The 131,683-nt window shown below is 48.9% G+C and overlaps 2 protein-coding genes across 2 annotated transcripts; both read right to left on the reverse strand.

Annotated features, from left to right (window-relative positions):
- Positions 1 to 1,315: 1,315 nt before the first annotated feature.
- Positions 1,316 to 5,810, reverse strand: LOC132592708 (interferon-induced protein with tetratricopeptide repeats 5-like). Its single transcript, XM_060279270.1, has 2 exons — positions 5,468 to 5,810; positions 1,316 to 3,904 (listed from the first exon to the last, which is right to left on the reverse strand). The coding sequence occupies exons 1-2, from the start codon at positions 5,470 to 5,472 to the stop codon at positions 2,542 to 2,544; spliced, it is 1,368 nt and encodes a 455-aa protein (XP_060135253.1). The 5' UTR covers positions 5,473 to 5,810; the 3' UTR covers positions 1,316 to 2,541.
- Positions 5,811 to 8,206: 2,396 nt separating this feature from the next.
- On the reverse strand, positions 8,207 to 106,926 carry KCP (kielin cysteine rich BMP regulator). The gene is made up of 51 exons (XM_060279271.1): positions 106,452 to 106,926; positions 101,370 to 101,926; positions 98,289 to 98,361; positions 86,487 to 86,755; positions 84,608 to 84,791; positions 83,983 to 84,050; positions 82,422 to 82,592; positions 79,530 to 79,626; positions 78,587 to 78,669; positions 77,613 to 77,706; positions 76,256 to 76,335; positions 74,661 to 74,837; positions 74,080 to 74,173; positions 72,193 to 72,275; positions 70,809 to 70,902; positions 70,496 to 70,575; positions 63,742 to 63,841; positions 61,824 to 61,909; positions 60,662 to 60,755; positions 58,946 to 59,098; positions 57,121 to 57,227; positions 55,154 to 55,247; positions 52,501 to 52,674; positions 51,756 to 51,838; positions 51,497 to 51,590; positions 50,266 to 50,448; positions 47,168 to 47,338; positions 44,484 to 44,660; positions 43,263 to 43,348; positions 42,964 to 43,054; positions 41,333 to 41,415; positions 40,307 to 40,480; positions 37,489 to 37,668; positions 37,139 to 37,409; positions 36,827 to 36,909; positions 35,821 to 35,991; positions 34,502 to 34,595; positions 33,903 to 34,076; positions 33,236 to 33,318; positions 29,607 to 29,727; positions 27,881 to 27,960; positions 27,121 to 27,220; positions 24,808 to 24,896; positions 24,607 to 24,709; positions 21,239 to 21,381; positions 19,412 to 19,584; positions 17,897 to 18,008; positions 15,499 to 15,600; positions 14,263 to 14,427; positions 12,513 to 12,819; positions 8,207 to 8,788 (listed from the first exon to the last, which is right to left on the reverse strand). Exons 1-51 carry the CDS (start codon positions 106,567 to 106,569, stop codon positions 8,571 to 8,573), a joined length of 7,041 nt encoding a protein of 2,346 aa, XP_060135254.1. The 5' UTR covers positions 106,570 to 106,926; the 3' UTR covers positions 8,207 to 8,570.
- Between the last annotated feature and the right edge of the window lie 24,757 nt (positions 106,927 to 131,683).

Raw genomic sequence — 131,683 nt, forward strand, 5'->3', positions numbered from 1 at the left:
GTTGATTACTAAGAACAGTTGAAATACGCGAGAAGGGAGAACCAATATACCTGTGGGTGGGGTGGGGGGGAAGTCTGAGCTGGAGACAGCTATGTATTGTCTGGATTAATATGTACTGTACAAGTTGTTGAAAATGGAAAATTAATAAAAATTTATTGGTCAAAAAAAAAAGGAATTTAAAATTTGTCTAGCAGGTCGGGAGCCTCGGGTCTAGGAGCCGAGCGTGGCCCCTCGAGATCCTTTGGCTCCCTTCCCTCCCTCCAAAATCTTACACTCCTATGTTCTTTGCCCTTCCAATAGGGTCTTCATGGTTCTGGGTGGCGCAAGGGGAGAGACGGCAGCTGCTTACAGCCTTCACACAGGGGCATCTGGGGGGGGCACAGCAAGAAGGGGTGCTGGATGAGATGGGTCTCATCTGTGGGACGTGATCCATGAGAGGCAGTCAAGTACAACATTCCTGGTAATGCTAAAGAAGACATGCAAGGGAATGTTTGGTCCAGCCAGCCGAAACTTCCTGTTCCTCCTTGCTGGAGCATCCTTCCTTCTGCATGTGATAGAAGGTGGGTGTGACCTTACCTGTCCAGGTAACAAAAGGATGAGTCACGCAGCACACCTCTCTCTTTTTCACTTCCTTCTTCGTTTGACCAGCTTTTAGCTAGGACTGCTTTGCTAGCTCTCAGCTAGCAGGAGCACTGGGATTATTCCCCCATATGGAGTAGATCAACATGTAAATATTTGTAACCAAGTCTGGCTTCAGGAATCCAACTGTGAACTGATGTGAGTAAACTTCTCTTATTGACTTTGAATAAGATTGTGGTGTCTTTATTCTTTTAAGAGGGATTCAAGGGAATTTACCAGGAACGTACAATTCAATCTGAAACAGATTAAATTGTATAATAGTGAGAGGCTCACACAAGCCTGCAACCAGCTATCTGATGTGCATGCGAAAGGGGAATGTAAACTCTGCTAAGTAAAGGAACTTGCTAACACAAATTAGAAAGGATATTAATGAACAATATGTCCTCTGCTGCCACTCTGAACATTCCCAAAATCATCTGGCACCGCAGGGCTCTGTTGATGGTTTCCTGGTTCTCTTGAACAAGGCTTGCTGAAATCTGTGGGTGCCGAGCAAGACTACGGCAGGCTTGAGACTGGCGCAGGGAAACTTCCCTGTTATGTACTGAGCTGAATCATAGAACAATAGGACCCAGAATCAGCAGTCTGATTGGTCCGCAGGAGCCACCAATCCAACTCCAGGTGGAAGTGAATCGGCAACCTGATTGGCCTGCAGGAGCAGCCAATCAGGCTGCTGGCAGAAGTCAATCCACAAACTGATTGGCCCACAGGTGTAGCCCTGAAGTAGCCAATCACGCAAAGCCCATTGTGTAAATAATGTATATAAGCAGATGGTTTTGGGAAAAGGGCATTCTTCTTCTCTTCTTCTCCTTGATGACTACGAGCTGAATAAAGAGCATGAAATTCACTCTCGACTCAGAGTATATTTCATTCCCGAAGCATGGCTCTCTTCCCATGTTCCCCATGGTGTTTGTTGTGCAGCTGAGACACAGCAGAGTTGCAGCGCAAGCACCCCCTGTGGCATTTCGACCCCTGAAGTGTCTCTTATGAATGCCCACCTCAATTGTGCAATTAGTTGGAAGGGACCCAAAGGCTAATCTGTTTCAACCCCCGGCCATTCCTACTTGGCTTTAAACTGTTTGCAATATTGTGCAATGCCATCTTTTGATATATTAATAACTTCCATGGCTGCAACCCGCCCTGGGACCTTAGGGTGACGGGCAAGCAATATGTGGTTACCATGATCTTAATACTGTTACGTGCCTTGGAATGAGCGACAGTGGAGACCGTGGTGTCTTTAGGATATATGGTTTATTTGCACAACATATATACAACCTCAGCCCAGGATGGAAGGACTCACAGACTTAACACCCCAAAAGGTCTTGCTTCTTCCATACTGACAGCCTTGGAATCAAGCACAAAACAAACTGATCCTTGCATTGAACTCCTCTGCCAACAGCCTTTGTCTAACTCAGCGTTTCCCAAACTTGAGTCTCCAGATGCTTTTGGACTACAGCTCCCATCATCCTTGACCACTGGTCCTGCTAGCTAGGGATGATGGGAATTGGTAGTGCGGGGGGAAAGTGCTTAGCGTGGCAACTACTGCCATTATTCCACAAAGAAACTCGCTCCTTGGTTCAGCAATGGAATCCTCCGTTAGATTTAAACCCTTGCTGGATCCAGGACTTTCCGCCTGCAACTAAAAATAGTAAGAATAGTAATAGTAATAAAAGCAATGCATCTTCTACAAACAACTACACTTTATTGCAGATAAACACAACTGGAAGCTTCCCCCTGTTTAGTGCGGGGAGGGGAATGCAAGGAAACTTTAAGGAAACCAGCTTTCCCCCAGCAAAAACTCCTGGAGGAGGATCCAGGAGCTCAGAGGCTGCAGGAAGAGCCAAAACTGGAAGGAAAGAGCCACACACCCCTGCCTCTTTGCAAATGTGTGTGTATGGAGGTCTTTCACTGCTGGGCCCTGCCGTTCTCTCTCCAGGAACCTCTTCTCCATGATCCATCCTGTTGACTCGTAACCCGAAGCCCCGTTTCTTCAAGGAAGCTGTAGATAGCTCTTGCTTGGTCCATTTCTCCGTCCTCCCTGAACACTCTTGCCAGCCTCTCCAGGCGAATTTCCAGCTGCTTCCTCTCAAATGCAAGGTTTCCAGGGATCCTGGCAGCCGCCTGGTACATCTCTAGGGCCTGACTCTTCATCCCCTTCTTGTAGAAGAAGAAATCCCCCCAGTTTATGTAGATCGACTGCTGGCATCTCTTGCTGGCTCCTGGGAGCTCCTCCATCAGGTTCAAGTAGATCTCTTCCTCGTAAGCCGGCGACCTCTCGCCGTAAACCTTCGCCAGCTTCAGCTGGGTGAAGATGGAGAAAGGATCCTTCTCCAGCGCGCGCTTGAAGCTCTCGATGGCAGCCTCGACGGCTTCTTCTCTGACATCGCCTGGAGGGCTCCCCAACTGCTTCAGGTAGCACAGGCCAAGGTCGTAGTGTGGGAGATGGTAGCCGGGATCTAGGGCGATGGCCTTCTTCAGAATGGAAATGGTTCGGGGAAGGGATTGCGGCTTGTACAGCTTGGAGATGTTTCGGAGGACTTCGGGGTTCACGCTCTCCCGGGCAACATCGTCCGCAAGGCAGAGCGCTCTTTCCGTATCCACATCCTTAAGTACCTGAGCCAAATAAGCTTTGGCTTCATAGTTCTGTGGCTGGCGAGCAATGACTTCTTCCAGCAACTTCTGGGCTTCTTCCCGTTGTTCAGCATTAGAGGAATGAGTCCAGGAGGCAAAAACGGAGACGGCCAGTCCAGCCTGGTACTCCTCATTGGACTCTACCACCGCCAGCGCCTTCCGGAAACATTCTGCGGCCTCATCCCCGTTCCGGAAGCCCACAGCCAAGAGGGACCAGCCTTTCTGAGCCTGGATTTCAGGGATCATCGCAGAGTAAGCCTCTGGGCTGGCCAAGGACCGGCAGATGTCATGGATGCGTCCCAGGTAGAGGTCCACCATGTCATAATTGACCAAGCGGTAGTAGACCCAGGCGTAGTTGCCGTAGGTCACCAGGGCCTGGCGGGAGAAGTTGGCAGGGTGGTCCCGCTTCAGAGCCCCCTCTGCTTCTCGGAGGCTGTCCAGGGCCTCCTGGTAGTTCCCCTGCAGGTGCTGGAGGTAGGCCCTCATGGCAAGGTAGGCGCCTCGATTGCGGTGTGGGGTGTGCTGGGCCTGTGGGGCCAGTATCTGCAGGATGTGCACTGCTTCCACCTTGTCCTTGATCTCGAAATCCCAGGTGAAATGGCACTGCAAGCTCTCCAGCTTTGACCTCAGGGGTCGGCTGCAGAGGGAAGAGTCAGGCAGGGAGGGAGACAGAGAGATCGAGAAAGCGTGAGGGACACTCTTGAAATTATATACATTCGCAACCAGAGGTACCACTATACAGTCGTACCTCACCTCCCAAATGCCTTGGGAATTGAACGTTTCGGCTCGTGAACGTTTGGAAATCGGTAGAGAGTGTTCCGGTTTTCGAACGTTCTTTCAGAAGCTGAACATCCAACGGGGCTTCCTGCAGCCAATCGGAAGCCGCGCTTTGGAAGACAAATGTTTTGGAAGTTGAACGGACTCCTGGAATGGATTCTGTCCGACCTCCGAGCTACAACTGTATAATGAATGGGGGAAAAAATGTTTAAAAGTACCTTTCAGAAACAAAACAAAACCCAGAGTCTTTTTGTTGGGGATAATTCAGAGGGAAATTCCTGGGTATCAAAAAGGGGTATTTTTTTTAAAAAAAATTTAAGCAAAGTCCCAACCAAAGGAGAATGGCAATAAACTGAAGGAATACAGCAGCTTGCAGATTTGAAATACAGAATAAGAGAATAAGAAGTATGCATGTTTAAAGAAGACTGGGAAAATGTATATGGGTGAAAATTGTGCACATTTAAAAACGCTGGCAGCATTAAGATAAATTCAACTGTGCAAAAAAGTTTTGATGGTGTAACAATGGAATACTGACTGGTTTAGGTCATTTAAAATATGCAGGGATGCACGGTAGGCAAAATGAACCACGGAAAGAGAGGAAGGGAAGTCCTTGATTTGAGGTTGTTCAAGTTGAATGTCTTGAAATGTAAATCAGAAAAATCTAATAAAAACTATAAATAAAAAAAGAGACAGAAAGGGTGAAGGGGTCCTGCAGGCAGGAATTATTTGCTCAAAAGGGTTCAGAGGATTTAGGATTTAGACTTGGGCGTGACCGGAATGTGGCCTCTTGCCAAAAAGGTAGGATCACATCTCTTGCCCCGCCCACTTTTACTTCTAGGCCCCGCCCACCCAGAGCAGGTGCTCCCCACTCCCCAGGTTTGGCCAAAGAGTGCCAGAATAACAGCTCCATCGGTAGAGCATGAGACTCTTGATCTCAGGGTTGTGGGTTCAAGCCCCATGTTGGGTAAAAGATCCCCCTGTATTGCAGGGGGTTGGACTAGATGACCCATGGGGTCCCTTCCAACTCTACAGTTCCACGATCTTATCCCCAGCCCTACCTGCAGATGCCTCCAGGGGACCACATAATTTTAGAGTTGCAAGGGTCCCCGAGGGTCCTCTAGTCTAGTCCAACCCTGAGATGTTCTGCATGTGAAGCAGGTGCTCTAACCACTGAGCCACAGCTGCTGCTCTCCTGATGTCGTGGGGCTCCAGCTCCCATTGCCCCTGGCCCTTGGCCATGCTGGCTGCTGAAGCTGGGGTCCAGCAACATTCAACTTGCATTGCAGGGGGCTAGGCTATGCTTGGGGGGGGTTCCCCTCCTCCCATCTCTCCCATTCTAGGATTCTAACTCCAGCTGCACAAAATGCACAACGGGAGGTCTTTAAGCAGGAGGAGCCTGATCTACGCAGGAGTCACTGCTTACCTCATTTTTCCTTTCCCGGAGAGGTTAAATATCGCAGGAAGCAAACTTTCCCTCGCCTGCGGTCCAGCAGTCTGCAGGACGCTACCTCGGTCTGCAAACCTTTGCCTCGCTCTCTCAGTTTATATAGCAACGCAGTGAGCTCACTCCGACAGAATAGAAACCGAAACTCAAAAGGGAGATTCGCTTCTTGCTTCTGGAGAGGAATGTTGCTTGGCGCTGCTTGCAAAGACGGCTCTGCATGGCTGCTTGGAAAGCCACCCAAGCACAACAGTTTAGCCGGCCACTCGCGGAAATTAATAAATCACGGTTAAAACAGGGGCCATAAGGCAAAATAGTACCTCGGCTCTCTCCTGCAAACGATGCGAGGCTCCTCCCGGCTCATTTTGCTTTCCATTGTTGCCTGCTCGCGCCCCCGGTTCTCTCCCCACCCCCACGCACCCCCAGGCTCTCCTTCCCATCCCGATCCCATGTCCTGAAGGTCGGGTTGTTGTTTAGTCGTGTCCGACTCTTCGTGACCCCATGGACCCAGAGCACGCCAGGCACTCCTGTCTTCCACTGCCTCCCACAGTCAAACTCATGTTGGTGGGTTCGAGAACACTGTCCAACCATCTCATCTTCTCTCGTCCCCTTCTCCTAGTGCCCTCCATCTTTCCCAACATCAGGGTCTTTTCCAGGGAGTCCTCTCTTCTCATGAGGTGGCCAAAGTATTGGAGCCTCAGCTTCAGGATCTGTCCTTCCAGTGAACACTCAGGGCTGATTTCCTTCAGAATGGATAGGTTTGATCTTCTTGCAGTCCATGGGACTCTCAAGAGTCTCCTCCAGAACCGTAATTCAAAAGCATCAATTCTTTGGCGATCAGCCTTCTTTATGGTCCAGCTCTCACTTCCATACTGGGAAAACGATAGCTTTAACTATACGGACCTTTGTAGGCAAGGTGATGTCTCTGCTTTTTAAGATGCTGTCTAGGTTTGTCAAGGTGAAATCTCTCACTGCCTCCATTTCTTCCCCTTCTATTTGCCAGGAGGTGATGGGACCGGTGGCCATGATCTTGGTTTTTTTGATGTTGAGCTTCAGACCATATTTTGCGCTCTCCTCTTTCACCCTCATTAAAAGGTTCTTTAATTCCTCCTCACTTTCTGCCATCAAGGTTGTGTCATCAGCATATCTGAGGTTGTTGATATTTCTTCCGGCAATCTTAATTCCGGCTTGGGATTCATCCCGTCCAGGCTTTCGCGTGATGAATTTTGCATATACTGTAAGTTAAATAAGCAGGGAGACAATATACAGCCTTGTCGTACTCCTTTACCAATTTTGAACAGATCAGCCCACCAGCTATTTTGGGACTACATTCATGGGCGTACCCAGCGCGGGGCGGGGGGGGGCAGCTGCCCCCCTAGAAGCGGGGCCGCGCAGCCAAAGAGGTTCCTTCTCCTCTGGCTGGAGGCTCCTCGACACGCAGGGACTCCCCACAGCAAAGGGGAACTCCTTCGCCACCCAGCCCAGCACCTCCCTCCCTCCCTCGGATTCATTTTCCTCGCTTCACAAAAAATGTGCGCGAGGAAAAGGGGACGTGACGTTCCCCCATTTCCCCCATTGGTTTGGGCGTCCTTACCATTCCGCCCCCATCCTGCAGCCAGTTCCTTCCACTTTCCACAGGCTCGCCTTCAACCTCTCCACGTCTATTTCTCCTTGGGATCCCTCCAACTTCTCCACCCCCCTGTTGCGGTGTCGTTGTCCCCCGGCGTTCTCCGCCCCCGTCCTTTCCATCCTTTTCTCTCTCCCCTCCTGCACTAGCTGCAGGTGGTGACAATCAGCGTCTATTTTCTGTCATCACTGCAAAATTTGGATACATGTGGCCCCTCCCCTCCTTTGGCCCGCCCCTTGCCCCCGTAGTTTTGATCCTGGGTACGCCCCTGACTACATTCCCATCATCCCTGACCACTGGTCCTGTTAGCTAGGGATGATGGGAGGCTTAGTTTCCAGACCCTTGACCATCTTGGTCGCCCTCCTCTGCCCACCTCCCAGCTTGTCAATATTCTCCTTAAATTGTGGTGTCCGGAACTGGATACAGTATTCCAGGTGGGATCTGACCAAGGCAGAATGGAGCAGGACTATGACTCTCCTTAATCCGGACACTAGACTTCTGTTGATGCAGACTAGAATAGCAATGTCCTTTTTTGCCGCTGCATCACACTGTGGTCTCAAGTTCAGCTTGTGGTCCACCAAGACCCCCAGATCCTTTTCACATGCACTGCTAGTAAGCCAGGGGTCATGTACTGCTAGTGAGGCAGGTGTCTCCCATCCTATATTTGTGCATCTGGTTCTTCCTGCCTAAGGGCAGAACCCTGACATTTGTCCCTACGGAAATTCATTCTGTTAGCCTGGGCCCACTTCTCCAGTCTGTGACGGTCACCTTGATCCCCCTTCTCTCTGCCATCTCTAGGCCCAAGCAGAAAACACCTCTGTGCCAGAGAGATCCTTTTTTATTCATCCAGCGGAGCGATGGCAGACACCCTCTGCCACAAGACATCCAGACTGCGCCTCCCCACGGGGAGAGTCGGTTACAACCAGAGGGAGACTTGGGAGTGGTTGGCCCCCGTGGAAGATCTTCCCATTCTGGTCTCCACCAAAACCCATTGGCCAAGGGCAATGTCCATCATCAATGGCACGTAGAAAGGCATTGGCTTGCACAATCAGTGCGCACAGACACCACCAGGCGAGTTCTAGGAGGATGCTGACCAGGTAGAATAAATCCTGAAACTGAGACATTTTTCTTGGTTGTACATAATTTATTCTGGCTTCACGATTCAAGTTTTCGGCTTGACTTGGAAACATTTTTTTCGAGGGAGTGGAGAAGGCACAGAAGGAAGTCAGTGAGGGCTAGAACCATGATTCGAAATGAATGCTGAAATTCTCACCGCAGGCAGCAGGTCCTGCCCAGGCAGGCCACACCTGCCTTTCAAGGGGAGAGGAGCTCGCTTTGCCAAATGCTCCCCCCCCCCGGAACAGGCAGGGGAGCTGCCCTCCCCCACCCCAGTCCCAGGCTCCCCCAGACGAGGCAAAGGCGGCGGGTTCTCTGGAAATAATCCGGTTCCGCCCTGTCTCAGAGAGTTCCGTAGATGATGCGAGGGCAGGACTCGGGCAGGATGCAGTGAGCCTCGTGTTCCACCAGCCCAGCGGGGCATTGGCAGCCTGGCACGCAAGGCTTGAAGCAGTGGGACTCCAGGACCCCCAGTGGGACGGCGTGGTTGAAACAGGTCTTGGGGCAGGGGGGCCCGCACTCGTCGAAGACGTAGCCCCGGTCTTGGGGGCAGCCCACGGCTGCAGGGAGGGGAGAGAAAAAGAGAGAGACGGGCTTAGATAAGGCAGGATCTGGCCCACGGGGACTGAGGTCTGACTCATCTTGAGATGATGCCTGAAATACATGGCTTCAGGTTGCAGAGTCTCAGCCAAATGAAAATAATAATAATAATAATAATAATAATAATAATAATAATAATAATAAAAAATGATAATTGATTAATAAGTAACAAATTAATAAACTAATACTGCCGTATACCTGGGGGGTCTCTGTGGAGATAGGTCAGCCCAAGGGGGCACCTAGGTCCAAAGCATGAATCACGACTTAAAACATCCCTGACAGATAGCCACCTCACCTCTGTTTAAAAGCCTCCAGTGAATAATAGAATCACGGAACTGCCGGGTTGGAGGGGACCCTGAGGGCCATCTAGTCCAACCCCCTGCAACTAAACCATACATGTTGCCCTTGCGGTGTGACAAAATCCCTCCTTTACTGAAAGAAAAACAACTTCATTGAGCTGAGAGCCCTTTCTCTTTTGAGTTTCCTCTTTAAAGTTTCAGTTTCCATTTCCCCAGAACGAATTTGCATTTCTCAAGCATCCTCTGCCGGCTTTGCGCAGAAGCTGCTACATCCCAGCTATGGGCCAGGCTGACTCTAGGGGGAAAGACCACCCTTCCTTGGCGGAAGCCTTAGCAATGATCCTGGGGAAAGGCAGAGCTAAGCAAGCAAGCGCCCACTTCTCCGAATCCTGCTTCTGTTAGGTTGGGAGGGAGGGAGTGTGTCTGTTCTCTGAGCCACCACGGCCCAATTCCAGATTATTTTCTACTTTTCAGCCTGCAGAGAGAGCCGAGGAGGGCTTCGGGGTTCCTCCGCCTGACCCAACTGTGCAGGAATCATGACTTAATCATCTCTGAGACAGCCATCTCACCTCCATCGAAAAGCCCCCAGTGAATAATAGGATCATAGAATTGTAGAGTTGGAAGGGACCTCGAGGGTCATTTAGTCCAACCCCATGTAATGCACGAATCTCAGCGGCTCGACAGCGGAAGGTGGGAGGTCTTTGACTCTCCTTCCTTGGAGGGTTTAAAGCAGAGGTCCACGTGTGCCCCGTGAGCCGGGGGCAGCAGAATTCGAGCTCTTGTGCCAACGAAATTGCAAATCTTGTCGCTGGAATTGGGCAAACTGAGCCAGCCGATCCTTGTGCACTTAGGGCAACTGCTTTGCCTTTATAAGAACTTAAGGAGAGCTTGCAGGATCAGGCCAGCAGCATCCTGCTCTCCCAAGGGCCAACCAGATACCCCAATTTAGCTGAGATTCCTGCATTGCAGTGGGGGTTGGACTAGATGACCCACAGGGACCCTTCTGAATCTTGTTTTAAAGATACCCAGGTTGGTAGCCACCGTGGCCTCTTGTGGCAGGGAGTTCCACAGTTCAACTATCATAGAATTGTAGAGTTGGGGGGAGTGTAAGGAAAATGAAGGCACCTTTTATCAGATGTGGTGGAAATGTAAGGTAGCAAAAGTATTTTAGGAAATGATATATAATGAGTTGAAAAAAATGTTTAAACATAACCTATTCTAAGCCCCCCCCCCCAAAAAAACCCTGAAGCCTTCCTTTTAGGAATTCTAGGTGGTGAAATCTCAAGGGAGCAGAATAGACTATTTATGTATGCAACCACGGCTGCGCGGATGTTATTGGCCCAGAGATGGAAAGAAGATAAAATTCCAACAGAGATGAATGGCAGACTAAGTTGATGGACTATGCTGAAATGGCTAAAATGACCAGAAGAATCAGAAGACCAAAATTTTAATAAGGAACGGGAAAAATTTATAATATATCTTTAAAAAAAAATCCCTGTAAACAGTTAAAATCGTTAGTAGGATTGGAATAACACTTGTAGTTTAATGGTGAATTTTGGCCATAGGATGATTAAAATATGCATGAGGAAATGATTAACAGTAGGACCCACAACGGGGAGGCAAGAAGTCCAGGAGATTCTTTGGAATCCTGTTTCTATGTTGTATGTTCGATATGCAACTGTAAAATTTTAATCTGATAAACCAAATAAATACATTTATATATATACAGTGGTACCTTGGTTCTCAAGCGCCTTAGTACTCAAACAACTTGGAACACAAACACTGCAAACCCAGAAGTAAGTGTTTCTTTTCGGAAGCTGAACGTGCTCAGATTGATTGTGTGACTGCAGTACATTGTTTATTGCTCTCATTTTATGGATCGATGGTCTCGTTAGATAGGAAAATTCACGTTAAATTGCTGTTTCAGGACTTGTTTTTAAAAGTCTGGAACGGATGAATCCGTTTTGCATTACTTTCTGTGGGGAATTGCGCCTCGGTTTCGGAATGTGGCCTGAGAGGGTTAATGCTGAGTGCTGTGTGCTGTTGTATTTTCTGTGTAATATGAAACACTGTATATTTCCTGTTCTGTTCCGTTGCTGATCTCAGCCGAGATGGATCTAACTGTCTCCTGGCTGAAGGCTCTTAATAAATCTTCTGTGTTTTATCGAGCTGGGAGTCATAGAATCATAGAGTTGGAAGAGACCACAAGGGCCATCCAGTCCAACCCCCCTGTTGCTCTGATTTATTTATTATTATTTATTTATTGATGTTCGCCGCTATACACTCTGCTGTTTGAACTGAGAGGGAGAAAGCTTTTAAGAGACTTTAAAAGCAGAAGGCACAGCGGAAATGCGCTGGAATTTTTTGTGACGCAGCTAGGATGCCAGTGGGCATAAAGGTTTTTCACCTTATGCCCCAGCTGCTGCGTTGATAACTACCAAGATATCCCAACACGGAACGCTTTGGTTTTGGAACGGACTTCCAGAACGGATTAAGTTTCAGAACCAAGGTACCACTGTAAATGGTAAAGGTGCAAGTAGCTTTTAAGCAACATTGCACAGGGACTGCCAAGTTCAGCCTTGGTTCCCCAGCCAGGAGGCATATGCCTGGTTTTGGAATGGAGTTCTAGAACGAATTAAGTTTGAGAACCAAGGTACCACTGTAAATGGTAAAGGTGCAGGTAGCTTTTAAGCAACATTGCGCAGGGACTGCCAAGTTCAGCCTTGGTTCCCCAGCCAGGAGGCATATGCCTGGTTTTGGAATGGACTTCCGGAACGGATTACGTTTGAGAACCAAGGTACCACTGTAAATGGTAAAGGTGCACTGTAAATGGTAAATGTGCAGGTAGCTTTTAAGCAACATTGCGCAGGGACTGCCAAGCTCAGCCTCGGTTCCCCAGCCAGGAGGCATATGCCTGGTTTTGGAATGGACTTCCGGAACGGATTAAGTTTGAGAACCAAGGTACCGCTGTAAATGGTAAAGGTGCAGGTAGCTTTTAAGCAACATTGCGCAGGGACTGCCAAGCTCAGCCTTGGTTCCCCAGCCAGGAGGCATATGCCTGGTTTTGGAATGGACTTCTGGAACAGATTACGTTTGAGAACCAAGGTACCACTGTAAATGGTAAAGGTGCACTGTAAATGGTAAATGTGCAGGTAGCTTTTAAGCAACATTGCGCAGGGACTGCCAAGCTCAGCCTCGGTTCCCCAGCCAGGAGGCATATGCCTGGTTTTGGAATGGACTTCCGGAACGGATTACGTTTGAGAACAAAGGTACCACTGCATTAAAGAAAATGATTAAAGAAAGAAAAGAATGGTAGAGTTAGAAGGGACCCCAAGGGTCATCTATGCCCCCTCCACCCTCCTGCCCCCCCTGCTCGCCTCCTCACCACAGAGCGTGGGCGAGCGCCACTGCAGCACCAGCCCTGCCCTTCGGCACTGGGCGGCATAGGCCTCCAGGGCCTCGCAAAGGCAGTCTTCCGTCGCGGCGGCTCCGCAGGCACAGAGATCGTAGACGCAGGAGGCGAAGAAGGGCTCTGGAGGGACGGCAGGGTGGCAGCGCTCGAAGGGGGCCGCCTTGAGCACCTTGCAGCGGGCGTTGGCCTCTTTGCGGGAGCGGTAGCCAGACTCCTTGCAGGGGTCCACGTCTAGCGCGTCGGGGCAGCGGGCGGGTCCGGTGGTGTTGGCGCCGGTCACCTGGGCCGGAAGAAACAGGAGGATGTCAGAAGAGCCACGGGAGTGTCCACTTGCTCCAGCATCCAAGCACCCCGAAGAACATGGGGATAGAGCCCCCAAATGGAAAACGAGCAAGGTCCCAACGGAAGAAGAATGGCGACTTAAGTTGACAGAATATGCGCAGCTTACAGATTTAACCTACCGTGTTTCTCACAAAATAAGACGTGCCTATCAAATAAGCCGTGGCACGATTTTCTCAAGGCAATAAAATATAAGGCATCCCCCCAAAATAAGACATGCTGGGGTACCGGTACTATACCGTGCTGGGAGCAGGTCCGGATGGCGCTTCCGTAAGGAACAGGAAAAGGAAGATGCCTGTCCTTGCCGGAACCGGATGTGCAACGTGCACCACGTGGAGCTCAGACGGAGCGGGAGCCGGCAGAAGCTGCAGCACGCCCCGCGCCGAGCCCCGACCCAGCAGGACCCTGTGCGATCCGCAGCGCGCGCCGCGCCAAGTTCCGACCCAGCAGGAGCTGGCAAAGGCAGCAGCGCGCGCTTTGCCGAGCTCCAACCCGGCGGCGGGACGCGGCAAGAGCTGCAGCGCGCACCGCTTGGAGCCCCGACCCGGCAGGACCCAGCAGCGTGCCCTGCTGAAGCGCCAACAAAGCGCCCAGCAGCAGCAGCAGCCAGTTCCGGGCGCCAAGCCGCAGCAGGAAGAGGAGGTAATTTAATTTTTTAAAAAAAATACACCCCCGAAAATAAGCCATAGGCTTATTTTCTTGAGTAAAATAAATATAAGACGGTGTCTTATTTTATGAGAAACACGGTATAGAATGAGAGAACAAGAAGAACATATGTTTAGAGAAGATTGGAAAACGTTGATTGAATATATGGGGGGAAATTGTGTACACCTGAAAACGCTGGCAGCATTAAGATAAATTCAACAGTGTAAATAAGTTTAGATGGGTGTAATCATGGAAGACTGAATGGCATAGTTATTGTAAAATATGCAGGGATCTGCAATATGTAAAACGAACCACGGAAAGAGAAGAAGTCATTGATATTATAAGGGTGTTAAAATGAGTATTTTAAATAGCTAAACAGAAAATTTTATACAAAAATTAAGATGATAATAAAAAGAACCTGGGGATAGACTGCCTCTGGCTCTGGAGGTTCCATGTAGAATCAAGCCAATGGCCCATTTTGTCCCGCAGCAGAACGTCCTGAGAACCTAGGGATCCAGATAGACTGCCTCTGGCCCTGGAGGCTCTATAAGAAGACAATAGGAGCCTGCCGGATCAGGCCAATGACCCATCAAGTCCAGCATCCAGGAGCTGCTGCCAGTCAGAGTGGACATTACTAGATGGACCAATGGGTTCTGTCTCGATGCAAGGCGGTGTCTGGTGCGGCCCCGACGGCTGAGTGGTCTAGCACCCCTGCTACCCAACCCCTCACTGCTGTTACCTTCCAGCTGTTGCCGAAAGCCGCCTCTGACAAGGTGAGGTGGCCGGAACGGAGGCGCAAGTCGTCCTGGGGGTAGTTGTTGAAGTTGCCACATAGGCCGCAGGTGTGACCTTTGTATGTGCCGGGGACGCTGACCTCCAGGTGGGAGCGGCCATTCCAGAGAACCTGGCAGGGCGGATGGGCGGGGACAGAAGAACATCAGGAGAGCAGTTGGCTACAGTTGGGTTTGACCAAAGGGGGACCGATCAATAGGGACAAATGTCAGGTTCTGCCCTTAGGCAGGAAGAACCAGGTGCACAAATATAGGATGGGGGAACACCTGCCTCACTAGCAGTACATGGGGAAAAGATCTAGGGGTCTTGGTGGACCACAAGCTGAACATGAGTCCACAGCGTGATGCAGCAGCAAAAAAGGCCATTGCTATTCTAGGCTGCATCAACAGAAGTCTAGTGTGTCCAGATCAAGGGAAGTCATAGTCCCGGTCTATTCTGCCTTGGTCAGACCACATCTGGAATACGGTGTCCAATTCTGGGTACCACAATTAAAGAAGGATGCTGACAAGCTGGAAGGTGCACAGAGGAGGGCGACCAAGATAGTCAAGGGTCTGGAAACTAAGCCTGATGAGTATTGCAGTCCTGAGTTGTATCAGGTGCCATTTGGCGATGACCTTATATATCTGAGTTCCTTCATGGCCGAGTGGGGATTTGAACCCTGGCCGCAGACCACACCTGGAGTCCTGTGTTGAGTTCTGGGCACCACAATTTAAGAAGGACGTTGACAAGCTGGAAGGCGTGTGGAGAAGGGCGGCCAAGATGATCAAGGGTCTGGAAACCAAGCCTGATGAGGAACGGTTGAAGGAGCTGGGTATGTTTAGCCTGGAAGAGGGAAGACTGAGAGGAGATATGAGAGCCATCTTCAGATATCTCAGCATAGCGGCCCATGGACAAGATCCCTCTTTTGGGACTAGATCTGGAGCAGGAGAAAACCAGCTTGCTCCATATGGGACAGCCCTTGAGATATTTGAAGATGGCAAGCCTATCTCCTCTCGGTCTTTTCTTCTCTGTTTCTCATAAGCCTTGGTTTCCAGACCTTTTATCATTTGGGTTGAGCATGTTCCAGCTTGTCCGTCTCCCTTGGAGAGGCAGCTCATTGAGAAGACTACAGAATTAGCATCTCCCCCTCCCCAGTATCCTGGAGTCTGTTCTCCAGAAATCAGGCCCCCATCCCACTCTGCACCTTGACTCCAATGTTGGTGTTCAAGAGGAGGGTGCTGGCCTTCAGCTCCACATAGAGGTGTGGCTCCTTCAGGAAGGGAAGGGTCACCGTCTGGGAGTCCACCTGGTAAAGAGGACATAAGAACATAAGCAGAGTCTGCTGGATCAGGCCAAGGGGCCACACAGAAGAAGCAGATGCTGTCAGGGCTGGTTGGGCACAGAGCGACAGAGGGCGGAACCAGCTGGGGAGCCCCCAAGGAAAGGAGGCTCAGATTCCAGGAAGTGGTGGTGGGACGATGTTGAGTGGTCCATGGGGGAAGAGGGAGCAGACTGGGAGGAGGAGGAGGAGGTGTCAGAAGCAGAAGAGGCAACAGGGTTTAGTGAGCTGGGAGAGGCTATGACAGAGAGCAGTCCAGAATCAGACACAGAAGTTGATGCAGGAGAGGAAGGAGGCCAAGAGGCAGACAGGAATCAGTCTGGTGAAGAGTCATAGGTATCTCCCCCTGTTGCTCAGACAAGCTCTCCTCTCCCTTGTCTCCCAGAACCAGGAGAGGCAAGAAGAGGGCGGAGGAGAGGTGGGCTCTCAGGAAGGCGCAGCCTCCGATTGCTTGAGGGAAAGCCCTGGAGAGGAAGATGTGGGATGTAATCAATTGGTGCAGTCAAATGCAACATTCCTTATTTCCCTAGAATGGGCACAAGCAGGGGGACATCCAGTCAGGGCAACTTTCTGTTCCACTGGTCTGGAGCTTCCTCCCCCTCCATGTGACCTGGGAGGTGGGCATTGCTCTGCCTGACTCTATAAAATAGCTGAGTCGCGCAGCCATTTTCTCAGTCTAGTCTTGTCTTTCTTTTTGCTGCCATGCTGATCTCCTGCAGCCATTTTGTTGTCTTAATGTGATTTTGCTGTCTGCTGGCTCTCAGCCAGCAGCACGTGAGTCCAGTCTCCACATGAGATGAACTCCCAGTTTCTTTGTTTAACTACCAAGTGAAGCCTGCCTTTCAGGGATCAAATCGTGAACTGAAATGTGAGCAAACTTTTTGTTACTTTACTCAGAAAGACTCTCATGTCTTTATTCTTTTAAGAGGGATCAAAGGGGACACCAGGAAATCATCTTAACTAAGAGATTCAAACGAATCTGCAAACTAGCTTCCAGCTATATTGAGGGGAACCTAGTGAGTGAGGGAAGGATAAAATTTATTCAGTATATCCTTTCCTACTATCCTTAACATTCCCAAAGAAGAGACTTAGGCAGCTTCATGGGGGCAAGATGTAGATGAGTTGCTCATTAGGCCCGACTCTCCTGTGCATATCCTTTGAAGGTTACTCGAAAACTGCAATTAATCCAGAATGTGGCAGCTAAACTGGTGACTGGGAGCGGCCGCCGGGACCATGTAACACCGGTCCTGAGAGACCTGCATTGGCTCCCAGTACGTTTCCGAGCACAATTCAAAGTGTTGGTGCTGACCTTTAAAGCCCTGATCGGCCTCAGCCCAGTATACCTGAAGGAGCGTCTCCACGCCCATCGTTCTGCCCGGACACTGAGGTCCAGCTCCGAGGGCCTTCTGGCAGTTCCCTCATTGCAAGAAGCAAGGTTACAGGGAACCAGTCAGAGGGCCTTCTCGGTGGTGGTGCCCGCCCTGTGGAACGCCCTCCCATCAGATGTCAAGGAAATAAGCAGCTATCCTATTTTTAAAAGACACCTGGAGGCAGCCCTGTTTAGGGAAGTTTTTTAATGTTTAATGGTGTATTGTGTTTTTAATATTCGATGGGGAGCCGCCCAGAGTGGCTGGGGAAACTCAGCCAGATGGGTGGGGTATAAATAGATAAAACAAACAAATAAATAATATCCTGCTTTTTCTAATACTGTACAGTCATACCTCAACATCCGAACGACTCGACTTCCGAAGGTTTAAACTTCCGAAGTCGACACCCCGGAAGTCTTTTCGCCGTGTGCGCAATCTGTGCCTGTGCAGAAAGGGTGAGCACGGTCGGTGCATGCGCAGAAGCGCAAAATCGTGCTTAGCACATGCACAGAACGGGCGCTTCGACAACCGAAGACTTTGACTTACGAAGACGGCCATAGAACAGATTGTCTTCGTAAGTCGAGGTACCACTGTATAAAGGAGCAGCCAATCAGGCGCCTGGATGAAGCGAGTCAGCAACCTGATTGGCCCGCAGGAGCAGCCAATCAGGCTTCTGGTGGAAGTGAATCCACAACCTGATTGGCCTACAGGAGCAGCCCTGAAGTAGCCAATCACGCAAGGCCCATTGTGTAAATAATGTATATATAGCGGACGTTTTGGGGGAAAGAGCCATTCTTCTTTTCTTCTCCTGTTGCTCCTACAAGCCGAATAAAGAGCATGAAATTCACTCCCGACTACGAGTATATTTCACAGCCCCTCCCCTCCCCCCTCCTCACCATGACCACCCGATCCTGGAGCAGCTGAACGGTGGTGTCGCCAATCGTCACAGCCACTTCCTTGGTCCAGGAGACGCCTGTCCGCCCACGGTCATCATTGGTCACGTGGATGCTAGGGAGGGGGAGGGGAGGGGAGAAGCAGGGAGTTCTTTATCACAACCTATGGTTACATTTCTTAATTCTTAATTTTTGAAGCGGGAAAAACAGTCAAACAAACAAGGCTAACAAAGTATTCCAATGTTAGTGGGAAAGAAGCTGTAAGGAAGGAAGCAAAAGATCTATTAAAATACGGCAATATTCCAAGATAAGACACAGAATAATAAACATTGGGTTGCAGGGAGCAGGCGAGTCACTTGCTAAAAGAACTCCAATGGCTTCTGGTCTGTTTCTTGGAACAATTCAAAGTGCTGATTAGGAGCTATAAAGCCAAATTAATAAACAAGCAAGCCACCCGCCAGCCTGGGTTTCCCCAGACACTCTGGGCGGCTTCCAAAAAATTAACTTTTTTAAGGACCAGGACTGTAACGAAGACTTTTCTATCTTCGTCAGGAGACAGAACGTGTGGGTGTTCTCCAGGGAACCCGAGTTTTCTCTCGAAACGATTCCACCTTTAGTCTGTGTGTCTGGTCTATTCTCTATAAAACATCTAATAAGTAAATAACTCATCTAATAACAAACAAACAAACATCGAATGATGAATGAATAAAGCACTGAAAACAGCGGTTCCCAATTAGGGGTCCGGTGTACCTAAAATCCTTTGCTTATTAGGGGCTACCCTCACATTTTGTTTTGCAGAGGTAACTGCCATAGAGTTATCAAATTTTTTGAAAAGCAGGGGGCCCGTGGCTTGGCTTTTGAAAATTAGGGGGTCCTCGGTAATTAGCCAATTGGGAGCCACTGATCTGTTGTTGTTGTTTAGTGGTTTAGTCGTGTCCGACTCTTCGTGACCCCATGGACCAGAGCACGCCAGGCACTCCTGTCTTGCACTGCCTCCCGCAGTTTGGTCAATCTCATGTTCGTAGCTTCGAGAACACTGTCCAACCATCTCGTCCTCTGTCGTCCCCTTCATGGATCAATGCCTTGTCGTGGCGAAGGGGCTTGAATAACTCAGAGAAGCTATGAGCTATGCCATGCACGGCCGCCCAAGATGGACAGGTCATAGTGGAGTTTTGACTAAACGTGATCCACCTGGAGAAGGAACTGGCAAGCCACTCCTGCCAAGAAAATCCATGGACAAAGACAACAGCCACTGATCTAAAACATCTAAAAGGCCCGGTCTAGTTGGAAGACCCCTCTCTCGGTTCCTCCACCCTAACAGGTCTCCTTGGGGGGGGGGGACGACGACGACGCAGGAGAGGGCCTTCTCGGTGGCTGCTCCCAGAGAACTGTGGAACTCCCTCTACTCTAGCATGTCCCCTCTTCCTTTGTTCTCTTTGCCACGCTTCTCCGCCCGCCCCCAAATCCTGCCGCCTCCGATCCCTCCTTGGGCACCCCCGTAGGGCGGACCAGTCTCACCTGAAGTCTCCCCCTTCACAGTCCTGGGCCAGGACGTAGGTGCACCTGCCCTGGAAGTGGACCATCTTGCCGTCGAAAGTGCGGTAGTGCGGGTCGCCGAAAGCCACGCAGGTGGCGGGGCGAGGGACGCAGTGTGGGCAGCACATGCCAGGGATCAGGGTGGGCGTCTCATCCTGCCGGGCACAGGAAGGGGGCAAGAGCGTCAGGGTGGCATTCTCTCCCCCCCCCACTCCCCTCTTTCTGGACTGTATCTTAGGAGCATCCGAAACAGCCTCGTGCCACCTCAGGAGGTCGGTCCTTCCAGACTGGCACCGTCTCTGCCAACTGGGCAGTCTTTTCCGAACCCTGCCATGTGGGGAGATTGTCACCATCGCCACTGGCACGGGAGAGGGAAATGAAGAGCAGAAAATCTCCCACAGAAATCAGGGGCAGGGACTGTTAGAAAACGCCCCGGCGACACAAATCGTAATGATTTATGCACACTAATCTTCTGACTTCACACAGCAAGAAGCGTAAGACATTGATGGTCAGGGGCCCCTTTACCTTTTTACTATTTATTTACCTACTTACTTACTTACTTACTTACTTACTTACTTACTTACTTACTTACTTATTTAACTATTTATTTGTGTGGGATGCGGGTGGCGCTGTGGGTTAAACAACAGAGCCTAGGGCTTGCCAATCAGAAGGTCGGCAGTTCGAATCCCTGCAACAGGGTGAGCTCCCGTTGCTTTGTCCCAGCTCCTGCCAACCTAGCAGTTTGAAAGCAAGTCAAAGTGCAAGTAGATAAATAGGTACTGCTCTGGTGGGAAGGTAAACGGCATTTCCATGCGCTGCTCTGGTTCGCCAGAAGCGGCTTAGTCATGCTGGCCACATGACCTGGAAGCTGTCTGCGGACAAACGCCGGCTCCCTCGGCCTATAGAGCGAGATGAGCGCACAACCCCAGAGGCGTTTATTTACGGACGATACACAGAGAAAGCATAATGGCGTCTGTTCTCTTTCAGCTCCGAGAACAAACGGGTACTGTAAAAACGAAACTATAGTTACAAAGAACATACGCAGCAGGAAGAGATAAGATTGTTTCTTCCTGTTTTCACAGTCCTGTGAATTATACCCATCACAAAATGCAGCCTCGGTGGACTGATTTACTAACAGTGACATGTAGGGGGTGGGGGGGGGGAGAGCAGGAAGGCTTGGAAGCCCACCCTGATCTGCCAGCCTGCCCACCCACCGACTTCCAGTTACCTTCTCCTCACCCCTGAGGCAGCTGACCTCCTGGGACGTCTGCCCAGCAAGCAGCTACCCTATTCAATTTATTTATTCATTGCATTTCTACCTCACCTTTCCCCCAAGGAGCTCAAGGTGGCCTGCAACAACCTTTCAAGGTAGGCTGGGCAGAGAACGAGGGACTGGCCCGAGGTTGCACCCAGTGAGTTTCATGGCTAAGTGGGGATGCCAGCCCTGGTCCCCAAGGTCCTAGTCCTCATTCAATCTTCACAACGACCCTGTGAGGTAGGTTAGGCTGAGAGTGAGCGACTCTGCAAAGGTCCCGCCCAGCGAGCTTCAGGGCTAAGTGCGGATCTCACCACTTCCTTGCGCTGCCTGCTGTTCTGTTGCCATGCTGCCACTGGCGTCGCCACCTAGCGGCAGCCACGCAAACTGCAGCGTGACAACTTACCTGCAAAAATATTCTATGGCAAGAAAGGAACATTGGTTCTCCCCGCCCACCAGCGGTGATCCTCAGACAGCGGCTCAGGGAGCGAAGACCCTGACAAGGCCTTCCAGGGGCTGGATGAATCTCTCCCCCCCACACCCCTTCGACTCACAGCGGCACAGGCAGCGGGTGGGCAGCGCTCGTTCCGGCAGTGCACCTCTCCAGACACGCAGGTACAGGCTGTGCACTCGTCCACCTGCCAGTGCTCATTGGACTGGAAGGTCTGGCCTTGGTGGGCGCAGGTGGTGCTTGGGTCTGGGAAGAACAGATAGGAAGGGGGTCAGCTCACGCCTGTTGAGAAGGCACCCGTTTCTCAAAACACAGCTGGGCTCTTTCGCCACAACACTCAACTATCGCCTGGTGTTTTCTGGTGTGTTCCCGACTTTGCTCATCCTTTCCACAGCCCTGCTGCCTGCCCCCCAATAGCATAGGGAGCACAACAGAGAGGGGAATCGCAGAATCGTGGAGTTGGAAGGGATCCAGGGGGTCATCTAGTCCAACCCCCTACAATGCAGGAATCTCAACCAATAGAATAGAATCATAGAATCATAGAATCATAGAGTTGGAAGAGACCACAAGGGCCATCCAGTTCAACCCCCTGCCAAGCGGGAAACACCATCAAAGCATTCTTGACATATGCCTGTCAAGCCACTGCTTAAAGACTTCCAAAGAAGGAGACTCCACCACACTCCTTGGTAGCAAATTCCACTGCCGGACAGCTCTTACTGTCAGGAAGTTCTTCCTAATGTTTAGGTGGAATCTTCTTTCTTGAAGTTTGAATCCATTGCTCCGTGTCCGCTTCTCTGGAGCAGCAGAAAACAACCTTTCACCCTCTTCTATATGACATCCTTTTATATATTTGAACATGGCTATTATATCACCCCTTAACCTTCTCTTCTCCAGGCTAAACATACCCAGCTCCCTAAGCCGTTCCTCATAAGGCATCGTTTCCAGGCCTTTGACCATTTTGGTTGCCCTCTTCTGGACACGTTCCAGCTTGTCAATATCCTTCTTGAACTGTGGTGCCCAGAACTGGACACAGTACTCCAGGTGAGGTCTGACCAGAGCAGAATACAGTGGTACTATTACTTCCCTAGATCTAGATGCTATACTCCTATTGATGCAGCCCAGAATTGCATTGGCTTTTTCAGCTGCTGCAATAGAATCATAGGATGCGGGGTGTGACAGGGAGGGAGATAAAAGGGACTGGCCTCGCTAACTTTGGACCATGGCCCTACCGACCGCTGATTTTAGCCCTGCCCACAGTCGGTACATAGCCCCCAACAGATTCCTCCTGGTGACATGTGACCCTCGATGGAGAATCTGCCCCCCCCCTGGCTTACAGGAAGCTCTGTTTTATAGGCAGTGGACCTTTGAGGATCCATTGCCGGGGGTTGGACTAGATGACCCTTGGGTTCCCTTCCAACTCTACAATTCTATGATTCTGTGAAATCCCTAAACAACTTGGGACCAGTTTATCTGGCGGATTGTCCTGTCTCGCATGCGCCCATTCAACCACTTTGATTGACAGAATTGGCACTTTTAGAAGTGCCACATAATACCCGTTCTGCACTTGTAAGAACTCCATCGTTTAATGTGGCAGCAGCTGAACTTTGAAACTCCCTGCCTATTGATATCAAGCCAGTGCCGTCACTGTATTATTTCGGTGCCTGCTAAAAACATTCCTTTTCTTATATTTTTTTGATTTTCCATATTGAAGTTTACATTCATAACACATCTTATTATCTACATACAGGATTCCCTCAAATCCCCTTAATTTTCCACCTCCCCATTGTGGGTCTTGTTATTACAGTTGTCTTACTGCATCTTTTGAAACCACCTACAATTTTATGCTTCCATTTCAATCATAATATCTGTTACATTGCAAGTGTTATTACAATCTGCTTAAAACATTCCTGCTTAGACAAGCCTACCCAGCGGCTTAGAAAGTTGATGTGAATTTTAATCCGTTTTAGCGTTCCAACTTTTTGAATGTTTCAAAGCATTGTTGCGAAGCTTTCATGATTTCCATGCTTTATGTTTCTGTAAACTGCTTTGAGGTTGCTGGGGTTTTGTTGTTTTACAATTGAGTGCTGTATAAAGTTTACAAAATAGGTAAACCAGTAATATAAATCCTTATTTATGCCAAACCCAGACTTCGCTTAACCTGGTGCCTTCCAGTCCATGTTGAACTCCAGGGCCGGGTTTCGGTTTGATGAGGCCCTCAGCTCCTGAAGGTAATGGGGCCCTTTCTATGTCCAGCTGTCCTTTGTCAACAACAAATTGTTGCTGTTTTTTGTGTTGAATATACGCTATATGGTAACTGATGGACCTAATAGGGATCTCAAGCCATTTGTACATAACAAATAGGAGCCTACATGTCAGATGGTCATCGTGGCTACTCTCGAGTAACTCTGATTCAGTCCCCCCCTCCTTCAGTCCCCCCCTTCAGTTCATTCCCCCCCTCCTCCTATTACACTTTATAGCTTTTTAGACACATACCATCAAAGCACAATTTTGTCTTTCTTCTTATTTTTGTCATCTCCCCACCCCTTCCCTCATAGAGTTGTTCTTCCTCCTGTTCTGGTGCACCCTGTCTTCTATCTAGTACATCATAACCGCAATACAGGGGTACCTTGGTTCTCAAACGCCTTGGTACTCAAACAACTTGGAACCCAAACACTGCAAACCCGGAAGTAAGTGTTCTGGTTTGCGAACTTTATTTGGAAGCCGAACGTGCTCCGTTTTGAGTGTTGCGCTTCCAATTTGAGTGTTATGATGAGGTCTATCTGTTTTTGCTATTTATTTTGCATTTTTATGACTCTTTTTGTTTTGTTTTTGTGACTGTGTGGAACTGCAGTACATTGTTTATTGCTTTCATTTTATGGATCGATGGTCTCGTTAGATAGGAAAATTCATGTTAAATTGCGCCTTGGTTTTGGAACACTTTGGTTTTGGAACGGACTTCCAGAACGGATTAAGTTTGAGAACCAAGGTACCACTGTTGTTGTTGTTGTTGTTGTTTAGTCGTGTCCGACTTTTCATGAGCCTATGGACCAGAGCACGCCAGGCACTCCTGTCTTCCACTGCCTCCAGCAGTTTGGGCAAACTCATGTTGGTGGCTTCGAGAACACTGTCCAACCATCTCAATTACTTCTGTTGCTCACAGCTCAAACCCTGGCCACGAATTCATCATACTATAACATTTATTGAAAAAGGCATTCTTCCACAAAAATGCTCTTCAAGAGATTCTCTTAATTTTGCTGCTTATTTTGTCAGTTCTGCATAGTCTTCTTGGCTTGAAAATTCTCCTTCCCTTTCTGCACATATAGAATCCTAGCTGTTGTTGTTACAACTCTACCAATTTTGGGGTTTTTGGGGATTTCTGCGCCTATAATCCCTAAGAGAAGTCCTCGCTTCTCACTTCGCAGATTTTATCACACTGACATGCTTTGAACAGCTGAGCCACCGAGCTCCTACCTTGGCACTTGGCGCAGCACTCCCCAGGCACTTGCAACTTTGCCAGTCCATCTTGGCACACCAGGGGCATACATTCCTGGATGTGGCACTCCACGTGGCCCAGCTGCACATCAAGGAAAGACGGAGGCATTAAAGGATGTTCATGGTTGCCAGGGGGCCTTGGCAGATATCTCCCCTGCCCGCCCGCCCGCCAGGACTTACGTTGCACGAACAGGAGACACAATTGTCCGCACTGTCTTTCCAGGTCTCCCCGTCAGACACGCGTCGCCCCTCGACCTCAATCACACACTCTGCAAAAAGGAGGGTTGGAAAGGGGGGGAGCGTTAGGGAGGAATAAGCTGGGCACCACTGTGCTCAAATCAGGAGGAGTTGGGGGTGGCTTGGAAAAGGAGGGAAGGGAAGGGAAGGAGGAAGGAAGGAAGGAAGGAAGGAAGGAAGGAAGGAAGGAAGGAAGGAAGGAAGGAAGGAAGGAAGGAAGGAGGAAAGGAAGGGAGGTAGGGAAGATGGAAGAAAGAAAGGAAGGAATGAGGGAGGAAGCATGGGCGTACCCAGCGCGGGGCAGGGGGGCAGCTGCCCCCCTAGAAGCAGGGCCGCACAGCCGTGGGCGAGAGCGGCGCTGCCGGCGGGGCTGGTGGGCAGAGGCGGAGGTGGAGCACTGCACAGCCCGGCGGAGTGCAAGTTTGGCGTTCCCGCCCACTGCGCCCTCCGGCAAGGCAAGGCTCCCTCCGTTACCCGGTCAACTAGGATGTGCTACCGGGAGGAGCCGCCGCTGCTACTACACGGCTTAAAAGGCGCCTGCCTCAGAGGAGACCAAATCCATCTCGGGAGGCAGCGACCGCCGGCCTCCCCAGGTTGCTTCCAGGGGTGCGGGGACCCTTCCCCCTCTCCCTTTCCCCTTCCCCTCGTCTCCCCCACACGCAGCCCTTCCCCAGCGGTGCTGGAGAAGGAGGGAAGCGGCCAGCAGCTCGGAGACGCTGGCTAGATGGGCACCCATCATCATCTGGGGGGTACGTTCCCCACACCGAATTTTGCCTTTAGTAGCTGGTTACTCAGAAGCAAGTCCCACCCAGTTCAGCGGAGTTTGCACCAGGGCAAATGCAGGATGCTACGAGGGTGCCGAGTCTGGCGCACAGCTTTAAAGGGGAGCTGCAAACTTAAATGCCCTTCCCTTTTTGGATGTGTCTCCAATTGAGCAGGAGAAGCATCGACCAGAACATGCAGCCCAACTGCAGCGAAAGGTTTGTTGTTGTTTTTTATTAAAAAAAAAAAGGAAAAGAGAAAAACCAGCCAGCCAAATAACGGCCCCGGCGCCTCAGATAGCCCCGGCTGGTGCCATGTGGAAGGGATTGATAATGACGGGCGCAGCCTCTTGCGTCTCTGCAGCGCCTGTCCCGAAGAGAACGGGCTCGCTGGGGCGCCTCGACACGCAGGGACTCCCCACACCAAAGGGGAACTCTTTCGCCACCCAGAGCCCAGCACCTCCCTCCCTCGGATTCAGGCAGCCCTGTTTAGGGAGGCTTTTAATGTTTAATAGATTACTGTGTTTTATTTTTCTGTTGGAAGCCGCCCAGAGTGGCTGGGGAAACCCAGCCAGATGGGCAGGGTATAAATAATAAATTATTATTATTATTATTATTATTATTATTAGTAGTAGTAGTAGTAGTTTTCCTCGCTTCACAAAAAATCTGCGTGAGGAAAAGGGGACGTGACGTTCCCCCCATTTCCCCCATTTGTTTGGGCGTCCTTCCCATTCCGCCCCCATCCTGCAGCCAGTTCCTTCCACTTTCCACAGGCTCGCCTTCAACCTCTCCACATCTATTTCTTGTTGGGATCCCTCCAACCTCTCCACCCCCCTGTTGCGGTGTCGTTGTCCCCCGGCGTTCTCCGCCCCCGTCCTTTCCATCCTTTCCTCTCTCCCCTCCTGCACTAGCTGCAGGCGGCGACAATCAGCGTCTATTTTCTGTCATCACTGCAAAATTTGGATACATGTGGCCCCTCCCCTCCTGCGTCTTGGCCCCTCCCCTTGCCCCCCTAGTTTTGATCCTGGGTACGCCCCTGGGAGGAAGGAATGAGGGAAGGAAGGAAAGGAGGGAGGGAGGGAAGGGAGGAAGGAACAAGGAAAGGGAGGAAGGAAGGAAGGAAGGAAGGAAGGAAGGAAGGAAGGAAGGAAGGAGGAAAGGGAGGGAAGGAATAAAGGAAGGGAAGGAGGGAGGGAAGAAAGGAAGGGAAGTGGGGAAGGGAAGTGGGGAAGGGAAGGGAAGGAGATATGACTAAGTGTGTGCTTCAGGGTTATCCGGCAGGTCTGGTGAAGCCGGTGTATGAGGCAGAAATCTGTGCTTGCTGGACTGGGGGAAATGAAAACCAGGGGAACTCCCCACCACTGGTATTTGCAGGGTTTTGCCAGAGAGATGCCACCCAACCTTAATCCACCCCACCAGTCGCTCCAGACGAAAGCTTTAGATGGGGGGGGGGGGAGAGGAAAAAAGAGAGCGGGGAGGGAGGGAAACACCTCACCATCACAGATGGGGCAACAGGCTCCATGTGGAGTGAAACGCTCCGCCGTGGGGCAGCTCAGTGTCGGGCAGCCTTGGTGCACACAAACCCAGGTCAGGTCCTGCGTGGAAACAGACAACAGCTGAGCTGGGAGATCAGAGGCGGGGTGTGTGTGTGTGTGTGTGTGTGTGTGCGCGCGCGTGCGTGCTCTGAGGGGCGTTGTGGAGATCTCAGAGGACGTAACATAAGAGAGTAAAAAAAGAGCCCTCCTGAATCAGGCCAAAGGCACGCAATGGGCAACCCGACGCCCATTATGGAAAACCCACAAGCAGGATTCGAACGCAAGAGCAACACTTTCCAGCAACCGAGATTCAGGAGCCAGAGCATAGCCACTTGGGCTAGTGGCCATCACTAGCCCTCTTCTCCCACCAGAATCTGTCCAATCCTCTTTTAGATGGGTAACCGTTGCTGCCTCTTGGGGGAGGGAGTTCTGCAGTCTAACTCTGCTGCATGGCGGGAAGGAGAACTTCCTCTTACCTGTCCTGACTCATCCAACCTTCAGCTTCATTGAGGCAAGAGGCTCAGATTGCCTCCCAAAGTATCCCCAGGACATTCGTTTGTTAAGGGCATTGGGAATTGTAGTTCGGGGAGGTAAACTACAGCCCCCAGGTTTCTGCCCACCCCAAAGATGCCCAGAAAGAAAGGTGGGGGGCTCCCTGCGCCCTGCAGTGCCACACAAGGCCTCGTTTTCGCCTGGCGCAGGTCACCTGGCGGGGCTCACCTTGCACTGGCAGGTGTAGCAGGGCTCGGTGGCTTGGACCTCGTTGCCCGTCAGGCTGGAAGTGCAGTTGCTAAGAGCTTCTGCAAAAGAAGCAGAGAGGAGGCCGTAAAGAAACAACTGGGACTTGTTTTTAAAAAGCGCTTTGCCCAAACCCTCCAAGCACTTTGCATCTCTTCAGGGAGGCTGCCATGATCATTATCCATCCGTCTGCCCATATCACATTTGTGAGGGACAGGGAATACCGAGAGGTCCCTCCCATCTTAAAGTCCAGCCCATCCCCAAGCGCTGGGGAGAGCTCTGCCTCCAGCGGAGAATCAGGAAGTGGTGTCCGAGGCTCAGGCAAGGTTGCGGAGCCACTGACCCAGGTGGGACAGGAAGGGGGGAGCCTGGGGGGAAGGCCAATTCCCCCAACTCCGGAATTGCGCAGAAAATGTCGGGGGAAGAGGCTGGGTCTCCCCAAGCTTCTTTGCTGGAAGAAAACGCGCCAAACTCCATTCGGAGGTACTGACACCTGACCGAAAGCATGTATATAGATCGCTCTGAGCACTGTAAATAATCAGCACTTAATAAAAGTCTAAAAGGACTATGCTGCGAGGAGTCGTTACTCTAGAGTAGCCGCATCAGCGCCTCTGACAACATTAATCACAGAATCATAAAGTGGAAGGGACACCCGAGGGTCATCTAGTCCAACCCCCTGCAATGCAGGAATCTTTTGCCCAACGTGGGGCTCGAACCCATGTCCCTGAGATGAAGAGAGCCGCATGCTCTTATTCCACCTTCTTCTCCAAGGAGCTGAATGTGGCGGTTCTCTCGTTCCTCATTTAATCTCCACAACATCCCTGCGAGGTAGTTCAGGCCCCCAAGGTCACCCAGCGAGTCTCATGGCCGAGTGGGGATTTGAACCCGAGTCCTGCTGTGGGTGGAGAGTTGGGGAGGCAAGGAACGGCTGGTTTGCCTAAAGCAGCCCCCCCCCCCGCCCCCAGTAGAACGTGCCATTTCAGGGGGCAAAACTTAATTATAGCAAATTTCTTCCGTCATTTCCCTGTCTGGGCTGCGGTTCACAAAATTACAGGATCGTAGCATTGGAAGAGAGCCCAAGGGTCAATACTAAAGTATTTACCATCACAAAAGAATGGCCAGGCTGCCCGGGTAAAGCAATCAGTGACCATTATCAGGTATCCTGCCAGACAGGATTTTTGCTGTAGACATTTTGTGATGTATGCATGATGTTTTGGGGTGGTGGTCTTGGGCTACAGGGTGGGCAATTTCAAAAGTCTATAAGGGCTTGTGCACCATTGTTTAGGGTCCCTCCTCCCTCCTGCGTGTGGTGAGTGGGGACCCTGTTGCAAAAAGCTTAATAAAGATCAGGCTACTTTGCTTCTCAATATTCTCTGGTTGGCCTCTGTTATTTTCTGCTTCCGATAGGGAACCCACTTAAGGACTCTATATACGGACTTTTCCCAGAAGGGAAAGGGAGCAGTTTTTTTCTTATAACACTCCAAAACAACCCACTTTTTAAAAGGGTGTTTGGACACCAGCCTTCATAGACCAGGTGCTCTCCAGACAGCTGGGGGTGATGGGAGTTGTAGTTCAAAGCGCCCAGGGCGCCCCAGGTTGCAGAGGCCGGTTTAACGCAAAAAAAAACCCAAGCCAGAGATTGCACGAGACAAATCGAAATCCGTTTGTCTTCCTTCTGTGGGTAAAGATCTGTGGGTAAAAGACTCACGTGCACAAGTTGGGCAGCAGTGCCCGTCGCCAGGGGCCAGGATCTGCTCCTGGGGGCAATCCAGCAGGCTGGGGCACTGCTTGCGGTAACACTGCAGATGCTGCTCTCCGTCGGACATCAGCTGGGGAAGGAAGCAGAAGAGAATCAGCCCAGGCCCCAGTGTCATGGGCCTTCAGCCCTGTGGAACTCCCTGCCACTAGAGATTCAGCAGCCTTTGAGCACCTGCTGAAAACTTCTCTATTCCACCAGGAGGCGAATACGACACCCTTCTGCAGCAGTTATAACTGGAGCCCGTTTTTATTTGTATGGATGATCTGAAGGCAGCCCTGTTTAGGAAAGTTTTTTTTAATGTTGGATGTTTTATTGTGTTTTTAATATTCTGTTGGAAGCCACCCAGAGTAGCTGGGGAGACCTGGCCAGATGGGCAGGGTATAAGTAATGTTGTTGTTTAGTCGTTTAGTCGTGTCCGACTCTTCGTGACCCCATGGACCATAGCACGCCAGGCACTCCTGTCTCACTGCCTCCCGCAGTTTGGTCAGACTCATGTTCGTAGCTTCGAGAACACTGTCCAACCATCTTGTCCTCTGTCGTCCCCTTCTCCTAGTGCCCTCAATCTTTCCCAACATCAGGGTCTTTTCCAAGGATTCTTCTCTTCTCATGAGGTGGCCAAAGTATTGGAGCCTCAGCTTCACGATCTGTCCTTCCAGGGAGCACTCAGGGCTGATTTCCTTAAGAATTGATAGGTTTGATCTTCTAGCAGTCCATGGGACTCTCAAGAGTCTCCTCCAGCACCATAATTCAAAAGCATCAATTCTTCGGCGATCAGCCTTCTTTATGGTCCAGCTCTCACTTCCATACATCACTACTGGGAAAACCATAGCTTTAACTATACGGACCTTTGTCAGCAAGGTGATGTCTCTGCTTTTTAAGATGCTGTCTAGGTTTGTCATTGCTTTTCTCCCAAGAAGCAGGCGTCTTTTATTATTATTATTATTATTATTATTATTATTATTATTATTATTATTTATAGTTTTGTGCTTGCAGGCCCCCAAATCATTTTGGGATGGCATAAAGGTAAAGGTAAAGGGACCCCTGACCATTAGGTCCAGTTGTGACCGACTCTGGGGTTGCGCGCTCATCTCGCATTATTGGCCAAGGGAGCCGGCGTATAGCTTCCAGGTCATGTGGCCAGCATAACTAAGCCGCTTCTGGCAAACCAGAGCAGCACATGGAAACGCCGTTTACCTTCCCGCTGTAGCGGTTCCTATTTATCTACTTGCATTTTGACGTGCTTTCGAACTGCTAGGTTGGCAGGAGCTGGGACCAAGCAACGGGAGCTCACCCCGTCACAGGGATTCGAACCGCCAACCTTCTGATCAGCAAGCCCTAGGGTCTATGGTTTAACCCACAGCACCACCTGGGTCCCTTATTCTCTTACTCTATGTTAAATCTGCAGAGGATAAAATAGTATCTTAAACACTGTGCTCCATAGAATTATAGATCTTTCTGTCCGATGTGGGGCTCGAACCCATGACCAGGGCAGTCTTGAGCAGGTCGGGCGCCCTGGCGCTGAGGCGCAGAGATCACTCCGGCGCCCTCGCCCTCAGCAAGCCCTAGGCTCAGTGGTTTAACCACAGCGCCACCCGGGTCCCTTTGGGATGGCATAGCAGCATGCAATTTTTTGTCATTCCTCCCCTCCCCCCGCAACCATACAATTCTTATCGTATGGTTTTGTGCTTGCATGACCATAAACCGTTTTGATGCATTTCTGAAATGCACAACGGCATGCAGTTTGAAAATAATTATAAATATATACGAATGCACACACCTCTTAAACCATTGGGGCTGGAGGCAGCAGGATGGGGGCTGGGTGTGGGTTCAAAATTTGCTACCCCTCGGAAACTAGCATAAGGAGAGGTTGCTGGATCAGGCCAAGGGCCCATCTAGTCCAGTGTATTGTTCTCACAGTGCCCAGCCAGATGCGAGTGCGGAACCCGAAAGCAGGAACTTAGCGTAACTAGCCTCTTCCTGCATGAATTCACACAGGTTCATACCATACATTGGAAGCATATTGGACCCAAATTAAAAGCACATAGCTTCCCACATGCGAAAGCCTGGACGGGATGAATCCCAAGCCGGAATTAAGATTGCCGGAAGAAATATCAACAACCTCAGGTATGCAGATGACACAACCTTGATGGCAGAAAGCGAGGAGGAATTAAAGAACCTTTTAATGAGGGTGAAAGAGGAGAGCGCAAAATATGGTCTGAAGCTCAACATCAAAAAAACCAAGATCATGGCCACTGGTCCCATCACCTCCTGGCAAATAGAAGGGGAAGAAATGGAGGCAGTGAGAGATTTTACCTTCTTGGGCTCCTTGATCACTGCAGATGGTGACAGCAGTCACGAAATTAAAAGACGCCTGCTTCTTGGGAGAAAAGCAATGACAAACCTAGACAGCATCTTAAAAAGCAGAGACATTACCTTGCCTACAAAGGTCCGTATAGTTAAAGCTATTGTTTTCCCAGTAGTGATGTATGGAAGTGAGAGCTGGACCATTAAGAAGGCTGATCGCCGAAGAATGGATGCTTTTGAATTATGGTGCTGGAGGAGACTCTTGAGAGTCCCATGGACTGCTAGAAGATCAAACCTATCCATTCTGAAGGAAATCAGCCCTGAGTGCTCCCTGGAAGGACAGATCGTGAAGCTGAGGCTCCAATACTTTGGCCACCTCATGAGAAGAGAAGAATCCTTGGAAAAGACCCTGATGTTGGGAAAGATTGAGGGCACTAGGAGAAGGGGACGTCAGAGGACAAGATGGTTGGACAGTGTTCTCGAAGCTACGAACATGAGTTTGACCAAACTGCGGGAGGCAGTGGAAGACAGGAGTGCCTGGCGTGCTCTGGTCCATGGGGTCACGAAGAGTCGGACACGACTAAACGACTAAACAACAACAACAAAGCTTCCCACAAAGAATCCTGGGACCTGTAGTTCCCTGTCACAAAACTACAATTCCCAGAATTCTGAACGATTTACGGTTTCCAGGAATTTTGGGGGGAAGTTACAGACTTTAAATGTGTTTATATATATATATATATATATATATATATATATATATATATATATTAGTACGGTTCGGAGCTGCCCTCTTCTGATCCTCCTTAAAAACAGTCCAATTTGCTGGCCGTCCTTGCCTCTTGTGGGAGGGAGTTCCGCAGTTTAACTGTGCGTCGTTGCGTGAAGAAGGCTTTTCTTTCATCTGTCCCGAATCTTTCAACATTCAGATTTGCTGGGTGGCCCCAGCTGGGCTCACATATCACGAGTCCCCCGATCGACTTTCTCCACACCATATTCTGATAAAGTACAACCTTCCTCAGCCTTTGGGGATGGCAAGTCAAAAACTCTCCTCTAGCGGCCAAAGCCAAAATTGCTGTGTCTGTTTCTGTTTCAAGAGTTGAGACTGATGCCAGTTTCCAAGAGACGCCAAGGTTTCAAAATCAGCACCACCCACCCACAACACCAGGTGGGCATGGTGTGCAAGTCATGAAATTCTATGACTGTTGAATTGGAAGGGACCCCCAGGGGTCATCTAGCCCAACCCGCAATCCTCCGAGAACCAGGCTGCTCACCTCACAGGTGCAGATTTCGCAGGGGTCTTGTCCCGGCTGGAAACTCTCGCCCGGCCCGTACACCTGGCCCTCGTAAGTGCAATCTGGGAAAGGGGAGGCCGTGGTTATTTTAGGCTTGCCCTATTTCAAGAGGTGGAAATCCGGGCACAAAAGTTGAGCTGTTTTGTTTTTTTTTGGTGCCAAAATCTCCAAAAAGAGCATTACAAAAAATTGGGGGGGGGGAGTTTGCCAAAAAAATCTACACTTCCAACCTGGGTTTCCCCAGACATTTTTACCCATTTTTGGACATTCATCTTCACAAGTTCTGGCGTCAGGAGAGAAGGGCTGGTAAGCTCACTTGCTCCATGCCGTGAATAATTTTACGAGCTTCTGTAATGTTGCATCTCCCCAGGCCCGGCTCTAGGGGTAGTCTCAGTGGCGCGGGGCGCCGGGGCGGCACGCTGCGCCCGCCCACTAGGGCGGGGGCGCCGGAGCGATCTCCGCGCCAGGGCGCCTGACCGGCTTGAGACGGCCCTGCATCTCCCACGCCTTTTCTTTCCGACAGAAAGACATCCCCCCCGACGCTGTCCCCTTTCCCCATTGGGGAGTCGCTCTGTCCCCTGGAAGGCGCCTCACAATCCGTCTCCCTCCTCCTGTGCCCCTCCCTGCCAATGCCACCATGCCGTACCTGCACACAGCGGGCAGCACTCCCCGGCCACCTCGATCTGGTTGACGCAGGAGCTGATGCAGGCGATCTCGGCGCAACTGGCCACGCCCTCTGTACACATGCACACCATGCATGGCACCGAGGAGGAGAGCCAGCTGCTGCCGTCCTCTCGCTCGCGGCCCTCGTACACGCAGCCTGCGGGCGAGGGCGAGAGTCAGGCTCCACGGCTGCACCCGCACCCCTTCCCAGCCGCCACTTAGACCCCAAATACTGCAATGCACTCGACGCGGCGCTGCCCTTGAAGCTGTCCCAGATTAGTGCTAAAGGGTGGGTTTTCTGGGAGCAAACGGCGGGACAAAGGCAAAAGAACTTGGACATGCGCCTAGAAAACGTGAGACAAGCACAAAAGCACTCGGGCAGCTGCAACGGATGGGAGTTTTAGTCCAAAACACCTGGAAAGTGCCAGGCTAGCAAAGGCTGGCTTCAGGAATACTAGATCTCTGTTTCCCTCTAGTCTAGCGGAGTTTCCCTAAGACTGAGCACTGGCTGATCTCTGGTGGTGTCTGAAGCTGCCCCCCTGAGCCCCCGCCAAGTCCCTCTGAGGCTCAGCACCCCGTCACCTTTGCAGCGGGGGCAGCAGACCCCAGGCTCCGTCACGGGGTGGGAACAGGTAGGCGGGGGGCACTGGATCATCTCGCAGCGGACGTTCCCCTCCTGCAAAGGGGGGGAAGGCAAGAGGGTCAGATCTTTCCCCAGCCCCCTGGCATCCCCATGCCTCTTGATGTCCACCCCATCGGCGGGTCGCTCCCAATTCCCTCACCCAGGCTGTGTACACAACCACACCAGTCAGCTCAGAATTCTAGAGTTGGACCCCCCAAGCAGGGTGGATTAAAAAATAATGATTTTTTTTAATAAAAAAAGAAAATTAAAAAATCGGATTTTTAAATTTTAAATTGGATTTTTAAATTTTAAATTGGATTTTTAAATTTTAAATTGGATTTTTAAATTTTAAATTGGATTTTTAATCGGACTTTTTATTTTAATTGGATTATTTAAATTTAAATTGAATTTGTTAAAAAAAGAAGAAGCTTTTGGAGGAAAAATCTTTCTAAAGATAGTATTCTATTTAAGTTATATTCTAGTCCAAAGGCTATTCATCAGGAAATAAGGATTTGTTTAAAGTTTTTCATGTGTGCTAAAACTCTTAAGTTTTTTTTTTTTAAAAAAATTGTTTAGCCACATCAGTTAAGCAACATAGATACATATGCTATAATGTTATTGTTGCAATTAAATAAATTGTTAAATTGTTATTCAGGAAATGCTTTCATGTGCATGCAAACTTCCTCAGATACCATGAACAAACTTAGTTGGTCTCTAAGGCGCTACTGGAAGGAATTTTTTTTATTTTGTTGCGACCACGGCAGACCAACACGGCTACCTACCTGTAACTAGACATATAGCATACAGTGGAACCTCGGTTTATGAATTTTCGGTTTATGAACGCCGCGGACCCATCTGGAACGGATTAATTCACTTTCCATTACTTTTAATGGGAAAGTTCGCTTCAGTTTATGAACGCTTCAGTTTATGAACAGACTTCCGGAACCAATTACACCCATGTTTCAGTTTATGAACGCTTCAGTTTAAGTACTCCGCGGACCCGTCTGGAATGGATTAATCCACTTTCCATTACTTTCAATGGGAAAGTTCGCTTCAGTTTATGAACGCTTCAGTTTATGAACAGACTTCCGGAACCAATTGTGTTTATAAACCGAGGTACCACTGTATATTCAACACAAAAAACGGCGACCGTTTGTTATTGGCAAAGGACAGCTGAACATATGACGAGACCAGGAGCTAAGGGGCTCATCAGACCTCAAATCCGGCCCTGTTTGGGGGGGGGGTCCCATCAATGAAGGAGGGGTTCCTTGGGGCTGACCTGGCAGCTGCACTGGAGACAAGACTCTGGCTTGAAGGCCTCTCCGTGGGCATGGCGCTCCCCTTCGAAGAGGCAGTCGTGGCAGAGAGGACAACACTCCCCAGGTCCAGGAGCCGGGTGCGAGCAGAGGGTGGCTTCGCAGGGCAGAGACTCGCACACGGTTTCGCCACCCTGCAAGGAGAAGGGGAAGGAGACGGCCTGAGCCCACAGCTGCCCCCCCGCAATCCGCAAGAGTCAGATGCCGCGCAACCCCCAAATCTTTTATGGAGGCATCCGTTTCACTGTGGAACTCCCCGCCTATTGAAATCAGGCAGGCGTCTTTCCGCTACCCTTTTCGGTGCCTGCAAAAAGCTTTTTTGTTCAGGTGAGCCTGACCAGATGTTTAGGCAGCTGAGGTGAGTTTTTTTATTCTCTCGTTCATTTCGGAAGCCTTAAATCTCCTTACAAGCCTCGAAGCCTTGTTAATTCCTGTGAAATGCCCTCCCCAGGGAAGTTCGCCTGGCGCCTTCATTGTTCACCTTTTAGGTAGCAGGAAAAACGTTCCTTTCTAACCAGGCCTTTGGTTGATCTGATTTACATCCTGTGCCCTTTTAAAATGGTGGTTTTTTTTGGGGGGGGCTATTGGTTTCCCCCCTTATTTTCCTTATGTATTTTGTGGTTTTAAATCTGGATTTTATTCTGTGAACAGCCCTGAGACCCCCGGGTATAGGGCGGTATATAAATTCTAATTCTAATAATAATAATAATGATAATGATAATAATAATAATAATAATAATAATAATAATAATAATAATAATAATAATAATAATCTGGCCTATCCTTTTTTGCAGACCACTTTGAGGTTTCCTTTCTCTTATAATCAAGCGGCGTTTAAGTTTGATGCAGCACTAAAGCCTCTGTTTGCCCCTCCCACTTTCGCCTCTGGCCCCGCCTCCGATTGGCCCCCGGCCCCCGAAAAGTCTCCGGGAAGGGAATATGGCCCTCTGTGAGGAGTAGGAATCTCACCACGCAGGAGCATTGCTGGCATGGGTCCGACAGCGAGAGCCACTGGGAGCCTTCCGGATACTCGCGGCCTCCGTGCTGGCACACTATTGGGGAGACTGGGAGGGAGGTGGGTTAGGGGACCGCCAACAGCCCCTCGCCCACCCCAGCCTGAAACTCGAGAGCCAGCGTGGCGACATGCTAGCGACCTGGGAGAGGCAGGTTCGAAACCCCAGTCGGCCCGGCTGCCTGGGCGTGTCACCGCCTGTCCTACCTCGCAGGGTTCTTGTGGGGATTCAGTGGGACTTGCTTGCAAGACCGGCTTTTGTGGCTTACCTGAACACTGCGGGCAGCACTCTCCAGGCTTGCGGACGGGACTGGCGCACAACGCCTGGGGGCAAAGGACTGGGGTGCAGAGCACGTTCCCCCGGAGGCAGCTGCAGCGGCGGCAGGGGTCGGAGGCCGGGTTGAAGGCCTGCCGATGGGCAAGTTTCTGGCCCTCATGGAGGCAGCCGTCGCAGGTGGGGCAGCAGGCGGGAGCCTCGGGGGGCAGCGGGTGGGTGCACTGCTGCGGGCAGGGCTTGGGCTGGCAGGTCACAACTTCGGCCTGCGGAGGAAGGAGGGAGGCAGCTCAGGGGCTAGGGCACCTGCTTGGCATGCAGAAGGCTCCCTCTGCCCTCACTCACCTGGCATGTGCATGTGTGGCAGGCGTTCTGCGGCGAGGCGAAGGCTTCCCCGCTTTTGTAGAGGCGCCCCTGGAAACGGCAGGCACCTGTGCACTTCGGACAGCACTGCCCGGGTGGCACGACGGGGTTCTGGCAGGGCACGGCTGGGCACGGAGCGGGCAAGCAGGTCACGGTGCCAGCCTGTGGGTGGGGAAGGGACAAGGGGCCTGTGGTTTACTTCCTGGGCCTTTCCAGAAATGTTCATAGAGAACTCCATGTGGGCTACCCCCAGGGATTGGTGATGACCATCACCTGCGCCCTATAAAAATCCATCCCACTAGGCCACGCTGCCTCTCAGCACCAAAGTCAGGGAGGAGGTACCAGTTGGCCGTGTGTGAGAGAGAGAACATTCAGTATATAAGTAAATGCATGAACGCCTGTTACTTTTTCATTAGATGTCATCATTATTAGATGGTACTCTTTGTTGTATTTGATGCAAGTTTCTTAAATTGTATTTTGAATTGTAGGAACATGCCCTGGGATTTTAGGGTGAAGGGGGGCACTAAAATAAATAAATAAATTATTTATTGTAATAATAATTTAAACATTAAAAGCCTCCCTAAACAGGGCTGCCTTCAGATAAGGTGCAAGGAGGCTCGGCAAATGCAGTAAAAAAAATGGGTTGAGTAAATCTTTCTAAGGACTATGGTTGGATGAGAGATGCTGGGGTGATGGTAGGAAATGGTTGATCTTCCGATCAAGCAGCCAAGATTATGTCGATTCTGTGTCCAGGGCAGCTGTTTATCAGCTCCATCTGGTACGCAGGCTGAGTCCCTACCTGCCCACTGACTGTCTCTCCAGAGTGGTGCATGCTCTAGTTATCTCTCACTTGGACTACTGCAATGCGCTCTACGTGGGGCTACCTTTGAAGGTGACCCGGAAACTACAACTAATCCAGAATGCGGCAGCTAGACTAGTGACTGGGAGCGGCCGCCGAGACCACATAACACTGGTCCTAAAAGACCTTCATTGGCTCCCAGTACGTTTCCGAGCACAATTCAAAGTGTTGGTGCTGACCTTTAAAGCCCTAAACAGCCTCAGCCCAGTATCCCTGAAGGAGCGTCTCCACCCCCATCATTCAGCCCAGACACTGAGGTCCAGCTCCGAGGGCCCTGTTGCGGTGCCCTCCCTGTGAGAAGTGAGGTTACAGGGAACTAGGCAGAGGGCCTTCTCGGTGGTGGCGCCTGCCCTGTGGAACGCCCTTCCATCAGATGTCAAGGAAATAAACAACTACCTGACTTTTAGAAGACATCTGAAGGCAGCCCTGTTTAGGGAAGTTTTTAATGTTTGATGATTTATTGTGTTTTTACTATTCTGTTGGGAGCCGCCCAGGGTGGCTTGGGAAACCCAGCCAGATGGGCGGGGTATAAATAAATAAATAAATAAATAAATAAATAAATAAATAAATAAATAAATAAATATTATTACTGTATATACCTGCGTATAAGACTACTCTTTAACCCAGGAAAATCTTCTTAAAAGTCGGGGGTCGTCTGATACGCCAGGTCGTATTTCTTATACGGCAAGTATATCCCAAACTCACTCTCTCTCTATTTTTTGCATTAAATTTTTATTGATTTCATTTAATATTCTTACATATCATATATACATAACATATACAAAACATATGGCTTTATCAAGCCCTGACTTCCCTCCCCCCCGGCCGCAGGTATACTAAGGTAAAGGTAAAGGAGCCCCTGACCATCAGGTCCAGTCGTGTCCGACTCTGGGGTTGCGGCGCTCATCTCGCTCTATAGGCCAAGGGAGCCAGCGTTTGTCTGCAGACAGCTTCTAGGTCATGTGGCCAGCATGACAAAGCTGCTTCTGGAGAACCAGAGCAGCACACGGAAACGCCGTTTACCTTCCCGCTGGAGCGGTCCCTATATATCTACCTGCACTTTGATGTTCTTTCGAACTGCTAGGTGGGCAGGAGCTGGGACTGAGCAACGGGCGATCACCCCGTTGCAGGGATTCGAACCGCCGACCTTCTGATCAGCAAGCCCTAGACTCTGTGGCATAGCTGTCAACTTTCGGATTTGAAAATAAGGGATCAGGAGCCTCACCTGTCCTGGGGACAGTCTACGGTATATCTAACAGTCCAGGATAGCAGCGGGAAATGGTGCTGGAATAAGGGAATTTCCAGCAAAACAAGGGAAAGTTGACAGCTGTGGCTTGGAATAAGGGAGTTTCCCACAAAAAAGGGAGGGTTGGCAGCTATGCTCTGTGGTTTAACCCACATATCAATCCAATCGCGCATTTACTTAATTTGCTTAATATCTAGGATGTAGGTTTTATATCAGTCCCTCCAGTGTCTTCATTTCTTTATAGTTATCTTTTACATATTCTACAAATTTACTCCATTCCTTCCGAAATCTCCCATCGTCCTGGTCGTGAATTCTGTGTGTCAATTTGGCCATTTCCATATATTCTATCATTTTCGTCCGCCACTCCGCTATCAAAGGTACCTCCTGTAATTTCCACTTTGGGGCTTTTAATGTTCTTGCCGCCACAGTGGCATACATAAACAATCTTTGGTCTGTTTTTCGAATTTCGTTCCCCATTAGCCCCAACCCAAACTTCATATTTTAACTGGAAAAGTTGGGGGTCGTCTTATATGCCCAGTCATCTTATGCGCCGCTAATGGGACCCCTCTCTCTGACCTTTTTGCCATGCATTTCCAAATAGAAGGTCTAATAAATGGGGAATCTGGTTTGAGCCTCCGTACCGAGCCCCCAAGGGGAATTTTCTCCCGCCTCTCTCCTCCGCGCCCCCTGCTTACCAAACACTGGCACTGGTTGCAGGGGTCCCGGGGGTCGGGGAAACGCTCGCCGTCCAGACAGTCTCGCCCGTGGAAGCTGCAGGAGTCGCAGGTGGGGCAGCCGCAAGCATCGCGCGACGGGTGAGGGCATCGGGCCGTGGGGCAGAGCTGGGGTCCACAGGAGACGTCACCTCTCTGGGAAGCGGGGAGAGAGGACCAAGTGTGAGTATAAGGTAGGGGTACCTGGGAAACCTGGTGGCGCCCAAGGGCCCAGCCCCCTTGCTAAGCACAGAGACACCCCATGGAGACAGGCCCCCTGCACATGTCCCTGTCCCAGGGCAGATCTACACACAGGGGGCAAAAAAACCCCTATAAATAAGTCAGAAATTAAATTGTTAAAAGAAAAAAAATGCTATGGAAAACCGCTTAGAATTTTTTTACTCTCCAGCGCCATCTGGTGTTGCATGTTTATAGTGCATTCAAAACACTGGTGTTTTTTTTTACTAATTTAGCTGAGTCCCCAGTTTTATTTTCTCCTGACATTTATTTCCGTAGTTTGCCCTGCATGAAGAGACCGCTTCCCCCCCCCAAAGCGCCCATTCCACCGCTTCGATCGGCGGAATGGGCACTGTTACATAATCCCCGTGCTGCGTTGGTAAGAAATCAATCTTTTAGTGCGGCAGAACTTTGGAACTCCCTGCCTCTTGACATCAGGGAAGCGCCATCAACGAAACTCTTTTCGGTGCCCGCCAAAAGCATTTTTGTTCCCGCCCCCCGAGAATTGGCTGAGATGGAGAAGTCGATGTGTTTAATTAAACCATTAGTGATAGGAAAGCCCTTGTGGGCAAAAAGGAGAATGAGCTTGTGGTATCTGCGTCTGAAGACTGGAGGGGGGGGGGAAAGGCTGGTTCATGGAAAATAGTAGAGTTGGATGCTATTATGGACTGGCGGAAGTCCAGTCCTAGAATCACACTTGAAAGGCACTCAAGAGGTCCTTTAGTCCAAATCGCTGCAATGCAAGAATCACTGGTAAAACTCAAAACTTACCAGGCAGCGACATTCCTCACAAGGCTTGTTGGGGGCAGGGAAGGTGTCTCCCTCCCCATATTCACGGTCCTGGAAATGGCAGCCTGTAGGGGAAGGAACAGGGGAGGACTCCTACATCCCACAATCTATTTCATAGAATCATAGAATCATAGAGTTGGAAGAGACCACAAGGGCCATCCAGTCCAACCCCCTTGCCAAGCAGGAAACACCATCAAAGCATTCTTGACATATGCCTGTCAAGCCTCTGCTTAAAGACCTCCAGAGAAGGAGACTCCACCACACTCCTTGGTAGCAAATTCCACTGCCGAACAGCTCTTACTGTCAGGAAATTCTTCCTAATGTTTAGGTGGAATCTTCTTTCTTGAAGTTTGAATCCATTGCTCCGTGTCCGCTTCTCTGGAGCAGCAGAAAACAACCTTTCTCCCTCCTCTATATGACATCCTTTGATATATTTGAACATGGCTATCATATCACCCCTTAACCTTCTCTTCTCCAGGCTAAACATACCCAGCTCCCTAAGCCGTTCCTCATAAGGCATCGTTTCCAGGCCTTTGGCCATTTTGGTTGCCCTCTTCTGGACACGTTCCAGCTTGTCAATATCCTTCTTGATATTTATTTATTTATTATTCATTTTTAAATTAAACTTTCACTTTAAACAATAAACAATAATGTCCAATATACGCCTACCCATCTCTTTCCCTACCGCTACGCTGAGCGTATGACGTCCCTCCATCCCACCAACAAGTTTCCCCTTTTCAAATCTACAGGTGAAACTCGGAAAATTAGAATATCGCCGAAAAGTGCATTTATTTCTGTAACACAACTTAAAAGGTGAAACCAATCTATGAGATAGATGCATGACATGCAAAGCAAGATATGTCGAGCCTTTATCTGTTGTAATTGTAATTATTTGTCGTTAGGCGGGTCAATTATAAATGGAATGTAATTGATGAAATGTAATAGCGATGTTTATTTTTGTATTATTGTAACTATTTGTTTTATTACTGTGGAATTTCCAAAAGAAAGCATTTGTAAAAATTAAAAGAAAAAATAAATAAGTTGCATTGCTGAAATAAATGCACTTTTCAACGATATTCTAATTTTACGGGTTTCACCTGCATATCTCACACTTTAATCTTATATTATAAAGTCCGCGTCGTACGATTTATTCCAATCCCGATAGTGTCTTCAAACTTCTACAGTTACTATTTATATAGTCAATAAATTTATTCCAGTCTCTTTGGGATTTTAGTTCGTCCCACAATTTAAAAGGGCATTGGACGTTAGAGATTTTTTGCCTGGCACCTAAAGAACCGCTAGCCTAGAACCTGTTTTGCCCACCTGATGCCCTCCAGAAATCTCGGGGGTGGGGGGTGGGGGTGGCAAGTGGGCAACAGCCACCCCCCAGATATTTCAATGCCCAAAGATCGTCCTCCCAATCAAGACTCTCCCCCCAAAATATAATTTGTTCCGCTCCTCCGGATCTCGCTGCCCAGAACGTTCTGCTCGTCTTCCTGGATCAGATTGGCAGCAGCCCAAGGAGGCCCCTGGGGGGGGGGAGCAGGCACTCCACTCTGACCACCCACCCTGCCCTAGAGTGGGTAGGACGCCTTTGCCCAAGGGGCACTGACCTTGGCACAGCGGGCAGGAGCAGGGTCCGGGCACAGGGTAGGCACAGGGCGCTGGAGGGCAGAGCTTTTTCAGGCACTGAACTGAGCCAGCCTGTAGCAAACGGAGCAGAGCATTAGAATCACAGAATCGTATTCCATCTTGTAGAAAAGCCTGAAGCAATATTGTTGAAAGGGGAGTTGCTGTTCCACAATTCTTTTTGCAAGTGAGGCGGGGCTGACCGATACGGAGACAGAATGCGTCCCTGTCCCCAGCCCCGGATTTTGAGCTGCTCCCATTCCTCAGTCCCTGACCGACTCACCCTGCATGTGCACTGGGAGCAGAGGGGGTCCCCAGGGTCAGCGAAGCTCTGCCCGTTGCTAACGGCAACCCCATTATAGGAGCATCCTGTTTGGAGAGAGGAGAAGAAGGCGAACGATGATGAACTCCCTGCTTTGGTAAGTTCCAGTCTGGAGAGCAGATTTCTGCAGAAAGCAGTGCTCAGCTCTACCTCTCTTTCAAATCAGAACCAGTGAAGGCGGTGAAGGTCCTGTGTGAGTGGCCTGGAGGCGGTTGGAGGATGGATGGCGGCTAACAGATTGAGGTTGAATCCTGACAAGACAGAAGTACTGTTTTGGGGGGGACAGGAGGCGGGCAGGTGTGGAGGACACCCTGGTCCTGAATGGGGTAACTGTGCCCCTGAAGGACCAGGTGCGCAGCCTGGGAGTCATTCTGGACTCACATCTGTCCATGGGGGTGCAGGTCCATACTGTGTCCAGGGCAGCTGTTTATCAGCTCCATCTGGTACGCAGGATGAGACCCTACCTGCCCGCGGACTGTCTCGCCAGAGTGGTGCATGCTCTGGTTATCTCTCGCTTGGACTACTGCAATGCGCTCTACGTGGGGCTACCTTTGAAGGTGACCCAGAAACTACAATTAATCCAGAATGTGGCAGCTAGACTGGTGACTGGGAGCAGCCGCCGAGACCACATAACACTGGTCCTGAGAGATCTACATTGGCTCCCATTACGTTTCCGAGCACAATTCAAAGTGTTGGTGCCGACCTTTCAAGCCCTAAATGGCCTCGGTCCAGTATATCTGAAGGAGCATCTCCTCCCCCATCGTTCTGCCCGGACACTGAGGGTCTTCTGGCAGTTCCCTCACTGCGAGAAGCCAAGTTACAGGGAACCAGGCAGAGGGCCTTTTTGGTGGTGGCACCCGCCCTGTGGAACGGGCGATGTCAAAGAGAAAAACAACTACCAGACTTTTAGAAGACATCTGAAGGCAGCCCTGTTCGGGGAAGCTTTTTAATGTTTAATAGATTATTGTATTTTCATATTCCGTTGGAAGCCGCCCAGAGCGGCTGGAGAAACCCAGCCAGATGGGCGGGGTATAAATAATAGATATTATTATTATTATTATTACTCCTGAGCATGTTCAGAAAGCCTCTCCAGCTTTTCAGCAGCGGGTCTGAATGCTTCTCTTCCTTGTTCGCTCCCGTTTCTGCCCGTAGCCCCTTCTCCCCCCGGCACTCTGACCTCACCGTGGCAGGAGGGGCAGCACTGGCCGGGCCCCCGGATGGGGTGGCTGCAGCCCACTTGGTAGCAGGCCTTTTTGGTGCAGGTGACGAATCCATCCATGCAGGTGCAGAGGCCGCAGGGGTCCTGGGGGTCCGGGAACTCCTGGCCGTTCAGGTAGCCCTCGGAGAGGTACTTGCAACCTGGGGTGGCAAAAAGGAAGGCAGGAGAGAATTTCAAAAGCATGCAGGCGACCGGGAATAATTGGCTGGGGAAGTCTGGAAAGTGCGGGTGGGGGGGGGTGTCTCTCACATCTTTTTTAAAATAATAATAATAATTTTCGTTCATTTTATAAGAACGCAAACAAACAAAAACAAAGAAAGCAACAAACAACGCACAATAATTCTTACAATTTTCTACTTTTTCCTGACCTCATTCGGTGACTTCCCCAAATCCCCCCCCTTCTGAATTCCACTTCTAATCATCTTTAGCAGTTTCTAAAATTCAAAACACAGGTGAAACTCGTAAAATTAGGATATCGTCGAAAAGTGCATTTATTTCAGTAATGCAACTTTTAAATTTTAATTTTAATTTTTACAAATGCAGTGGTGCTTTGCTTAATGAATGCCCTGCTTAATAAAATTTCTGCTTAACGAAAGGTTTTTTCGAGTGGAGGTTGCCTCGCTAGACGAATTCGTTTTTTAAAAAAATTCGTCTAGCGAATCACGGTTTCCCATAGGAATGCATTGAAATTCAATTAATGCGTTCCTATGAGCAAAAAAAAATTTCAATTTTTTTTTCAATGCATTCCTATGGGATTCGCTAGACGAATTTTTCGTTATAAGAAAAGACCCGTGGAACGAATTAAATTCGTCTAACGAGGCACCACTGTGCTTTTCTTTTGGAAATTCCACAGTAATAAAACAAATAGTTACAATGATACAAAAATAAACAAAAATGAACATCGCTATTACATTTCATTAACTCCATTCCATTTATAACTGAGCCGCCTAACGACAAATCATCACAATTACAACAAATCAAGGCTTGACATATTTTGCTTTGCATGTCATGCATCTATCTCATAGATTGGTTTCACCTTTTAAGTTGCGTTACAGAAATAAATGCACTTTTCGCCGATATTCTAATTTTCCGAGTTTCACCTGTATATCTAAATCAAAATATTAACTATATTGAAAATCTTACTCATCATAAATCCCAAACATAAATTTAAAACATGACACATAACTCCTATTTCTACTCAGATAGCCTATATCAATTCGCATCTAGCCAGGGATGCTTTTTCACGGAATGGGGGCAGCCACGTTGAAGACCCTGCTTCTCCATTTAAGAGTTCTCCAGAGCTTTAATTTTTTCCCCAAATAACTTTTGTTAAGAAACCAGACGCCTTTTTATTAGGAATTTTAGGGACTGATAGACCAAAGGAGCAGAAAAGACTATTTATGTATGCGGCGGCGAGGCCAGGGTGCTCTTAGCCCAAAGATGGAAGGACGACAGAACACCTACAAGAGAAGAGTGGGCAGCAAAACTGATGGACTCCCAAACGTTGGCCCTCCCGATGTTTTGGACTACAATTCCCATCATCCCTGACCACTGGTCCTGTTAGCTAGGGATCATGGGAGTTGTAGGTCAAAACATCTGGAGGGCCGCAGTTTGGGGATGCCTGGACTATGCTGAGACGGCCGAAATGACCGGAAAAATCTGGATGATAAAAACTTCAATTAGGACTGGGGAAAATTTGTAATATATTTGACAGAACACTGTAAACAGTTAGAAACATTGCAATGATTGAAATAATGCTCGCAATGTGAAAAGAACTATAGGGGAAAATAGAGTTTTATGGATAAATAGAGGATACAGTGGTACCTTGGTTCTCAAAGGCTGAAAACCCAGAAGTAAGTGTTCCGGTTTTCAAACGTTTTTCGGAAGCCGAACATCCGATTCGGCTGTTGGCTATTATTTCCCGGGCACCTGCACCAATCAGAAGCTGCGCCTTGGTTTTTGAACATTTCGGAAGTCAAATGGACTTCCGGAACTGATTAAGTTTGGCGCTTTTGTTTTTTGCTATTTATATTGTGTTTTTGTTTTTGATTAATTTGTTTTTGTGACTGTGTGGAACCCAGTTCAGCTACTGATTGATAGATTGTGTGACTGCTGAAATGAATAAAAGCCCCCCATCCAAACAATGACTATCACCAGTGCAGGTAAGAAAATAATAATACTTTAAATTTTTATCATCTACAATACTGTCTTATTTATTTTATAGTACAGTACATTGATTATTGCTTTCATTTTACAGATCAATGGTCTCGTTAGATAGTAAAATTCATGTTACATTGCTGTTTTAGGGGTTGCTTTTAAAAGTCTGGAACGGATTAATCCGTTTTGCATGACTTTCTATGGGAAAGCGCGCCTTGGTTTTGGAACGCTTTGGTTTTGGAACGGAATTCCGGAACGGATTAAGTTTGAGAACCAAGGCACCACCGTAATACGATACGCAGTGAAAATGGCTGTTTGTGGACTCCATGAAAGGGAGGGTGGAAGCCCGAAAATTCAGAGAATTCTACATTCTTTTTGATTATTATTTTTTGTGTGAATGTGAAACCAAATTGTAAAACCAAGAAAAAAACTATTATTAAAAGGAGAGAAAAGAATACATTCCTTTTTGGCATGCACCCAGAGCACTTACCGTCGCAGACTTTGCAGCAAGGACCCGAGATGGGGAAGGGACACTCCAATGGCGGGCAGGATTTGGGCTTGCAGGTGATGCTCCCCTCCCAGCAGGAGCAGACACTGCAGGGGTCCTTGGGGTCGGGAAACTGCTCTCCGTTGGGGAGCTCTTTCGCCTGGTAAAGGCAACCTGGGGGCGGCCGGGGAAGAGAGAGCACAGAGGAGGGCTAGTCAACAAAGAGAGAGGGGGGTGATTGGGAGCCAGGACTCCTGGGTTCTCGAAGGGAAGCCAGTGGGGAGGGAGAAGGTAGCTGATGGGTTAAGGCAAAGGGAGTATGGGGGAAGTTGAGATTTCCGAAGTGTTCTTGACGTCACGGGTACAGGCCAATAGGCCCCTGCGGAGGCTGAACGTGCAAGGCAGGGCATGAGCCTCAGCCTTAACTCCCGTAAAATGGGCACATTTTTGGTCCTCCTCACTTGGATCAACGCTCAAAGCCTGGCACACGCAGAATATACTTCATTGAGGCCAGCAGGCTGCAGGGAGTGGTGACAATTGGCTACGCGTCTGCTGCCAAGCCGGGATCAAGGTTCTTATATCGAGTTACAAAGCCCTTGGGTCCAGAATAGCTTGGGGACCAATTTGACCCTGAGCTCGATGGCTCGGATCATCTGAAGAGCGCTATTGGTCGTTCCTGAGTTAGTGAGGTTTGTTTGACAACAACGGGAAACCAAACCTTCAGCACCATCTGCCAAGTCCTGTGGAACTCCCTGCCATTAGAAAAAGATTTTTCTGTTCCACCCCCCCTTTGCAGACAATTATCCCTCACAACGGTCTACTGGTGTTTGCTTGCAAATTATTATTATTTTGCATTTAACTAGTTTTAACATTCTACAATTTTATCGTCTGGTTTTACGCTTTTATATTGCAAACCGCTGTGGTCATCTTTTATGATACAAATATTCTCAGTAATAGATAAGTGTGCGAAGAACCTTAGATCGGGGTACACCAGCTGCTTGAAGGCCAATGGGCTAGCGCAACGTTGAGAGCCTCAGACCCACGGGACAAATGTGGCCCTTGAACCCTCTCTGTCCGGCCCTCGGGTGCTTTTTCTGGGCTGCAAAATGTCTCCCCGAAATCTGACGATGCCTCTCGTTGCCTGGATGGCGGCTAGAGAGAGTCATCTGCGTGTGGGCACAGAAACTAAATTTCCACGCATTTCTCTGCCCATTTTTGCCTCTGACCACACACCCTGGGCATGTTGCCCCCGGAGGATTACCTCGCAGGAAATGTGGCCCCTAGCTGAAAACGATCACCCTGGGTTAGTGAGAGCACGGACGAGTGGGACTTTGGGGGTTTCTAACCTGCTGTCGTCTAAACTGCAGAGCTTAGGGCTTGCCGATCAGAATGTCGGCGGTTCAAATCCCTGCGATGGGGTGAGCTCCCGTTGTTTGGTCCCTGCTCCTGCCAACTTGCAGTTCGAAAGCACATCAGCGCAAGTAGATAAATAGGTACAGCTCTGGCAGGAAGCTAAACGGTGTTTCCGTGTGCTGCTCTGGTTCGCCAGAAGCGGCTTAGTCATGCTGGCCACATGACCTGGAAGCTGTATGCCAGCTCCCTCGGCCAATAACGCGAGAGGAGCGCCGCAACCCCAGAGTCGGTCACGACTGGACCTAGTGGTCAGGGGTCCCTTTGACCCGCAGAACCTAGGTTGAGGCCTCAGGCAGGGGATGGTGTGGTAGGACCCCTGGGTTCTTTGAAGGTGACCTGGAAACTACGACTAATCCAGAATGTGGCAGCTAGACTGGTGACCGGGAGCGGCCGCCAAGACCACATAACACCGGTCCTGAAAGACCTACATTGGCTCCCAGTACGTTTCTGAGCACAGTTCAAAGTGTTGGTGCTGACCTCGGTCCTGTATACCTGAAGGAGCGTCTCCACCCCCATCGTTTAGCCCTGGCACTGAGATCCAGCGCCGAGGGCCTTCTGGTGGATCCCTCACTGCGAGAAGCAAAGCTACAGGGAACCAGGCAGAGGGCCTTTTTGGTGCTTTAAAGCCCTAAATGGCCTCAGCCCAGTATACCTGAAGGAGCGTCTCCACGCCCATTGGGCACCGAGGTCCAGCTCCGAGGATGTTCCCTCCCTGTGAGAAGTGAGGTTACAGGGGACCAGGTAGAAGGCCTTCTCGGTGGCGGCGCCCACCCTGTGGAACGCCCTCCCATCAGATGTCAAGGAAGTAAACAACTATCTGACTTTTAGAGACACCTGAAGGCAGCCCTGTTTAGGGAAGTTTTCAATGCTTGAAGTTTTATTCTGTTTTTAGTGTTCTGTTTGGAGCCGCCCAGAGTGGCTGGGGAAAACCAGACAGATGAGAGAGGTATAAATAATAAAATTATTATTATTATTACAGCGGTACCTCGGTTTACGAACTTAATCCGTTCCGGAAGTTCGTTCTTAAACCAAAACGGTTCTTAAACGAAGGCGTGCTTTCCCTAATGAGGCCTCCTGCCGCCGGTGCCCTTCCACCGTTCGGATTCCGTTCTTAGACCGAGGTAAAGGTCTCAAACCAGGACACTATTTCCGCTTTTGCAGAGTTTGTAAACCAAATCGTTCTTAAACCGGACTGTTCTTAAACCGAGGTACCACTGTATTATTATTATTATTACTAGTCATGAAGCCCGTTAAATTAACGGGTGCTAGAACAGACCTGTTGCTCTAGCAACCTCGGGGACATGCGCAGAGCTGAGATTGCTCGCCCGCCGGCACTTGTAACAGCCGCTGCCGCTTAGAAGTAAGTCCACGCGAGAAGTAAACGGCCTCGCGAGTGCGCCTGCGTGGAGACAGAGCGCGCTCACTCGCGAGCACGGGGCTATCTCACGCGTCCTCTGGATTCTCTCGCGAGAGCTGCTCCGAACGCCGAGAGGCTGAGCTCCCTTACGCACCGGCCAACGCGCTCCGTCTCTGCGCTCCAAGTCCCAATGGCTGTCCGTGGGGCACATGCGCAGTAGCGCAATCCCACGGACACAGGGACTGGATGCAGAGACACTTGCACTTTATTATATAGGATTATTATTATTATTATTATTATTATTATTATTAGCAGAGGAGTGACTTCTGACCATCACACGAGCGGCAGCAGTCCAGCTGCAGCGGGTGGGAGCAGTGGGCTGGCGCGCAGGGCTGGCGTTGGCAGGTGATGGTCCCGTTGCTGCAGATGCAGTCGCGGCATTTGTCCGACGGGTCGTAGAAACGCCCCATGTGTGGGTAGGGGACACCCAGGTAGAAGCAGCCGGCTGGGGGATCTGCAAGAAGGAAGAAAGGAACATTGCGAGATGGAAGTCTACGAAGTTGCGTTCCGTGCCGGGGGAGCCAGGCAAGAGGCGGTGGCGGGGGAAGGTCTTCCCCCGCTGCCGCTTCTCGCCGCAAAAAGCCGGCATGGGGCTTGGCAGCGATGGGGGAAATGCGCAGGATTGTTCCTTCGCCTTTCCCCCACCCCGCCCGACAGAGCCAGATCCGACGAAGCTTCTGAAGCTTCGTCCGATCCGGCTCTGTCGTTGGCAGCAGCGGCGCTTGCTCTCTTGGCTCGGGAAAGCGCCTGCATTCCTTCCCCGAGCCAAGAGAGCAAGCGCCGCCGCCACCAGTTCCCCCCCGGAGCCCATAGGAACGCATTAATTGACTTTTAATGCATTCCTATGGGAAACGGTGCCTCGCAAACGAAATTTTCGTTTGACGAATTGAGTCCTGGAATGAATTAATTTCGTCTAGCGAGGCACCACTGTATTATGATTATGATTGATCTATGATATATTATTATCATGACATCTATAGCTCACCTTTTTCCTCCACGGTGTTCAAGATGGCCCACATGGTTCTTCTCCCCTCCCCTCATTTAACCCCCACAGCAACCCTGTCAGGTCGGTTGGGCTGAGAGGCAGTAAGCAGCCTGAGGTCGCCCAGTGAGCTTTGTGGCTGAGTGGGGATTTGAACCCTGGCCTCGCCCAGGCCATGGGCTGGCGTTCTAACCACTACACGGCACCACCTTTGCTGTAGCTCTGAGTCGGCGGCAGGGGATTTTTCAGGGTCCTCCAAGCCTCTGGCAACAGGCAAGAATTTTCTTGAATTCACCAAGGCCTTTCAACTCCTACAGCCATTTCATTGACCCTGCTGCATATTCCTGATTGTATTTTCCATTTGGTTACTTACGGCGTTAGCTGCTGAGAGCGTTTCTGTGCGAGGGGCGCACGAGCTTAGGAAAAAAGCGAGTGAGCAACAAGCCCTTCGGGGATTGGACCCCGTGGCAGGGAAGCGGGCGGGCAGACCCTGGAAGATGAAGCTGGTGCAGTTCCGTACCTGGACACCGGGGGCAGCATTCTCCAGGCATCAGGAACGGTTCCGGGCAAAGAAGGGGCGGGCAGCGGCGTGAGAGGCACTGGACGTTCCCATTCTGCAGGTGGGACGGGAGGAGAAAAGCTGGCTGAGTATTGCGCTGGTACAGGGGAGGGGATTGGACTAGATGGCCCCTGGGTGTTGTCCCTTCTATCATTCCAATGGGAAAGACCCCCACCATCCTTCCCCGGAAAGTCTCCCCCCGCGCCACCCTGGCACTCACAATGCAGTGGCACTGCCGGCACTTGTCCGTGGGATGGGGGAACTCTGCCCCGTTGGGGTACTCCTTCCCAGCATAGTTGCAGCCTGTGCAGGAAAGGAAGGGTTAATCATGTTTAGGGAGGCTTTTAATGTTTAATTGATTATCTTATTTTATTTTTCTGTTGGAAGCCGCCCAGAGTGGCTGGGGAAACCCAGCCAGATGGGCGGGGTATAAATAATAATAAATTATTATTATTATTATTATTAGTATCAGTATTATTAGTATTATTAGCCTATCAGTTGGAGAAAGGGATCTGTGTGGTTCTGGGGAACACTGGGGGCAAGATTAGGAAACAAGTGGGTATCAGGGGCGCTGTCTATGCGGGGTTGGGCTAGATGACCCTCGGGACCCCTTCCAATTGTACAATTCTTTTTTTAAAAAAAGCCTTTATTTATAATAAACAATATCACAACAAATTAAGAAAAAATGAAATTTCCAATTTCAACTACATAGAAACATACACAAAACCAAAAGAAAAAAGAAGAAGAAAAAAAGAAAGCATAGGGGGGAAAGGGAAAAAAAGAAATATATCTTACAATGCGAAGTTAAAACAATTTAGAACAAATTGTGAATCAGCACCATAATCCTCTTTGCATTATCACAATACAAAAAATACAAACGAAATATTTTGTTTCCAATTATACAATTCTGTGATTCCCGGGGTGGGGCGCTTTTGACATTCTAGCCGAGTGCAGGAGATGCTCACCATTGCAGTTGTTCTGGCAGCAGGATCCGGGCAAGGGGTGAGCGCACAGGGCCCCCGGGCACTGCCGGTCCTTGCAGCGCAGTTCCCCACCGGTGCACAAACATGCCTGGCAGGGGTTCAACGGGCTGGGCAGCTCCTCTCCATCCAGCACCACTCGGTTGTCCTGAGTGCAATCTGTGTGGGAATTTTCAGGGAGGCAGGAGAGGATCTAATGTTGATCAATATCCTTCCTAACTTGCGCTAGCAAGTTTATTTACTTAGTAGAGTTTCGCATTCCCCTTTTAAACGCACAGCGGGTAGCTGGTGGCAGGCTTGTGTAAGCCTCTCGCTATACGGTTCCTGGTAAGTTCCCTTATACAGTATCCCTCTTAAAAGAATAAGCATGCCACAATCTTGTCTAAAGTATATAAAAGTAGTTTTCTCTCATTCAGTTCACAGTTGGATCCCTGAAGGCAGACTTTATTACAAAGTATATACAGTGGAACCTCGGTTTATGAACACCTCGGTTTATGAATTTTCGGTTTATGAACGCCGCAGACCCATCTGGAACGGATTAATCCACTTTCCATTACTTTCAATGGGAAAGTTCGCTTCAGTTTATGAACGCTTCAGTTTATGAACAGACTTCCGGAACCAATTACACTCATGTTTCAGTTTATGAACATTTCAGTTTAAGTACTCCGCGGACCCGTCTGGAATGGATTAATCCACTTTCCATTACTTTCAATGGGAAAGTTCGCTTCAGTTTATGAACGCTTCAGTTTAAGTACTCTGCGGACCGTCTGGAACAGATTAATTCACTTTCCATTACTTTCAATGGGAAAGTTCGCTTCAGTTTATGAACGCTTCAGTTTATGAACAGACTTCCGGAACCAATTACACCCATGCTTCGGGTTAAGTACGCTTCAAGTTGAGTACTCCGCGGACCCGCCTGGAACGGATTAATCCACTTTCCATTACTTTCAATGGGAAAGTTCGCTTCAGTTTATGAACGCTTCAATTTAAGTACTCAGCGGACCGTCTGGAACAGATTAATCCACTTTCCATTACTTTCAATGGGAAAGTTCGCTTCAGTTTATGAACGCTTCAGTTTATGAACAGACTTCCGGAACCAATTGTGTTCATAAACCGAGGTACCACTGTACATGTGGCTCTATCCCATGGGTCGGCAAACTAAGGCCCACGGGTTGGATCAGGCCCAATTACCCTCTGGATTCGGCCGGTGGGCGGTCCTGGAATCGCCGCTTGGATCGGCGAGATCGTTCTGGCTGCGACATATTTTTTTTTGCCATTTTTTTCGGGACCCATTCCCTCCCCCTCACACACACCGTGAAGGCGCCTCCTCCCTCCCTCCTCCTGGCTTCTCCCCGCCCTGCAGAGGAAGGGAGCTGGGCTTGAATTGATCATTGATCATTGATAATTTGATAATGGATAATTATGGATATATAACAGATGGACAAGGGTAAAAGTTGCCTTAAATTTAATCTTAATTATGAAACCCATGGAGGGAGGGGAAAGTTCAAAAGAACCTCTTATTTTAATGCCTGAAATGGTTAAGTTCAAATGTATGAAATTGTGAAAAACCAATAAAATTGTTTTTTTATTTTTTATTTTTAAAATATATTTATTAAGATTTTCTGATACATATAAGGATCACACTTAACATTCACAAGAAAATACCATACAAATGAGAGAAAATTTAAAAAAATTAAAGAGAAACAAAAAAGGAAAAAAGGAAAAAAGAAGAAAAAAATATAGAAAACAAATCTTATACTTATGACTTATTAATAATTTTGACTTCCCCAACCCTCCCTCTCCGAGTCTAATTTAAATCCCACAAATACAGCTATTCATACTTAAACAGAAAATTAAAATTAAAAATAAAAAGGAGAACATTTCAATATCATTCCTAATAACATTCTAATTTTTACCATTAATCTCATAACTAACTTCATATTTTTAATCCCTTTAGCCTATAATTTTCCCCCCACAAGTACTCCATTCCTTCCTTTACTATTTTCACTATCCCTTTTAACATCAGATAAAAACTTTTTTCATCCCTCCTTCCCCTGGTTGCCAATTCTCCAGATGCCTAGGCAAGTTCCATTAATACCTTTCCAGTTCCAGACCGTCTCAATCCGTCCACTTAATACATTCACCCATATTCTCACCCCACACCAGCTTTGATCCAATTCAGCCCACCCCCCTCCCTCACCATGCACTGCTGTCTAACTGATTCTTTAATCCATACCCAACGCCATCCTTTCTTTCATTTCCCATACAGATATTTCCCCTGTTTATCTCCCCAGATGGTTGGCTCATTTCCTGGATTTCCTGTTTTTTTTAAAGAATATTCCCTGGAGACTGATGTCTGCACTGTACTTTTAAAGCACCACGACACATCTTTCAACATCCAAAGAATCCCGGGAGCTGTAGTTTGGGTGTTGAGAGTTATTAAGGAGACAACCCTCCCTCTGTTCCTTTCGGAGAGCTTCAGTCCCCATGAAGTTCCCCGTGAAGAGGGATGGGTGGTTATCCATTCTGGGAACCGTCGCACTGCGTGGGGAACAGGGGGGTCTCTCAGCACCCTGAACAAACTACAACTCCCACCTTTCCAGGCGCTGGAATTGGAATTACCCGTGTGGTGACTCACCGGGGCATTTTGGACAGCATGTTCCAGGCCTCCTCTCCGGATGCAGGCAAGTCAGTGGGGGGCAGGGAGTGGGGGAGCAGCGAACGGTGCCATCCTGCGGCGGAGAAGGAGACATTGCTATTTGATATTGCTGTTAAATTTGTATACAGTCATACCTTGGGTTACAGCCGCTTCAGGTTGCGTTTTTTCGGTTGTGCTCTGCGCCGAACCCAGAAGTACCGTAATGGGTTACTTCTGGGTTTTGGCATGTGTGCATGTGCAGAAGCACTAAATTGTGCTTTGCAAATAATAATAATAATAATAATAATAATAATAATAATAATAATAATAATAATTTCCTTTTTGACATCTGATGGGAGGGTGTTCCACAGGGCAGGCTCCACCACCGAGAAGGCCCTCTGCCTGGTTCCCTGCAACTTGGCTTCTCGCAATGAGGGAACTGCAAGAAGGCCCTCAGTACTGGACCTCGGTGTCCGGGCAGAACGATGGGGGTGGAGACGCTCCTTTAGATATACTGGACCGAGGCCGTTTAGGGCTTTAAAGGTCAGCACCAACATTTTGAACTGTGCTCGGAAACGTACTGGGAGCCAATGTAGATCTTTCTATGCGCAGAAGTGCCGAATATCGTTTAGGGCTTTAAAGGTCAGCACCAACACTTTGAACTGTGTTCGGAAACGTACTGGGAGCCAATGTAGAGCTTTCTATGCGCAGAAGTGCCGAATATCGACTCCCCCGTGTGCAGATGCACAGACGCGGGTTGCAAACGCTGCGGGTTGCGAACGTGCCTCCCACATAGATCACGTTTGCAACCCGAGCGTCCACTGTACTGCCCTTTTCCTCCCAAAGAACTCAAGGTGGGTCACACAGCACAAGTGGTTCTGCCCCGAAACCGCGGCCCCTGCTTATGTTCATTCCCTGCCTAAACTGCACAGACTCAGGACCCCTGCAGATATCTTTCAGATTCTGCATCCCTGACTATTTGTGCTCACGATGGTACGGGGTTGCAGGAGAGTTAACAAAGCAGATTAATTTGTGGGTGGTCAGGCTTTGCGAGACCTGAGCTGCTCAACTGACTTGGTAAGGACTGGCAAGACCCAGTTAATTATCTGGCTAGTGAGGCCAAGAAAATGACCTCTGGGCATGCTGGGGCAATGTTCAGGTGCATCTACACACAGGCAAAAACCTACAATAAATAAGTCATAAATTAAATCATTATAACAAAAGGGGAAAAAACCGCTATGTAAAATTGCATAGAAAAGTTTTGGGCTCTACAGTGCCATCTAGTGTTGCATGTTTATAACGCATTCAAAACACAGGGTTTTTTTTACAGGTAGGTAGCCACGTTGGTCTGACGCAGTCAAAATAAAAATAAAAAATCCTTCCAGTAGCACCTTAGAGACCAACTAAGTTTGTCATCACAGGACCCAGGTGGCGCTGTGGGTTAAACCACTGAGCCTAGGGCTTGCTGATCAGAAGTTCAGCGGTTCGAATCCCTGTGACGGGGTGAGCTCCCGTTGCTCGGTCCCAGCTCCTGCCAACCTAGCAGTTCGAAAGCACGTCAAAATACAAGTAGATAAATAGGAACCGCTACAGCGGGAAGGTAAACGGCGTTTCCATGTGCTGCTCTGGTTCGCCAGAAGCGGCTTTGTCATGCTGGCCACATGACCTGGAAGCTGTACGCCAGCTCCCTCGGCCAATAATGCGAGATGAGCGCGCAATCCCCGAGTTGGTCACGACTGGACCTAATGGTCAGGGGTCCCTTTTAAGTTTGTCATAGGTATGAGCTTTCGTGTGCATGCACACTTCTTCTTCTGGTATCTGAAGAAGTGTGCATGCACATGAAAGCTCATACCTATGACAAAGTTAGTTGGTCTCTAAGGTGCTACTGGAAGGATTTTTTATTTTTATTTTGACAGGTTTGTTTGTTTGTTTGTTTTTATGTAGCTGAGTCCCCTGCTGGCTCTCACCAGACACCGGCAGCTCTGGCAGGGATGGTCTGGGTCGATGAACTCTTGACCGTTGCTGTAGAGCCGCTGGTTGTAGGAGCATTGCTGGCATCCTGGGCAGCAGGACCCTGCAGAGGAGGCAGAGGGCGAGAGTCACAATTCAACAACTACTGGGTGTGTCCGTTCCAGATGTTCAATTGCAAATTTCAGACGGGAGGCAGAGGAAAGGTGGTTTGGGCGCCCCTCAGACGTTACAGACAACTCTCCTTTGTCCCAACCAATGCACCCATGCTTGGAAAGTACCGTATCGGCCCGAATATAAGCACCCACAAATAAGCCGCATCTTTAAAATTAAAGGGGGGGAAGGGAAAAAGACAAAACCCGAATATAAGCCGCTCCCTTAAAATTGGAGAGAAAAAGAAGAAAGCCAATTAGATTCAGGGAATGCCGTGCACTTGCTAAAATCGCAAATCGCTGTTCAATTGCTACAATTCGGCAGGCACACTCACACCCGTAACAATACTGCACTGTAAAACATGGAGAAAGCGATGAATGACGTTAGAATTAATTGCACAACAGTCTCAAGCTTGCAAATTGGCAATAGAACTTTTTGTGTGTGTGTGATTTAGCGTATGTCTGTTTCAACAGCAATATCATAAAAAGCCCATTTTTGTCAGGTCGCGAATATAAGCCGCACGTTAACTTTTCACGGTCGGAATTTGGAAAAAGAAAGAAAGTGCGGCTTATATTTGGGCCAAGACGGTATCATGAAAAGGACCTGGAGGGCACCAGGTTGGCAATGGCTGATTTGACGCATGAACGGTATCGGTATCAAGTTTATTGCTTATAGCCAAAGGCTGCTGCAATGTATACAATGTAATTCAGTAAAATATATACAAATTTGGTACAAAACTTAGAACATTTACATTATCAAAACATGAGCTGATCAGCACAAAGCTATGGAAACACTTTAATATACCAGTTGAAACATTAAATAATAAAATTTATAAACTAAAATCATCACATGGCCACTGATGTATTAAAAGAAATATTAAACAATACAATCGATAATTCTGTACAACTTTGGTGAGAGAGCTGCATCCTGGTATGGATGGAGTCAGATAAATTCATCTCCTTTACAGTTAACAGCTACCTCGGCAATATAATTTTTCCTAATTTTCCTGGCGGCATTTGCAAAAAGTGCTACATGCCAGGTCACATATTTATCTGTGTCTGCAAAGAATCATATCAGAAGGATTCTGGGCAGGGGACCTAGTCATTATAGGTAACATAACATATAATGCGTAAGGTCCTCTAATTCAGGGCATCCTCTAATGCAAACACGTTCATTTACTGGAATGCCTCTGTGTCTCCCATCTCTATAAGCAGAGTTTATTGTGTTTAATCGTAACTCTGTAAAAGCTTTCCGGAGTTGTACAAAAGTCAATTCATTAAAATACGTATGTTCGTGGGCCTCTCTAAGTTTAAAATATAATGGAGCGCATGTGGATGAATACATGGAATTTAAATTGTTTTTAGTAGCCACTGTCCTTATGGTACGTTTGAAAAAAAGAATTCTGAGCATGTAGGGAAAGTTCTTTAAGCTCAGACATTGAGAGATCATATTTGCCCATCAGTTGTGCAGTGTGATGTACCCAGTTTTTGAGGGGTAATCCATCCACGAGCTCAATCAGGCATTTTTTGGGAACGGTACAAAGGCATTTGGCGCATCTGTCTGTCTCAGCTGCCCCCTCCCTGTAGCAAAGCCGTAGGGGAGACTCGCCGCTGCCTAGTCCCAGTCAGGGTACCTTGGAGGCTGGCCGGGCCAGGGGCGCTCTCCTCTCACCTTGCAGCTGGGCTGGATGTTGGCAAGGAAGTGGGGGGCAGGGGGTGGGGCTGCACACCGGCTCCCCCTGGAGGCAGATGCAGCTGGTGCAGGGCTCGCCCTCCGGTTCCCACTCAGTGCCGTCTTCAAACTCCACGCTGTCCAGGACACACACTGGTGGGAGAAAGAGAGAGTGGTCGTCATAGGACTGGTGGCGGGGGTCAGTCTGGATGATGCCTGGGGTTCCCTTCTAAAACTGCAATATGCCCGAGCTGGATCCAGATCTCTCATCCCGGAGCACTCAGGAGGAGTGGGAGGGTTGCTCCTGCCTAGGAGTGATTGGCAAAGTCAGTGCCGGATTTAGGTATAATCTAAACCAGGCTTCCTCAACCTTGGCCCTCCAGATGTTTTTGGCCTACAACTCCCATGAACCCAAGCTAGCAGGACCAGTGGTCAGGGGTGATGGGAATTGTAGTCTCAAAACATCTGGAGGGCTGAGGTTGAGGAAACCTGATCTAAACAAGCTACTGCTTAGGGCCCCACTCTCTTGGGGGCCCCCAAAATAATTAAAGGGAAAAAACCTGGATGTACATTTCCAAAATATAAGATAAAAAACAAATGAAATAAAACCTACATACAGCAACAGTGTTTTGTGTTGTGTAGGCTCCTATGAAGTAAGTAATGGGCCCCGCCTGCTTGCCTGCTCCTTAAAATATCAGTGGTTTGCTCCTTTCTATGATGGCAGAAAGTGAGGAGGAATTAAAGAACCTTTTAATGAGGGTGAAAGAGGAGAGCGCAAAATATGGTCTGAAGCTCAACATCAAAAAAAAACCAAGATCATGGCCACTGGTCCCATCACCTCCTGGCAAATAGAAGGGGAAGAAATGGAGGCAGTGAGAGATTTTACTTTCTTGGGCTCCTTGATCACTGCAGATGGTGACAGCAGTCACGAAATTAAAAGACGCCTGCTTCTTGGGAGAAAAGCAATGACAAACCTAGACAGCATCCTAAAAAGCAGAGACATCACCTTGCCGACAAAGGTCCGTATAGTTAAAGCTATGGTTTTCCCAGTGGTGATGTATGGAAGTGAGAGCTGGACCATCAAGAAGGCTGATCGCCGAAGAATTGATGCTTTTGAATTATGGTGCTGGAGGAGACTCTTGAGAGTCCCATGGACTGCAAGAAGATCAAACCTATCCATTCTTAAGGAAATCAGCCCTGAGTGCTCACTGGAAGGACAGATCCTGAAGCTGAGGCTCCAATAATTTGGCCACCTCATGAGAAGAGAAGACTCCCTGGAAAAGACCCTGATGTTGGGAAAGATGGAGGGCACAAGGAGAAGGGGACGACAGAGGATGAGATGGTTGGACAGTGTTCTCGAAGCTACGAACATGAGTTTGACCAAACTGCGGGAGGCAGTGGAAGACAGGAGTGCCTGACGTGCTCTGGTCCATGGGGTCACCAAGAGTCGGACACGGCTAAACGACTAAACAACAACAACATTCTGCATGGACGGGTTGCATGGCCACAGGCACCAATGGCTTGAGATCCCTATTAGGCCCATCAATTACCATATAGCATATATTCAACACAAAAAACAGCGACCATTTGTTGTTGACAAAGGACAGCTGGACATAGAAAGGGCCCCATTACCGTACCTTCAGGGAGCTGAGGGCCTCATCAAACCTCAATCCGGCCCTGGGCAAAACTTTGCCTGCCCCAGGGTTCAAGGCTCACCTTTGCAGAGTGGGCAGCAGTACTCTGGGTCTTGGATGGGCTGGGGGCAAGTCGAGGGGGGGCACACCTCCTCCTGGCACCGGACGTGCCCATCCTGTAGACAGGAAAGAAAAAGGTCGGCGGCATCTCGCAGGACTCTGGCTCGGAAAGTATTACGGGGTGCCGCTCGTGTTTCGAGATAGATGCGAGCTGCTCTGAGCGCCAAGGCGCGTCACGAATGAATAAGGAAGCAAATATATACGCCACACTGAGCTCCTTGGAGGGGTGAAATGTTAGAATAAAAATAATAAATGGACCTATTCCCCCCACCACCCACCCTAAAGAAGCAGGGGGTGTTTGCAGTAAGGAAAGTGACAGGAAAATGCACTGGAAAGTGTGGGATAGCACTTGCTCTGATGCAACATCATCTAATCTCCCCACAAGCAAATCAGAATGAATGGTAATGAAATAGGCAACTTCGTCTAATCTCCCCACAAGCAAATAAGAATGGATGGTAATGAAATAGGCTACTTCGTCTAATCTCCCCACAAGCAAATCAGAATGAATGGTCATGAAATAGGCAACTTCGTCTAATCTCCCTACACGCAAATCAGAATGAATGGTAATGAAATAGGCAACTTCATCTAATCTCCCCACAGACAAATCAGAACGAATGGTTATGAAATAAGGAACTTCATCTAATCTCCCCACAAGCAAATCAGAACAAATGTTATGAAATAAGGAACTTCATCTAATCTCCCCACAAGCAAATCAGAATGAATAGTCATCAAATAAGGAACTTTGTCTAATTTCCCCACAACAAACCAGAATGAATGGTTACGAAACAGTTAACTTCATCTAATCTCTCCACAAACGAATTAGAATGAATGGTCAGGAAACAGCAACTTCGTCTAATCTGTCCGCAACCAAATTAGAACGAACAATAACGGAGTATCAATACCGTCTAATCTCCCCACAACCGAACCAGAATGAATGGTTATGAAACAGGCGGCTTCGTCTAATCTCTCCAGAAAACAAATGTTCAATCAAACAGGCCATCTGGAAGCAACGAGTGACTTGCTGGAGAGAAAGGGATGGCGAAGAACCCCTCCCTCCCCGCTGTGATGAGTGGCACCCCCCCCCTGGGCACAGCCCCTCCCTGCCCCACCCCTGCCCTACTCACTGAGCATGTGCACTGCAGGCAAGGGCTGCCACCTGCAGGCCGGAAAGTGTCTCCGTTCTGGAAGGGCCGTCCTTCAAATTCACACACTGTCCAGGCAGATCGAAGAAAGGGGAGACAGGAGCAAGAGGTCAAGAGAATGGCGTTTAAGCTCCCCCCCAAATGCTGAATCAACTGTGGGGTCAGGATCCTGCCCAATCCTGTCCTCTGCCCTTCCCCCAGGACCCTCCTGTCCAAGCCCCCCACAACCCACAACCCAATTTAGGCTCCTGAAATTGCCCAAGGATGACGGCTGGGACTCTGCCACCAGCCAAAAACATTTCTGTTCCGGCAGGCCTGTGCAGGCAGTTCAGAATACATCCTCCCCAATGGCTATAACGGACGCCGTTTAACTTTTGAAAAATGCTTTTTATTGCATGGTTTATATTTTTACCGCTGCAAACCGCTTTGATATATTTTTGTTATGGCACAGTGGTGCACAGATAATTTTTATAAGGAATCAAACAAATATATTTATAGCAACACCTTGAACTTGGGCGGGTAGCTGCTAGTTGCCCAAAGATGGGAGGAGGACAAACTATCTACAAAAGAAGAATGGTTGACCAAGATGAGGGACTATTCCGAATTGGCGAAAATGACTGGGAAAATCAGAGATTGAGAGGACAATAAATTTAATAAAGAAAGGGGAAATTTCATAAGGGACTTGAAAGAACGCTGTAAACAATTTAAAACATGGGTGGGATTTTAAAAACACTTGCAATGAAGCGAGAACTCCATTCAATGATGAGAATTGAGTTTTAAGAAAATATGGAGAACATGATATGATGCAGTTTGAAAAGAATGTCTGGGGAAACCATGGAGGGCTGGAGAGAAGTTCGGGGATTCTGAGAATCCTATTTGTAAAATGATTATGATTTATGTGTGATGATAAATGTTAAAAGTGAAAAGGGAAAGGGAAAAAAAGAATTTGGCTGGGGAGCAGATTGCATACCCTCCAACATTTCTCTGATAAAAATCGGGATGTTCTATTCAATAATAATAATAATAATAATAATAATAATAATAATAATAATAATAATAATTTTACTATTATACCCCACCCATCCCGACTGGGTTGCCCCAGCAACTCTGGGCAGCTTCCAACATATATATATATAACATATTCCCACCCCCACATACAGGGCTGCCATCAATGGCTCAGGGAGTCCCATAACTCCATCCCCTCCAACATTCCTCCGATGAAAATAAAGGTAAAGGTAAAGGGGCCCCTGACCATCAGGTCCAGTCGTGTCCGACTCTGGGGTTGCGGCGCTCATCTCTCTCTATAGGCCGAGGGAGCCGGCGTTTGTCCGCAGACAGCTTCCGGGTCATGTGGCCAGCATGACAAAGCTGCTTCTGGCGAACCAGAGCAGCTCACGGAAACACCGTTTACCTTCCCGCTGGAGCGGTACCTATTTATCTACTTGCACTTTGATGTGCTTTCGAACTGCTAGGTGGGCAGGAGCTGGGACCAAGCAACAGGAGCTCACCTCACCCCATTGCAGGGATTCGAACCGCCGACCTTCTGATCAGCAAGCCCTAGACTCTGTGGTTTAACCCACAGCGCCACCTAGGGACGCCCTAAGGAAAGGCGGGACATTCCAGGATCAAATCGGAAACCGGGGCGGCTTCTGTAAATCCGGGACTGTCCCTGGAAAATAGGGACACTTTGGGGGAGGGGTCTGAGACTGGCAACCAGTGCGATCTCTGAGTGCAGGTGTTACATGCTGGCGAGGCCACACTGCTGTCAGCAATTGTGCTGCAGCATCCTTCCCCGACCGCAGTTTCCGGATCAGGTGCAACAAGGGAAGCCGCCCAGAGAGAGCCTCGCAGTCATCCGGCCTGATGATGATGACGATGATGTGGGCAGGAGGCAACTCACCAGCGCAGGTTGGGCAGCACTGTCCTGGGAGTTTGCCCGGGTGGCTGCAGGACAGTGGAGGGCATTTGGGCACGGCTTGCTCGCACGAAACCTCCCCGGCCTGTTGGAAGAAGAAGAGTTTGGATTTGATATTATTATTATTATTATTATCATTATTATCATTATTATTATTATTATTATTTATACCCCGCCCATCTGGCTGGGTTTCCCCCACCACTCTGGGCGGCTTCCAACAAATAGCAAAATACATTAAAATGTTGTTGTTTAGTCGTTTAGTCGTGTCCTACTCTTTGTGACCCCATGGACCAGAGCACGCCAGGCACTCCTGTCTTCCACTGCCTCCCGCAGTTTGGTCAAACTCATGTTCGTAGCTTCGAGAACACTGTCCAACCATCTCGTCCTCTGTCGTCCCCTTCTCCTAGTGCCCTCAATCTTTCCCAGCATCAGGGTCTTTTCCAAGGATTCTTCTCTTCTCATGAGGTAGCCAAAGTTACAGATTAAAAACTTCCCTAAAGAGGGCTGCCTTTAGGTGTTTTCTAAATGTCAGGTAGTTGTTTATCTCCTTGACCTCCGATGGGAGGGCGTTCCACAGGGCGGGCACCACTACCAAAAAGGCCCTCTGCCAGGTTCCCTGTAGCTTTGCTTCTCGCAGTGAGGGAACCGCCAGAAGGCCCTCGGCGCTGGATCTCAGTGTCCGGGCAGAACGATGGGGGAGGAGACGCTCCTTCAGGTATATAGGACCGAGGCCGTTTAGGGCTTTAAAGGTCAGCACCAACACTTTGAATTGTGCTTGGAAACGTACTGGGAGCCAATGCAGATCTTTCAAGACCGGTGTTATGTGGCGCTGGATCTCAGTGCCCGGGCTAAACGATGGGGGTGGAGACGCTCCATCAGGTATACTGGACTGTTATGTACTGAGCTGAATCCTAGAACAATAGGATTCAGAATCAGCGGGAGCTACCCAATCCAACTCCAGGTGGAAGTGAATCCGAAACCGGATTGGCCTGCTGGAGCAGCCAATCAGGCGGCTGGCAGAAGTGAATCTGCTACCTGATTGGCCTGTAGGAGCAGCCAATCAGGCTGCAGGCAAAAGTCAATCCACAATATAATTGGCCCACAGGTGTAGCCCTGAAGTAGCCAATCACGCAAGGCCCATTGTGTAAATAATGTATATAAGCAGATGGTTTTGGGAAAAGAGCCATTCGTCTTCTCTTCTCCTCCTTGATGACTATGAGCTGAATAAAGAGCATGAAATTCACTCTTGACTCCGAGTATATTTCACTGGCGACGAGGATGGGATCCTGCTGAGCTGACCGCCACCACGCACTGCACCGCAGCACCGCCACCTGCTGCACCGCTGCATCGCACCGTGCACCCAGGCTTCAGCTCCAGGACCCAAGGAACCCAGAATGGCAACCGACAGCAGCTTCTCGCCATTCAAACCAGCATCAGGAGACTGGGAAGGGTACGCCGCCCGTTTCAACTTCCTCCTGCAAGCGAAAGAAGTCACCAACGATGCCATGAAGAGGGCGACATTCTTCAGCGTCTGTGGAGAGGAGACGTTTGAAATCGCCCGGGCTCTCCTTGCACCTAGAGATGTCGCTACCGTCTCTTACAAAACAATAATGGAACGGCTGAAGGAGCACTTCTCACCACAGCCCTCGGTGGTAGCTTGCCGAAATGCCTTCTACGCAAAACGGCAAGCCCCGGGGGAAACCATAACTGGGTTTGTGACCTCCCTCCACCAAGCCGCCCGGTTATGCAACTTCTCAGAATTGGAGAACATGCTTCGTGACCGCCTCGTCGGTGGCCTGAGGGACGAGATGTTGCAACGACGCCTCTACGCCAAAAAAGACCTCACGTTCCAGATTGCTCTGGAGGAAGCCCTGGCAACCGAAGCCGCCGAGAGGTCAACGCAAGAGGCACGACCGGCCCCGCCATCCCAACCGAGGGTCTACCACGAAGACCTCACCGACGAATCCGAATCTGACAGGGAGGAAGTACACCGAGTACAGCGGCGCACTCAAGCAGCACACACACCACAGCAGCCTCGACGAGAAGGAGGGAACTGTGCAAGCTGCGGGGAGAACCACGAGAGGAGGACCTGTCGTTTCCGCAATGCAGAGTGCAGGCAGTGCAGAAAATTGGGACACATCGCCCGGGTGTGTCGGGCTCGACTCACCCGTCGACAAGCATCAGATGACCGACCCAGGAGCCCCAGGTCACACGGCACCATGCACCAAGGCAACTCGACGGAGATCACGGACTACCAGGTATTCCAGTTGCCCCATCCCAGCACAGAGAAAATTTATATAGAGGTACAGATAGAGGGAGCCCCATGCCGCATGGAGCTGGACACGGGTTCAACTCTATCCATAATCTCGGCCCGAACATTAAGGGAACTGTGCCCTAATGGGGGTCCCAAACTAAGGCCGGCCCCATTCACCCTCCGGGACTTCCAGAAACGTAAGGTCCCTACTATGGGGGTGGGGACCTTCAGGGTGCAATATCGAGGGCGAAAGCAACAATTGGACTTGCTGGTAGTTAAGGGCCCCTACGTTAGCTTACTGGGACTGGCATGGTTTGGACCTCTGGGGCTAGCCGTTACCGGGGTGAACCGCACTAGCTTACAAGTGGACGTGGACGCCATATGCAAAGAGTTTCCAGGGGTTTTCGATGGGGCATTGGGACGATATACAGGACCCCCCATTGCCCTACAGCTAGACCCCGCTGTACGACCCATCAGGCACAAGGCCCGCCGGGTCCCGTTCGCCCTGAAACCCCGCATAGACGAGGAATTGGACCGGCTCGTGGAGCAAGGAGTGCTGGAGCCGGTGCCCAACGCCCCCTGGGAAACTCCAATTGTCACACCCGTCAAGCCTAACGGTTCGGTCCGCATCTGTGCAGACTACAAATGCACCATAAACAAGGCTCTCACGGCCCATGCATACCCAGTGCCAGTGGTCAGCCATGTCCTCGCCACCCTGGCTGGGTCAAAAATCTTTGGCAAACTGGACTTGGCCCAAGCGTATCAACAGTTGCCTGTGGACGAAGCCACAGCAGAGGCTCAGACGATTGTGACGCACAGAGGGGCATTCAGAGTAAAGCGGCTGCAATTTGGCGTTAGCGTGGCACCAGGCATATTCCAGAATCTAATGGACTCTCTCCTTAAAGGGATTCCTGGTGTCACCCCCTTCTTCGATGATGTACTGATCGCCGGGCCCACACCAGAGGAATTTGAGGACCGCCTCCGCTCCGTCCTGCACCGTTTCCAGACGGCGGGCCTCAAGGTGAAGCGGGAAAAGTGTTTACTGGGAGTGCCGCAGGTGGACTTTCTGGGATTTAAGGTGGACGCAGAAGGGGTCCATCCAACCGGTGACAAGGTACGGGCCATTTGTGAGGCCCCAGCGCCCAAGAGCAAGCCCGAACTTCAGTCATTCTTGGGACTATTGAACTTTTACCATGCCTTCCTTCCCCATAAGGCAGCGGTAGCGGAGCCCCTACACAGACTCCTAGATAAAAGGGCCCCTTGGGTGTGGGGCCAGCGACAAAGGGCCGCATTCCAGGCAGTCAAGGACTTGCTCGTCTCGAACTCGGTCTTAGCACACTTCGACGAGAGGCTGCCAGTGGTGCTGGCATGCGACGCCTCTCCCTATGGCATCGGCGCTGTCCTGGGACACCAACTCCCGGATGGAAGAGAGGTGCCGGTGGCATACTTCTCCCAGACGCTTGCTGCAGCCGAACGAAACTACTCACAGATTGACAAGGAGGGTCTGGCAATCGTGAAGGGCGTAAAAAAATTCCATGATTTCTTGTACGGGCGGCCCTTTACCATAGTGACTGACCACAAGCCGTTGCTTGGCCTGTTTGCCCCTGAGAAGCAGACCCCCCAAGTGTTGTCTCCACGTGTCCTCAGGTGGTCAATTTTCCTTGCCGGCTACCAGTATGCACTAATCCACCGCCCTGGGAAGGCGATGGGCCACGCAGACGCCCTCAGCAGGCTACCACTACCAGAAACAGGCCCCGACCCAGCGCCTGCGCAAGAGGTTATGACCCTGGAGCTGCTTCCCGACCGACCCATTCAGGCACAAGAAGTTGCGCACCATTCCACAAAAGATAGGGTCATCTCCCGGGTCCTGGACTGGGTGTGGCGAGGATGGCCCAGCAGCAGCCCCGGGCCAGAATTCGCTGGCTACACAAACCGCAAACATGAACTGTCGGCCCACAAGGGGTGCCTGTTATGGGGAAGCAGGGTTGTTGTTCCCCAGCCCCTCCGCAAAAGGGTCCTCACAGCCCTACACGAGACACACCCAGGGGTAGTGAGGATGAAGGCCCTTGCCAGGAGTTATGTGTGGTGGCCGGGGATTGACAGAGAGATAGAGGCCTGGGTCCAACACTGCCAGACCTGCCAAGAATCCCGCCCGGATCCCCCAAGGGCCCCAGTCCAGCCCTGGGAGTCCGCCCGACATCCATGGTCACGCTTGCACGTGGACTTCGCTGGCCCCTTCCAGGGAAAAACATTCTTCATAGTGGTGGATTCCTACACCAAATGGCTGGAGGTCGCACTGGTACCATCCACTTCTACGGCGGCAGCCATCCGGGTACTACGTAAGCTGTTTGCGACCCACGGGCTCCCTGACACCCTCGTCTCGGACAATGGAACCGCATTCACGTCAGAGGAGTTCCAGACCTTCACAGCGCAGAACGCCATCCGCCACATCCGCTCAGCACCATTCCACCCTGCCACCAATGGCCAAGCGGAGCGCATGGTGCGGACCACCAAGGACAGCCTCCGCCGCATGACACAAGGGGACTGGGAATACCGCCTTGCCGCATTTCTTCTAGCACAGCACAGCACCCCAAGCACAACGACGGGCCGGAGCCCAGCTGAATTACTAATGGGCCGGCGCCTTGCAACTAGACTGGACCGACTTCACCCCGACAGAGCTCAGGATGAGGTAGTGGTGGGGAAAGGCAGGAACCCCCGGACATTTGTGGCCCAGGACCCAGTGTATGCAAAGAATTTTGGGGCAGGCCCAGCATGGGTACCCGCCACAGTCACCAAGGTGACCGGTCCCGTGTCGTACGAGGTACTAACGGAAGGGGGGCAATGTTGGCGCCGCCACTGCGACCAGATACGGCGACGATTCCCAGGAGGAACCCGGGAGGAGAGCGGGACAGAGGGGTCCCAAGGGGACAGCAGGGCAGTGAGGCCTGTAGAGCGAGAGGGGTGGGCAGAGGAAGCAGAAGCAGTAGGCACAGAGGGGCGCCCCGAGGCTGGAAGGACACCGGAACCAGAGCTACAACCTAGTGGTTCAGTGGCGCCAGACCAGACAGCCCCGGCACAGCCAGCAGCCTCGGAACACGAGCCAGAACCAGAACCCCTGACCAAGGAACACCCCAGGCCACAACGCACACGGAGGCGGCCAGCAGACCTTGGGGACTACGAATGCAACTTCCCGGGCAGGACTGGAACTTAGAGGGGAGGGGTGTTATGTACTGAGCTGAATCCTAGAACAATAGGATTCAGAATCAGCGGGAGCTACCCAATCCAACTCCAGGTGGAAGTGAATCCGAAACCGGATTGGCCTGCTGGAGCAGCCAATCAGGCGGCTGGCAGAAGTGAATCTGCTACCTGATTGGCCTGTAGGAGCAGCCAATCAGGCTGCAGGCAAAAGTCAATCCACAATATAATTGGCCCACAGGTGTAGCCCTGAAGTAGCCAATCACGCAAGGCCCATTGTGTAAATAATGTATATAAGCAGATGGTTTTGGGAAAAGAGCCATTCGTCTTCTCTTCTCCTCCTTGATGACTATGAGCTGAATAAAGAGCATGAAATTCACTCTTGACTCCGAGTATATTTCATGGACCAAGGCCATTTAGGGCTTTAAAGGTCAGCACCAACACAATTATGCTCGGAAACGAACTGGGAGCCAATGTAGGTCTCTTAGGACTGGTATTATGTGGTCTCGGCGGCCACTCCCAGTCACCAGTCTAGCTGCCGCATTCTGGATTAATTGCAGTTTCCGGGTCACCTTCAAAGGTAGCCCCACGTAGAGCACATTGCAGTAGTCCAAGCTGGAGATGACTAGAGCATGCACCACTCCGGTGAGACAGTCTGCGGGCAGGTAGGGTCTCAGCCTGCGTACCAGATGGAGCTGGTAAACAGCCGCCCTGGACACAGAATTAACCTGCGGCTCCACGGACAGCTACCCGAAGGAGTCTCAAAGCGGCTAACATTCTCCTTTCCCTTCCTCCCCCACAACAAACACTCTGTGAGGTGAGTGGGGCTGAGAGACTTCAAAGAAGTGTGACTAGCCCAAGGTCACCCAGCAGCTGCATGTGGAAGAGCGGAGACGCGAACCCGGTTCCCCAGATTATGAGTCTACTGCTCTTAACCACTACACCACACTGGCTCTCGGAACAAGCAAAAGGGTTAGGAAGGGGGTTCCGGTGCCAAGACCTAAGGGGCTACCGGGGGGGGGGGCGTTTCCATTTTGCCACTTCTTGAAGCCATGGTGCTATTTGACTCCAGTTAAGCCAGCAAAAATGTGCAGAACAAGTTCAATGAAAAAGTTAAAGGAATTTGGATATGCAGAAGATATTTAAAAAATAAACTTAAGGAACTGCAGAAAGAGGGGGAAGGAAGTCAAGTTTGGAAAGGTGATATGGATTGTGAAACTAATGAAATGTATAAATTTGAAAAGTATAAAGAAAAAGAAAGAAAGAAATGCTCGGCGATGCCAGACTCACCAGGCAGGTGCAGCGCTTGCAAGGCTCTCCGCTCAGGACTGTCTCTCCGCTGCGGTACTCTCTCCCTTCCCACAGGCAACCTGGAGGCACCAGGACAAGAAGGGTCTGTAAAGGGCTCTGAGTTCGAGATGCAAGGAACATCCTCTTAAACAGGCATCCCCAAACTTCGGCCCTCCAGATGTTTTGGACTACAATTCCCACCTTCCCCGACCACTGGTCCTCTTAGCTAGGGATCATGAGAGTTGTAGGCCAAAACATCTGGAGGGCCGCAGTTTGGGGATGCCTGCTCTTAAAAAAATCTCCTGGGACTCACCATCACAGACGGGGCAGCAAGTCCCGGGCCGAGGGGGTGCTGGGTGGCGGCAGAGACTGGCGCATTGCCTTCTTTTGCAGACGGCATGGCCTTCCTGCGGGCATGGGAAAAATAACAGGGGGGAGGGAGATAATGGAATTGGTACCTTTCAAGGGAACAAGAATGTCTTGCAGGGCCTGGCTCACAGACTGCTCTCTCTCTCCCCCCCCCCAACAAAAGCCCCTTCCTCCCATTTTATTTTATTGATAATAATTTTTATTAATTTTCTATTATAATCCAGTAATAACCTCATTATAACAATACCAATCTATAATACAATCAATAATACCAATCATTCAAATACCAAATTATATTATTTAGATAAGGTGCCCCCCCCACATGCTAGGATTGATGATTTTCTTTATTTTTGCGTTCCAAAATCTTATTGATTTCAATTGCATTCCAGTCGCAATTATAATCCTTTATACAACAGCTGCAATATTTATACGGTAACTTCTATTCCTGTTGACACGTTAAATGATTTTATAAAGCTACAGGTGAGGACCTCAAACTATATCCTATATTCTCAAATCAAAGCGGCTTACAACATATTTCCTTCTCTCTTATATCGATAATAATTTTTACTAGTTTTCAATTACAAAAATCCACTACAGTGGTACCTCGGTTTATGAACACAATTGATTCCGGAAGTCTGTTCATAAACTGAAGCGTTCATAAACTGAAGCAAACTTTCCCATTGAAAGTAATGGAAAGTGGATTAATCCGTTCCAGGAGGGTCCGCGGAGTACTCAACCTGAAGCGTACTTAACCCGAAGCATGGGTGTAATTGGTTCCGGAAGTCTGTTCATAAACTGAAGCGAACTTTCCCATTGAAAGTAATGGAAAGTGAATTAATCCGTTCCAGATGGGTCCGCGGCGTTCGTAAACCGAAAATTTGTAAACGGAGGTGTTCATAAACTGAGTTTCCACTGTATAAGCCTCATTATGTCAATAACAAATTGCAATACCTATTCAAATATCAGTCAATCAAATAGCCAACTAAACAAGCTAGGTCCCCGGTTCCGGTCTCCACCCCCCCCCCCGCATGCTAGTTTTCAAGGCTGGATAGATTCCTTTAATTCTGCTTCCCAGCTCTTCTTTAACCCAGTTACATTCAAATCTTGATATTAATCCCTTATACAACAGCTACAATGTTTTTTTAACTTTACTATTTGTGTCAACACATTTAACAGTTTGTGAATCTGCAAGCGAAGCTTTGTCTCCTTTATTTTCCCTTTGTGCAATATTTGTTTTAACCGTGTTGTTTCTTTCTGTCCTTGCCAAATATTATGTCTCTCTGGGTTATTTCTTGATCTCCGCTTGGGAAACATATTTCTGACCTTACCAGGCATTTGCACTTCAGGCAAGGGTCCGAGGAGGGGGTCCACTCTTCATTGTGCTCACGCCGAGATTCTCCGTCCAGACAACCTGTCGGGGTCCAGCAACGCAGAAACGTCAAGTCGGCTTCAACTGCGAGGAATCCCAAAGCGGGGGGTGGTGGGGCAATGGGATTGCCATAGGGGGCTCTGGGAAGCGGCAGGGGGGTGACGGCGGCGGCGGTGATTTAAGACTCCTGCTAAATGACTTCAAGACAGACACTGGGAAACTTCTTCAAGTCCATCCGCTGAGATTTTACTGAACAGTGGCTAGGATATTACTAGCCCCAAAATGGAAGGACAACAAGATACCAACCAAAGAAGAAAGGCAAGAAAAACTGATGGAATAGGCTGAAATGGCGAAGCTTAACTGGAAGACTTAGAGCAGGCTTCCCCAAACTTCGGCCCTCCAGATGTTTTGGACTACAATTCCCATCATCCCTGACCACTGATCCTGTTAGCTAGGGATCATGGGAGTTGTAGGCCAAAACATCTGGAGGGCCGCAGTTTGGGGATGCCTGACTTAGAGACAAGACAATAGAGACTTTAAAAAAACATTGGGAACCATTTATGTTATATTTGCAGAAACATTGTAAAGGTGGTCTCATAGCAGGGTTTGAGTAAACACTTACAATTAACAAAATATACAGACTAAGAGGCAATGTGGAAACAATTATGGTATGATAAGAATATAATAATAATTAATTTAAAGATTGTAATATTAAGGTACAATAAAACAAGCAGGAGAAGCTAACAACCAGAGGAGGAAGTTGAGGGAAGTCGTGGGGGGGGAATGGGGGAGTTGGGGAACTGTAATTTTCTTTTTTTGTTGAAACAATATTATTGTGATGAATATAAAATTGTAAAACTTAATAAAAATTTTTAAAAAAGAGTTTACTGGACAGGGAATTAGCTACGAAATGTACTGTCTAAGACGTTTGCTAACAAGCTATCAGCCATTGCAAAGCTCGTATCCCAGGATCAAGCCCATCAGTTTTGTCGAATTAATTGAACTAAACAGTTTTAATTGGGTTTTGGAATAATTGTGCAGTTAATTGTAGGCGCTATTGGCTTCTCCTGCACACAAAGACGGGCTGGGACGGATTTGAGTGGACGAGACCAAGAGTGGGTCCGACAGCCAAGGAGGAGGTATTTGCAGAGGGAAGGGAAAGACACTGGGAAGGGAGCCCATCTAGGAGAAGGAAAACGTTGGTGTTAAACCTGCTTTGCAGGATATATTTGGAAGAAGAAAAGGCTAAGGAGTAAACGCTACACAAATCTGGAGTGGAGTCCCCAAGATGGCGCCTTGTACGCCTCCTTCCGGCAACTCCTGCAGCCAAGCTGGTGCCAAACCTATTGCTCTGCTTTCCTTTGGACCCCATCAGCCAGGCTGAAAGGGGGTCTTGTCATCTGGGGAGCCCAGAACCCCAATATACACTGTCCAGGTTTGCACCCCTGGCATAGCTGCCAAGTCTCCCGTATTCCCCGGGAAACCCCCGTTTTTCCAGCTGCCCCCAGCCAAAAAACCGGATTTTTTTGTCCCCCCCCCCCGGTTTATTCTGGCGCAGCGGCCATTTTGGAACTGGGCGAAGCATGCTCAGAAGTGACTTTTGATGCTGCTTTGCCCAGTTCCAAAATGGCGGCAGTGCTACTTCCGGTCTGCTACTTCCGGTCCAGTCCCTTATTTCTCAGGCCGGAACTTGGCAGGTACCGGTATGACCCCGGGGAGTGCAAACTGGTTTGTTTGTTTTTTGTAGGGTAGGGGGGGCACTGGGGATGAGTTCATGGAACCAAGTGGGGAGGAAAAGGTTTGGGAACATTTGGGGTTGACGGAGGTTCCTTCACCTCCTTCTCACCCTGGCAGAGGGGGCAACATTGCCCAGGGACCTCCTCTGTGATGGCACAGTCCAGCTTTGGGCAGGCTACCTGGGAACAGACGATGTTCCCATCCTGGAGAGGAGAAAAGGCAAGAGGAAGCGCAAAATGAATAAGGAGCCCAACTGGATCAGAGATCCATCAGAGATCTATCGCTCACATGGAGGTGCTCGTTTTTGGGGGGACACCCCTCCCTACCAACAACCCTCCCGCTCCAGACGACTCGAGAAAGTGAGCCAAGTCATATCTCCTGCAGGGAAGGGGATAGGGCCCTTAAGTTAGAATGCTCTCTAATCCTCACCCCTCATTGGCCCTGCATTGCACCCCAGGATTTTTAGATTGGCTGAGACGTATCCTTACTCCCTGAAGACGTCTCTTTCTTGTATGGATGGAGGATGCAGTTTGGGTCCAAAATTTGCATCCTTTGCCCTGCCCACTTTTGCCACTGGCCCCGCCCACCACGGGCATGTGTGCCCCTTGGCACGAACCGCATTGTGATATTTCTTCTGGCAGGGAGGGCGTTCCCCTTTGAGAGCAGCGCCTGTCCCCCCCTGGCACCCACCTGACAGACACAGCATTCGCAGGGGTCCTTGCCCGCCACCTCCCCACCGTTGGGAATGAGCTGCCCGCGGAAAAGGCAGCGGGTGCAGTCTGGGCAGCAGGAGCCAGCGGCAGGGGGTAGTCCGTGGGTGCAAGACGGAGGGCATGGCTGGGCAGGGGTGCACACCAGCGCCCCCTCCTGGAGAAAGAGACTCAAGTCACAGAATGGACATGGCAAATGGGCACCGGGACCAGGTGCACAGCCTGAGTGTCATTTTAGACTGCCAGCTCCCCATGGAGGCGCCACTCAATTCTGTTTCCAGGGCAGCTGTCTGCCAGCTCCATCTGGTATGCAGGATGAGACCCTCCCTGCCCGCAGACTGTCTCACCAGAGTGGTGCATGCTCTGGTTATCTCCCGCTTGAACTATTGCAATGCGCTTTACGTGGGTCTACCTTTGAAGGTGACCCGGAAACTATAACTAATCCAGAATGCGGCAGCTAGACTGGTGACTGGGAGCGGCCGCCGAAACCACATAACACCGGACCTGAAAGACCTACATTGGCTCCCAGTACGTTTCCGGGCACAATTCAGAGTGTTGGTGCTGACCTTGAAAGCCCTAAATGGCCTCAGCCCAGTATACCCGAAGGAGCGTCTCCACCCCCATCGTTCTGCCCGGACACTGAGGTCCAGCTCCGAGGGCCTTCTGCCGGTTCCCTCCCTGCGAGAAGCAAGGTTACAGGGAACCAGGCAGAGGGCCTTCTCGGCGGTGGCACCCGCCCTGTGGAACACCCTCCCATCAAATGCCAAGGAAATAAACCACTATCTGACTTTGAGAAGACATCTGAAGGCAGCCCTGTTTAGGGAAGTCTTTAATGTTTGAGGTTTTATTGTGTTTTTAATATTCTGTTGGGAGCTGCCCAGAGTGGTTGGGGAAACCCAGCCAGATGGACAAGGTATTATTATTATTATTATTATTATTATTATTATTATTATTATTATTATTAATTTTTACCCCACCCATCTGGCTCGGTTTCCCCAGCTGCTGTGGGCGGCTTCCAACAGAGATTAAAAATACATTAAAACATCAAACATTAAAACCCAACAACAACAACACAGTAATAACAATAATATTGTGGGTTTTTGATGGGTCGAATACAGACCTACTATGCAAACTGATTATAATTTTTCTATTTGTTATCAGTGAAGACTTTCTTGCTGCAACAGCTAGTGTGAGGACTGGGGTATGTGTGCGAATTCTGGCAATGAACGGTGCACCAAAGTCCCCCATTGGTTCTCTGATCAATGGCCGATAGAAATGTACATACAGTAGTACCTCGGGTTACGAACACGATCCGTTCCGGGTCGCAGTTCGTAACCCGAAAAGTTCGTAACCCGAACCGCCATTTTGCGCATGCGCAAACCGCACGCGCAGAACGTTCGTGTGGCCGAAAATACTTCCAGGTTTGCGCAGTTCGTAACCCAAGTTGTTCGTAACCCGAGGTGTTCGTAACCCAAGGTACGACTGTACACAGTGACAGGATCATTCTACTGCCCCCCACGGGCTTTGGGGGGCATTGCAATCCCTCCCCCCCCCCCGGAAACTCCCATATCTCACAGAACATGTGCAGCTTCGACATCCGTCCGCAGAGGGAATCTTCTGCCCAGGCTCCAGCATTCGCCCGTCCAGCTCACATGCTAAGAGGAGAGACAGCATGAAAGACACAACAAGGCCAAGAAAAAAGGAGCGTTAGGGACAATTACATTCCTGACTTTTTTAGTGCTGCAATACCTACACTTTGGAACCCCCAAAGGCAGGTACCCCCAAAGGCAGGTACCTTTTCAGCGCTTGCTAACATAATATTTTTGTGCAGGGGTTTAGAAAAGTTGCTGCTAGTTTTAAGCTGGTTTTTAGCCTATTGCTTTTTTTAATAAAAAAACTTTTCACGGCTCGTCCATCATTGCTGTTAATTTTACCGACGCATCATTTTACTGTTTAATCTTTTTCTGCAAATTGCTTTGAGGTTTGTTTGTTTTTCAGTTACCTGGGGAGGGGCTATTGGGTTGTTGTTTTTGTTTTTATTTTGTATTTTGTGGTTTTATATCTTGATTTCATTCTGTGAACTGCCCTGAGACCCCCAGGTATAGGGCGGTATATTAATAATAATAATAGGTATATATTATTATAGGAGAAGGTATAGAAACAAAGTTAATGATTTGTCTGGATTAGGGGAATATATGGGAATATGTATATAGATATTAGGAGATGAAGTAGTAATTTAATTATTTAGTTTGGTAAATTAAATCATAAGAATCAAAGCAAGTTACAATGATATAATAAGGGAAACGATACACTAGCAATTGGAAGTTGCTTTTAAGTTACGATGAGTAAATTGTTATGGTATATTTTACATTTATGTTTGGGGACTTATTTTGATTTATTGGTATGTATATAGTTTAATTTGATTAACTTGCCCAATAGTTAGAATTAATTCAGGTTATGCGTTATCTTGTGTTGGGTGGCTTAAATTTTGAATTTATGTTATTAATTCGAATTTATGCCATTTATATTATTTCCGTTATCTTTTTTGTATCCCATTTTTTTCTTGTTATTGTTTGTATTTTTTTTAATCAATAGAGATATTTTTATATATTAATAATAATAATAATAATAATAAATGTTGCAAAATAAATAGATAATAAATAAATGTGTCATCTGAGTCCCTTTGTATTTATTTTTCCAGGGGAAGCACATTTGCAGGGGGTTAATAACTGAGTAAGAGGCAGGTAATATATTGTCTTGCAGGTAAACAGCAGCATCAAAACTCTGCTGCTTCTGGGGACAAGTGAGGCACAGAAAAAACACCTCCTGGGGCTCGACTTGGCTCAGTTCACTCCCACCCCCTCTTGGTTCTTTGCAGGATCCGGAGGAGAAGCCGGATTCCTCTCCAGTTTGTTCATGGTGAATCACTCACCTGGGCAAACAGGGCAGCATTGGCCAGGCTGAGGGATGGGCTTGGCACAGCGGCTGGGCGGGCAGTGGACAGGGTGGCACCGGACCAGGCTCCTCTGGAGGGAAAAATGGAACAGGGTGGTTGCGGGGGGGGCACCTCTTTCACTCCCTGTCCCCAAACTGGGGTCTGTCTTAACCCCCTTCCCCCGGAGGGGTAACCTCAAAAAATGCCAACTTTGCCCAACCTCGCCAGATTATTCCGCATCCTTTAACTTGGAAGTGAGCTACGTGGGGGCCAGCGGCAGGAGTTTCTAACAAGACCCTGAACGATGCTTGGTGGGAAGTCATCAAGGTTCACCCGGGCATGTGCAGAGTGCCTTTTCTTTTCTTCATTGAAATGCACTCTGCACATGCTTGGGTGAACCTTTATCACTCCCCCCCCCCCGAGCATCGTTCAGCGTCTCATTAGAAAAGAAAAATAAACGGGGGGATAGGTACAACAGCTGAATTGAACCTCCAAGTCCACAGGCAGTCTACCGTTGTGTGCTAAATGCTAGGAAGTCAGCAACACGGGATGGACATGATCCTGCTGCTTGGCTTATGGGCTGCCTTCCGCTGGTAGCTAAATCTTCCAAGCCTCAGCCTCGAAATCGTCTATCTCAGATCAATCACTGAGATCCTCTGCAGGCGAGATGCTGGCTGTTCCCCAGGTCGGTGAGGCTCATTGGACAACAATAAGAAGCCGAGCCTTTCGTGTCATTGGCCGGTCCTGTGGAACTCTCTGCCACTGGAGATTCAGTGCCAACTTTCAAGCAGCTGCTGAAAGCTTCTCGATTCCGCCAGGTAATTGAGAATACGTCTTTCCACATTGCTAAGTTGAGGCCTGCTTTCAGCTATTGGATTGCTTTTATTGTATGCTTTTATGGTTTTGTTACCACTGTGATAATTTGTTATAGGGTATAGCTGGGCGCTCTGCCCTTGTCTCCACCCACTCACCAGGCAAGAGCAATTCATGCAGGGGTTCGAGGAGGCTGCAAAGACATCTCCCTCCTGATATCTCTGTCCTTCGTACTCACAACCTGGGCAAAAAAAACAGAGGCGAGGCAAAGGCAGGGAATTAATGCAACACCTCTTAACTGCTGTCAGAATTACTATTTGTCAAAAAACGGGGAGGAAACGACAACACAATCCATGCAAAATTAAAAACCTGCAAAAGAGTAAGCTTGGTGAGAAGCAGAGAGGACAGGCGACAAGGCAATGTTTTTATCGAGATAACGGAACTTTTTAATAAGGTAATGGAGCAAGAAGGTAAAACCACTTTTGTCACTTGGAATCGTGTGATCTTAATTTACTACATTTGGTTTTGGATTTGGTATGGAAATGTGTTCCTATACCTTAACTTCTGGATAACTACTTTGATTGTATTTTTGCTTGGGTGAGATGTTTTAATTTCTTTTTTTAATAAACAGAATGGTCTCTTAGTTTGATTTCATGCTGGTGTCCGTACTTTTGCTTTGAGTTGCTGTGGCAAGAAAGAGTGACTGATAATTTAATAAAAAAATTCTTTCCAGTAGCACCTTAGAGACCAACTAAGTTTGTTATTGGTATGAGCTTTCGTGTGCCTATCTGAAGAAGTGTGCGTGCGCACGAAAGCTCATACCAATAACAAACTTAGTTGGTCTCTAAGGTGCTACTGGAAGGATTTTTTTTATTTTGTTTCGACTACGGCAGACCAACACGGCTACACGCTGAGCTTTTTTTAAAAAATTTTTTTTGGGGGATGGGTGTCAATCAGGGTCCCACGATCGACCAGGATCAACACCCTGCGATCGACCAGTAGATTGCGATCAACTGGTTGGACATCCCTGCTCTACACCAACTAGGATGAATGTTTGGTAAAGAGGAAACATTTTGCACAAATGTTTCCTTGCGTCCTTACCTGGATGGCAAACCGGGCAGCACTCCCCGGGCGGCGTGTATCGCTCCCGGCACGAAAGCTCTGGGCAGCTGGATGCTTGGCATCGGACGTTGCCTGCCTAGGAGAGTTGCAGAGAGAGGAGAGATTTGTATGGCGGCGCCAATGTGGTCACGAAATGCTTGGCAACGGTGAATACATGGCAGGAAGGGTGAGCGCATTGCTTGGTGCTGATGATGTCAAAGCTGCTGCAGGCCTGTGGTAAAATTGTAGGGTTGCAAACAGTGCCGGGTTTCGGTTTGATGAGGCCCTAAGCTCCTGAAGGTAATGGGGCCCTTTCTATGTCCAGCTGTCCTTTATCAACAACAAATGATTACTGTTTTTTCTGTTGAATATATGCTATATGGTAATTTATGGACCTCATAGGTATCTCAAGCCATTTGCCCATGTTGCCATGCAACCAGTCCATGCAGAATGTAGGCACCCTATATATAGAAAGGAGCAAACCAGTGATATTTTAGGGAGCAGGCTAAAAGGTGGGGCCCATGACTTACATCATAGGAGCCTACACAACACAAAACACTGTTGCTGGATGTAGGTTTTATTTTATTGGTTTTTTATCTTATATTTTGTAAAACTACACCCAGGTTTTTCTCCCTCCTTTAAATCTTTTTGGGCCCCCCAAAAGAGTGGGGCCCTAAGCTAGTGCTTGTTTAGCTTATATGTAAATCCGGCACTGGTTGCAAAGGACCCCAATGGCTAATCTAGTTCAATCCCTGCAATGTAAGAATCTCAGCTAAACAGTCCACGACAGTCAGCCATCCAGCCTCTGATGGCTAACCTTCCGCGAAGGAGAGTCCATCGCTTTCTGATGGAGTCTGCTCCATTGCTAAATAGCTCTTATTGTGAGCAAGTTCTCCCTAATGTTTACTTGGAATCTCATTTCCCGTCCCTTGACTCCATTGGTTTGAATTCTACCCTACAGAGCAGCAGAAAACAAGTTTGCTCTATCCTGCATGGGACAGCCCTTGAGATGTTTGAAGATGGCTCTCGTATAATAATAATAATAATAATAATAATAATAATAATAATAATAATAATAATAATAATATATTATTTATACCCCTCCCATCTGGCTGGGTCTCCCCAGCCACTCTGGGCGGCTTCCAACAGAAAAATACAACACAATAATCTATTAAACATTAAAAGCCTCCCTGAACAGGGCTGACTTCAGATGTCTTCTAAAAGTCTGGTAGTTGTTTTTCTCTTTGACACCTTATGGGAGGGTGTTCCACAGGGCAGGCGCCACCACCGAGAAGGCCCTCTGCCTAGTTCCCTGCAACTTGGCTTCTCGCAACGAGGGAACCGCCAGAAGGCCCTCAGGGCTGGACCTCATTTTCCGGGCAGAATGATGGAGGTGGAGACGCTCAGTCTCCTCTCAGTCTCCTCTTTTCCAGACTAAACATGCCCAGCTCCTTCAACCGTTCCTCATCAGGCTTGGTTTCCTTTATTTATTCTTTTATTTATAGTTATACTTTTCAAGTTTATACATTTCACTAATTTTATACATTTCATTATATAGCATTATATAGGTGGATATAGCAACCGAGAAATTTAGTTGTTCCCACAAGGGGACAATGACAATAAAGATCTATTCTATTCTATTCATTAATTTTGACATTTCCAAACTTGACTTCCTCTTTCTGCGGTTCCTTAAAGGTATTTTTAACATCTTCAGCATATCCAAATTAACATCAGGCTTGGTTTCCAGATGCTTGATCATCTTGGCCACCCTCCTCTACACACCTTCCAGCTTGTCAACATCCTTCTTAAATTGTGGTGCCCAGAACTGGACACAGTATTCCAGGTGTGGTCTGACCAAGGCAGAATAGAGGGGGACTATGACTTTCCTTAATCCGGACACTCGACTTCTGTTGATGCAACCCAGAATAGCAATGGCCTTTTTTGCTGCTGCATCACACTGTGGGCTCATGTTCAGCTTGTGGTCCACCAAGACACCCAGATCCTTTCCAGATGTACTGTGCTTTAGGCACAATTCCCCGTGATGGTGGGCATTGCCAGCTTCCCCCTGGCACTGTTGGGTTTTTTGAATAGTCAAGTTACTTTAGAGCCGGTCTAATGTAAATACTGTCTGTTTAAGAGAAACAGGTGCCGGTGTTTCTGTTAATTGCTCACAGGCATGGGCTCTGCTTTTTGTATATAAGGCTCTGCCAGAAAGCCTTCTGTATCTCTTAGTTAGATCTTTCAGTTTGATTCATCTCTAACTAGATCACTCTCTCAGTTGTTCTCAGTTTAAGAGATTCCCAGTTGAATCTTAGTATGAGAGTTGCTTAGTTACAAAGCTAGTTTGCTGTTAATTCTTGGGTAGTTTAATGGGAGTTATGTGGGAGTTTGTGGGATGTTTGGAATGGGTTGAAGGTTGGAATGTTGCTAAGAGAGAAAGCATTTATCTTTAGTTTAAAGTCTCTTTAGAGTCAGTTTGTATATCACTTAAAGAAACCCAACCGTTTATATTTTCATCTGCATACTTTTACAAGTGTGCAGCTAGTAAGGGGTTTCATTTAAGGGAGATAATTCGCTCTTGGTGGTGTTTTCTTAGCCAGGTCAACTTCTGACTACGTATACTCTGCGTGAAGCGTACTTTAAAGGGCCGCTGTAAACTGGGATATATGATTTAGATTAAGCAAGTTTCAATACCCAGTTTTCTCCTATATTCTTATCATATATATATTATTTTCCAATAGGCACAGACTGGCTCTAGCCCTGCACCTGCCCCTGATCTGGAAGATGAGGAATCAATACAGGTGCTAAATCTGATCCGCACCTTTTTGTTTTCTTGCTGGCACCCCATGGCATTTGACCCATCAGCACCCCCACCCCTTCCTCCACGCTCACCTGGCAGATGCAATGCCTGCAGGGCTCCTCCAGGTACCTCTGCCCATCCTTCAAGAGGTGCCCTTTGTAGAAGCAACCTCTACACACTGGGCAACACTCCCCCTGAGGGGTTGCGGGGTGCTGGCATGGAGGAGGAGAGCAGTCCTCTCTCTTGCAGGACACTTTGCCATCCTAGGTAGAGAAGGTACAGCGTTACTGGGCAGCAAAGGCACTCACAGTGCCCAAAGCAATGATTTATTATTATTATTATTATTTTCAATTTTATACATTTCAATAACTTTACAGTCATTGTAACATTTCAAAACTTGACTTCCTCCCCCCTCTTTCTGCGGTTCCTTAAATTTATTTTTAAAATTTTCTGCATATCCAAATTAACCTACTTTGCTCATTTATTCATCTACTTTAAATATGAAACTGCAGGTTATCACAACAATCCTGCTTATCTTCTTATCCGTTTACAGTTTATCTGTACATCTTCAATAAACCATTTCCATTTTTTTATTTAAAAAAGTTTGCTATCTTGATTTCTTATTTTTCTGGTAAGTTTCGCCATTTCTGCATATTCCATAGGTTTTTGTATCCATTCTTCTTTTGCCAGGACTTCTTTCCATTTTGGGGCAAGTAACACTCTTCAGAGTCGGACACGACTAAACGACTAAACAACAACAACAACACTCTTCCTTCTGTAGTTGCATACATTAAAAAATTTCTATACAGTTTGGGTAGTCCTGTCCCTATAATTCACAAGGGAAAGCTTCTGGGTTGTTGTTTTTTTTACAAATGTTATTTTATTTTTATTTTGTTATTGATTTTCCAATTTTAACAATTTTATAACATAGTAATATAACATCATTGTATCATTTGCCCTGCCGAGCTCTCGACTTCCCTCCCTCCGTGTTCTTGTTTTCTTATATCACATTTTTATTTCCACACATTTTTTACATCTCCATTCTACAGTGGTACCTCTACTTACGAATTTAATGTGTTCCGAACACACATTTGTAAGTCAATTTTTTTTTAAAGTCAAATCCCATAGGAATGCATTGGGAGAAAAAATTCGTAAGTCGAAGCAACCCTATCTAAAAATTCATAAGTAGAAAAAATCCTATCTAAACTGCATCCAAGATGGCGGACGGAGCTCCGTTTGTAAGTAGAAAAATTCATAAGTAGAGTTATTTGTAAGTAGAGGTACCACTGTATATCTGTCTTATATTATTAAACACTTTAATCAGCAGTAGAATGACCCTTCTTTTAAACGTTGTTAGTTTTATCTCAGTCCTACTAGTGTCCTTATATGTGTACAATGATTCTCTCTATATAATATAAATTTATTCCATTCTCTCTGGAACACTTGGTCGTTCTGATTCTTGATTGATTCATTCATTCATTCATTCATTCAATAGCACCTTCAACAATTGATTTATACTTTTCTGCCTGGACAAAGTCCTTCTGGGATGCTCACCCGTCACATTAGTGCCACCTGTAGAGGCACACCTGGGCCATGGCAAGGCAGATCCTTGCGGGGTTGGGTGTAATCCTGACAAGAGCCCCCCCTCCTCACCTCACAGCGGCAGGTCCAGCATGGCTCCAGGCTCCAGCTCTCCCCTTCCTTCCGGCCGTCAGCACAGCCTGCAAAGCGGGGGGGGGGCAGGTGGAGAGAAGGTCAGCACTGAGGAGAAACTGCACCTGCTGAATTTCTCCCTGTGGCAAAGCTGTCAGCAATGATGGAATCATAGGATCGCAGAGTTGGAAGGGCCCTCCAGGGTCATCTAGTCCAACCCCCTGCGATTCAGGAATCTCATTCGAGACAGACCGAGGTCATTTAGGGCTTTAAAGGTCAGCACCAACACTTTGAATTGTGCTCGGAAACGTACTGGGAGCCAATGTAGATCTTTCAAGACCGGTGTTATGTGGTCTCAGCGGCCGCTCACCAGTCACCAGTCTAGCTGCCGCATTCTGGATTAGTTGTAGTTTCCGGGTCACCTTCAAAGGTAGCCCCACGAAGAGCGCATTGCAGTAGTCCAAGCGAGAGATAACCAGAGCATGTACCACTCTGGCTAGACAGTCTGCAGGCAGGTAGGGTCTCAGCCTGCGTACCAGATGGAGCTGATAGACAGCTGCCCTGGACTCAGAATTGACCTGTGCCAGGTCAATAACAACAACTCAACGCCCTTTCATGTACTCACCCAGGCAGCGAGGCCGGTCGTGGCGCAGCGAGCACTCTGCTTTGCCATGCGCGCACACACAAGTGGTGCACAGATCTCGGTCCCAGGAAGCGCCGTCCTCATAGTGCCGCCCCTCCCAGAGGCATGCCGGCCGCCGACATTCACAGTCCTCCAGGGACTTCACGCGGCCCAGCAGGTCCGAATTCTGGGGAGGGAAAGACGGGGGGGCACTGTGGGTGAGGGGGGTGTTACTCTGGGGAGGAGGATGTCCTAAGAACAAGGCTCTGCCCCCCCCCCCCCCCCCGGAAAGAATCGCATTTGATACTCAGGGTAGAACCTGCTACTGTGGAAAGGAAGCTTTTAAAGAAACAAAACAAAACACATGTTTCTAGTCCTCATTGTCAGCGGGCAAAATAAAGAAACTCGGACCTGTTACGTGTGGAATACAGCACTTATGGAAAGCTCGACTCACCACTGGAGGGTGAAAATGTGGGAGTCAAAATCCCAAATGCATGATTGCCAGACAGGCATATGAGGAGCTGACATTCATAGCATTTCTGAATCAATATCAAAGAGACTAAATGAGATCAATTCCTTAATGCTTTGGCAGGAATTTCTAACAAAGGAGACAATCTTATATACTTCCTTCCTGCCTGAGCTTTCGCTCTCTTCTTTTAAGCCAGTGTGATGTGAGCTCCACTTTTTTTGTAACTAAGAAGTCTTTTGAGCTGCATACTACTTTGATGTATTTGCTGCCTGCATTGAAATGTAAGTAAACTTCCTTTTCAGCTAAAACATGTGGTTCATTCTTAGCAATGGGGACAAAAGGGGGAAGGCCTGTTCCCTTATTTTAACAGGGACAAAAGGTGTCATTGCCTATTTCCTAGCTTCCAGAAGGCTGCAAATGCACGTACAGTGGTACCTCGGGTTGCGGACCCGACCCATTCCAGGGTGCTGTTCGCACCCCGAAAAGTCTGCAACCTGAGCGGCGCTTTCGCGCATGCGCGAAACCGCAATAGAGTGCATCTGCACATGCATGAAGCGCGACGCACACAGAACGCTTCTGCACATGTGCTGGAACCCAGAAGTAAACACTTCTGGGTCCGTCACGTTTGTAACCCGGAAAAACGCAACCCACAGTGGATGCAACCCGAGATATGACTGTAAGTGTTTTTACTATGCTAAAATAGCTTCACAGCCCATTTACTCTCATTTAAAGGTAAAGGGCAAAGGGACCCCTGACCATTAGGTCCAGTCGTGACCGACTCTGGGGTTGCGCGCTCATCTCGCATTTTTGGCCGAGGGAGCCGGCGTATAGCTTCCAGGTTATGTGGCCAGCATGACAAAGCCGCTTCTGGCAAACCAGAGCAGCACACGGAAACGCCGTTTACCTTCCCGCTGTAGCGGTTCCTATTTATCTACTTGCACTTTGACGTGCTTTCGAACTGCTAGGTTGGCAGGAGCTGGGACCAAGCAACGGGAGCTGATCCCGTCGCAGGGATTCGAACCGCCGACCTTCTGATCAGCAAGCCCTAGGCTCAGTGGTTTAACCACAGCGCCACCTGGGTCCCTATTTACAGGGCCTCGAAAGAGTCCTCATTTACACACATAATCAGCATTCAGTACCAACAGTACCAAAATTGTGAAAATAAGAAATATGTACCTGGGGTGGGGGGGTTATCAAATGTTGCCCTCCCTCAGGATGCCATATTAGCAAAGTCTGCCTCTTTTTAAGGCTCCTTCCTACATCTTTTGGAGGTAATTAAGCAGCGAAAGAATGGACACCTGGCAAAAAATGCTGCTGTCACAAGATTCATGTTGAGCCGGGGTTAGACTAGATGACTCCTGGGAACCCTCCGAACTCTAAAATTCTGTGTGGTGGGATCTGAGCTTCCCTCACCTGCTCTTTAACCATGTCCAACATTGTCCCCAGCCCGTCCACAAGCTCCTCCAGCCGCCTTATCCTCTCCTCTGCACTGGCTGTGCTAGATCTCGCTGGTCCCGGCGGCGGGAAGTCCGACTCGCTGGGCTCCCGTTGGTAGTGGCGGATGTCAGTCAAGGCCGGCGGCTCAAGGAGCGGCAGAGGGTCAAGCTCAGGCAGGTGCTCATCTGGTAGGTCCACATAGCGCTCCTCAGGTGTGGTGTAGGACAGAGGGAGGAGGTCTGGCTCTGTGGGTCAGCGAAAGGGAGAGAAAAGGGGGCAGGCAGAATGGTCAAGGGGGTGGAGGGACAGCCTCCTAGGAAATGGATCTATTGCTTCTGCAAGGGTGACATTTGGTACTGGGCCCAGTGCCCAGGACCATGTGGATTAAATTAAACTGAAAACCGTGTTTCTAGTCCTCAGGATTGCAGGTACAGATACCTTGGCTCTCAAACGCCCAAAACCTGGTTGGGTACCGGTTTCCAAATGTTTTTTCGGAAGCCGAATGTCCAATGCAGCTGTCAGCTATTGTTTCCAAGGCGCCTGCACCAATCAGAAGCCGCACCTTGGTTTTTGAATATTTCAGAAGTCAAACTGGAATGGATTAAGTTTGGTGCTTTTGTTTTTGATATTTATTTTGCATTTTTGTTTTTGAGGCTTTTCGGTTAATTTGTTTTTGTGACTGTGTGGAACCCAGTTCAGCTACTGATTGATTGATTGATTGATTGATTGTGTGGCTGTGGAAATGGATAAAAGCCCCCCATCCAAACAATGACTATCATCAGTGCAGGTAAGATATTATTATTATTATTATTATTATTATTATTATTATTACTACTACTGCCTACAATACTGTCTTATTTATTTTATAGTGCAGCACATCGATTATTGCTTTCATTTTATGGAGCAACGGTCTTGTTAGATAGTAAAATTCATGTTAAATTGCTTTTTTAGGGGTTGGTTTTTAAAAGTCTGGAATGGATGAATCCATTTTGCATTACTCTCTATGTGAAAGCGCGCCTTGGTTTTGGAACACCTTGGTTTTGGAACGGACTTCCGGAACGGATTAAGTCTGAGAACCAAAGTACCACTGTATAGCCTTCCTATACCAAATGCCAAAGGTTGCTAAATTAAGCATTGCCTAATTGCATTTTCGCAGTTTACTTCCCATAATTAGCTCAAACCATAGCTGCCAAGTTCTCCCTTTTTTTAAGGGAAATTCCCTTATGCTGAATAGGCTTCCTTGCGAGAAAAGAGAAAACTTGGCAGCTATGGCTCAAACCCACAACCCTGAGATTAAGATTCCCCCCGCCCCCCCCCTCTAATGGTTCTGAGTGCTTGCCTCTTACCTTTCTTTCTTTTTATTAACTTCTTCATTTCATAGATATACATACCCAGAAATACACACCCGTTACAAAGCATCTTTTCATAATATACTAAGGCAAGACAGCTACTTAGTCTAAAAAAGAACAGGGCCGTCTTAAGCGCCCCTGGCGCCGTGGAGTGACGGATCACTCCGGCGCCCCCCCCCCCGCGTTTCCCAGCGTGGTGGGCAGGCGGGCGCAGCACGGTTGTCGAACCAGCGGACCGACCGGCCAGCAGGCGGGCGCAGCTCGCGACGCTCTCCTGGCGGGCCGGCGCCGTGGTGCCCTGCGCCACCGGGGGTTTACCTAGAGTCGGCCCTGAAAAAGAACAAAGTTGTGAGGAAGAAAAGCAAAAGAAGGAGAGACCTTAAAAAGGAGAAAAGGGAAAGAAAGGAAAAATAACAGAAAGATAGAAACAAATAAAGGGACTTCTGGCTCTTTGTCTTGCAACTACAAATGATATCCATTCCTTAAAATCCAACCCTTCTATCTTCCATAAACCAGTATTTTTTCAATCTTCATGCTCATGGTTTTTCTCTAATGAAATGTGTTAACTTTGCCATCTCAGCCAGAGCCAATACTTTTATCAGATTGAGATTCCCATTCTCTGCCAACTGAGCGATCCCAGCCTTCAGCTTCCCTGAATTCTAGCCTTATGAGAGAGAGAGAGAGAGAGAGAGAGAGAGAGAGAGAGAGAGAGAGAGAGAGAGAGAGAGAGAGAGAGAGAGAGAGAGAGAGAGAGAGAGAGAAGGAGGAGGAGGAGGGAAACTCATCTCTGCCAGCTTCCCCTATGCCAGGTGTAAGTTTTTATGAGCTTCTAGAATCATAGAATCATAGAGTTGGAAGAGACCACAAGGGCCATCCAGTCCAACCCCCTGCCAAGCAGGAAACACCATCAAAGCATTCCTGACATATGCCTGTCAAGCCTCTGCTTAATGACCTCCAAAGAAGGAGACTCCACCACACTCCTAGGTAGCAAATTCCACTGCCGAACAGGTCTTACTGTCAGGAAGTTCTTCCTAATGTTTAGGTGGAATCTTCTTTCTTGCAGTTTGAATCCATTGCTCCGTGTCCGCTTCTCTGGAGCAGCATAAAACAACCTTTCTCCCTCCTCCATATGACATCCTTTCATATATTTGAACATGGCTATCATATCACCCCTTAACCTTCTCTTCTCCAGGCTAAACATACCCAGCTCCCTAAGCCGTTCCTCATAAGGCATCGTTTCCAGGCCTTTGACCATTCTGCCATGCCGTTTCTTGGCTGTTCTCTAAGCTAAAAAGTCCCAAATGTTGCATCCCTTTGATCGCTTGCCTTGCCCTCCGAAACCTTAAATTAAAAAAAGAAAGAAAGCTGCTCGTCTGGCCTCCCGCTGCCCCTCCATCTCCAGCGAGACTCCAGCCCCCCCCCCTGACCTCCATCTTGCACAAGGACCCCCTGACCCACCCCCAGGAGCTTGGATCAGGGGGCACCCGAAGGGGTTGTGAAGCCTCGATCCCTCCCTTCCGGGGGCCCAGTGGGGTGTGTGCACGTGGGCCCAGACACTGGGCATTCCTCCTCCTACCCGGCTGACCCTTCCAGGAGGGCTGGAGGCCAGAAGCGCTTAATGAGCCGAAGGGGGCAAGTTGGGGGCAGCCAGAGCCAAGATGCTCATTAGACGCATGGATGGCTCAGGACGCGCCTTGCCAGCAGTCGGGAGGAGGGGAAAGGGAGGGCTGCTGAGCAGGAATTGTTGCCAGAAAAAGGACGGAGAGGTCAGGAGGAGATGTGGGCAATGCATAGGGCATAGGTGCCAACCCCCTCGGGCCCTGGGTGCCTGAGAACCCTCAAAAGTCCCCATGGGCACCCACAAATTTCAGTGCCAGGGCCATGCACCTGTAGCCCCAGGCACTCACAGTCGCAGGGCCAAGCTGGCACTCCTGGAAACACAATTCATAGAACTGTGGCGTTGGAAGGGGCACCAAGGCACGGGTGGACCTTCATGCTCTGGTACCAGGGGCGGGGGTGGGGCTGCCGCCTGTTCTGGGGGGTGGGGCGTGGCTTCAGGAGAGGCGTGACGCGCATTCCGGGGGTGGGGCAGGCAGCCACCATGGCACCCTCGGGATCACGCTGCCCGGGGCGGAGCACCCCCACCGCCCCTCCCTTCCTATGCCCCTGCACCAAGGGTCATCTAGTCCAACCCCTGGCAAAAATGCAGGAATCTTTTTTCTCAATGTGGGGCTCGAACCCACAACGCCGAGAGTCTCATGCTCTACCGACTGACAGCCTCTTCTTATGTTCTTTTGACAAGGCAGCGAGAAGCCAAGTTGCAGGGAACTAGGCAGAGGGCCTTCTCGGTGGTGGCGCCTGCCCCGTGGAACGCCCTCCCAACAGATGTCAAAGAGGAAAACAACTACCAGACTTTTAGAAGACATCTGAAGGCAGCCCTGTTCAGGGAGGCTTTTAATGTTTAATAGATTACTGTGTTTTATTTTTCTGTTGGAAGCCGCCCAGAGTGGCTGGGGAAACCCAGCCAGATGGGCGGGGTATAAATAATAAATTATTATTATTATTATTATTATTATTATTATTATTATTATTATCCCACCCATCTGGCTGGGTTTCCCCAGCCACTCTGGGTGACTCCCAACAGAATATTAAAAACACGATAAAACATCAATCATATAATAATAATAATAATTACAGCGAATGAAGCTGCCTTCCTCCTTCATGTTGTTGGGTTTGGTTCCCAGGGATGATTCGGGCTGGAATTCTCCCGAAAACATCTAGAAAACCACATTGGCAACCTTTGGCACAAGGGGAAACTTCTCTCTGCAACTTAGGAGGGTTGCCGCCTGCAGTCTGGGCTGATAGATTGGCTTTGCGCCCACTTTCTTTCCTCCGAAGAGCTCTTTGGCCCTCTCCCCCCCCATTTTATTCTCACAGCAACCCTGCGAGGTAGGCTAGGCCGAGAGACCCTGCAGGTTATCGATGAGCCGGAAGGTGCATAGAGGAGGGCGATCGAAATGACCGAGAGTCTAGAAACCAAGCCTGATGAGGAACGGTTGAAGGAGCTGGGTATGTTTAGCCTGGGAAAGAGGAGACTTCCACTATCGCAAGGCCTGGAAGAGGGAGCAAGCTTGTTCTCTGCTGCTCTGGAGGGCAAGACTCGAACCCGTGCCGCTCAGGTGGCAAGAAAGGAGATTCCAACTGAACCTTTAGAAGAATTTGCTCGATGTAAGAGCTGTTTGACTCCCACTGAATATGGTGATGGACTCTCCCTCCCTGGAGGTTTTTAAGACTGGATTCTTTAGCTGTGATTCCTGCATTTCAGGGGGCTGGACTAGATGACCCTTGGGAAGACTTCCAACACTATAAATCAGTGATTTCCCCAGCCCCACCCCGCTCTAGACACCTGCAAGGCTCCCTTCCCTCTTTCCTTCTCGGTTTGGAAAAAGACTTCAGAGGTCCCCAGCACCCTTTTCCAGGGGGCAGCTTCTCAAATGCTTGGGAAATGTGGGGAGGAGAGGGGGGGTAAATAAAACCAGACTCCCACAGATCGCTGCAGCTTCTGGAACAGAATGCTCACACCAGAAAGCCCGCGAAGCCATCTGAATTTTAGCAGAGCTTAAAGGAACTCAACTTCCATCGAGCTCCATCACCACTGCCAGTCTGCAGCAGAGGCAAAGAAGAGTCAAAATGTTTTGGCAGGCTCGGTCCGATGACCCTGCAGAACTTAGCCTCTGTTCAGGAAATTGGCCAATTAATTCCGCCCCCCGCCCCCAAGAGGTCATGGGGCAAGGAGTACGAGGTTTTTGAGAAATGAGGTTGAGCGGCGTAAATCCTTGAGGAAAGGGACCGTAGAATCTTAAGGTCTTGGAGCACAAAAAACAGGTCTCTAGTTTGCAAGCGGCGTTCGAGCGCACGCCGGAAAGTTGAGTTTCTTAAAGAGCTCTGTCACCTCAAAAACCATGCGAAAGGATATTGCAGAGGTGGGAAAAGATAAATAAAGAACCAGATGCACAAATGCACGAGGGGGGACACCTGGCTCTCTCGCAGTAAATGTGAAAAGGATCTCGGGGTCTTGGTAGACCACAAGCTGAATTGTGAGCCCACAGTGTGATGCAGCAGCAAAAAAGAGGAAATGCTATTCTAGGCGGCCTCAACAGAAGTCTAGTGTGTCCAGATCAAGGGAAGTCATGGACCCGCTCTATTCTGCCTTAGTCAGATCCCACCTGGAATACTGTGTCTAATTCTGGGCACCACAATTTAAGAAGGATGTTGACAAGCAGGAAGGTGCACAGAGGAGGGCAACCAAGGTGACCAAGGGTCTGGAAACCAAGACTGATGAAGAATGGTTGAAGGAGCTGGGTATGTTTAGCCTGGAAGAGAGAAGACTGAGAGGAGATAGGACAGCAATCTTCCAATATCTCAAGGGCTGTCACAGGGAAGAGGGAGCAAGCCTGTTTTTTGTCGCTCTGGAGGGCTAGACTTGAACCAATGGCTTCAAGTTACAAGAAAGGAGATTTCGACTAAACATCAGGAAGAACTTTCTGGCAGTCAGAGCTGTTCGACAGGGGAACGGTCTCCCTTGACAGGTGGTAGATTCTTCTTCCTTGGAGTTCTTTAAGCAGAGGTTGGAAGGCCATCTGTCTTGAATGAGATTCCTGAATCGCAGGGGGTTGGACTAGATGACCTTGGAGGGCCCTTCCAACTCTGCGATCCTATGATTCCATCATTGCTGACAGCTTTGCCACAGCGAGCTTGTTTTTATCCTGCTCTGGAGTGCTGGACTCGAACCCATGGCTTCAAGTTGCAAGAAAGGAGATTCCGACTAAACATTCGGAAAAACTTCCTGACAGTAAGAGCTGCTCAGCAGTGGAAGGAACTCCCTCTGGAGGTGGTGGACTCTCCTCACCCCTTGGAGGTTTTTAAGCAGAGGTTGGGTGGCTGAGATTCCTGCATTGCAGGGGGTTGGGCTAGATGACCCGCAGGGTCCCTTCCAACCCTACGAGGGCATGGCTGGCTGGAACCCTGCAGAGGAGCACTCCATTCCACAGGGGCGAGGAACCTGTGGCTCTCCGGAGATACGGTATCCTTGCCGTTTGCCAGTTCAATTCCCGTCAGTCACGACTACGCATGTTTCCCATGCCTGCCAGAAAGCAACGATTTCTGGCTAGTTTCCCTTGGTATTCCTTATTTACAGGAAGCCGAACAGCAGCCAGCCCAGCTACATATTAGCTGAAGAACAGCTGTTCTAACTAAACGATTTGCCTAATATTTCCTTGGCAGATGAGAAGCCTGAGCCTGGACATATAATTTCCTCTCTGGGGAAACAGGCAGACATCAGATCAGGCCTTTCCAGCCACAGATACTATATTCACCCCAGGACACTCAGTTCATAAATACAACAGGAAATGCGGTGTACGGCTTTTTAAAAAAAATAATAATCTCTGGGTCCCATTTCAGGGTCAGCGCTGCCTTTGTGGGGTTGCCAATGACGAGATCTGGTCTCATGCATGAGCAGGTTTGCAGCGTGGGTCGATGCGACGTAAGAAGTCCCCACCTTACGCCTTTTGTTTTCAAACCTCTCAAATTATAAAAAGCACTAATAGGGATTTCTGATTGATTTCTCAGCCCTTGCTTTTCCCCCGTAGGACCAATTGCAGTCATCAGCAGTCGTTAACAGCCATCTACAGGTTTACCACTCCCATCAGCCCATCACCCATTCCCATCACCCCCACCCTCTGTATATACATAAGGGTCTGGTGAGTTCTGTTTCAGTGTATCTGATGAAGTGTGCATGCACACGAAAGCTCATACCAAAATAAAAACTTAGTTGGTCTTTAAGGTGCTACTGAAGGATTTTTTATTATTTTGCTTCGACACAGACCAACACGGCTACTTACCTGTAACTAGGGATTTCTGAGGTAACACTAAACCTCTCTACTCTTCCCTATAGCCTTATTGTAACCCCCCCCCATCCCTTGTGGGTTTTACAAATAAAATGAGAGTACTTTTCCAGCCCAAACGTGGCCCGGTATCTTTTTAAGCTCTGGGGTGAATATGAGACTATCCTTAGTGTACACACCAGTAAGGGGTTCTCCTCACTTGAGCTTTCCCCACTGTGAAGCTTTCCTCCCTCCCGAGGAAACTTTTTGTCACCCTTGAACCAGTCTCCTTCCTCCTCCTCCTCTTGGTGCACTCAAGGGACAACAAACTATCCTTTCTGCTTTAGATAGGGGTTTTGTCCTTTTAATGAGTATCCCCACCAGATGAGCAATAGATACCTCTGCTGGAAAGATCACACCGACGATAGTTTAAATGGCATTTTAACTTAACATTTAATGTCTTAAAATCTTAACGGTTGCGTTCAAGTTTCATGTGTACAAGCATGTGGTTTCAATAGAACTGTTCTTGTTAATCATATAATTGCAAACCTAACCAATTCCTCATCTACACCTACTCTAGTAACCTACTCCACAACCTCCCACACGCTCCTGCTCCCAAAACCCTCTCTCCCGAATTACCGAATTAACAGCTACCCATCCTCTTTAAACCCGTGGCTGTCCCGCCCCTCATGGAATGGAATGCTGTCAATCAACTAAGAGGCTGGGTTTAACACTTAACACCCTGGAGTTCTACTCAAGCCAGCCCAATCCGTCACAGTCGACAACTTGGAGAATTCTTTAGGAAAACCAAAGTAGTGGATTTGCATAGGAGGCCCCCAAATAGATCCACCCCCATCTTTTAGGTCTCCTGGGGAGGTGGCGCTGGTGGGATGTTCTTCAGCAAATAACTTGCAGGACAGTCAGAAACAGATTGAGGTCTATAAAATTATACACAGCAGGGAGAAAAGGGAAAGCGACAAGTTTTTAACTCCAGGTAGTCTTGCTGAAATGTATAAGTCCGAATCAGATAAGTGCTGGAGATGTAACAATGTAATATAGATTTGAATCTCGGGGGGACGGGGGACTCTGGAAGAGCGATTTGAAGTTCACAGCATGCTATTCTTTGAAGGAGAATTACCTGAAAAATGATTTATAGAGGCTGTTTAACTCCGAGTAGACTTGCTAAAATGTGTAAGCCTGAATCAGATAAGTGCTGGAGATGTAATGAGGTCGAGGGTACGTTTTATCGTATGTGGTGGACTTGTAAAAGGGTAAAAGAGTATTGGGAAATGATATATAATGAATTGGGGGGAAATGTTTAAAAGTACCTTTCTCTCTCTCTCTCTCTCTCTCTCTCTCTCTCTCTCTCTCTCTCTCTCTCTCTCTCTCTCACACACACACACACACACACACAGAGAGAGAGAGAGAGAGAGAGAGTCCTTTTCGTTGGAGATAATTCAGAGGGAAATCTCCGGGTGTTAAAAAAACGACTATTTATGTACTACTGCGGCCCGTGTTTTGTTAGCCCCAAAATGGAAAACTAGCGAGGTACCAACCAAAGAAGAATGGAAACTTAAACTGATGGAATACACACAGCTTGCAGATTTAACACACAGAATAAGAGAACAAGAAGAACGTATGTTTAAAGAAGACTGGGAAATGTTTACTGAATATATGGGTGAAAAATGTGTTCATTTAAAAATGCTGGTAGCATTAAGATAAATACAGCAGTGTAAATAAGTTTTGATGGTGTAACAATGGATGACTGAATGCTTCAGTTTATGTGAAATATGCAAGGATGTATGGTATGCAAAATGAACCATGGAAAAAGAAGAAGGGAAGTCATTAATTTAAGGTTGTTTAAATGAATATTTTGAAATGCAAATTAGAAAATGTAATTAAAAATTATATATATATATATATATAGAGAGAGTGTGTTTTCCTCCCTTGCTCACAATACCCAGTAAGATAATCCAATGAAGCTAAACACTGTAATATTATGAAGATATAAAAGGAAGTCCTTTCTCACGCAGTGCATAGCTGAACTGTGGAACTCACTGCCACAGTAGCCAGTGGTGGCCGCTGCCTTTGATGGCTCTGAAAGAGGCTTAGACAAATTCATGGACTAGCCCTGGCTACTAGTCGCACTGGCTGGGTTCTCACGCCAATGTCAAAGGCTGTATGCCTCTGAGATTGTAGCTGTGATTCCTGCATTGCAGGGGGTTGGATGGATGACACATGGGGTCCCTCCCAATGCAGGGAATTCTCAGTTGCTGGGAATTGCAGGAGAGCAGAGCGCTACTGCTGTGCCCAGGTATTGCTTGCCACAGGCTGGCCACGTTGAAGTCAGGATGTTGGGTGACACGGAATGCCCTTGATCTGATCCTGCAGGATCCTGATGCAGGATCCTGAAGCAAAGGGTGGCAGTCTCGAGGGAAGGAGGCTCTCGACACAGAATATTGAAGAGCTTCAGGAAGGTGCGGGAGAGAGAGAGAAAGCACAGAGGAGGCTGGATTGTGGCCAGGACGCGGTGATCGCAAAACCCTGGCGGATCCTGCCAGAGCAAGTATTAGGAAGTAAAATATTTGGCACTGACTACGAAGGTTAAAAATCACAGCGGTGCTCAGGACCTGAGGTTTTGGGATACTTCAAATCCAGGGGCTGATCTGCTCAGCTGAGGGAAGGCAACTTTATTTGGGGATCTCCAATGTATAGCTGAGCACTGGAAGATTCAATACAGATTAAAGGAATGGCACAGGACATTGTTAACCAGTGGAACTCCCTGCACCAGGAGGCAGCCTGGACGGCCTTAAAAGAGGGTGAGACAAATTCACGGAGGAGGAGAGGGCTCTCGATAGCCACAACTGGAGGCAGCGACGCTTCTGGGTCCCAGTTGCTGGAAACCACCGGAGAGGAGAGGGCTATTTTGCTCAAATCCTGTTTGCGGGTTTTCCCTTGGGAGACTCTGGTTGCCCACTGTGAAAACAGGATGCTGGACTCGACAGGCCATATGAAAGGATGCCATATGGAGGAGGGAGAAAGATTGTTTTCTGCTGCTCCAGAAAAGCGGACACGGAGCAATGGATTCAAACTTCAAGAAAGAAGATTCCACCTAAACATTAGGAAGAACTCCCTGACAGTAAGAGCTGTTCGGCAGTGGAATTTGCTACCTAGGAGTGTGGTGGAGTCTCCTTCTTTGGAGGTCTTTAAGCAGAGGCTTGACAGGCATATGTCAAGAATGCTTTGATGGTGTTTCCTGCTTGGCAAGGGGTTGGACTGGATGGCCCTTGTGGTCTCTTCCAACTCTATGATTCTATGATTCTATGACTTGATCTAGCAACCGCTTCTTGTGTTCTTATGTCGTGTCCTGAACAGCTATAATACTTGGTGTAAAAAAATAAATGGATCCTTTGCAAAGCCCCAGAGAGAAATCTTTCCAACACGCCATTCGCTTGGCTCAGGAACAGACAGAGATGTCAAGCCCCTTCATCACCTCCCTTCAGACAGATTCCCCCCCACTCCTTTCCCACTCTGTTCCAGATGTTTGCCCCCTCCTCTCCTTCCAGCTGGAGCCCATCCAAGGCGCATGAATTGTACCCGCCCAGGACAGGGAACATCTGGCTGGGCTGATTCCTCATCTTCGCACAGATGTTGAAGGCTTGACAGAGGCGAGAATGTTCCCAGAGTCAGCGGGCTTGCTTTGATCTCTCTTTTCTTTGCTTCCCCGTTCCCACCAACTCCATTCCGGGTGGATAAATAATTATAAAATTGTAGAGACATTATAAAAAGCAGAGACATCACCTTGCCGACAAAGGTCCGTATAGTTAAAGCTATGGTTTTCCCAGTAGTGATGTATGGAAGTGAGAGCTGGAGCATAAAGAAGGCTGATCGCCGAAGAATTGATGCTTTTGACTTATGGTGCTGGAGGAGACTCTTGAGAGTCCCATGGACTGCAAGAAGATCAAACCTATCCATTCTTAAGGAAATCAGCCCTGAGTGCTCACTGGAAGGACAGATCGTGAAGCTGAGGCTCCAGTACTTTGGCCACCTCATGAGAAGAGAAGACTCCCTGGAAAAGACCCTGATGTTGGGAAAGATGGGGGGCACAAGGAGAAGGGGACGACAGAGGACGAGATGGTTGGACAGTGTTCTCGAAGCTACAAACATGAGTTTGACCAAACTGCGGGAGGCAGTGCAAGACAGGAGTGCCTGGCGTGCTATGGTCCATGGGGTCACGAAGAGTTGGACACAACTAAACGACTAAACAACAACAACAACAACAGAGATGGAAGGGACTCCCCCCCCCCGGGCCATCTAGTTAAATCCCAGTTTAAAAACCACCTTTCGGTCTTCTCATTTCCAGGCTAAACATACCCAGCTCCCAGATGTTCTGGACTATGAGTCCAGACGTGCTTCCATCAGCCACCGTTTCATACAACTCTGTCCTAGATTGGGCTGATGGGAGTTGTAGTCCAAAAGGCCTTGTGTGTGGCAATCAATGCCTGTGCAGACAAACCGGGCTGCCACCCAACGCCCCCAGCTCTTACCTGGCAGGTTCTCGCAGTGCCAGGGGCGGTGGGGGAAGCCACTGGGCGAAATCTCTGCTGTCTGCCAGTAGCCCTGCAAAATGAAATGAAATGAAATAATAAAATAAAATAAAGCCACCCTAAAAATGCCTCAAGGGGGTATGAACTGAGAAAGGGGTGGTCTTGTTAAAATCAAGCACCAGAATAATAGAACCATAGAACTGGAAGGGACCCCCAGGGGTCATCTAGTCCAACCCCCTGCAATGCAGGAATTACAGATAGAGAATCTCTGACAGAGCCCCAGTGTGATGGCCAGTCCTCTGTTGATTCTCTCTCTCTCACACACACACATGCACACACACAATGTTCCCAGGGAATAAAACAATGATCTCCGTTCCATCTTTCCCCATAATGCTGTTTGGGGGAGTGGAAGGAGGGGAGAACATTTGTGTGCTTGGGAAGGACGCCCCCCTCCTTCACTGTCTCAGTCCTTCCCTGCAAATGACCCCCAAGCCCTGCTCTTCTCTTACCCCTCCATTTAAGGGGTTGGGGTGACACATTCGATAACCCATTGGGAGAGGGAGTTTCCAGTTGTGGGGTGCTTAACATTAGAAATGGGTTGTTCAGATGCTGTAGTGGGGTTGGTGGCACCAAGGTCGGGGGCCCAGTTGCCCTTCCCTGAACATCAGAATGGCCTTCTGGATCAGGCCGGTTGCCCCTCCAGTCCAGCATCCCGTTCTCAACCAGGTACAGCGTGGAGAGCTCAGCTGGTTTGAACGTGGTGCCAAGGTTGCGAGTTCGAGCCCCCCCCACAGGACAGATGCATATTCATTCCTGCATCGCAGGGGGTTGGGCTAGATGGTCCTCAGGGTCCCCTCCAACTCTACCATCCTATGAGTCAATCAAGAGGTCCCTCTTCACAAGCAGGATCCGAACACAAGACCATTCTCCCCACCTGCAGTTTCTAACAACTGGGACTCAGAAGCATTAAAAGGTAAAGGGACCCCTGACCATTAGGTCCAGTCATGACCGACTCTGGGGTTGCGCGCTCATCTCGCTCTATAGGCCGAGGGAGCCAGCGTTTGTCCGCAGACAGCTTCCAGGTCATGTGGCCAGCATGACTAAGCTGCTTCTGGCAAACCAGAGCAGCACATGGAAACGCTGTTTACCTTCCCGCTATAGCGGTTCCTATTTATCTACTTGCATTTTGATGTGCTTTCGAACTGCTAGGTTGGCAGGAGCTGGGACCAAGCAACGGGAGCTCACCCCGTTGCAGGGATTCGAACCGCTGACCTTCTGATCAGCACGCCCTAGGCTCAGTGGTTTAACCCACAGCGCCACCTGCGTCCCTGGATCCGCCGGGCCACCTGGGTCAGAAGCATTACTGCCTTCCAAATTGTGTAGGGCAGAGCAGAGCAATTGTGGCTTGGAGCCATCCACAATTTTTCCCTAATCCCCTTTTAAAGCCATCCAGCTTGGTGGCCATCCCTGCCTCCTGTGGGAGGGAGTTCCACAGGTTAACAGCGTGTTGCATGAAGAACCCTTCCTTTTACCTGTTCCTTGTGAAAATTCACCCGCAAATTCATCTCCTGATATGCACACGGATGCAATTTCTCAAAGAGATTTCCCCCAACATAATGCGCCATGTGTATTATTTTCACTTATCTATGCAGCCTTCCCCCTCCTCCTGCAGTTGTAATAATAATTTATTATTTATACCCCACCCATCTGGTCTGGTCCCCCCAGCCACTTTGGGCAGCTCCCAACAGAATATTAAAAACACGATAAAACATCAAACATAAAAAAACTTCCCTAACCAGGGCTGCCTTCAAATGTCTTCTAAAAGTCTGATAGCTGGTGGACAGCTGCCCTGGACACAGAATTGACTTGCGCCTCCATGGACAGCTGAGAGTCCCAGGCTGTGTACCTGGTCCTTTTGGGGCACAGTTACCCCATTCAAGACCAGGGAATCCTCCACACCTGCCCGCCCTTTGTCCCCCCCCCCCCAAAAAAACAATACTTCTGTCTTGTCAGGATTCAGCCTCAATCTGTTAGCCTCCATCCATCCTCAACTCAGGACATTCACCATCTTCACTGGTTCCAATTTAAAAGAGAGGAAAGCTGGGTATCACCCAAAGACAGATGGACACCCAGCCCAAACCCCCTGATGATCTCTCCCAGCAGCTTCATATAGGTATAAAAAAGCATGGGGGAGAGGATGGAGCCCTGAGGCACCCCACAAGTGAGAGCCCAGGGGCCCGAAAACTCATCCCCCAACACCACTTTCTGGACACGGCCCAGGAGGAAGGAGCGGAACCACTGTATAACAATGCCCCCAGCTCCCAGCTCAGTCTAGACGGTCCAGAAGGATGTCATGGTCGATGGTACCAAAGGCCACTGAGAGACCCAGCAGAACGGTGATAATTTGTGGCATTGCCTACTAAAGAGGGCTCTAATTCTGATTTATTACGGTTTTGGCGAGACACCAGCTTGTTAGAAGATTGGGAAGGACTAAAGGAGATAAAGTAAGCCAGGAGTCATGGCCTGACGCTGGAATACTTTCAGTTTTGGAAAGGCAAAATGGAATGAGAATTGAGTCCTTGAAGGAGGGACAATGTTGAAGAGGATTGATTGATTACAACATGAAGGAAAAGAAGAATGTCAACAAATATTTCTCCCAGAAAACTACAAGAAATCAATTCCCATTGCAAGCTAATGGATATGGATTTGTTAAATACGAGCGAAAGTCATCAGACCAGTGGCTGCTAAAATAAAGGATCAAGACTGGAATTGTTGTATTTGGATCAATTGAGAGAATTGGCGCAGGGCCAAGGAATAACGTCAACTCCTGATAGCCGGAACACGGGAAGTCATCCAAAACTGTTGAATTCAGAACTGATTAATTGGCTCTTTTGATTGTATTGTGATTTGGTAGGATTTGGTATTGGATTAATGTGGACTCCATTGGATTGCTATTAATGAAAAATTAATAAACATTATTTTAAAAAAGAAAGAAAAGAGAGAGATCCAGCAGAACTAGGAAAAAAGCTTTTTCCCGGTTCGCTGGTACTGGCATTTGTGAGCATTGTGTTGCCAACTTACCAGGAACTTACTGGCCTTGTCTCCGTCCAAACTGGCAAAGGTGACCTGCAGGTCCAAGGGCAGGATGAGGCTCAGCACCTCCTCACCGCCGCCTTTCTCGAAGACGACGGGCTCCCGGCAGTCGACAAAGAGCGAGATGCGTTGTGGCTCCAGGTGGAGGGCCAGCCGCACCCAGAGGCCATGGGCAAAGGGGTTGTTCCCCGGGAAGACTAAGGAGGCTGGCTCCATGTTGTGGACGGCGCGGTAGTCAAGGCGCAGCTGGCCGGACCGGGTGCTGGACACCAGCTGCAGAAGGGGGCGGCCGTCCCGCTTGGTGGCGGCCGGCGAGACCAGGGAGACAAGGGTCCCTTCCGAGGCGCGGCTCTGGCGGGCCACAAAGTGGAAGCCGAGGGCCGCCTGCACCGTGGACAGCAGGTAGACAGAGTAGTCCCAGGGGAGGGTCAGGTGGGGCACCCGCTGGCGGAACTTCCAGGCCGGCACACCCGGATCGGGACCCTTGGCCTTGGTGACCCCCACAACAGAGCGGGTGACGTTGAGGGCCTCCAGCAGGTCAATGACTGCAAAAGAGAGAGCAGGGGTGTTGGCGAGGTGGAGGAGGAATATCTATTTATCTATTCAGTTTTTTCCAGATATATTTTATTAGATTTCCACAAATGCCGCATAAAATTCCAATACGTGATCATTTTTTCCATCCCATTTCCCGTGGTGTTCCCCATCCCCCCAACCCCTTTGCTGCATCCCGGCTTCCCTCTTTTATATCGTAACCATGACAAAATAATCTCTCGTTCTTTCTGGGGCTCGTAGTTCAAATCCTGCTGCGAACTCATCCTATATAACCTTTCTTTACACAGTCCAGAAGAGGTTCCCATACTTCAACAAAGCAGTCGTTGTTCTCATAGTTTAGCTCAGGCATCCCCAAACTGCGGCCCTCCAGATGTTTTGGCCTACAACTCCCATGATCCCTAGCTAACAGGACCAGTGGTCGGGGAAGATGGGAATTGTAGTCCAAAACATCTGGAGGGCCGAAGTTTGGGGATGCCTGGTTTAGCTGTTAACTTTGTTGATTCAGCCTGGCCCATCATTTATCTCTTTATCCTTTGCATTCCTATCTCTCTTTCCCTGCCCCCGAGGAGCTCAAGGCGGCGCGCACGATTCTCCCCCTCCCCATTTAATCCTCACAACGACCCTGCGAGGTAGGCAAGGCGGCGAGGCAGTGACTGGTTCGCACGGAGAAGCCATTTTCAACAGAGCCCAGCAACGGCATCATGCAACTGCATTGAGGCAGCACTGGGTGTTGAAATTTTGAAGCCCCTAACAGTTTTGCAGCTGCCCCAACACTTGGCCTCATGGTCCAACTCTGTGATTCTATGACTCGGTGGGCCTGATCCAGCAGCCTTTTAGGATGTCCTTCTGGTTCCTGTGGCTTGCAAACAGTTTTAGTGGCAGGAGTGGGGTGTGTGTGTGTGTGTGTGTGTGTGTGTGTGTCCTGTCTTTTTTCAGTCCACCCACCCAACTCCAGGCTGAGAGTTGACCGCATATTCCAAAGGCCACTCGGCGTGCGGGGCCTAGAATCTCTCTCCTCCCCCCACATTCCAGCCTCCCCCCAGTTCCATTGGAGCAGCCCCAGCTGTTCTTAATTAAACTGCGATCAGGAGGGGTTTTCTGGGAAAAGCGCCCAGGCACCGCTCAGTCCCAGCCGAGCTCTCGACAAAGGGAGCGCTGCCTTTGCACACGGACATTATGTGGGCCGGGGGGACCCATCTGCCCACAAATGATTCACAGCGACAGCCCCGGACTTTGGGGTATTTTTGCAAATCCGGCAGAGGGACCTACTTAAGGGCACACACAGATGTGCGCCCAACGTCACAGCTGGCTTGGGAGAGTCTGTTTCGCCGTCTCTCGCACACAGGGCGCCACATCGATGTGGCAAGCGGGTCTGCTGCACGGACGTAAGAACATCGGGGGAGGCCTGCAGGATCGGGCCAGCGGCCCATCTAGTCCAGCATCCTGTTCTCACAGTGGCCGAGCGGATGCGCAAGCAGGATTTGAACGCAAGAGCCCTCTCCTCTCCTGCGGCTTCCAAAAACTGGGAGTCGGAAGCCTTGCTGCCTTCGACCAGAGCACAGCTAGCCTCAGGGCTAGCAGCCACTGATAGCCCCTTCTAATCAAAGTTCTAATCACAGACCAAATCAACACATACAACTATTCAACAAAGGATAACACAGAAATAAACAGAGGACAATTTCAATATAAATTTGGCCATAACTACACTTTTAAAAAAAATGGGACCCAGGTGGCGCTGTGGGTTAAACCACTGAGCCTAGGGCTTGCTGATCAGAAGGTCGGCGGTTCGAATCCCTGTGACGGTGTGAGCTCCCATTGCTTGGTCCCAGAGCTCCTGCCAACCTAGCAGTTCGAAAGCACGTCAAAATGCAAGTAGATAAATAGGAACCGCTACAGCGGGAAGGTAAACGGCGTTTCCATGTGCTGCTCTGGTTTTCCAGAAGCGGCTTTGTCATGCTGGCCACATGAACTGGAAGCTATATGCCGGCTCCCTCGGCCAATAATGCGAGATGAGCGCGCAACCCCAGAGTTGGTCACGACTGGACCTCATGGTCAGGGGTCCCTTTACCTTTACACTTTAAAATAAGGACATGGATAAAATTAGATGGTCGCATTCGCCTGTGTATTGACATTGGAAAGCTCTTGTTTCCTGCGTCTGATAGCAGAGACACAGAATTTGGCAACACTGATCGTGATTTCAGGGACCCTGTCTTCTACCAAGGCTCTTAGACGTTGGGATTCTGGTTCATTTTTAAGCTTGTGTAAGAATGGGGTGATAAAGGTCAGGCGTAAATCCTTGTAGAGACTGCAGTGCAGCAACACATGCAAATTTGTTTCCACTTCCAATGAGCCACATGGGCAAACACGTGACTCATATGGTTTACCCTCATATCTACCCAGCAACAGTGCGGAGGGCAACACATTAAATCTGGCCAAAGTAAAGGAATGTCTATACTTGGGTATTTGCAGTTTTGCCAGGTAATTTGCAGGTGAGAACCCTCTCCCAAGATCTCTTATTATTGTGACATGTTTGTCCATTTTGCCCATATGGCACTGCAGCTCCACATCCCTAATACGTTGGAGCAGTTGGCTTCTGGCTCTCTCGTATCCTGCCGCAATCAAGATCTGCGGATCTTGATCTTCTCATCCTCTTTCAAAGCCATCCAAGTTGGCGATCCTCACTTCCTCCTGAAGGAGTGAGTTCCACAGTTTAACACGTGCATAGAGTTGTAGAACTGGAAGCGACCACAAGGTTTCATCTAGTCCAACCCCCTGCAATGAAGGACTCTTTTGCCTAAATGGGGGGCTGGTGCTCTACCAGCTGAGTTAGAAGGACTGTCTTTTATCAGTCCCAAGTCTTCCAAACATTCAGGAGAGGGAGGAAAACTGCTCTCCACTCTTTCCATGCCAGGCATAATTGGCTACAGTATTTTGGTGCACAGTCCAGGGAATGTGAAACAGTCTGAAGTCTCGTTGACTCCAGCGGGAAGGGAAGAAGAATGCTCTTCAATGCAAAACTGGCTGGATCCTGGCTCTTTCCTTAGGGAGGGGAAACCAGAGGGCAGAGGAAGGTTCTGCCCCGTGTGCTCGAGCAAAGAGGAGATGCGAACAGTTGCTTTTCCATCCAGCCGCTGAAGAAGAGTCTGGTTCCTGGGATAGCTCAGTCGGTAGAGCACGAGACTATAAACCTCAGGGTCGAGGGTTTGAGTCCCACACAGGGCAAAAGATTGCTGTATTGCAGGGGGTCTGGACTAGCCGCCCAGAGTGGCTGGGGAAACCCAGCCAGATGGGCGGGGTATAAATAATAAATAATAATAATAATAATTATTATTATTATAGATGACCCTTGGGGGTCCCTTCCAATTCCACAGCTCTATGATCTATGATCTAAGTGCAGAATGTGCCAATTTGGGCTCCAGTAAAATTGAATCCCATAGAGGAAATGTTCAATTTCCCTCTTTGAGTTTGTGGGAAGTTTAATTGTTTATTTCATAAAATGTGTACACTGCTTGATTGTATATACCCCTAACACAGTTTACAAAATAAGGTAAAGCAAAAAAATAGCAACAATAATTTAATGCATTCCTGAAGTTAAAATGATGATAGGCCAAAAACAGAGCTTGCACCAACTCCATAAACATCTGGAGAGTTTAAAATGTTTTTAGCATGCGCCGGAAAAAAAAATGAAGTGAAGCTGTCTGCCTGCTATCAATAGGCAGGGAGTTCCGCAGTGGAGATGCTGCCACATTTAAAAATTGAGTATCTTTTGAATGCGGAACATGGGGATCTGCCTTGCACTGAGGAGGACCCTTGGTCTATCCAGCTCAGTATTACCGACACGGACTGGCAGCAGCTCAGCAAGGTTTCAGACGGGGCCTGTGCTAGTCCTGCTTGGAGAGATCATCAGGGTCTGAACCCGGGACATTCTGCATGCCAAGCAGATGCTCTAGCACTGAGCCAGGAATCTTTCCAAAGAGGTACACAGAAAGCCGTCTAATACTGAGTGAGTCCATTAGTCCATCTAGCTTCATACTGCTTACACTGGCTGGCAGCAGCTCGCCAGGGTTTCAGGGCAGTGGACTCAACCAGCCTTGCCTGAAGGTCCTGAAGATTTGAACCCGGGACCCGACAGCAGTTTCCAGAAAGAATAAAACCAGTAAAAGCAGCTAAAAGCAACTACGGTATTTAAAATGTAAACTGCCCTGTGATCCTCTGAAGAAGTGCTGTATAGAAATCTAATAAACAAACAAACAGACAGACAGACAGACAGACAACCCTCAAATTAAGATAAGCAAAAAACTAAAAGCAGATTTGAACACACTGAAGGCTCTGGAAAAAAAGTTTCCTAGCCCTGTCCCCAAGAGGATCATGTCCAGAGAACCGTAGAATTGGTAGGGACCACCAAGGGTCATCTAGACTAGCCCAACCTCCTGCGGTTCAGAAATCAGGCCCGGGTCTTCCCTCCGCTTCTCAAGGGGTCCCAAAATAGCGGTGCCCCCCCCCCGAGCTCGGACTCACCGTTGTCCCCATAGTAGTCAAGGGGGGTTTCCTGGGCGGCCCCCGGGAGGCTGTGCCAGGCGCCCTGAAGGGCCAGCGCTGCCCAGTGGACGGCGTAGAGCTGCCAGCACCCCGGCATGGCCCCTGCGCCCCAGATTCATGGGGGGGGAGCACCCAGAGGCGGCGGCGATGGGGCAGGGGCTCCTCTCCAGCCCTAGGAAGCCGCGAGGATGGACGGAGGGATGCGGGGATGCGGTCCCAGATGCGCCCAGATGCGCGCGGGCATGGAAGGGTCGCAGCGGGCGCTCCGGCGATGGGGCAGGGTCCTTTCCGGGGGTCGGAATGGGGGTCTCAAGCAGCCCCCTCCCCACAGCGAGCCCTGAGAAGGGAAAAGGTCTGCAAGGAGGAGGAGGAAAGGGCGCCGTGCAAGCCCGTCCCCGCTCCTTCTCCTCCTCCAACTCGCCGGCGATGCGGGGCTGAGCCCACCCCATACCGCCCCACGGGGGGAGCAAGGGGGGGAGAGAGGCTCGGCTCGGGCAGGACCCCGCAGCTCCCGGGGTGGGAGCGAAAACCCGAGGCGGATCCCGGCTCCGGATCAGATGCAGCAGCAGGCAGGAGGAGCGGGTGCGCGGAAAGGAGCGCACGGTTAAACGGCGGAACGCGCTCCCGCAGGAGGAAGCGATGGGCATCGCTCTACATCAGAAACGCCTGCTGGATGAGGCCAGTGGTTCGTTTATTCCAGCATCCTGTTCTCACAGTGGCCAGCCAGATGCCCATTATGGGGAGCCCGCAAGCAGGATTCGAACTGAGGTCCAGCTCCGAAGGCCTTCTGCGCTGCGTAAAGAAGGAATGTCCACAATATGCCCCATGTGGTTGTCCCAAAAGTTTGCATAATGGCATTTTGATACTGCCGCATGATCGAAAACCTAGGAGACTTTAAAATAATAATAATAATAATAATAATAATAATAATAATAATAATAATAATAATAATACCCCACCCATCTGACTGGGTTTCCCCAGCCACTCTGGGCAGCTCTCAACAGAATATTAAAAACAGAATAAAACTTCAAACATTACAAAACTTCCCTACTCAGGGTTGCCTTCAGATGTCTTCTAAAAGTCAGATACCGTAGTTGTTTATTTCCTTGACATCTGATGGGAGGTAGTTCCACAGGGCGGGCGCCACCACCGAGAAGGCCCTCTCCCTGGTATCACGCAGAGTCACGGGCCAGGATACATGGGCGTAGCCAAGGGGGCAGGGGGTAGCGCCCCATCCCCAATCAATCAAAATCAATAAAAACCAATACATATTTGAGGTTCTGCCCCCCAAATCCTGGCTACGTCCATGCAAGGGTAGCAGAGAGTCAGGCAAGGGGCTCTTGATCCAATGCAGAAGTGCAGCAGGATGGGGCTCCCTTCAGATTTATGTGAGAACAGCCTGGACGTATCCTGGACGTTTAGGGAAGCTTTTCATGTTTAATAGATTATTGTATTTTAATATTCTGTTGGAAGCCGCCCAGAGTGGCTGGGGAAACCCAGCCAGATGGGTGGGGTATAAATAATATATTATTATTATTATTATTATTATTATTATTATTATTATCCATCTGACCACTGTCAGAGTCAGGATACTGGGCTCAGTGAGTAGGGGCTCCCTTTATGTACATTTTATTGACTTATTGACTTACTGTATTTATTTCCTAATTCCACCACAATTGGAGCTCAAGGTTGTGAGATATACTCAAAAGCAAAAGGGTTGTTTGTCATCCCTTCCTCTCCCATGAAAAAGAGAGAGAAGAAATCATTGTGCACGATTCACAGTTGTGCCCTCAAATAATAATAATAATAATAATAATAATAATAATAATAATAATGTACTGTATTAGGTTCCATGCATACTTGGGAATGAAATCCTCTGTTGCTTGCATAAATTTGTTTGCAACAAGTATTGGCGCCCTCATTAAAATGCTGGTGTATCAGGCTGTCCATTCTGAATGCAAAGCCCCCGGGGCCTAAAAAAATATGGCAACCCCAGTGGCTAGTAGGAGAAAATACAGGGGTCAGCAAACATTTTCAGCAGGGGGCCGGTCCACTGTCTCTCAGACCTTGTGGGGGGCCGGACTGTATTTTTTTAAAAATAAAATAAAATAATGAACGAATTCCTATGCCTCACAAATAACCCAGAGATGCATTTTAAATAAAAGGACACATTCTACTCATGTAAAAACATGCTGATTCCTGGACCGTCTGCAGGCCGGATTTAGAAGGCGATTGGGCCGCATCCGGCCCCCAGGCCTTAGTCTGGGGACCCTTAAATACATGGACACAATCAGGGCTGAAGGCTGCTTGGAATGCTGCTGCCCCCTAGTGTACAGATGCAGCACTGTCTGGATGTTTTGGGTGAGTTTTCATTACTTTTGAGGACAAACCTTTAGCAACAGGGCAGGTACTGTACATTTCCGTGTATAAGACTATGTTTTTTTTAAATTCCAAAATCATGTTCAAAATCAGGGGTTGCCCTATACATGGGCCCTATACGTTTTGGGGCCGTGGGATTGGTTGCTGCCGCGAGTTGGAAATTGTTGATTGGCTGTTGCTGCGTCGATTTGCTGCTTTTTTTTGGCGATGGGAAAGAGGATAGGTAGCTGTGCTGACATGCGAGTGGCGTTGTCGGTCTGGCGGGTGAGCGTTTTTTGGCTCAACAACTCTTGCCCCCCTCCCCAAAGCTTAACAACTGTGGGCAATCCTCCCCCCAGAAAGCTCAACAACTTTGGGGAATCCCCCCCCCATTTTCTTAATTTTGAGTCCCCCAAAATAGGGGGCATGTTATACATGGAAAAGTATGGTAACTCTTTTCCCGCCATTAGGACAGAAGCTGCCCAAAAAAATAAAAATAAAAATGAAAGGCACAAATACAGGATGGGAGACACCTGGCTTGAGAGCAGTACATGTGAAAAGGATCTAGGAGTCTTGGTAGACCACAAACTTGACATGAGTCAACAGTGTGATGCAGCAGCTAAAAAAGCCAATGCAATTCTGGGCTGCATCAATAGGAGTATAGCATCTAGATCAAGGGAAGTAATAGTACCACTGTATTCTGCTCTGGTCAGACCTCACCTGGAGTACTGTGTCCAGTTCTGGGCACCACAGTTCAAGAAGGATACTGACAAGCTGGAACGTGTCCAGAAGAGGGCAACCAAAATGGTCAAAGGCCTGGAAACAATGCCTTATGAGGAACGGCTTAGGGAGCTGGGTATGTTTAGCCTGGAGAAGAGAAGGTTAAGGGGTGATATGATAGCCATGTTCAAATATATAAAAGGATGTCATATAGAGGAGGGAGAAAGGTTGTTTTCTGCTGCTCCAGAGAAGCGGACACGGAGCAATGGATTCAAGCTACAAGAAAGAAGATTCCACCTAAACATTAGGAAGAACTTCCTGACAGTAAGAGCTGTTCGGCAGTGGAATTTGCTACCAAGGAGTGTGGTGGAGTCTCCTTCTTTGGAGGTCTTTAAGCAGAGGCTTGACAGGCATATGTCAAGAATGCTTTGATGGTGTTTCCTGCTTGGCGGGGGGTTGGACTGGATGGCCCTTGTGGTCTCTTCCAAATCTATGATTCTATGATTCTATAATTTAAATCCACAGAATCAGAATTGTAGCGTTGGAAGGAGGTCAGGATTGAACCTGGGACTTTCTGAGATGCTCCAGCCCCGAAGTCCTCCCCCACTGAGCCCATCTCCTGAGTGTGGGGCAGAGGGGACATGGAATTGCAGCTGAGCTCCCTCCCTCCCACCCCTCCCCACTCACACAATGACCCCCAGCTGGCCCCCTTCGTAGCTGTCTGCTAATCCTCTTTGTTAGCAAAGCGTATTAGCTAGGATGAGTGTTAGTTAGAATGGGCCCAGGCAAGGGTTCCCCCCTCCCTCCCTGCACACCTTGCCGTGTCTCCCCACCCCACCCCACCCCACCCCCCAACTCCGCCTCCGCCTTCCCTCCCAGCCACTAGCCGAGATCCAGCTTACAACATTCACAGCCAGAAAAACGCACCACCCTTGGACTCTGATGGAGATCTGCTGCAGCACCCCCCTCTGGGTGGCATGATCATAGAATCATAGAACCGTAGGGTTGGAAGGGACCCCCAGGGGTCATCTAGTCCAGCCCCCTGCAACGCAGGAATCGCAGCGAGAAAACACCAGCCAGCAGTTACTGCCTGCCTGGTGCCATGGCTTCTGAAGGTGAATAATTGTTTCATCACCGTCCTGCTTCTCCCTCCCTCTCCTGCAACCCCCCTCCCCCCCCAAAAAGAAAATATTATTCAATGGGAAAATATCAGGGAAATAGCATTTTCCTGAACAGGTTCTCCTCCTCGCACACACGGCCATCCAACCTCTGCTTAAAAACCTCCAAGGAAGGAGAGTCCACAACCTTCCGATAAAGTCTGTTCCGTTGTCCAACAACTCTTAGTGATAGGTGACCAGCTAGAAGTCTGCAAGACGAGTTTTTCTCCCTCTCTCATGACACAAGAGCTAGTAGACACCTGGCAGAGGTGGATGTTGGAAGAATCGGGACAGATCAAAGACCTTCTTCACACTCTGCAGAGTTAGACTGTGGAACTCCCTCCCACAGGAAGCACCAGTGTGGATGGTGTTAAAAGAGGATTGAACAAATCGATGGAGAAGGAAGATATCACATGGCATTCGCGGCCAGCTTGTTTTCTCCTGCTCTGGAGGGTAGGACTCGAACCCGTGGCTTCAGGTTACAAGGAAGCAGATTCTGACCCAACATTAGGAAGGACTTGGTGTCTAAGGTGCTACTGGACTATTTTTTAATTTTTTAATTTATTTTGACTGCGTCAGACCAGCACGGCTACCTACCTGACTTTCCGACAGTAAGAGCTGTTCAACAGTGGAATGGACTCTCCTTCCTTGGAAGTTTTTAAGGAGAGGTTGGATAGCCATCTGTCATGGATGCTTTAGTGGAGATTCCTGCATTGCAGGGGGTTGGACTAGATGACCCTTGGGGGCCCCTTCCAACTCTACGATTCTGTGATCAAATGCAGGGAAGGCATCAGTATGGTCCTTTCCCCAGCATCACCACTCTTGGCTTTCTCCGCTTTGCTCCAGCGCAGTGCCAAGAGGGGTCTGCACAGCTGGGAGGGGTGAGAGGGAGGAGTTGTGGTGGTCCAGAACAGCTCGAGGGCACCACGTTGAGGAAGGCTGCATCAAGGATGTTAGAGCAGAAGGCAGGCTTGGCGCCTCCTGGGACGTGACTCCCTGAAAGCAGGACGTAGCTGTGCTGGTCCCTAGGGTTACCCAAGGTAAAGGTAAAGGTAAAGGGATCCCTGGCCATTAGGTCCAGTCGTGACCGACTCTGGGGTTGCGGCGCTCATCTCGCATTATTGGCCGAGGGAGCCGGCATACAGTTTCTGGGTCATGTGGTCAGCATGACAAAGCCGCTTCTGGCAAACCAGAGCCACACACGGAAACGCTGTTTACCTTCCCGCTGGAGCGCTACCTATTTATCTACTTGCACTTTGTGCTTTCGAACTGCTAGGTGGGCAGGAGCTGGGACCGAGCAACGGGAGCTCACCCCGTCGCGGGGATTCGAACCGCCGACCCTAGGCTCTGTGGTTTAACCCACAGCGCCACCTGCGTCCCCGGGTTACCCAAAAGGCGTAGTCAAAGTCCGGTCCATGGTTCGAAGGTTCAGGGTTGAGACAGTTTGAAGTAGCCAAAGCTGGGAGCAGGGCAGGGCGTCAGGTGAGGTCAGGAACAGGTACGTAGGTTGGGAACTAAGGCAGGTCACAAGTGCAGGCAGGAACACTGGCAGGGTCTAGCGTCTAGCAACGAACAATGGCCGCTTTTTATCTAGAACGGGGTAACGGACGGCCCCGATCCCCTGGCGACTCACTCCCTCGCCTTGCCTGGAGGTGAGCACTCCTCCTGCGAGTACTCAAGTCTCTCCTTCTATTAGCCCTGAGTCTCTGCAGCTCAGGAGACGCCGGTGAGTTACTGGACCCAGGAGCCGCCGCAGCCCCAGCCGGCAGTGGGCCATCTGCTGGTGACGACCCGACTGATGGCAACGAGGTACCGGTATCTCCTGCATCTGGAACCAAGGCAGGCTCAGGCCCCAGGCTCGGCTCAGCTGATGTTTGTTGCAGAGGAGGTTGAGCGGACGGAGGCTCCTCAGGACCAGGCCCCGAACTCAGTTCAGCCAATGTCCCAGGCTGCAATTTCTCCGACTCTGAGCCCCAGTCCCAGGCCATCACAGTAGCAGCCGAAATGATAAGGTGGGGAAAATGCAGATGGAGAGAGCGGGGAAGGAAACCTTTCTAGCTCACAACAACAGAACTGGACGCTGTAAGTTCATGACAAACAGGAGAAAGTGAGCTTGCTTGCACTGATTGAGTTGCGGCCCAAAATTTCTGGGTGGCCTTGTTTTGAGAAAGGCTTGCTTGATCAGGGCCTCAGTCATGGATGGAAAGGAATCCCATACAGCTCAAATTTCATCCCATCACAGTAGGGGTGTTGTAGTGGGAAGGCAGGGTCATAAAATCATAGAATTGTAGAGTTGGAAGGGACCCCCAAAAGTCATCTAGCCCAACCTCCTGCAAGGCAGGAATCACAGCTAGAGAATCTCCAAGAGGTGGGCATCTAACCTCTGTTTTAAAAACCTCCAATGAGTCATAGGATTTCAGAATTTCAGAGTTGGAGTTAAACCTCACTTTGGGAAACTGGTATCACATCATCGATTCCATCCATTCTGTTAATAATTTACTAAACAGTGAAGTAGTTAGTAGATCATAGAATCACAGAATTGTCATGTGGAAAGGGACCCCAAGGGTCATCTAGTCCAACCCCCTGCAATTCAGTAATCTCAGCTAAAGCATCCATGACATATAGCCGTCCAACCTTTGCTTAAAAACCTCCAAGGAAGGAGAGTCCGCCACCTTCCGAGGTTCCCCGTTTCCACTGCCAAACATCTCCAACCCTCAGAAAGTTCTCCCTGATGTTCACATGGAATCTCCTTTCCTGTAACTTGAATCCATTGAGCTGGGTGGATCAGAAAACAACCTTGCTCCATCTTCCATGGGACAGCCCTTGAGGTATTTGAAGATGGCTCTCATATCTCCTCTCAGTCTCCTCTTTTCCAGGCTAAACATACCCAGCTCCTTCAACCGTTCCTCATCAGGCTTAGTTTCCAGACCCTTGATCCTCTTGGTCGGCCTCTTTTGAGAGATGGCTCTCACACCAATTCTCAGTCACCCCAGGACCTGCCTTATAGATACAGACCCTCAACCCCTTTAGCTCAGGGCTGCCTACACAGACCTGTGTAGGTCTTTTTCAGAGAGAGGACTCATAGAATCATAGAATCGTAGAGTTGGAAGAGACCACAAGGGCCATCCAGTCCAACCCCCTGCCAAGCAGGAAACACCATCAAAGCATTCTTGACATATGCCTGTCAAGCCTCTGCTTAAAGACCTCCAGAGAAGGAGACTCCACCACACTCCTTGGTAGCAAATTCCACTGCCGAACAGCTCTTACTGTCAGGAAATTCTTCCTAATGTTTAGGTGGAATCTTCTTTCTTGAAGTTGAATCCATTGCTCCGTGTCCGCTTCTCTGGAGCAGCAGAAAACAACCTTTCTCCCTCCTCTATATGACATCCTTTTATATATTTGAACATGGCTATCATATCACCCCTTAACCTTCTCTTCTCCAGGCTAAACATACCCAGCTCCCTAAGCCGTTCCTCATAAGGCATCGTTTCCAGGCCTTTGACCATTTTGGTTGCCCTCCTCTGGACACGTTCCAGCTTGTCAGTATCCTCCTTGAACTGTGGTGCCCAGAACTGGACACAGTACTCCAGGTGAGGTCTGACCAGAGCAGACTCTTGCCAGCTTTATCTGGGGATGCCCGCAGGGATTGAACCCAGGACCTTCTGCGTGCAACGTGGATGCTCTCTGCCCTTCTCCAAGGCCTGCGTGTGTCTGCATGTGTCCGAGGGAACCCAGGCCCAGAACAGCGCTCTGCGTGTTTTGCTGTGGGGCCTGTTTGTTCCGCCGGCACAGCCTCTCCCTCCCCTTCCCCGACGGACCGCAACCCACTAGACCCCAGGAACAGCTGGCATCACTTAAAGCCCCCTGGGTCACCTCGGAACAGGCTCCCTCCGCCCACCCCCTGCCTAACTCAAAGCAGCTGCTGTCGGAGAATTAGGCAGACAACAATTGTTCTCCCATACCCTCCAAGGGTCCTGATATATTGATTTAAGGACGTTCATGGAAAACCAGCCTGCTTCAGGGCATCTTTGCATTGTCCTGTGCTTGCAGCTACAAAAACACCTGTATGTAAACCCCCAAAGGATGCTCTTATTGGTAGGGGAGAAACGGCTTCACAAGAGGGGTGACGCATACCCCCCCCCAAAAAAAAACATTTCTCTCTTTTTACATTTTTATTTCTACTTTTCAAGTTTATACTTTTCACTGATTTTACAATCATTTTGACATTTCAAAACTTGACTTCCTTCCCCCTCTTTCTGCGGTTCTTTAAATTTATTTTTAATATTTTCTGCATATCCTAATTAACTTAATTTGTTTAATTCATCTTCTTTAAATATATACTCTTAAGAAGCTGCAGGTTTGGTAATGAAAATAGGGATTTTATTAATAATAATAATTATACCCTGCCCATCTGACTGGGTTACCCCAGCCACATGGGGGTGGGGGGTGGGCTTCCAACATATATAAAAACAGAATAAAACATTAAACATTTAAAAACTTCCCTCTACGGGGCTGCCTTCAGGTGTCTTCTAAAGGGAGTCACATAACTCCATACCTTCCCAAATTTCTCCTATGAAAATAGGGGTGTCCTAAGGAAAAGGTCCATATAGTTAAAGCTATGGTTTTCCCAGTAGTGATGTATGGAAGTGAGAGCTGGACCATAAAGAAGGCTGATCGCCAAAGAATTGATGCTTTTGAATTATGGTGCTGGAGGAGACTCTTGAGAGTCCCATGGACTGCAAGAATAATAATTTAATAATAATTTATTAAAGATCAAACCTCTCCATTCTGAAGGAAATCAGCCCTGAGTGCTCACTGGAAGGACAGATTGCGAAGCCGAGGCTCCAATACTTTGGCCACAATAAGGCTAATAGGGAAGAGTAGAGAGGAAGTGAGAGCTGGACCATAAAGAAGGCTGATCGCTGAAGAATGGATGCTTTTGAATTATGGTGCTGGAGGAGACTCTTGAGAGTCCCATGGACTGCTAGAAGATCAAACCTATCCATTCTGAAGGAAATCAGCCCTGAGTGCTCACTGGAAGGACAGATCATGAAGCTGAGGCTCCAATACTTTGGCCACCTCATGAGAAGAGAAGAATCCTTGGAAAAGACCCTGATGTTGGGAAAGATGGAGGGCACTAGGAGAAGGGGACGACAGAGGACGACATGGTTGGACAGTGTTCTCGAAGCTACGAACATGAGTCTGACCAAACTGCGGGAGGCAGTGCAAGACAGGAGTGCCTGGCGTGCTATGGTCCATGGGGTCACGAAGAGTCAGACATGAATAAATGACTAAACAACAATAAGGAAAAGTGGGACATTCCAGGATCAGTTCAGAAACCGGGACAGCTTCTGTCAATCCCGGTCTGTCCCTGGGAAAAAGGGTGCCTTGGAGGGTCTGGGTAAATGTTCCTTCAAGGAAGCAGCCCGCGGAAGACAGTGCTCAAACCCACCGTCACAGCCTGTCCTTGTGCACACATCACAATTTGTGCTCAGGACGGCATCAAATTTGCGTCACAAATGTCCCGGGTCAGAGTGCGATGGGTGTGTGTGTGTGCGCTAGTTCTGCTGTGGCCGTTTCTCATGAGCGTCTCTCCAGGGGGCAGTTATAGGGGAACATTAGGGAACATTAGCCTTCACAGTTATAGCATCACCACCACCATCATTCATTCATTCATTCATTCATTCATTCATTTATTCCCCGCCCATCTGGCTGGGTTTCCCCAGCCACTCTGGGCGGCTCCCAACAGAAAATGAAAAGCACAATAAAATGTCCGACATTAAAAACTTCCCTAATCAGGGCTGCCTTCAGATGTCTTCTAAAAGTCAGGTAGTTGTTTATTTCCTTGACATCTGACGGGAGGGCGTTACACGGGGCAGGAGCCACCACCGAGAAGGCCCTCTGCCTGGTTCCCTGCAACTTGGCTTCTCGCAACGAGGGAACCACCAGAAGGCCCTCGGAGCTGGACCTCAGTGTCCGGGCAGAACTATCATAGAATTGTAGATTTGGAAGGGACCCTGGGGGTCATCTAGTCCAACCTCCTGTAATTCAGGAATCTCAACTTAAGCATCCATGACAGATGGCCATCCGACCTCAGCTGTAAAACCTCAAAGGAAGCAGAGTCCGCCACCTCCCAAGGGAGGCCAGCTTTTACCATCAATAAGTGTAGTCTGTCTCTCCTTTCTTGTAGCTTGAATCCATTGGTTTGGGTCCTTCCCTCCAGAGCAGGAGAAAACAAGCTTGCTCCCTCTTCCATGGGACAGCCGTACAAAATATGTATTTTATCAACGTAATTGTTGAACTGAAATACAATTAAGAAGATCAAAACTTATTTACACTGTTGAACTTATCTCAACGCTGCCAACCTTTTCAGGTGTACACAACTTTTTCCATATATTCAGTAGATGTTTTCCAATCTTCTCTAAACGTATATGTTCTTCTTGTTCTCTTATTCTCTAGGTTAAGTGTGCGAGGTCCCAACTAAAGAAGAATGGCAACTGAAGTCGATGGAATAATAATAATAATAATAATAATAATATATTATTTATACCCCGCCCATCTGGCTGGGTTTCCCCAGCCACTCTGGGCGGCTTACAACAGAAAAATGAAATAAAACAATTAAACATTAAAAGCCTCCCTAAACAGGGCTGCCTTCAGATGTCTTCTAAAAATCTGGTAGCTGTTTTTCTCTTTGACATCTGATGGGAGGGCGGGCGCCACCACCGAGAAGGCCCTCTGCCTGGTTCCCTGCAACTTGGCTTCTCGCAACAAGGGAACCGTCAGAAGGCTCTCGGTACTGGACCTCAGTGTCCAGGAATATGTGTGTCCAGGAATATGACCCCAGGAATATGTGTGGCATGCGCTTCTGTATGTTCTGAACCACTGCTGCACATTTTTCTGCGTGAATTTATCGCCCTCTCTTTCTGTAGACAGCTTTGCGGTCGTCGTCCCCCCCCCCCCCAAACGTGGTGCGTAAATTTTATGCAGAGAGACACACACCCAGGCACAAAACCCTCTTCCTTCTGTGCTCCCCGCCTTGCTAAGTGGCCACACGGCCAGCTGCTTGTGCCTCTGCCAGGGAAGGCTGCTGGGTGCCACTGGCAGCCGTTTTGCCTGTCCCATCCCTGCTGGTCTAATGCAGGTCAATCCGGCCTGAATCCAATTACCCGGCTGGCAGGAGGGCATTAGCCGGACGCCCACCTGACCAGGCCCCACAGGGTTAACACTGAGCCGCCGCCTCGGGAACAGCTGCTGCCGGCTTCTTCCAGGCTGTTGCACCAGGAGGCACAACCCGGTCTGGCTCGGAGGAGCCCCGCACACCCCTTGGATTTCGCACTTGCAGGGGCGCTTCCAGGCTGGCGAAGATGATGCTTTATGGCACAGGACTTAGGAGACGGTCGCCATGAAGCCCTGCGGCTGGTGCTGAAGGAAGCCGGCTGCTCGCAAGGGCAGGTACCTACCTGGATAGGTGCGAAGCAGCGAGGAGTAACCCGGACGCCAGCCAGGTAAGGCGTTCATTTGCAGATCCCGGGAATGCCTCTGAAATTCCCAGAAACCCTAGGGATTTGCTCTGGTCTCCTCCTCCCCGAGGCAGAGGAGCCGTAGGGCAGGGTGGTGGTTGGCAACAGCGGTGGGTAGAAGGCAGAGGGAGGCACTGCAAAGCCACAGCAGAGCAGGACAGATCCTGAACTGCCAATGGTTGTCAGGAAGAGCGGGGTTCTCATTCATTCATTTGTATATTGCATGGTTCTACCTCCCCACAAGAACCCTGTGAGGTAGGCTAGGCTAAGCGTGAGTTATTGCCCGCATGGCCGAGCGGGGATTTGAACCCTGGTCCTTGCCACGACACTCTGACCACTACACCATAACGGTAGGGTGCCCATCGGCTCTTCCCCCATGGCATCAATTATCATCCCTACTCACCTGTCAAATGCCGACAGCTTCCAGGAACTCAAAACCTTTCTGAGGTTTTGTGGGTGCTTCTGCGGGGCGGACTGGGTGCTGTTCACCTGCACAAGTTTCCGAAAGCACCCGCACAATAGCCTAGACCAGGGGGAACATTTAGGCTTGTGCATGTTGTGATTTTATAAAATTTTATTGGTCGCTCAGTTTGATCTCCCTGTCTGGTCTTTTACGTCTCGCTGTCTTCCCGTGTTCCATGCTGCTGTTTTTCTCCATCGCAGCCGAGTGGCGATTAATTGCAACTTCTGTTTAATTACTATTTGCTGATATTTGGAGAGTTCCTGCGTCACATTATATTCCAAGCAGATCGCTGAACGTTGCTCTGCTTGATGCAGGTGGTTTATTATGAAGTCACAATCTTTATTATGAAGTCACAATCTTTATTATGAAGTCACAATCTTTATTATGAAGTCACAATCTTTATTGTGACTTATTTGCATCAGGTTGTCGTAGGATGAGCGATCTTTGTGGCACATTTGATGGTCTCTACGGCTTTCCCGACTGCATTGCGGTGTGCAAAATGGAAGTGAAAATGAAACGAAAGGGGGGGGGGAGGCTTTGCTTTTTAAAAGCTCTTCCCCAGTGGGGTCCTTCTTCCCGGATGGGGGCAAGTTCTGGTTCTGCTCTTCAGGACTGATCAGGAAATCTCTCTACTTTGAAGAGCCGGCATCAGTTGGCCACTTTTGTCGAATTAATTAAACTAAATAGTTTTAATGGGATTGGGAATAAATGTGCAACTAATCGTCCCTGTTTTGAATGCGATTGTGTTTTTATAGACCTTAGTGGCTCATGCAAACAGTTATTCAGAATAATACTTTTTATAGCGTAGGGGGAACCGAGGATTAATTTATGGAATCAAGGGGCTTGTGGCCTGAAAATGTCTGGAATCCGCTGGTCTAAAACACAGAAACGGCACCAGGTTCCTGAAGGCTAAAACAATGTCTGAGATCTGAACGCCAGCAAATTAAAAGGACAGCCATTGGCACGCAGGTTTGGAAAAGAACATCTGTGGTCTCTTGGCCTGTTTTAATGGGGGAGGGAAGAATCCCCCCCTCTCTTTTCCGGTTTTTGTGTGTTTGACAGGAGATGAATCTGCAGGTGAACCTCACCCTAGTATGGAGATAAGTATCTCTGGCCATCTGTTGGGGATTCTTTAGTTGTGGTTCCTGCATTGCAGGGGGTTTGACTGGATGACCTCTGGGTCCCCTTTCAACTCTACAGTTCCATGATTCTGTATGCCACCTGCAAACCCCTGAAGATTTGTTGAAATAATAAAAGTATAAGAATAAGGATGCTATTCATTTATATCCTGTCTTTCTCCCAGAATGGGAATGCAAGGCAGCTCACGAAAGAAAAATTAAAAGCAAATAAAAATATAAAATTGTCCAGTTGCACCTTAGAGACCCACTAAGTTTGTTCTGGGTATAAGCTTTCATGTGCATGCAAACTTCTTCAGAAAGCTTATACCCAGAACAAACTTAGTGGGTCTCTAAGGTGCTACTGGACAATTTTATATTTTTATTTTATTTATTTTGAGCACGTCAGAGCAACACAGCTACCTACCTGAATTAAAAAGCAAATAAAACACAGATATCTAGAAACATATTCGTGGTCCTGGTTAAAAAGCAATTGTGGCATCTACAGAATTAAACAATGTGAAAAATAAATATCTATTATTGGAGACGGGAACAGTACATTGCACTATTTAAAAGCCCCTTTCTTATTGACGGTCAGTCCCCCCAAACCTGCTGGAATAGAGAGGTCTTCACCTGCCGGCAGAGGGACAAGGAGGGATCCAGTCTGGCTTCTCTAGGCAGCGAGTTCCAAAGATGCCTGGGAGCAGCCGCAACCGAGAAGGCCCTGTCCCCCGTCTCCACCCGATGGGCCTGTGAGGGTGACAGGACTGGGAGCAGGGCCTCTATTGAAGATATCAGAGCCCGGGGGAAGGGGGGTTCCTGGGGGAGGATACAACCCTTCAAATTTCCCCCTCTCTAAGAATTCTGGGCTTTGTAGTTTAAAGGTTTCTGCAACTTGCAACTCTGCGAGGGGCGAGCAGAATTCTTCGAGGGAAAGAGTGTCCTTGCGTCCCAAAGTTGCCACCACCGAGAAGGCCCTCTCCCGCATCCCTACCCAGCGAGGGAGGCAGGACCGAGGGAAGGGCTTCCCTCAAAGACCTCCAAACCCGGGCAGGTTTGTAGGAGAGGATATGCTCTCCAGATAGACTGGGCTTAAGCTTTGAGGGCCAGTGCAGAATCTGGCAAGCCTGGAGGCGTTTTTCCTGGAGAGAAAGGCATTTGCGTTCTTTTGCGGAGAAAATCCTGGAGCAAGGCGGAGGGGAGAGAGCAGCTTGCGTTTCTTGTTGTGCCGTCGGAAGGATGCCAAAGCTATCCAGACATCCAAAGGGATTTTAATCAAAATAAATAAAATAATAATAATTTTATAACTTGTGTGCACTTGTTTCTCAATTCCATCCTTTTTACCTGGTTTTGAATGTTTTGTGGTATTTCATGCCTTGCGACTTGCCGTTATTTTTTTTACTGATGATACTTTAGTAATTCTTCATTGCAACTGATAAGGGTAAACTGCTTGATTGTTATTTGCTGGTGTTTTTTTTTACTGTTTACTATTATATTCAAATGGTTTGATGAATATTGCTTTAGTTGATATCGGTTGCTTATTTTAAAGTTACAGTCGTACCACCGTTTACGTAACCCTCTGGTTACGTAAACTTCAGGATGCGCGCGCGGCAAACCCGGAAGCATTTTACCGGATTTCGCCATTTTACTGGATTTCGCCACGAATCCCATCCGCAACCGGAGGTACCATTGTATTGTGATTTTTTGGGTATTGGATCAGATTGTCATAAGGTGTGAGGATGGTAAGATAGAAAGGCAGTGTACAAATTAAAAGTGAAATGGAAATAATAATAATAATAATAATAATAATAATAATAATAATAATAATAATAATTTATTTATACCCCGCCCATCTGGCTGGGTTTCCCCAGCCACTCTAGGCGGCTTCCAACAGAAATATTAAAATACACCAATTTCTTAAAGATTAAAAGCTTCCCTAAACAGGGCTGCTTTCAGATGTCCTCTAAAAGTCTGGAAGTTGTTTTTCTTTTTGACATCTGGTGGGAGGGCGTTCCACAGGGCAGGCGCCACCACCGAGAAGGCCCTCTGCCTGGTTCCCTGTAACTTGGCTTCTCGCAACGAGGGAACCGCCAGAAGGCCCTCGGTGCTGGACCTCAGTGTCCGGGCAGAACGATGGAGGTGGAGACGCTCCTTCAGGTATACTGGACCGAGGCCATTTAGGGCTTTAAAGGTCAGCCCCAACACTTTGAATTGTGCTCGGAAATGTACTGGGAGCCAATGTAGGTCTTTCAAGACCGGTGTTATGTGGTCCTGGCGGCCGCTCCCGGTCACCAGTCTAGCTGCCGCATTCTGGATTAATTGTAGTTTCCGGGTCACCTTCAAAGGTAGCCCCACATGGAGCGCATTGCAGTAGTCCAAGCAAGAGATAACTAGAGCATGCACCACTCTGGCGAGACAGTCTGCAGACAGGTAGGGTCTCAGCCTGCGTACCAGATGGAGCTGATAAACAGCTGTCCTGGATACAGAATTAACCTGTGCCTCCATGGACAGCTGTGAGTCCAGAATGACTCCCAGGCTGCGCACCTGGTCCTTCAGGGGCACAGTTACCCCATTCAGGACCAGGGAGTCCCCCACACCTGCCCGCCTCCTGTCCCCCACAAACAGTACTTCTGTCTTGTCAGGATTCAACCTCAATCTGAAATGGAATGGAGAAAAAAATTGGTGGCCAGTTCCTGGAGCTGCTTGATTCATTTAGAGTCGTGGTCGGCAACTGGCAGCCGCTAGGATGGCACCTGGCTTCCTTTGGCCCAATTTCACATGGTCAGGCTGGGTGACCATGCCCTTCGCCAGCCCCATACGTCACAGCTCTAGGGTAACAGGTCCAATGGGAACTGTGCTCTATCACTGCCTCCTGTAGCAGTGAGTTCCATAGTTTAACTCACTGAATGACGAAGGACTTACTTTCTTCTGTCCTGGATCTTCCATCGCTCAGTTCTACTTCACTTATTTCCTTATTGCATTTACATCCCCACTTTTTTCCTTCAAGGAGCTGTAGTTGCACATACATTTCTCCCCCACCTCTCCTCACAACAACCCTGTGAGGTAGGTTAGGGGGAGAGGCAGTGGCTGCTCCCCAAGGACACCCAGCAAGCATTGTGGCAAAGTGGGGATTTGAACCCTTGTCTCACCTAGGTCCAAGTCAGAAACTCTAACCAATACACCACACTGGCTCTGCTGTTGCAGAACACGAGACCCCCAATCTCAGGGTCGTGGGTTTGAGCCCCGCGTTGAGCAAAAGATTCCTGCATTGCAGGGGGTTGGGCTAGATGACCTTTGGGGTCCCTTCCAACTCTACAATTCTGTGATTCTTTGTTATGAGAGAGTGGGAAGAAGCTATATCCTTATCCATTTCCTCCGTGCCAAACATAACACAACCTTGATTCTTCCTCTGATTCCGCAACTGCAGTGGCGAATTCCTTTTTGAGGGGAACTTAGTTATTTGTCATGGAAAGGACTGTGGAACTCACGACCACTGCAGGCAGTGAGGGTGGCCACGAACTTGGAGGACTTAAAAAGAGGATTGGGCAAACCAATGGAGGATAAGGCAATTAATGGCTACTAATCACCATGTCTATGCTATTACCTCCACAGTTGGATGCAGTTTGTTTCCAAATACCAGATGCTGAGAAATCACTCGTAGGGAGAGGGCTGCCCTTCTTGCGTCCTCTTTTGCTGTTCTAGGTGGACCTTTGGCATGAGCCACAAAGCGCTTCTTATTCAGTTTTACATTTTTATTTATAAAACTAAGGTATTTTTATACCACAATTTTGTACCGTTATATAAAAAAAATCAAAGTTGTTTTACAGCAATAATCCCTCTAAACATTAAAACAGATCACCAGCTATTACAGAAACTGGTTGTTGTTGTTGTTGTTTTAAGTTGTCAACATAAGCTGAAGAACATAAGAAGAACTTGCTGGATCAGGTCAATGGCCCAATCTGGTCCAGCATCCTGGGAAACCTGCAAGCAGGATTCGAACACAAGAGCCCTTTCAGTTCCTGTGGTTTCCAGCAATTGGTCTTGACAAGCATTGCTGCTTGCTGGTTTGTAGCCATCGATTGCCCTCTGTTTCATAAATTTGCCCAATCCTCTTTTAAAGCCTTCTTTAAAGGACTTTCTTTTATCCGTCCTGAAACTTTCTGATTCCTGCATTGCAGGGGGTTGGACTAGATGACCCTCGGGGACCCTTCCAACTCTGCAATTCTAGGATTCCAACCTTCGGCTTCGTTGAACGTCCATGAGTTCTAGTGTTAGGAAAGAGGGAGAACAGCTTTTCTCTAGCTACTTTCTCTGTGTCAGGCAGAATTTTGTAAACTTTGGCAGAGTCGCCTCTTCCTTGTCTTCTCTCTAATAATAGTTTAATAGTAATAATTGATTATTTGTACCCTTGCTCATCTGACTGCGTTGTCCCAGCCACTCTGAGAAGCTTCAAGCATATAAGCTAAAAAGTCTCAAACGCCAGAACCAGTGCTGGATTTACGTATAAAGTAAACAAGCTCTAGCTTAGGGCCCTGCTCTCTTGGAGCCCCCCCAAAAAAAATTAAAGGGAAAAAACCACTGGATGTACATTTCCAAAATATAAGATGAAAAACAAATACAATAAAACCTACATACGGCAACAGTGTTTTGTGTTGTGTAGGCTCCTGTGATGCAAGTAATGGGCCCCACTTGCTAACCTGCTCCCTAAAATATCACTGGTTTGCTCCTTTCTATATATGGGGTGCCTACATTCTGCTTGGACTGGTTGCAGGGCAACATGGGCAAATGGCTTGAGATAGCCTGGATGTAAGGGGGAGAGACTACAGAGAACCTCCCCCTCTCATCAGGAGCAGTTCATCCCCAAGCAGCCATGGAAGTGTGGGGTCTGAAGGGGCTAGTCAGGAAGCGGAGAGAGGGAGCCAGGTCTCAGGCAGCATGGGAGAGCCCCTGCTCCACAGGCGGGAAGAGAGAGAGACGGGAAGGGGGGAGAGGGAAAAGACGGAGCGTAGACCCTTTCCCCCGGCACCGGAATTAAGGAGGAGGAGAAAGGGGAGGAGATTTGCTGTCCCTAGGCTATTATGTTGGTCCAAGTTGCGAAAGGGGGCAGTGCCGGAGTCTGAGACGAAATAAGCGGACATGAAACCGACAGCTCACCACACTGTAAATATCGTGCACCAATAAAGACTCTTTTAAAGACAAGTATGTGGAAAGTCGTTACTCAAGAGTAGCCGTAACAACCTCTGACACTACCTATTAGGTCCATCAATTACCATATAGCGTATATTCAACACAAAAAACAGCGACCATTTGTTGTTGACAAAGGACAGCTGGACATAGAAAGGGACCCATGACCTTCAGTAGCTTAGGGCCTCATCAAACCTAAATCCAGTCCTGTCCGCAACCTTTCCTCACGGGGGAAATTGATGGTCTTGGTTTGCCTTTTCTAAACCTTTTCCAAATCTTTGCGAAATGAGGAGACCAGAAGTGCACACCAGCCTGGCGGCAAAAGATGTTTTCGGCAAGTGTTTGACGCAGAAGACTGAATCACTACTGGGCGAACGTTCCCCGGGGCTCCCCAATAGCAGGGAAGGCTGATGTTCAATGCTGATGTCCAATGAGCTTCACCACCGTGGGAGGGAGTCAGAGACACCCCTGCAGAGGATCTCAGCGGTCAAGCCAGGCACTGGCATCCGTCTGCCTCAAGAGACAACAGAGGAGTGCGCCTTGAGGGGTGAAGAGAAACCATTAAAGAGTTACAGTGCCTGTTGTGGCTACAGAGACTGATACAGGAGAGACATGTTTTATTGCAGCTGGGGCAGACGAAGGTGTCCGGTTCTGCTGCTACAGATCAGGGCCGGATTTAGGTTTGATGAGGCCCTCAGCTCCTGAGGTAATGGGGCCCTTGATATGTCCAGCTGTGCTTTGTCAACAACAAATGATTGCTGTTTTTGTGTTGAATGTATGCTATATGGTCATTTAAGGACCTAATAGGGATCTCAAGCCATTTGCACAAGTTGACATCAGGGCCGTCTTAAGCATATCTGGCGCCGTGGTGCAAAGATCCCAGAGTTGACCTTTTTTTAGGGCTGGAGGAGGCGGGCATTGGCTGTAGGGCAGCTACTCCGGCGGGGAAGAGGCGGAGGCTGGACGCGGCACCTCCTGGCTCAGCTGGCAGCTTCGTGCCACGCTGGCCATGGCAGGCAGCACACCGAGTGAGCGGGCCTGCGCTGAGCGAGTGAGGGTGCGTGCGTCGCTCCTGCCAAGCGTCGGCTTGGTTTTTTCCCTTTTAGGCTTCTGGTGCCCTGCAGAATTCGGCTCCTGCAGGTTAACAGGGGAAAAACTGAGCCGACGCTCGGCGGGAGCAGCACAATCACTCTCACTCACTCACACACTCAGTGCGCTCGTTTGGTGTTCCCTGGACTCTCTCCTGGTGCCCTCCAGAACGTGGCACCCTGGCGCCCGGCGCCACTAGCCTCAATAGGTAAGATGGGCCTGGGAACATGACTTACATCACAGGACCCTACACAACACAAAACATTGTTGCTGTATGGAGGTTTTATTTTACAGTGGTACCTCATGTTGCGAACGGGATCCGTTCCGGCAGCCCGTTCGCAACATGAAAAGGCTGCAACATGAAGCGCCGCATCTGCGCACGCACGTGACGCAATGTGGTCCTTCTGCGCATGTGCAAAGTGCGATTTAGCGCTTCTGCGCATGCATGCAGCTTATGGACGCACCGAACCCAGAAGTCTGAGAACGGGTTACCTGAAAAGACGCAACATGAAGCGGACGTATCATGAGGTATGACTGTATTGGTTTTTCATCTTCTATTTTGGAAATGTACATCCAGTGGTTTTTTTCCCTTCACATTTTTTGGGGGGGCCAAGAGAGTGGGGCCCTAAGCTATAGCTTGTTGAGCTCATACGGTCATTTCTCCTCTCTGGTCACTGCGATGGACGCACGACTCGACTGTCTCCAGGCACTGCAGTCATCGGCAAGGGATTCCCACATGGCAGGCTTCAGTTGGTCTGCCAACGGCGCCTGAATCCAGCCCACATGCCCTTGGGGATCCTGCCACCTTCCATTCTGTGCCCATGACCAAGCCAGGGTCGATGTTGCAGAAACAGTGTGGGCTTGGGAGAACACATCTTTCTTTGAGACCTTTGAGGCATTAAAAGCGATCAATTCTCTCCCTTCCGGAGTAACCACTTAAACAAGTGGTTCTCAAACTTTTTTGGGCCGTGCTTGGCTTCAGCTGAAACTCGCCAGAACTCGATTCCGGCACCTCTCGTGTGGGTACCATTCTAAGAGAACAAGGGAGGCATTCTTGGTGCGTTCCGGTACCTCTTTTTCCAGAAAAATAGCACTCGTGGCAATTAATTGCACACTCATTCAATTAAATCCAATGAAAACTATTTAGTTTCATTCATCTAACAAAATCGATTAACTTGATCCAGTGACACCAAGTTTTCAAAGGCTGGTCGCCATTTAGCAAGAGTCTTAGATACCACAAGCTCGCTTTCTGCTGCTCCAGAGGGAAAGACCTGGATTCAAATGACAGGAAAGCATGGGTGTACCCAGCATGGGGCAGGGGGTGCAGCTGCCCCCCCGAAGGCCAAACCGCGGGCCCGACTAGGGAAGCAAATACCCTGCGCAGGCGCCCCACTTGTTGACACGGGAGGGGAGGGGGGGAGGAAACGCTGCTGGTGCCGCGGCTCCTCACCGGCGGCTCCTCTTCTCAGCCTGCCCTGCCTACATTTGCACCAATCCCCGCCCACTAAAGCCTTCGCGCCTCCCAATGGAAAGCCCTGCCGGGCGGCAACCTCTCCTGCCTAAGAGTTCTGCTAGGCTGGCAAGCGAAGGAGACACGGCTCCCTGCATTGGTTGCAGCTGCTGCCGCGCTCTGCCTCCCAGTAGGCTGCACTGCGACCGTCGGCGCCGTGGGCTGGGAATCGCCCCCTTCCCCCTCCGCACCCCCCTACCTACCTACTATACCTGTACCTACTATACCAAGTAAAAGGGCTTCTAGGGTTTTTTGAAAATGTATATTTCAACATTTTAAAAAATCTCATTATAAATCATTTCCCAGAAGTCCTTTACTTTCTTAAATTCCCACCACATAGGGTAGAAAGTACCTTCTTTTTCCTTACATTTCCAGCATTTGTTATTTGCTTTGTACATTTTAGCTAATTTCACTCGTGTTATATAATATATACCATCTGTACATCATTTTCATTATATTTTCCTTTAAAGTACTGCAGGCAGTGAAACAATGGTTTTCTTTTAAAGCGCTGGTTGCCCAAGTGGGTGGTAGCGCCCCCGGGGGGTGGGATACCGCTGGAGGGGGTGATTTAAGACTCCGGATGAGCGGCGTTGAACCCCACTTGGTTCTCGCTTCATCGAGTCCCTCCATCGTCTCAAAAATTTACAGTGGGGGGGGGGGACAGCGTCCCCAAGTAAAAAACCTTGGATTTGCTTTGATTAACTTACGCAAACCACTGCATGGATTATGAGTATAGTGTGTGGAAAACAGTAGAAATGAAGAAAGCATAATAGGAGCAGTTTAACAAATAGATAAAATAGACCGGCTTAGAACCTTTTAATGAAGGTGAAAGAGTGCTTCTTGATGAAGGTGCTTCTTGGGAGAAAAGCAATGACAAACCAAAACAGCATCTTAAAAAGCAGAGACATCACCTTGCCAGCAACGGTCCGTATAGTTAAAGCTATGGTTTCCCCAGTAGTGATGTATGGAAGTGAGAGCTGGACCATAAAGAAGGCTGATCGCCGAAGAATTGATGCTTTTGAATTATGGTGCTGGAGGAGACTCTTGAGAGTCCCATGGACTGCAAGAAGATTAAACCTATCCATTCTTAAGGAAATCAGCCCCGAGTGCTCACTGGAAGGACAGATCCTGAAGCTGAGGCTCCAATACTTTGGTCACCTCATGAGAAGAGAAGACTCCCTGGAAAAGACCCTGATGTTGGGAAAGATTGAGGGCACTAGGAGAAGGGGACGACAGAGGACGAGATGGTTGGACAGTGTTCTCGAAGCTACGAACATGAGTTTGACCAAACTGCGGGAGGCAGTGCAAGACAGGAGTGCCTGGCGTGCTATGGTCCATGGGGTCACGAAGAGTTGGACACGACTAAACGACTAAACAACAACAAGTAGGTACAGAGATATACAAGCAGGATAAAAAATTCTTTTATATGCGACAACCGCAGCAAGAATACTATTAGCCCAGCAATGGAAGCAAGAAGAACTATCAGCAAAAGAAGAACGGCAGATGAAACTGATGGACTCTGCCGAGTTGGCAAAACTAACTGGGAAAATTCGGAACCAGCAAGACCAGACTTTCCTGAAGGACTGGAAGAAATTAATGCTGTATTTGAAAGACAATTGTAATCAATGAACATCGCTTGTAGGGTTGCAAGAAGTTTTGTAAGGAGAACTATATGAATTATTGCAAAAGAGGACTAAGAAGGAGTTTATTTAGGATCTGGATTGTAGAGCAATAACTATGAAAATAAAATGCAAAATCAGAAAGAAAGCTAGAAAACCATTAGTCGAGGTTGATGGGAGTCCTAGGCGGTGGTAGCCCAAGGTTTGTTATAAGATGGGATGTTAGGTTTGGAAAACATGTGTAAAAAGCAATAAAAATTACGTTAAAAACAGAAAACCGTGGTTTCGCAGATGCTCCTTTCTGCGCCGGCCGCCTGCCTCCCCACCCCTGTCCTCGGCCATGTACGTGACGCTCTAATTCTGTCTGTGCCGGGTCCCGCAAAGCACCAGATGATCCCAATTACCTGGCGGCTGGCGAGTGAGACACCTTGATTGGCTGAGTGCGCGGCTGCCTCCTTTTAGCCTCGGGGATGACTTTGGCGAGAACATCCCCTTTTGCGCGGCCAGGGCTGAACTATTCTTGGTCAGGATGTTGACCCTTGCACATCCAAGATGTCCGGGGGTCCCTCTGCGCCGCTCTATCCAGATGTGCGGAAAGTTGGCGCGCGTCTTAATTCTGCTTTCCGTCTGTTGCCCTTTCAACCTTTCGGAAGTCTTCGCCGCTTGTTCTTGGTTTCTCCTTATTGATAATTTCACTGTTTTACAGCAGGCGTTGCAGGGAATTTTCTTTCACACGTGGTGGACTTGTAAAAGGGTATATGGGAAATAATCTATAATGAATTTGAAAAAATGTTTAAAAATACTCTTCAAAAAAACCAGAGTCCTTTTTGTTGGGGATAATTCAGACGGAAATCCCCGGGTGTCAAAAATGGTTATTTATGTGTGCCACCACTGCGGCCCGTGTTTGGTTAGTCCCAAAATGGAAACCGAGCGAGGCCCTGACTGAAGAACTTAAGTTGACAGAATATGCGCAGCTTGCAGATTTAACATACAGAATAAGAGAACAAGAAGAACATACGTTTAGAGAAGATTTGAAAACGTTGATTGAATATATGGGGGAAATTTGTGTACACTTGAAAACATTAAGATAAATCCAACAGTGTAAATAAGTTTTGATGGATGCAATAATGGAATGCTGAATGGTTTAATTTTTGTAAAATATGCAGGAATTTATGGCATGTAAAATGAAGCGTGGAAAGAGAAGAAGGGAAGTCACTGATATTTTTAGGAGGTTTAAATGAGTATAAAAAATGTAATAAACATAATTTATATATAAAAAGATCATTTCACTTGGAGCCTCAGCTTCAGGATCTGTCCTTCCAGTGAGCACTCAGGGCTGATTTCTTTCAGAACGGATAGGTTTGATCTTCTTGCAGTCCATGGGACTCTCAAGAGTTTCCTCCAGCACCAGAATTCAAAGGCATCAATTCTTCGGCGATCAGCCTTCTTTATGGTCCAGCTCTCACTTCCACACATTACTACTGGGAAAACCATAGCTTTAACTATACGGTCTGGCAAGTATCTGTTAAACTTAGCATACTTATCAATATGCGTAAGACTAAAAGATTCAGGAACTAAGTATTTACCATCTCCAAGGAATGGCCAGGCTACCCAGAAAAGGCAATCAGATATTAATAAGGCTTTATCAGTTATCCTGGCAGACAGAAGAGAAGCAACACACACAAATTTCTGTTGGGGACCACCTCTTTCTGTGATGTATGTATGATGTTTGGGGGGGGGGGTGGTCTTGAGCTACAGGGTAGGCAATTTCCAAAGTCTATATAAGAGCTTGCACACCAATGTTCTGGGTTCCTCTCCTCCCTCCCTGAGTGGAATGAGTGGGGAACATAGCTGCCAAGTATCCCGTATCCGCCGGGAAAACCCCTTTTTTTTTACCGTTTCCCGGCGGTCTCCCGTTTAGCGGAAAATCCCGGTATTGTCCCTTAAATCGGGACACTTGGCAGCTATGAATGGAGGAGAATTTCCCGGCCATTTTTCTGGTGCCGCTTGCCCTTCTATGGGCACCAGAAAATGGCGGCGCCGGCGCCGGAAGTCACTTCCGCGCATGACCGGAAGTTGCGTGACGCGACCTCCGGTGGCGCTTTGCCCTTCTATGGGCATCAGAAAATGGCGGCGCCGGCGCCAGAAGTCGCTTTTACGTGTTTCCGGTCATGCGCGGAAGCGACTTCCGGCGCCGGCGCCGCCATTTTCTGATGCCCATAGAAGGGCGAAGCGCCACCGGAAGTTGCGTCACGCAACTTCCGGTCATGCGCGCACTGCCGATCCCGGATCTTTACGACCCGGACTTGGCAGCTATGGTGGGGAACCCTGTTGCAACAGTTTAATAAAGATCAGGCTTACTAGCTGCTTTGCTTCTCAAAATTCTCTGGTTGGCCTCTGTTATTTTCTCCTGCTGATAGAAAACCTACATAAGGACTCTTGGATACCCATAAGGGATAAAGGAGCAGGTGTTTTT

This window comes from Zootoca vivipara, chromosome 10, assembly GCF_963506605.1.
Source record: "Zootoca vivipara chromosome 10, rZooViv1.1, whole genome shotgun sequence".
Taxonomy (NCBI): Eukaryota; Metazoa; Chordata; class Lepidosauria; order Squamata; family Lacertidae; genus Zootoca; species Zootoca vivipara.

Excerpts from the sequence above, each read along its gene's own strand:
- KCP (XM_060279271.1), bottom strand. The coding sequence starts at position 106,569 with ATGCCGGGGTGCTGGCAGCTCTACGCCGTCCACTGGGCAGCGCTGGCC. Across the intron at positions 52,675-55,153 it reads ATGCTGTCCAAAATGCCCCG|ATTGCACTCAGGACAACCGA; the intron begins GTGAGTCACCAC and ends ATTCCCACACAG. Across the intron at positions 8,789-12,512 it reads GCGCTCGCCCACGCTCTGTG|CCGTGGGCTGCCCCCAAGAC; the intron begins GTGAGGAGGCGA and ends CCCTCCCTGCAG.